The following is a 104253-nucleotide window of genomic DNA, read 5'->3' as shown; positions in this document are numbered from 1 at the left end:
CCCACGGTTCGCCGACTCCTGCTGAAGACGAAGCTGTTGCTTAGGAGGGGGGCTGCCAGCACCTCACCCCCGAGTGGACAGGGCGCAGGCGGCCGGGCGGAGGGGCAGGGGCACCCCCAACCTCACTGGGCCAAGCCAGACTCTCTCCCCCGCCACGGGGCTTTTGCACGCTTGCACCCCCACCAGCAGGTCTGTGCGCCCCGGCCGCTCACCACCTCACTGGGACCTGGCACCACTCATTTCTGCCAGACGCACAGGTGCGCTGCGGCTGTTGTGCGTTTCACCGGTACGGGGCTGAGACTCGTCAGCCCCGCTGCCTTTGTGGGAACGGGAGGACAGTCAGTTTCCTTGGGCCCTTGAATGGCAGAAACCAGGGTGTCCCAGGGGCAGATGGGCGGTCTTCTTCAAGATTCTACCCGGTCCCAACGCACCCCTGGCCCCACGTCTCCTGGGCGGCGCCCCCGCATCTTTTCGCAGGGCGCGAGGTGCCCTCTCCCTTTTCCCGTGAGAGGGTGGGCGGGAGGAAGGGCCGCCCCCTCCCCCCTCGGACAGACACCAGCTCCGGAACCTGGAGACTCGGCTGAACAGCAACAGGAACCGAGAGCAGTCAGTCCTGGAAGACCGGGTGGGGGGGGGGCGGGGGGTGCTGATGTGAGAAGAGGGGGACAGGGGGCACCTGAAGGGACAGCTAGTGAAGGCGACAGACAAATCTTGTGGGAGTGCGTGCCCAGGGCGTAGCTGTAAAAAACAGGAAGTTTTTGTTCAAGTTTTATTGTTTCCTTTAAAGATTCCCGCCTGCCCCCCCATCCCCCCCCCCCCCCGCCGTAGGTTCTGCACTGAATGTGCCCGCGCCGGTGTGGGAAGGAGAGACACAAAGACAGCTCAGAAAAGGATCTTTTAATAAAAATTGCTCATAAAATCCCGATAAATCTCAAAGAGCAAGATATTTCTCAGTACATTTATAAAAGAACATTTGGTCCTTTTACAAAAAGCTCCCTTTTAATTTAAATACACTTCTTATTTACAGATTAGATGTAAAACATCATCTCTAGTTGCCAAGCATATTGCACATTACAGAGAAGCGTTTGTGTATTTCTGTAGGTTTTCCAGAGCTTCCGACTGCAGATTGCTTAAAAAAAAAAACAGGTTTACTTTTCTTGTGCATAATAAATAAAAATGCAGCTTGTGTTTTGCTATTAAAATGACCACAAAATACGTTGAAAACCACCCTCTGCCCCCGTGGGAGGGGCGGGGCTCCGCCCGGGGCAGGTCCACAGGCACCGAACGCTGTCACCACCCGCGCCCACACGTCCCAGCGGGACGGGAACCCTGAGCCGGGCACAGGCAGGGAGGCTGGCCGGCCGCCCACCCCCTCGGCCCCAGGAGCACCCCCTGCGGGGGAGAGGCCCCAGGGCACGGTGGGCGGGGCCAGACGGAAGAGGAAAGAGGAAGGTTGAAGGTCCCGCCGCTCCGGCAAGGCGGCCAGTGCGGAACTGGAGGGCATGGAGGGGGAGAGCCCCGGGCCCCACGGAAGAAAGGCCAGTCAGACTCACGCCAGTCCTGGGTCACCCCGCACCCTGGGCCAAGGGGAGAGAGCGCTCGGGAAGGGGGTGACCGGGCCCAGCCCTCCCGCCGCACGGCAGCACTTGCCCCGCCAGGTCCGAGGCTGGCAGCTGCCGTCACCGCCCAGGCACCAACACCGAGAACGGGGATCCCACGTGCACCCGCGCCCCCGTCAGTGCAGCCTCTGTGCACCCAGCCGGGCGGCCTGCAGGGCAGAGGTGGTGCCGGCGGCTGGGTTTCCAGAGGGTCACCTCCAGGCCCCAGAACTCCAGGGGGGGCGTTCCCGCCCCGTCACCTGCAGCAGCAGCAGCGACACCCCACTCTGTGATGGTCCCGCCCTTGGCGGGGAGTGAGGGGATGTCTGACTCTGCCCTGAGCAGGCCCTCCGGGCCCAAAATCCACGGACACGGGCCAGCGGGGTGGCCAGAGACCGGCGGGCACGGCCCGGCCCCGAGGGGGCCGTGGGGCGCTGGGGGTGTCACGGGAGCCAGGAGGAAAGCCGGGGTGGCAGGGGGAGAGGACGCCCGAGGGGCCTGCTCCCCGGCCCCGCGTGGCCCATGCTCCCCAGGGTCAGGAGAGTCTCTCCCCGGTTTGCCAGGGGAGAGCTACCGGGGCGCCCCTGCCCGCGGTGCGCGGGTCTGGAGTGAGACACTCCGGTTTTCCCGGGCCAACGAAAACAAGAAAATTCTCTATTCAGTAGACGAGACAGTGTTGATAAACGGAATGCTTCTGAAATGGAAAAAAAAAAAAGAGGTAAAACAGAAGCATTTGACTCTTTTACTTTAAAACTGGCAGAGTAAACATTTAAAAGATGGAGGTGATACATTGTTACTGAAAAATACCCTTTAAAAAACCTCAGCGAACTAAATCCTACATCTCTTTTAAAAAACAGTAACAAGTTTTCAGGAAGGAGTACAATGTGTCCCTTTGGCTCACTCAGGGCTCGGCCCCCGTCAGATGGACGGACAGACAGCCACGAGACAGCGCGAGGTGAGGGGCTCGCACCCATCTCCGCAGGAGCGCCCCGCACCGGCTCAGAGAGGGACTCTCTCGCTCTGGCGGAGGGAGGGAGGGAGGAGGAAGGGAAGGGAGGGAGGGAGAAGGCGCTGCTGCAAATGCCCGGCGGAAAGGCACCGACTGCCCGGCGGGAGGTTTCCGGAATCTGGGGAACTGCCGCCGCCCCGCCCACCGCTCCCAGGCCTCAAGGAGGAAGGGCTCAGAACACGCCTCGGGCCCAGAGCGGCCACGGAACAGCCAGCGGCCCAGCCTGAAGCCACACAGCACGAGGCCCAGCCTGCACGACGGAGACACGGCTCGGGACACAGGAGCGGGAAGTCGCCTCCCGGCCCAGAGGACCCGGCGCACCGGCACCGGACACAGGACACAGGACACAAAGCCGGACCCTGACCTGCACACGGTCAGAATGGAGACGCCTTGGTCAGCAGTAAAGGTGAGGCAGACGGAAGCTCAGGCAACCTTAGGGGTTCCTCCCCCGCCCCCCGAAAGGCACATGGTCCCGGACCGGGGCGGCTCCCCAGTGAGCCCCCCTTGGTACAAAACACAGCCGCCGAGGCAGCGCGAGACACCCCCTGCCGGGACCCGGACAGCGCGGCCCCTGCAAGCAAACCCCCGGTAATGCTGCAGGGGTTACTGGGGTGCAAACGGGTAACTGGGGGATCCTCCCCCAGGGGACTCAGAATCACGGGGGCTTCGGGAGGAGAGCCCCGCTGTCAGGTGAGAGGGACACAGGAGGACAAAGTGCGGTCAACCGCAGGCCCTTTCGCGGAAACCGCGCCCGCGGCAGGACCCCCGGGACGGGGCGGCGAGGGTCCGTCGGAGCCGCCCGTGCGCTGCGCCGAGTGGCATCGGCGCGGTCAGCGGGAGGCACCTTCCGCGGACCCGCTCACCGCAAACTGCGTCCTTAAGAAACACGGGCACTTTATTGAACGGAGAAACAGCGACGTGAGCGAGACTCTGCCGGACGTGGGTGAGGGCCGGGCGGGGCCCCGGGCCCGCGGGGTGGGGGCCGCAGACCGCCCGCAGGGCCTGGCTCGGCGTGGGGGCCGGGTCGGGGCCGGGGCGCGGCTCAGAGGAGGCCGACCATCTGGTCGATCTGCCGCATGTAGACGCTCTTCAGGGGCAGCGAGTACCTCCTCTCGTCGGGCACGCGGTTGCACTGGGGGGAGAAAGGGGGGACGGTGGGGGCTTCGGACTGGGGATCCCAGTGCGGAGCCTCGGCTACCGTGGCCGGTGACCCCCTGACCTGGGGCTTCTCAGCCGGGCGCCGGGGGCCCCTGGGGCTGCCCGCGGGCCTCGGGGGGCTGGCAGCACCCCTAGCCTCTGCTGCCAGATGACCCCCAGCCCCACCGCCCCGTGTGGCGACTGAGGCTGTCCCCAGGCCCTGCCCACTGTCCCCGAGGAGCGCTGACCCTCGCTCCCGGGGAGGAGCTGGGGGCCGGGGAGGCTGACGCCCACTCGAGAGCCGCAGGGCCCCCGCGTCCACCCAGAGCTGCCCAGGGTGCTCTTGCTCCTCGGGGGTACTGCGGTTTTTCTGAGTTTATGGCTCTCCACAGCTGAAATCTAAATGCCTAAGAGTGCTTTTTTTAAAAACGTTTTCTTTGTACTTAAAGGCCTTTCTTCCCTCCCCTCGAAGGAGAGCAAGTCTGGAACCAGACGTGACACCTGGGGACAGTCTCCCCCAGACACTGGGGCAGGCCCTCCTCTGAGGAGCCTGCCCCCGCCGCCCTGAGTGGAACTCTCCGGGCCCCGCTCCCCGTCCTCACCAAGTCAAGCCCGACAGGCCCCTCGGCCGGCCCCTGCGCCCCGCCCATACCTGCCTCTGCCCGCGCACCCCCACCAGGGGCCCCTTCCTGCCCCAGGACCCGTGGAAAAGCCAGCCCCTCCAGGAAGCCCTCTTGACTTTCTCGGCAGCACCGCGGCTGGGCCCTCCCCACAACCGCCTGAGGGCAGGCGGTCTTCCCGCCGGGCCACGACCTGTCTGGATGGGGTCCCTCGGCCGGCCCCCAGGCCCTCCGGAATCAGCCCTGCCACACGGCGTCACCTTCCACCCCAAGCCCGGCTCCAGCTCGCGGTGCCTGGCCCGGAGCTGGCAGTCTGGGGCGCTTGTCCACGCTCTGGCCCCTCACTTCCCTTCACAGGCTGATGGCCGAGACCGTCATGTGGACATTAGGGGGCCGCCCGGGGGCAGAGTCTGGGGTGGAAGGCGCCCCCATTCCCGGAGGCAGGTGGAGGCGTCTCAGCCACCAAGGCGTCCCATGCCTCGTGGGAAAATAAGGTCTGGCGTCCCGACCAAGGCATGGCCCCTTCCCAGCCTCCCTTCCGCACCTGCTCCTCACTTCCAACCTTGACGACCAGGAGGACTCACGTGAGAGACATAGGCCCCATTTCCATGCCCCCCCCAGCCTGCTGGGCGGCCAGCCTGCGCAGTGCAGCCTGCTGGGGTGGGGCCAGCCCCCACTGCCCTTCAGGGGCACCTTCAGGGAAAGTGTGGGGACCAGCGCTGCCTCCCCCCTCCCGTGGCGGGTGTGCTGCCTGCCCTGCACCCTCCCCTGCACCCGCCCCTGGGCACCCGGCTCCGGCCGCCCCGAGGATTCTGACACAGGGCCCCCGCCCTCCGGTGTGAGCAGGTCAGAAGGGAGGGGGAGGGCCCTGTGCGCCCTCGGCTGGCTCCTGCCCCCCCCCCCCGCCGGCCCGCCCCTGTCCGCCAGCCCCGGCAGCAGGGAGCGACAACGGCCCGCTCCCATGGCTCCCCGCACCCCGACGCCGCCTCTGTGAACGGCTGGGGGAACTGCCAGCAAAGCCAACCCACGGGCCCTGCAATCGGCTGCGAGTGCTGTCTCTCCCACCCGTGTGAACCAAACCGCCGGGAAAGAGCGGAAGCGACTTACGTTGGAGCTGGAGTTGACGACGTTCACGTCGTGGGACTTGGGCCTGCGCGCCGGCTTCCCCGCGGGGCCCCGCCCGCCCTCCTCGGGGAACAGCTCCTTCCACGGGGCCTCGCGCAGGTGCTGGTCGACAGACACGATGTGCCCCTCGGTCGTGAACATGTACCTGGTCCCGGACTTGTGCACCGGGTTCTCCTCGTCGAAGAGCTGGCGGAGGGACGAGAGAAAACTGACACGGCTGGTGACTGGGGCCCGAGGGACCGGCTCCCGGGCTCGGCCTTGGCTCCGCGGCAGCACACGACTGGTGGGGGGGGGGGTGGCAATGAGCCAACCAACAACCGTGGCCCCCAACCCGGCTGCAAGCCCGAATGGCCAACTTTGTTCACACTCAGAGGCTCCCCCCACCTGTCCCCCCACCGGCCGAGAGGTGCGAGGCCCAGGGCCGGGACGCAGACGTGGGCAGCGTGTGGAAGCCCCAGGGCCCGCCCCACACGTGGGCGTGTGCTGGGCTCTGGAGCCCCCTGCACCCACGCCCCGCCAGAGGCCAGAGGGAGGAGGCAGGAGTTCCGTCCTTCTCGGCATCCTCAGCACATGGGCCACCACCCAGCCCATGCCGGTGCCAGGGCGGGGCCGGGCTCTGGGGACCCCGGGGACTCGGGCCCTCTCTCCTCCAAGGGTGGGTGGGCCGGTGGGGAGGAGGCGGGGTCAGTGAATGCCGAATGAGTGGGAACCGAGGCATCTCGGGTGGGAGACACCTGGGAGCCCCCCCACGTGCTTTACAAACGAGGGGAACCGGGCCCCAGCCGCCCTCCCACGCCCGCCCAGTGAACGGGAGGAGGACAGGCTGGGCTGGCTCCCCTGACCCTGGGCCTCTCCTCTGGGCCCCAGGGGCCTCCTCCACTCACTCCAGACCTGCCCTTCGAACACCCCTGCAGCCGCACGGGGTGCAGCCTGGTGCTGGCCAGCCTGTGTCACCACCTGACTCTGCCGTGCTGTCAGAGGGGACCTGGCAGGTGGCATCTGGGAGCAGGCCACGGGCTACGCCATGCGGCTGCTAGGGGTCTGTGGTCCCCTGTGGAAAGTGATGCCAAAGCATGGTGACATGCTCCCGCGGGCCCTCCACGACCCGGACCTCGGGTCGCACCGTGCCAGGCTCGCACCTCTGTCCGCGAGACGGAGCCTCCCGCACACCGGGGCTAGAGCCATGGGGCGTGGGGCTGACCGAGCGCTCCCCGGGGGTGGGGGCCCCTCACGACACACGCACCAGGTACAGGTATTTGCAGGTCTCGCTGAGGAAGAAGCTCTCCATGCGGTCCTCCTTGGACTTGTCGATGACGTGGTGCAGCGTGGCGTACCCGCACCTGCGAGACCACCGCCAGGTCAGCCCCGCCTGCCCCTGCGCGCCCACGCACGCACCGAGGGGCAGGAGGGGTCAGGCACAGGGCGATGACCGCGGTGTCCGACGCCACAGGGCGGACACACCGGCGGGGTTCAAGGGCTGCCTGTCTTTAGCCGGACTGCCCGCAAACCCATTTACAGACGGACTTGGCGGCCGAGGCCCCCGGGGGGCTGCGGGGGAGGGAGGCGGGTGTGCGGGCAGGTGTTTGCCGCAGGCGGAGCAGGACACCAGGGAGATGACCGGCAACGAGTTCAGAAGGACTTGTTTACATGTTTTTGTCCTAATATTTATGGAGCTGATGTATCATTTCAATAGCCAAAAACAGTACTTTATAAGAAAATACTTATGATGTACTCCTGGGTGAAAAAAGCAGGTCATGTTGAAAGAGTGTTTGTAATATACACACACACACACACGTTAAGGACACACATAGTCACCCCGGCTGGTGAGACTCAGTGGACTGAGCACCGGCTGTGAACCGAAAGGTTGCGGGTTCAATTCCCAGCCAGGGCACAGGCCTGGGTTTCGGGCTTGTCCCCCGTTGGGGCGTTTGAGAGGAAACCAATCAATGTGTCTCTCACACATCAGCACTTCCCTCCCTCTTTCTCCCTCCCTCCCCCAGCTCTACAAATAAATAAATAAAATCTTAAAGAAAGAGTAAGCACAGTCTGCTGGAACCTTACAGACAAAAATGGTGAAATAATAACACGAGCCATCCCCATTATCAGGGACAGGTTCTATCACACAAACAGGAAGCAATTTCCGTACAAAATTAACATTAACGACCTGTCCCATGAGTTAAAGTGCCGCCGCAAGTCGCTAACATTTCCCCAGAAGGACCCCAGGCGGACCCAGAGTGGCCGCGGGGAAAGGGAGGGGGGAGGGCACTCACTTGACCTTCGTGTGCTTCTCCAGACTCTGCAGGATGTCCATGCCCACGTGCAGGTAGAAGGGGTTCTTGGTCGCCTGGGGAGAGCAGGGGGCGTGTGACCCGCGGGGCCTGAGGACCCGCGGCCTCGGCAGAGCTGGCGGCGGGGCGGGGGTTTCCCAGCGAAGGAGCCACTGGCAAAGGAAGGCCCGGTCCCCTTAGTCCTGAAGGGTCACAGAGGGACAGGCCTAGGGTGTCCGTCAGCTCCCGTGGAGCGCCCCACCGACCTATTTAAGGTTAAGCAGGGCCGAGAGAGCCCAGTCCCGGGCGGAACCAAACCCGGCCTGGCCTTCCGGAGCTGCGCCCCTGCCGAGGGCAGATCCGGTCTCGGCCCGCCCCGGACCTCCCCAGAAACGCCAGCTCCAGGCGATCGCCCGGTGCTGGGCCCGCACTGTGAGGCGGCGAATGGGGACAGGGCACACAGGGCCCCACGGGAGGCTCTGCAGCCGTCCGCCCGCCCTCCAGCTCGGGCCTGGGGGTGCCCACTGCGCCGGCACTCGCTCGGAGGTGGTTCGCCAGGCCAGGATTCTCTGGGAAGATGCGACCTTGCCCCACCAACAGTGTGACAGCCAGGGATCCTGCGTAGTCCCTGCCTCCTGCCAACTCGCGGCAGCAAAACCAGAAAACTAAAGGCGGCTGTGCTGGCCGCGGGCACAGGGCGCGGCTGCGGAGGCCAGGCCGCCGCAGGAAGGCGTCCCCGCGCCCTGGGAGAACAGCCCACGAGCGCACGACGCTGAAAACGGGAAGCAGCGCAGACAGGAAGAGAGACAGAGTCCCCACGGCAACAGACCCAAGCTGATGGGTGCTGAGCCGGCACAGGCCTGCCGCCCTGGGCGCTGGACGGGGGCGGGGGGCACCCTGAACTCGGGGAGACCCATCGCAGGGGAGACCCGTTGGGGGCAGCCCCGCCCCTTCTCAGCAGCCACCTAAGCCCAGGGGCACGAGGGCCACCAGCAGCTTCACCGGACGCTGCCGCTTTGCATGGAGAAGCCAGGGAGCCGGCCTCGGTGTTCGGATGTCACCGACTAGACCTGATCCCAGCGCTGACGCCGCTGCGGAGCTCACGGGGGTCAGCGTGCCCGGGGCGGGCCCGCAGGGGCTGTTCCGGCGCACGGGCCGCGCCGCACCGCACGCACGCACGCCCCCGTCCGGCGCAGTGCGGGGTGGGAGGCTGTGCGCCCACGTACGCACGGCAGGCGGGGTACAGACGTCCGCCTGCGACGAGGGGCGGAGACCTCGCAGGCCGCGCCATGCCCCTGGCACGGAAGTCACTGCACTACGTCTCCAGCATTGACCAAGGACAGCTGTCCAGGCATGTCCCCGACTCTCCTTCGCAGCCAAGGAAAAGGACCTTTTTGTCTGCGGAGTTATCGCAGAGATGGGCTCCCCCAGCACACGAACTGCACCCCCAGAAAGAGCGGCGGGGGCGGGTCGATTTGGAGAACACTGAGCAACCTTGACCCCCGAGGACGCGAGAGAGGGGGTCCTGCGGCTCAGACACGGCTCGGCTCTGCGGAGCGCCGGGTTACCTCCGTGCGACAGACCGCAGACAGACGCAGTCCCCGTCCTGGGGAAGCGCGGGGGCACCACCGCCGAGGAGACAGGGGACAGGCGGGCGCTGTCAGCGTCACCGCGCACGGGGCTGCGTCATGCGGCAGACGTGAGCTGAGGCCCCGCCCCAGCGCCGCCCCAGCACCGCCCCCTCGCGGCGGGGCGCGCGGACGCAGCACCTGGTAGAGCAGGTACGTGGACTCCACCAGCTCGGGCCTCAGCGGGTAGAAGAGCACGTCCGGGGCCTGCAGCTGCCAGTTGTACCGCTCGGGCAGGGCGCCGTACCGCTTCCAGATGGCGTAGTAGAAGGCGTGCAGGCAGATGGCGTCCTCCACGTCCCCCATCAGCACCTGCGGCCGGGCGCAGGTCACCGGGTCACACGAGGCTGGGGGCTCTCCTGCCCCCCACTCACCTGCACCCCGGGTAGACACACGACCAGCCACCTGGGGCGGCGGACGCCCTCGCTAGGGGCCCGGGGCCGCGTACCTGCAGCCCGGGGAAGAAGGCCTGCAGGGAGTCGATCCACGTGTTCATCAGCTGCCCGCTGAACATGTTCACGTTCACGTAGAGCGGCGGGTCTCCTTCCCCCTCGTTGCAGGCTTCCCGACTGAGGGCAGGCAGGGCGGTCCGTGAGGGGAGGTCACCGGCGGGCCGCTCTACCCGCCCCGCGGCCGCCCCAGGCTGTCTAACTGAAGTGGCGTCAGCTTAACCTCGCCCCCTCCTCCCCCTTTCAGCCTTCGGAGACAGGCTGCCTCCACCTGTCGGTCCCGGGGTGGGTCCCGGCAGCGCCAGGGTCACGACCGGACGTCGGGACGGCTCAGGTCTCGCTGTGCTCGCAGAAGGCTCCCTGACGTTCAGGTTTAAGGACAGGGCCCCACGACAGAGCGCAGTGCGCAGCGTGGGGCTCCATGGGGTTGCACCCAAGTGGGGAAGCCTGGGTATTTCTGCACAGAAAAGGAGTCTCCGGTCTAACACGCAGACACCACGGGCCTGGAGGAACGCATCAGAGCTTGACCTCGAGGGGCTGCCGCGTGAGCGAGCCTGGGAGTTGGCCCTCCGCCCTGACCGGGCCTTGGCGAGGCCCCGCCCCCGCCAACAGCCTGGAGACAACCTTGTGAGACCCTGGCCAGTGCAGCCGCTCCCGGCTCCTGACCCTCAGATGCTGCTTCAAGCACTAGGTTTTGGGGTGACTTGTTACACAGCAGCAGGCGGCTAATGTGCACCCCTGTGCCCCCAAGTGAGGGACAGACAACCGGTGAGGGTGGAGCCCCACCCCCCAGCCCGCGCTGCGCGCTCCCGGGGCGCCGGGAGCCGGCCGGGGCCTACCCTCTGCGCAGGTAGTTCCGGATGCTCCGGTAGGCGGCGTTGAACATGTCCAGGTCTTCTTTCTCGCCGAAGAGGATGTAGGACTTCAGGAGGTACTCGTAGAAGGAGTCCAGCCCGGCCCCCAAGCCGCTCTGCTTCCCCACCCAGTGGCCCGTCTGGATGTTGACCACGTTGCCTGTGGGAACAGCAGCGCTGGTCAGGCCCCTGCTGCAGGGGTGGGGGCGGCCTGCTCCTGGGGTCCCCGCACGCAGCACCTCTGTCCTTGGCGGCCAGAGAAAGAAGGGCAGCTGGGCCCTCCCACTACCGCCAGCCCTGACAGTGGCCTGGACGGCCAGGGGACCTTTCCAAACCCACAGGTTCGGCACTGACGCAGACACGGGGACCACGTGCCACGCCAGGGCGAAACAGGGCTGTCACTCTGTTCCTCCCCCACATGGACAACGCATTTCAAAAGCCAAGAGTGGCCCTGGCTGGTGTGGGCACAGTGGATTGAGTGTCAACCGGCGAGCCGAAAGGTCGCTGGTTCGATTCCCAGTCAGGGCACATGCCTGGGCTGTGGCCCAGGCCCCCAGTAGGGGGCGCATGAGAGACAACCACACATTGATGTTTCTCTCCCTCTCTTCTCTCTCCCTTTCCTTTTCTTTAAAAATAAATAAATGAAATCTTTTTAAAAAAAAGAACATAAAGAATAATCACAAATCACCTTTAAAAGAGCAGAGCCGTTCGGCCCCCGGACACTCGAGTCACTTCCCGATGACGGAACACATCCCGACTGTCGGACAGTTACGTGGGGAAACCCTCCCCATTTCTGAATGGCGTCCCGAGTCGGCAGAACGCCCAAAACCACCGACGGTGGACGGCGACCGCACAGGCGTTCATCCCGCCTTATCCCTCCCCTTCCTGCTTTCATAATCTCAAAATGTTTGAGTATATAATTTTCAAAAAACAGTGTCTTGATCACTTTCAAGGGCAAAACAAACCCCCCAGTACAGGTTTGATCCGAGCTTTCAGTCCACAGCTGCCACCAGACAGCACGGGCCTTGGGAGGACTGACCCCATGGCGCGGCCAAATCCACACGGAACCGCGGACGGCCGACTGTGGGCCCGCACCGACACACAGTCGGTCAACACGCCTTCCGCAGCCGTGTGAGTCGTGTGCCGCCCTCTCACAGTAACGTGAGCTGGAGCGAAACCTCGTCACGAGACGGTAAGGGAGAGGAACTGCGTTTGCCCAGCCCCGCAGCTGCGATCCTCCAGGAGGGGAGCCGGCCCGCAGCGGCGCGCAGGAGGTCCGCAGCGGCGCGCAGGAGGCCCGCAGGGACGTGCACGGTCCGCCTCAGCGGCAGTGCTCCCCACACCACTTTCGGGAATGGTGGTTTTTTGGGGGGCTCTGCCAAGGGTCAGATCGGAAGGGGCCCTGCAGAAGCCTCCTCTGCCCATGGAACCGCACGACCTGCCCCCACACAGAGGTCGCAGGAAGGAGCGGGGCAGGGTCGCGCTGAGGACCGACCCAGCGAGCGTCAGATCCGGAGGCATGCAAAGGCGGCGTGGGGAGGAGGGGGTGCCCGAGAGAAGAGGAAAGGACAGGGGCCCCAGGCTGCGGTCCCCACGGCTGGAGCAGCTGCCCCGCACCTAATAACCCTGTGTCGTTGCTCCGGAGGCTCCAAAGGGCTTTCACGGCCCGCCGGGCCACCCACTCGAAGGTGGAGTCCCCCAGCAGCCGGCTCAGGATCCCGAACTCCACCAGCAGGGAGCCGGCTCCGGCCGTGCAGGTCTCGTTGTTGCTGTCGGGAGGGACGCCCGTCTGCAGGTTCACCTGGGGGCCGGGGGAGACAAGGACGCAGGCTCAACTCTGGGGACCCTCGGGGCTTGAAGGCAGGGCCACAGCTGCCACACTGCACTACGGGCCAGGCCTACTGCAGCCACTCAGCTCACCGCCTTGCTCTGCCACCGGGACGGAAGGACAGTGTCAAAGACACAAACAGGGTGACAAGGACAAGGGAGCCTCGTGTGCTGGGAAGAGCAGCCTCAGGGGAGTCGTCAGAGGGCTGATCGCTAGTCCCCCCATTCCCGCAGGTGCTCCACGTGGTCACACGGCGCCGGGCCAGCCACGGGAGGCCAGGCCAGCCGGGACCGCGTGCGTGTCAGCAACGGGCCGGGGGCGCACTCCTGCTTGGAGAGCGCGGACAAATCCCAGGCTGCAGGCGAGGGGACGTGGCGACCCGCGGCAGACCGTCCGGCACTGAGGCGCCGTGGGCCCGGCCACGCTCGCTGGTCACCCCAAAGGCTGACCCGATTCCCGGAGGAGCCCGGGCATGGCAAGTGAGAACCCACAGGAGGAGACTGAATTCTAGACCCTGCGCCGAGCCCGGCAGCAACCCGGCTGGCGCGGGCAGGCTGCACGGGGCAGGTCCGGGGGAAGGGCCTCCCTGGGCTCCTGCAGCACCCACGGGAGGGTCCGGGGAAATGCACCCAAGCTGGAGATGAAGACGGGCCCCAGACTATGCTGTGGCAGGGGCGGCACCCCCGCGGCCCGGACAACATGGAGTGTAGGAACGCCTCTCCTTCCTTGAGCGGAAGGGTCACATCCAGGGTGTCCCCGAATGCCCAGCACACAGTAGGTGCTCAGCAAGTGCTAAAAGAACTGAAGAACATTTACGTCACATTCAGGGCATCAGCCCCTGCCCCGCCCACCCCGGCCCACCGGCAGAGACCCCCGTGCAGGAGGGTGATGGGGAGGCGGGGGCGGCCTACCCGGGGGTAGGGGATGCCCGTCCTGGTGTTCTCGAAGGCCGGCAGCAGCCGCACGGCCAGGTCGCGGGCCATGTGCAGCAGCTCGTCGTCGTAGTCCTCGACCGCCATGTCCCCGAAGGGCTGCTTGGCGTCCGTGATTATCCTGTGGGCCGAGAGCAGGCTCCCCAGGACCCTGGGGGCGGGGGGGAACAGAGGGGCACGAGGCGCGTGGGTCAGACGTGTGCGCGTGGCCCGGGTCGGGAAGACACCGCGGCCGCCGTGACTCTGGGGGCCTCTGGGTGCGGGACAGGGAGGCCTGGGTTTCCTGGCGTTCCTCCAGCCCCAGCGATAACGGCCGCTTCCGGCCGGCCGAGGTGCCGGGAGGCGGCGAGGGAGCGTGACCCCATGCCACGTGGCAGCGGGGCCTGTCCCCTTGACCCCTCACCCGGGCGAGGGCGAGGGTCACTCCCAGAATAAACGCTGCCTCTCAGTCTAACGGTCACTCTGGGTTTCTCCCGCTGGGGAAACCCCGGTGCCACCAGAGAAGAACTGGGCAGGAGACAAACACAGAGTCCCTGTTCTTGCTTCGGCTGCCGAGCAACTGATGGGGCAGGGGCCGGGGGCAGGGGCGGAGGAGGAGGCCAGCAGCTTAGACCCGGCCCCGAAAAGCGGTGAATTCATGTCCCCCCTCCAATTCGAACTGCACTGTGACGTGCTTTCACAATTTTAATGTCAAATAAACGGTATCTCTGGAACATTACGCAGTCAGGCAGTTTTAAAAAAGGGAACGGAAACAGTCACCAAGTATTGGGCTAAGGAGGCAGGGTCCCCCCCCCCCCGCCCCCGCGGCAGAGGCGGGCCGTGCCTGGGACACAGGGAAGGGAGGAAGTGAGACCAGACCTGCACTAAGGGGGCGCTTCCTGCTCAGCCCAAAAAGCAACGACTCCGAAATGTCAGTTGCCGCGGGTCTGACAGAGCCGAGAATGAAGACGCAAGTGGCCAGAGCGCTGCACGCGCCCATGGCCCCGCTCTCCTGGCCAGGGGACCCTCCCGGGCAGCCCCGACCTCCCGCACACACGGGGACCCTCCGTCACCGTGGGGCTGGGTTACCTTATGGTGGCCTCAAAGACTTGGACGGTGGAATCCTTGTCGAATGAGACTGTGTTGATCACTAACTTGACTGCTTTCTGGAACTCGGATGAATTTCCCATTATCTTTAAAAAGAGGAACACGAACCGTTAGGACAGCCTGAGGCCGGGCGGGAGCGGAAGGGCCGCAGGGCTGCAGGGCCGCGCCGCGTCCCCTGGCGTCTGCGTGGGGCAGGAACGCCCGGTGAGCGCCCGGAGCTGCGCGAGGACGCACGGCAAGCCGCTTCCTCCGACGGCGCGGCCGCGTCTGCCAACGTGCACAGGGTCCCCCCTTGCCTATAGATTACGGGCGCCCTCGCCTGCCCCTTCCACACTCCCTCGTAGGGGGCGTTAGAGGTCCTCACACTCTGGAAATGGCAGAACGGGAAGAAACACAGACACGACCTCCCCTCTGCCCCTCAGACACACCGACAGCCGGGGCGCTCGGCTCCGGGGAGGCCCAGACGCCCGAGCACCCGGAGAAGGGGCAGCCCTGTCCCTGGGAGCGAAACGTCACACCAGCGACGTGCGAAACCAGCACCAGGACAGCCGGCTCTGTCCCCCTACGAGTGAGCCCCGGAACCCCCCCGGCCCCTGCTGGGCGCGCCGGACGGCTCTCTCCCACGCGACACGCGAGCCGGGCACCGGCACGTCCAGAGCCCCCTGAACTGGAACGCTTCGTGCTGTCCGGAGCTTCGTGACGCCACGAGCACGCACAGAGGAAGAGCATGTCACTTCGCTCGGACACTGTTTCCCGCAGGTGCGCCGGAGTCCGGCACGACCTGTCCGGGGGGGCCCTCCCCCACTTCTAGTTCCCTGGGCCGCACAGACCAGTACAGACACCCCGCTTCTGGCCCGGAAGCTCTTCCTCTGTAACAGAGCGCGTGGTCGGGCTGCGGGCTGCACCCCAGGCCAGGAGGCTGCTCTCCTCGAGGGGCTCTGCTCTGCCTCGCCGGCGTGCCCGGCACACCTGTGGGAGCCTGTTTGCGACGTTACCAAAGAAGAGGAAAACCTCAGCGGAGGCAGCCCCGAAGAGGCGAGGCTGAGGTGTGAACGCAGCAAAGGCCGGACGCTGTGCAACGCGAACCACAGAGGGGGCCTGTTTCCTTCCAGATGCGCGCCAGCATCCGCAGCCGCCAGCCTGCTCCCGCTCACGTGGGAGGTGGAGGTGGAAGCCCCCACAGCAGCTCGGGGCGGGAGGTCACCAGGACAGACGGCAGGTCTGAGACCCCCGCTCTGCTCCGGAGGGCAGCACGGGGCAGGGGGGCAGGGGGGCCGTGGGGCTCTGAGCCGTGGGGCTCCAGAGCCTCCAGAGCGCTGGGGCGCACGTGCCCCTCCAGCAGCAGGACGGACGTGCAAACTTCGCAAGTTCCCCTGGGGACAGCACTCTGCTTCCAGGGAGGACGCCCCTGGGGTCTGTGCTGGGAAGTGCCGGGTTGGCAGGAATCCGTTCTTGGGACACAGACTTGCGGTGAGCGACGGAGAGGGGCCCGAACTCGGTGAGCGTGGCCGGGGCGCAGAGACGCACGGGCCAGGAGAGCCGGGCCCCGCAGCTGTGCCGGAGTCCGGGGACTCGGTGACGCAGCCCCTGGGCCGAGTCAGCTCCGCCTGGGCTGGAGGGGCCGGTCGGGGCACGTTTGGGGGTGGGCGCTGGAGTCGGGGCGATAAATGTGGGAGCAGGTGCTGGGAAACCAGCGTCGCGCTCCCCCAGCCGGGGGTGGGGGGGACCCCACCCGGATTCCTCGGGAGCCGAGGGCCTCCTGGGACGTAGAGGCTCTCGCAGGCCCCTTCCAAGTTCTGGGGCTGCTCCCGCGCAGCAGAGTCTGACGCAAGCCCCGCCGGCCTTGCGCAACCCTCGCTGCGGACGCTCGAACCCCACCCCCCCAGGAGAGTGAGAGTAGGCGTAAGCCACTGCTCCCGGGATGGGGGCCCAGGTGGCAGGGGTGGTCTCCGCGACGGCGGGCTGGACCGTGAAGGGTGAAGGGGAGACAGTCCACAGCGCTGCCCGGGGCCCGGTCCCTGGGGGCTGTGCTCGCTCACGGGGCCCGGAGACCAAGCACCCCTTCCGCCCGGTCGCCAGCACCTGCCCCAGGGCTGGCTGCTTCCCACGGGCTCAGCGAGTCTGGCCCAAGGTCGTCCGCTCCCCAGAGCCGGCGAGGGGCCAAGGCAGCACCCACAGAAGCAGCACGAAAAGAAGGTCCCCAGAGAGGTGCCGATGCAGCCAGATGGGGCGCCCACAGGCTCCAGGGCCCAGGGGTGGGACAGTGTATCAGGGGACCTACCGACCCCGAGTTCTTCTCTCTTCCTCCTGAAAGCTTTTTACAGCTGCCCAAGTTCACGGTCACTGCAAGCTTTAATGACATGCTCTTTCGACTCTTTGAGGGAATACAATAGTGGGAGACTGGGAGAGAAACGGATTCCCCCCAAGCACCCCACTTTCCTGTCCACTTTTTAGGGGGATCCCGTTCCCCTCGTCTCTCCTCCGAGGCTGTTCTTGCCCCAGGAACTGAGGTTGATAAGAGACTCAAGTCTGAGAGCTAGGAATCCAGTTTGAGTGCCAGGTTTGCGGCAATGCCCATCCTTGGGGAAACCAGGGTTACCAAGCTCCAAAGCACCTTAATGAACTAAAAACAAGCACATGAGGCTGGACACTCACCGCGAGCGTGTCCAGCGCGTCCACCAGCGTCAGCGAGTAGTTGCCCAGGACGTCGTTGATGTTCAGGTTGGAGCTGAAGGGAGGAAAAGCCGGTGGACAGAGGTGCTTCAGTGCGAGAGGGAAGACGGCGGCACAACCCCACGGCCGTCAGCGACCACGATGGGCGGCGAGTCTCGTGTCTCCGGGGGCTGACACGAGTCGGGGTGAGTGAGGTCGCCCCCTCCCACATGACCCGTTTCTGTGGGGCCTGCGGGTGGGATCGGGACCCAGAGCCGCAGAGGACACCTCCACCGCAGGGGACAGGGGACCCGGCCGGAAGTCAGCGTCGCCTGCCACCTCTGGGGCGCCCTCTCGTCGCCCTGAGTGATCTCTCTGCTCAGCTCCCACGGGCTCTGATCCTGAAACCACTCGGGCTGCGGAATGGAAGGGGTTAAGGGTCCCATGCAGGGCCTGCCCCAGACACACGTGTGCAGGCAGGCAGGCAGGCAGGAGAGTGGGGGAGTCAGCCACTCCTCCGTCATCACCCTCTGACCCGGCCTGGCGGTGGGGTCACTCAATTTCCTCCCCCCGTCCCCCGACACCTCACCCGAAGAATCGCCCCAGCTCCATGGATGCTGCGATGGGCTCTCAGGGAACCGGACAGGAGCTGCGTGCCTCCCCCTACCCCACCCACATCGACAGGGCTCCCCTCTCTGACACCACCCCGAGACCCCAAGACGAGGGTGGGGCCCCCCGGCACTCTGACGGCCGCCCTGACACTGCCTGTGAGGATGACGACCCCCGCCCCCGGGCGGGCGGGGAGGGGGAAGCAGTGCGTGTCATCCCGGCAGCCCGGCAAGTTCTGGGGGTGGCGTGGGGTTCGGGGATCCCGCTGCCCCACCCCACAACCCGGAGCAACCGCAGAAGCCCGGGAAGATGAACGTGAGGGAGGAGTACGACGGCTATCCACAGGCCGAAGTGGCAGAGCCCCAGGTCTGCCGTCACCGGTGTTCTGGCGTCTTCCGTCACCCCAGGCCGCTCTGTCTCCTCCCTGGGACACTCCCCCGGGCCCTCGTCCCGCCTCCTTGGCCGGTCCCATGGCCTGGCAGGGAGCAGGCGGCAGCTCCACGTGGCAGGCCCCCTGTACCTCCCGGAGCCCCCCTGGGTGCCTTGTTCTATGATGTTGTGCCACTTAGTCCGGGCAACGCCCGGACGGCACATTTTAGGCCCATTTAAAACAAGCTTGTGCCCTGGCTGGCATAGCTCAGTGGATTGAGCTCAGGCTGCGAACCAAAGTGTCACAGGTTCGATTCCCAGTCAGGCCACACCCCCCAGCAACCACACATTGATGTTTCTCTCCCTCTCTCTCTTTCTCCCTCCCTTCCCTCTCTAAAAATAAATAAATAAATAAATAAAATTTAAAAAACAAAGAAAAAAAACAAGCTTATGTAGAAAGCTCTCTAGGACGGACTGAAATCCCGCCCTGCCTGCTTCTTCTGTTCATCCACGCTTTTTTCTTAAGATTTTATTTATTTATTTTTAGAGAAAGGGGGAGAGAGGGAGAAAGAGAGGGAGAGAAACATCCATGTGTGAGAGATACACGGACCGGTTGTCTCTCACACGCCCCCAACCAGGGACGTGGCCCGCAACCCAGGCATGCGCCCTGACCGGGAATCAAACTGGCGACGCTTCGGTTGGCGGGCCGGTGCTCAGTGCACTGAGCCACACCAGCCCGGTGTACAGAGCTGTAGAAGGCCCTCGGCAGAGGAGAGCTGTGGGCCGGAGTACGCGCCGCAAGGGCGCTGCCCGCTGTTTGGCGTACAGGGTCGGGGCAGAGCCGGGGGAGGCCAAGGCAGGCGGGGGCAGCCTCACGCCCAGCCCTGCGCGCTCCAGACCCTGTCCGGCGCCGGCACCGGACCACACGGCTCTGCTCTCCGAAACGAAGAGGCCTTGGACCAGCCAGCCACCCTGTGACGGTGGCCCCTCGCCAGCGAACATCCCCGCCGGGTGGCCGCTGCCTTCCCTCGCTTCACTGCGCCTCTCCTTTCGGGCTGCGAGCAAAGGGGACCCGGTTTTCAGACACCCGCTGATGCAACACCCAAGCAGACGCCGCCGCCGAGCCCTCACACGCGCTGCCACGGCGACCACGCCCTCGCAGGGACGGGGTCCTTCTCCCCCTCACTCAGTCAAACCCACTCACGGAGCTGCGGCACCGGGGGCAGCACCAGGCCCGCGGGCCGAATCCGGCCCTCCACCTTGTTTCCACCCAGCAGCACCGAGCTCCTTGCCCCTAGTGAAGGAGCAGCGACATTGATACAGTCTTAAAATGACACTCGGCCTCTGGAAGGCCACTGCGAGGCTGGTGTGGCCCCCGGGGAGAATGACACCCGGACACCCCTGATAAGGTTTCGTTAAAACACTTTTACCTCTTTTCTATCAAACAAGTGCTGTCTACGTGCTTTCAGAAATGTGCCACGGTGGAGAAAAACAGCGGAGGGGAGGGAAGAAAGGGGCAGGCTCCGGAAAGCCCTCTCGGCCCAAACCACCGAACCGCAGCGAGTCCCTCCGTGCCAAACGCCCGTGCCGGTGAGAACGTGGGTCTGCTCTCCGCGGAGACTCCTGGCCGCCGGCCGCTGCCTCGACCCCTCGGCCCCTGGACCCCGTCTCCGTGCCTCAGGTCGAGCACTGCCCCCCGACCCCCCAGGTGCCAGGCCGGGCTCCAAACCCTCCGTCTTCCCGCCACACTGGTGGGCCGCGCCGTGGTGACGCAGAATTCCGCCCCCCGACTTCATGACCTTCTCCTCACTACGCACTGTTAAGGCCCTCGATAGACAATTTTCGATCACCTAGGTAACCAAATCGGACATGTTTGAAAAAAAAATCTCCCACACATACGTAACCTGCGCCGGCTGCTCGGGAGTCTGCCCGCAGCTGGGTGGGCGCAGAGGGGACCTAGGGAGCAGCCCTGTGCCCCAGGCGGGGCCTGGGGGTACTGGGGGCCGGGGGCTAGGGGGGTGGACAGGCAGGGGGCTAAGGACTCAGGTCTCAGACGATGCCAGAAGCTGGGCGGCAGCTCGAAGGGAAGCAGCCCAAGGAGCTCGGACTCAATCCAGGAGAGTCATCTGCAAACGGGTCAGCGGGGTCACGGAGGGCGCTTGGGCCCGACCTCCAGGGAGGACGGGATCTAGGAGGGAGCGAGGGGTGCAGATGAGACCCTCTTAAGGGGGGGGGCGCCTAGGAACGAGCTGGTTTGGGGGCTGGAGGTTTGCCTGTTTGTTCGAATGGCGGCAGAGTTTGGGAGGAAGTAAAGAAGCGTCGTGTGCCCCAGACCCAAACCAGCGCTGTTCGCGGGATAGCAAAGTGTACTCGAGTTACTCGAAGGAGATTGTTTTTTTAGATTTCATTTGTTTATTTTCAGAGAGAGGGAGACGGAGGGAGAAAGAGGGGGAGAGAAACATCAGTGTTGGCTGACTTTTGCACGCCCCCACCCAGGGATCCGGCCTGAAAGCCAGGCACGTGCCCTGACGGGGCATCAAACCGGCCACCCTTTGGTTTGCAGGCCGGCACTCAGTCCACTGAGCCACACCAGCCAGGGCTGGAAGGAGCTTAAAATGTGGGCCCTCCACCCCAAACTGGGGATGTGAGAAGAAGTGACTTTGCATAGTAATCTGTAGCTGGACAGAAAGACTTGCTATTTTTAAAGGGTTCAGGTTCTATTAACTTCATGTTAACTGCTCCCCTGTCGCTAGTCAAACAAGACGGTGAGGTGAGCCTGGAGAAAGTGTGACTAAAAAAAAAATGTAAATAAAGATACACATGTTTAGCACCCATATTTTGTTTCTAAACCTTTTACATAACATTCAATTAGCGACAACACTCTATATTTTAAAAAGGAATCCTGCCCTGGCTGGCGTAGCTCAGTGGATTGAGCACGGGCTGCGAACCAAAGTGTCACAGGTTCGATTCCCAGCCAGAGAACATGCCTGGGTTGCAGGCCACGGCCCCCAGCAACCGCACATTGATGTTTCTCTCTCTCTATCTCCCTCCCTTCCCTCTCTAAAAGTAAATAAATAACATCTTTAAAAAAAAAAGGAATCCTAAGAATGCATTTGACAGCAATCACTGGAATACATTTGATTTTTTAAAATGTTGGGCCCTGGCTGGTGTGGCTCCGTGGACTGAGCACTGGCCTGCGAATCAAAGGGTCCCCGGTTCGATTCCCTCCGGGACACATGCCTGGGTTGTGGGCCAAGTCCCCAGCTGGAGGCACTCGAGAGGCAACCACACATCAATGTTTTTCTCCCTCTCTTTCTCCCTCCCTTTCTCTCTCTCTAAAAACAGATAAACAAAATATTTTTTAAAATAAAACATTGAAAAGATTTCTGTTACAGGGTAATTATTTTGCAGATGAGAACACGCCCTGTTGTTTCAGAGCAGAATGACAAAGCGTGGGGTCTGAACGTCCCTGGGAAACACTGCAGTCTGGGCGGAGTTCAGGTGAGGGAGGGGACTGAGAAAACGCAACCTGGCCCACTCAGCCCAGTGGGAGAGTCTACTCACGGCCCCCACACCCGGGCTCTTTCGCCTCCTCAAAGACTCCAACTCCAGCCCCGACCCAAACACCACCCTTCACACACTGTCTTTGCAACAGCCTACGTGTCTCAAGCAACCTGACCTCAATCTCCCCACAACGGTATGGTGCAATGAAACCGAAACACTTGCCAGCAGGCTTACCCCCAAACCGAAGGCCTGCGCCACCCCGGACTGCCGCGGGGACCAGCGAGCCTGCCAGCTGCCCGCTCCCCCCCGGCGAGGGGCTCTCAGGTTCACCAAGAAACGCACAGAAATGTCGCCGGCTCACTCTCTGGACCACCAGCGTCCTAACTGCAAGCGTTACCTATCGCAAGTCCTCACTGAACGGCTGTCCTCAGGTCACCCCAGAAAGAGGAAATCAGAGAAAAAGTCTCCGAGAGGCAAGAGGGTGTTTTTCAACGTGTCCTGTCTCTTCTTATAACCCGACGAGCAGGAGGGAAAAAATACTCAGATCCAAAATATGCGCACACGCTGGGATTTCAATGCCGTAAAGAACGTGTAGACACGGGCAGGCGTGGGCAGGAAAGGTCACTTAAAAATAACTGTCTGGTGGCATTTTAGGCTTTCTTTTTTCAAATTTTAATTTTTCTCAAAAAATTAAGATAAAAAGAAAAATATATAGGCTTAAAAGCCAGTATAGTTCAGCAAAACAAATAACTCATTAATTCCCACAATCTGGAAAGGCCCAGTAACTTTTTTCAAAATTTAATAAAACTTTTTCTTTAAAAAAATTTTTATTGTTAAAATAAAAAATATTTTTTATTTATTTTGTAAATTATTATTATTATTTTTTTTTTAGAGAGAGGGAAGGGAAGGAGAAAGAGAGGGAGAGAAACATCTGTGTGTGGTTGCCTCTCATGTAGCCCCCTGCTGGGGACCTGGCCTGCAACCCAGGCATGTGCCCTGACTGGGAATGGAACCGGTGACCCTTTGGTTCGTAGCCCACGTTCAATCCACTGAGCCACACCAGGCAGGGCTTAATAAAGCTTTTTCTTTAAAAAAAAAAAAAAAAAAAAGGATAGAAAATACATTTAAGTGTATAAAGACTGATACAGAAAAGCGAGAAAAAGATCAGTTTCCTCATCAGTTTCCTCCCGTTGTGGACAGGCCCAGCCCTTCCTTGGAAGACCACCTGGGACCTGACCCCGAGCCCCTGAAAATCGCGCTCTCAAGCTGCAGTGGAAGACGTCCACTGGCAGGGAAACAAACCTTTTTAAAAAACTCTCCAGTCCCTTTAGGCTCCTTTCCAGGACCCGAGGACCGGGCTCGCCTGCTTCTCACCAGGTGAGCACAAACATGTGTGGGCACCGTCCAAAGGCACCCACGGGGCGCGGTCCCCAAGGACTGAGCAGCCTGTCTGCTCTGCTTCCACCTTCGGGGGGAGGGGGGAGATCCAGAGGGAGGCAGTCACCCATCGGGCCGGCAGGGCCAGTGACAGGGCGCACCTTCCCTCCCGAGGGGAGGTCCTTAGCTGGGTGTGTTGTCCTCTTGGACTCTGAGGTCAGCAGCGGTGGCCCCTGAAGCCCGGCCTTCACAAACAAGGGGCACTGGCTGACCTTCGCCGAGGGCCCTGCCACCAGAGTGGGGGAATTTGTGGGACGCACATACAGGGCAACACGCTGACAGGCAGCTCAGGGGCCAAGGAATCGCACCCTGAGTATCAGGACCCCAAATCTGGGCCAGACGGCCTCTCCCTTCACCTGAGTATCTGCAGCCTAAGAAGCAGCCCCATGATGAGGGAGAAAGGGTGTCGCCCTGTTCTGCCTCCAACTCCCTGCAGGGCTTTACAGAAGTCCTTTCCCCGGGTCAACTCCTGAATTCTTATATTTTTAGGTAGAAAAGCTAGGGGTGGGGAGAGAGATAAGGGCTTGTTTCGCAGCTGCGTTGACAAGGGCTTCATTTTACTATACGTTCATCTGAAGAAGGCTGGAGAGGGGAGTCTGAAGCCCCTCAAGTCACCGCTTGGCATTGCCCCTGTCCCTTCCGGGCCCCGGGCCTCAGTTCCCCCATCTGTAAAACAGGCTGCGCTGGGCGGCTGTCCCGTAGTTCCCGATTCCAGGATAATCAAGAAAGAAGGCAGCCCCCGGCCCACCCAGGCACCGCAAGCCCAGGGGCCTCAGGGGACCGGCCAAAGCGGCGGGGGCGCCGGCCCAGGACCCTAAGCGCCTGGCTTTCCCTGGATCACCGGCGGGCACAGGGCAGTCGCACGCGGAGGGCTACTTACGGGTCTCCGCGGTCAGGCCCACGGCCGCGGCAATCTATGGGGTTGAGCTCGTCCTGCGGAAAGGCGTGCGCCATGTAGTTGTCGTAGCCGAAGACGAACATGCCCCGCGCCAGGTCGCGCATCTGGGCACGCAGCTGCGGCGGGAAGGCGCCGCTATAGCGCCGCTCGTACTCGTCCGGGCCGCGGCCACGGCCGCCCAGCACGTCTCCCCAGTGCGCTGGGCCGCACACGCCGGGCCGCGGTCGCCGCGGGGCCCGCTGCCGCCCCGCCGGCGACCGGGGACCCGGCGACTGCAGCCACGACGGCCCCGTCGGGTCCCCGGGGGTCCCGGGCTCGTCCGCCGGCTCAGGGGCGGGAGACGCAGGGCCGTCGGGGCCCGTCAAGCGTTGGAAGCTGAAGCTGAGCGGGAAGCGCTGGTAGAAGCCCATGCTGGGCCCCAGCCCGAAGACGAGCCATAGCGCTCCTTGGAGGCCAAGCCGCAGGAGCAGCAGCCCCAGGACGAGCGCTCGCCATTGCATGGTCTCGCGGAGGCCGCAGGCATCCTCCTAGCGCGCGGGGCCTTCCGCCACCGCACCCGCGCCGCCCGCTGCCTCGCTCGCTTCCCCTTTAAGGAACTCCGGGGTGACGCACCAGGAACCGGCCCATTGTCTCCCTCCCCCAGCCCCTCGGGCCTGGCCCGCCAGGCCTCGCGTTCGCCCGCCCGGTCGCCCGGGATTGGCCCGGCCCGGCCCGGCCTCGAGGGGTGCGGCGCACGGCCTCCCGCGCCATAGGTCGCCCGGACGTCCTGGAGCCCCGCCCGCTCCGCCCGAGGCCGCACCCGGGCCTGGCCACGCCCACACACTTGGCCCCACCCCTGGGCGGTGCAGAGTCCCGACGGGCTGGCGTGGCGAGTAGAGGCCGCTCGGACTCCGGGCGACGGAACTTCCAGCCAATGGGAGCGCGGCACGGGAGCGCTCGCGGGACGCAGGACGGAGACGTGGGTCCCGACCCAAGCGCCGGGCGGAGCTTGAACAGGACAGAGCCGTCCCCCTGTAGGTCCGGGGTGGTGACAGTTTAAATATGTAAGGAAAGAGGAGGGACAGGGCCATTTCTGTGTAGACGGAGCTACTTTGCATAGCAAAGGCAGAGTTAAATTTTTTTTTTCAATTACAGTTGACTTTCAGTATTATTTTATGTTACTTCCAGGTGTACAGCATCGGAAGGGTGTGGTTAGCCAGTCCTATACTTTACAAAGTGAACCCCCCGATATTTTCAGTGCCCACCTGACACCATACATAGTTATTACGACGTTGGCCATATTTCCTATGCTGTTTTTTACATCCCCGTGTTTTGTAACTACCGGTTTGTATTTCTTAATCCCTTTACCTTTCCCCCAGAAGGGCAGGGTTTTTAACTTGCCTGTTTATAGCGAGGGGTAGGATACTACTTTGTAGCTCCAGATTGCACCCAACCCTAACCTGAAGTCTGCTCTTTTTATGAGAACACTCTAGTTTTTTAAGAACCGCTCCTATAGTGTAAAACATACGTTCCCAGATCCGGTCCCACACCCGCCGGACTCCAACGGAGGTTCCCGGCAATGTGCGTTAACAAGTGCTCTTGGAAGATTCTGAGCATCTGGCAATTTCAGGAAATACTGAGTTAAGTTGTATTGCCTTGGTCTCCAAATAAGATCTTTTAAAAGCAGCAGGGGCAAAGTGGGAGGGGACAAGACTGCTGCCACCGCCGACTGATTTTTACCAGATCTGCCGAACCAGGTCCCCTCCCGCCCCTCCCACTCCCACCGAGTCTCCCATGTGCCGCAGCTGTACCCTAACCTCTGAGGTGTGGGCTAGACCCCGGATCAGATCACTTTACCCCTCACATGTTGGCTGTGAAGGGCTGTGGCTTTTGTGCAGTGATTCAACAGAGGGTTTGTCTCCTTTGGTTGGCTGCGTCTGGTGACGCCTGCTGAGCTTTGCTCTTTAAGTTTAGACTGTGTGTCCGTTAGGCCAGGGTCCCGAGAAGCTTGGGAAGCAAGGCCTGATGGGAGTCCCAAATCACAGACTGGCTGAGTGACCAAGGGAGCGAGCAAGAGGATGATAAAGTTCTCATGTGGCACGCTCGTCACAGTCTCAGGGTCACGGGACTTCTTGCAACACAGAGGAGGTGTAAGGGAGACTGGAAAGGAGCCCAAAGAAACATTTAATCACAGCACAAGGTCTAATGAAAACAAATCTCTTCTCGTAATGGAAGAAAATCACCCAAGTTATGAAAGATGCTTTTTATGGTAAGACTGACAACAGCTGCCAGTTGCATACGTCTTGTGTGTTTTTCAAAATATTTCACGTATGTTTTCATTTGCTCTTCACCGAAACCTTGTCAGGTCTGTTCTACACGCTAAAAGGGAAGAAATCGGACGGGGAGCTCGAGTTCTCTGAGTTAATTGGCTCTCCACAGAAAAAGACTGCCCAGGTCTCCCACATGTGTCCAGGGGAAAGTGACTACCACCAGCTGGCCCACAAAGCAGACGGCCTGGTCCGGCTGCTCCTCCCAGCCGCACCCCGGGCAACACCTTTGACATCGGTGCCCTGCTGGGCGCTGGGCCAGGGGCCAGGGTCAGAACAGCGTCTCCTGCTCCAATGACACTGACCCAAATGCAAGTGGAGTACCTACTGCCAGCCCTTTGGGTCAGACCAGAGCTCCCTTCGAGGTCAATGTGTCTGGTGAGACTGGAACCACACCTGCATCTAATCACACAACCCGGCCTGAAACATCGATCCTTTTAAGAAACTCAGTTTGTTTTGTGACAGGTTTTTCTGCACATAATCTCACAAGAGTGCCGCAGGACAGATAAAAAGACTCAAAACGAAGTACATGAAACTGAAATACACGGGGGGAAAACGGATTTACTCGGGGGGCTGACGAGAAGACGACAGCCGAGAACCCAGACTCCCAAGGGTGGTTGCCAGGGGTGTTCAAACCACAGCTCTGCCTGCCGAGTGACCTCGAGAAGTTACTTCTCCGGACCTGTCTGCTCACCTGCGAGCCAAGGGCGCCGAGACCAGCGCTCGCCGTCATGCGCGGTCGTGAGGCTGAGCTTATTTAGCGTGAGGCAGACACCGACAATGGGGCCACGCGCCTGGCGAGCCCAGTGACGACTGCCCTTCAGCTCGGGACTCCGGAGTCTGTTCAGAGCACCTGGTACAGATAAACCTGAGGCCTGTCGGATGAATTAAACTAAGCCCCTCCTACTTTCAAAGCCCTATTTTAGCAGGGAGAAATGGGTCAAAGGGAACAGTATAAAACAGGGCAAGGGCTAAGACGCCGCGGTCCGAGAACAGCTGAGAAAGCCCTGCATCGTGTAGTTCTGTTCCGGCCCGACTCCACTCAGCCGGCGCCAACTCCGACACGCCACTGCCCCACATCTCCGTGGGGTGGGGTCACACCCCGCAAGGCGATCCAAGTTCAGCCTGCCTCTCTGTTGAAGGAGGTGACCGGGCTAGCGTGGGTTCCCGTGCCTTGGAAGACATTCTCCATGGTGCGGAAATGGGGACGTCCCCGTTCTCAGAGCTGGTCTCACCAGTCTGAGCGCATGGGTCAGCGCGCCAGGGTCCCGAGCCGCAGCCAGAGGGAGGCTCTGCCGGGTCCCAGGTCCCGGAGCTGGAGTCAAATATCGGGGTCAACAGAGCCTATGAAAGGGAGAAGTGTTCCTATCCTAAGAAGTTAGAAATACTTTGTTATCCAAAGTAGTGACGTTAAAAATGCAAGTAATGTGATGATGGCTTTTAAAACCGATTTTTGTGTCTTTCTGAAGCAATAGGTAGGTACTTCAGAAGGGGGTGGCAATCAACTTAAGTGAAAAAATAGATACATAAAAGGGGGGTGACCTGTAATCCCACTATTAGTTTGGTGAAGAGCAAATGCCAGAAATAAGGCAGTGTTTTCCCACAGCTCGGCGAGAGAGCCGAATCGCACATTTGGTTGAAAACTGAACAGCGCACAACTGTCCCCACTGACTGGACAGGCAGGAAGCCGTGTCTGTCGGCGCACTGCCGGAGAGACCCCGGGGTCGGAGGCTGGTGGAATAAAAGCTGGCACTCCCGGGAAGGGCGTGTGGCAGCTCCCACCATTGGTACAAACACACTCACCTGCTAACCCGGACACACTTCTGTGCGTGGACACACCTCACGCCGCCATCCGCTGCTGTGCTGCTGAAAAGCAAGGGGCTATCAACACCTGAGTGTCTGTCAGTCAGGCTGGCAAATACACCCTGAGTCCCCGCCGTGAAAAACCACACACATGGGGAAGTGGGGACCCGCGGTCTGCCACTGTGGAAAGGTCGCCAGCACGCGGTGACCAGAGAATAGGCGTGTGCCGATTGGTGGTGCACCGCCTTCCACGTCAGAGGGGGATTGAACAAGAACTGAGCCTGCAGGCTTCGACTTGCTTGTCATCCGTAAGAAGAAACTGATACAGGGGTTCCCCTGTAAGGCCAGGGTGGTGCTTGCTCAGTCATGGGTGGGGCCAAGCGTTCTTGTCTTTTTATATGTATTTTTAATTTTTGAATTGTGGAACTTCACTATTAAAGATCAGTGTGCCCCCAAATAAAAGAGAGTGGTGAGCTTCCTGTCCCACGGAATCAGAAGCAGCCATTACCCGTCAAGAACTGATGTTTACCACCCACATGTCTCGTGCCCTTCGGTTACTGATGCTTTGCTTCCGGATCCTACACATTGACCCCCTTTCCCGGGCGGGGTGAGCTAGTGCTTTCACAGATTGGCTGGTGCCATGGCAAATAACAGCAAGTCCTCTCTCCTTAGAGAACCGTACCAACAGAACAGGAAACACCCTATTCACAGGCTGGGCAACTAGAAAGGACACAGATTCACCAAGTTCAGGGTCTCTAACCCCTCTAGGGTTACAGAAGAGCTGGTGGAGGAGAGAATGCAATTAGCAGCCCTCTGTGTTCTACTTGCCAAGTTCAAAAGGGAACGAATGGTATTGTTGTCTCCCCCCAACCCCCACCCCTGCCCTCATTACTGTCAAAGGAAGTAGCTTCTGAAAACTGGTCCAGGGTTCTCCAAGTCCCAAGTCAATTCTAGCAGAAACTAGCAAGGCAGCAGGTGTGAAGTGTTAAACATTAGTTCTACCGGGGTGTCCAACCCGCGGCCCGTGGCCTGTGGCCCGCACGCAGCCCCGGATGGCTGTGAATGCGGCTGGACACGAAATCGTTAACTTAAAACCTTTTGTTTTGCTCATCAGTTTTCCTTTGTGTTTGTGTATTGAATGTGTGGCCCAAGAAAACTCTTTCTTCTTCCAGTGTGGCCCAGAGACGCTAAAATGTTGGACACCTCTGCACTGTTTACCCGCAGATTGGTCTATGTATTTGTCCACACTGTATACCAATATACAGTTCTGCTTTAACATTTTTAAACGGCTTTAAATAGAAAACCCTGGGCTTGTAGCGATTGTATCCCTTTGCAAAATGTCTGTGGTCCCCAGCCCTTAAGGTAAACATTTCTGTGTTCTGCGTTGTTTTCAAGGGGGAGAAACACGCAGCACTAACGTATCGACAAGGATAAGCTGGCATTTCCATCTGTCTCCTGTTTGACCAGCGTCCCAATCTCTAGGCTGCTAGAACCACAGCTGGTCAGCGGGAGGAATTCCCCACAGGTGACACCGGGGGTGGGGGGGCCCAGCCCCTCGCGGTCACACAGTCGGTCACCAGCGCAGGAGCAGGCTGGTGGGTCCCCGAGCTCATCCGCAGAGCCCAGCTCCAGTGACGGTCCCAAATGGCGACTCGTTTCCACGCCACCCCTTCCTTTCATGACTGCCCCGGTGGAAAAAAATGAGGCTGAAGCACCTTCCCGGGCTCCCGTTCCTGCGGGGAAGCCTGAATTCCCCGAATCAGCGCTGCCTCAACGTTTTCAGGTGGACGGGCCTTACCAAACGCGGGGCGGCGGGGACACGCAGCAGTGAGGTGAGGGGCGGCCGCCGCCCCCGGCTGCAGAACTGCCCCGGGCCCTGCGCCTGGCGTGCCAGCGACCTGAGCCGCTGGCCTCGGTCCCCCTAAGAGCATCCGAGAGGCAGCCGTTCCCAAGCGCCCATTTTGCTGGGTAGCCGAGCTGTACAGAAGCCGTGCGGCGGGTGTCACGGGTCGACAGGAAACACCTGCGGGGGCCCCGCGTGCCTGTCTGCGGAGCGGCTGGTTCAAGGCGGGGGGGGGTCGGTGGGGCAGGTGCTGCCGCGCTGGGCTCCTTGTCAGCGTCTCTGCTGACGACACGGGGCGCGGGGGGCACCCCCTCCGAGGTTTGCAACGCAAGGAGAACACTTCGGACTCAACACGGGCCGGTGTCCCCGCAGTAGCTGACTTCCAGGACGTCGTCGGGCCAAGTGGACGCGGCAGTTACGGCGCTGGCGACAGCGACCCGCGACGTCCACGCCAGCCACGGTCGGCCGGGCCCGGAGGGGCTGGGACCGCCGAGGCCACAGGACGTCGGGGTGACCGAACCCTCTGCGGGTGGGGGGCACACGCAGGCCGTGCGTCCCTCGGCCGGAACGGCGAGCGCCACCTGCAGCGCCCCCCCCCGCCCCCCCAGGCTAACGTACCCGGTTCACCGACAGAGCCGGAGGGGCTAATTTTAGAAGTCTCGATTTCCGGAAGCGGGTACAAACTTAGAACCAAGGGTAAAAAGCAAGCTAATTTTATAACTCTTCCCCCGCCCCCCCGCCCACCACACGCACGCGCTCTCCCCATCGCGAACCCCGGGGATCCCAGGGCGGTGAGAAGAGGGTCAACTGGAGGGCTCCACTAAGTGGCTCCACCAGGTCGGCGGAGGGATTTCACCCTCCGCCGACGGACTGCGGACCCGGGCTGCGCAGGCGCGTGCCCCGCCGGCCGGCAGGTGCGGCTGCGCGGACACACAGAGAGAAGGCCGCGGGGCACTCAGCTCGCTCCTCCGGCAGCCCCGACGAGCTGCAGGCTCCCGGGTGCAGTGCCCGTGCGCAGCGCGGGAGACAGCCGCACGCTGGCTGGCGGCGGCCAACGGCTGCACTTGGGAAGACCACTCCGTTCGACACTGAAGCGCTGTCTTTCTGGGGCAGAGCGGGGCACGTCTTGCAGTTTGTTTACTAGTGGAGCTCTGGGATGATTTTTTAAACAACTGGATCATAAAACGCTGAACTAGCTCTTGCCAGCCTAGGGGCCCTAAATTTGGTGTATCGTGACAGTTCAGTTACTAGTACCTGCGGTGCCCACCCTAAAAAGGAAGTTTTAATCACATGAATATTTCAAAAGTTTACTTCTTGAACTGGCCCCCCAGCCCCCGTCCCTCGCGAGCTGAGCTGGCTTCTCCCGGCCCACGGCCCCTGCTCCAGGGAACTCCCTTCTCTGCCCCCGCCCTGCCGGCAAGAGCACACCCTCCACCGCGACGCGCACGCTTCAGGTTAAAACTGTCGATACAACCCTCAAAATGCAAGTTTATTGAATAAAGCTGAGAAGAGCAGTAAACAGACGGAAATGCATCCACCTAAATAAAAAAATCCACATATGTACAGAGTTCAGTCACGGTGAGGTTTTCACATGCAGAGGTTAGCGCACAGGGAAGCGGCGGCGGCGGCGTCAGCGTCTGGGCGTCCCGCAGCGCTGCAGGCAATGGATGGACAGACACACGGGCGTGTTGAGGTTGGGCTACAGGTCGAGTCGTGGGCCCCTGTGGTCCCTGCAGTCGCACAGTCCAGTCCGGGGTCCTCCTCTCAGGCACGAGCACGGCGCCGCTCCTGGGGCCGAGCCGCAGCAGCCAGCTTATTCGTCCCTGGACTCACAGAGCCGTCGGCCCCGTCGGGGAGCATGTGACGTGCTTCAAAGAATGGGGACACAATGGGAAGGGCCGAGACGCTACTCATAACAAGGGGGCCGGAGGAAAACAAGTGGTGTCTGTGCAACGCACGCTGATGTTACGGCCGCAACAGACTGCTAAGGACAGCGGGTGTCCACAGCGTGCAGGAGCCCAGTGGAACACAAGGGGCAAGGCCGTGGTCGTGCAGGGCCACCCGGAGGCGGGCGAGCCCCACTCGCACACACCACCATGGCCTTGTGAACCCCCGTCACGCGTATGCCAGCGGGAACACATCCCTTCAGGGACTGGAGACCACTCGGCTCCGGAGCGGGCTCGGGGACGTGCCCCCGTCTCCCAAAGGTCGCAGCGAACCGCCGCAGGCCCTTGGTCCCGCATGTGACCGATCGCTCGACAGCCGGCAGACCCTCCGCTGGCCACGTCGGACAAAGCAGCCCGGTCCCCAGATGTCACAAGGGTCACGGTGTCTAGCGGCACCAAGCACAAGGGCGCCGGACTTGCCACCAGTGAGAGAGAAAAGGACTGGCTTTCTGCTCACGAGTGTCTGCGGAGTCTGAGTCGGCCTCGTGACCGACGCAGGAGGCCGGGCGTGCGGAGGGCCGTGCGGCCTCGAGCGGTGGAGACGGAAAGAGCCGAGTCTGACATTCTGAACACGCTTTATTGCATTGGCCGGAACGCTCTCAACTCATAAAGCTTCTGCGGGGCTCTTCCGTTCCCAAACCCTCAAAAAGTGTGTTGAACCAGCAAAAAAAAAAAAAAAAAAAAGAAGAAATAGAGAAGTGATGATCTGGGCAGATACAAACAGCATGCCTTCCTCAGGCCCCCGCGTGGCCCCGCTGCTCCCTGGCGGGGGGGGCTGGAGGTCTCAGGAAGCAGAACGTTGTAAACCCCACCACGTGGGACTGCACCCGCGCAAGGAGCCAGCAGCTCTGACCTGGTGCCCCCGCTCGCACCGCGCGGCCATTTCTGAAGCTGCTAAGGTGCCCAGTTAGACATCCCGCGTGCACGGGTGGGCGATGCAAACGCCGCGCCTATACCCGCCGCGACTCGGCCACGGGCTTCCCAAACGCCGCGTGTGGTGCTAGAAACTCCATGCTGTATCAGGTCGGGACCAGTGTTAAGCTACTAGACTCTATAATGAAATATCGTAGATAGACGCTTACCAAAAACCAATATAAAAACCTGGCCCAGAAAGACCAGAACAGAAATATGCAATTTTCTTGATTTGAGATGGTCAAAAGTATGTTTTTAAAAAGCTCCACACACGGAGAGAGACGCGCGTGTGCGGGCGGCTCTGTGTGCGGACTTGACCATGACGACGCGGGCAGACTCTGGGTTCTGTATGAAGGGTTAGAGACACACGTCTTCAGCAGTGCACATGAGAAACAAACTCGGGAAAAGGCAATTTCTTGGGTTTAGGAAGGACCGTGTTCTGGGAAGTACTTCAGAGGAACGGACAATAATTCTAGGATTATAGCCAGGAAGGACTGGAAGACTTCAGGAGATGCTTTTCAGCTTCTTCTAGATTTTGAGTGTTGAATAAGCCACTGAAGTGTGATATCTAAAGGTGGAGGGAAAAAAAGACATTAAGACACCAAAGTTAAGAAGCTAAACACCAGAGAGAGTATTTGAAGTGCAGGTAACTCCCGGCGCACGCGGGCCCGCCTTGTTCTGCCTCCCCGCGCCTGCGCTGCCGCTCCGGTGCCTGGGCCCTGAGGGGGCCACCAAGGAAGGGCGACCGGACAGTCCAGTGTAACCTGGGTGGGGGTGCTCACGCCACCTTCAGCTCATTCGGGAACCCTCGGACTGCCCGTGCGGTCAGGCACTGCATGCCAAGTCTGGGGACGCAGACACGGGGACGCCCCCTCTGCCCTCGGTGGGCTTCCAGTACCGGGGTCGGGACATGCACGAGTATCTGTGCGGGGCTGGGGGCCGCCCCCCAGAACACTGGGCAGAAGGAACTGTGAGGAGCTCTGGGGGGGCTGGCAGGGACCCGACGTGGCTGGAGCCTCGAGGTGGGGTAGGGTGGATGCCACTCACTGCCACGGCCACAGCAGGGGTTCCCACCGCCCCTTGGGCCGTCAGAGCTGGGTGGCTCTTTGCGGGGCGGGAGGCGGGCCCTCTCCGTGCACAGCAGGGTGTCCTGCACCCCCACGGCCTTCCCCACCGCGTGCCACCACCCCCGTCCTCCCTGGGGTGGGCCATCTCCAGACGCTGCCCAGGTCCCCCGGTGACCCGCGAGCCACTGCAGGATGCTGAGAAACCTGGGTTTCACCCTCAGGCCGACACAAAGCCACAGGAGAGCTCTGGGCAGGGAGACTGCATCGGTTTACTTGGTGCGACTGACAGCGGCAGCGGGCCGCCGCTTGGAGGGCTGCCGGTCTGGAGCCCGTGGCCCGGAGCAGGGCGGTGCCTGAGGCCCAAGGCCAGCCCAGTGCCGTGGGGGCGGGGAGGGGTAATGAGCAGCGCAATTCAGATGCAGGACGACAGGCGCTGGTGCCCAAGTACGTGCAGTGGGTGGCCAAGGACCTTCTGGTCGGAACCAGTGTGTGCCAGAGCTGCCGAGTGACTGGGTGACGGAGGAGGAGCCTTCAGAAGAGACGAAGGGTTCCGTCGCAGGCACCCGGAGCCAGAGGGGCTCCAGAGGGTGCAGTGGCGAAGGTGCAGCTCCGACAGGCGGCTCAGCCGCACGGGTCTGCGGAGGAGATGGAGACCCGCAGGACACTGCCACTCAGGCGGCCCGAGGCCAGCCAGGAAGAGCCCTCAGACGGAGAGGGGACGCCGGCCGAGTCCAGACGTCCGGTTCCCGCCCTCATGTGCTTTCCAGCGCATGAGCTGCGTGACCTGTGTGCGGGCCTCCGGCAGCAGCAGCGCCTCGCGCCGCGTCCCAAGCCTGAGGGGGAGTGCAGAGCCCCGCCCCTGGTTCCCCGCTCACGGGCCGCACGACACAGCCCAGCCGGGCGGTGAGAGGGGAACCCACGTGACTGCCCGCGGACGTGGGGACAGCGAGCTGCCCGGCTGCTGGACAGGTCGCCTGCACTTCAGGAGGGGACAGCCTGCAGTGAGGGCAGAGCCACACTCACGTGCACTGAATGGGGAGAAAGGCGACTCTGAACACCAACCAACCAGGGTTAAGTATTTCTGAAATTCATTAAAAAAAAAACCACACACAAAAACTTGTGGACACGGGACAAAGGGACCCCTGAGACTAGACAGAAAGCAGACAGGAGGTAAGACAAAGGGGCCGCGGCTGTGAGCCATCCTGCAGGGGCGACCTGTGCTGGGTGGGGTCGGAGGGCACATCGCCGACGACAGCTCTCCCTGTGCCACCCTCGGGGGCGGGGGTGTGCCAGACGGGCACGTGCACTTTCCGGAGCAAGTCAGTGAACGGACACATGCGATGCTAAAACACGCTGTGAAAGCTAAAATGAGGGGGATGTTCTGACTGGAATACCCAAGAGGTCGAACCCACTTGGCTGCTAGCTGTACTTCCCTTCAAATAAGCAGGCATTCCGCTCTACAAACTCCCTGTGCTGGACCCGGCGGCCAGCGGCTCGCTCCCCCGGGCGTCTGCCGCTCCCCCGTGAGCCCGGGGACATCCTGCTGGCTGGGGGCTGCACGGCACACGGGGGTGGGGGGGCGGGGGGCTTCTCCCCGTCCGGGCCGCACACACGAGCCCAGAGACTCTCTTCAGGGGAGCCCCCAGCGAGTTTATCACGGTCGGTAAGACAGGTTTCTCTCCTCATCTCAGAAACACCCCCCGTTCCAGGAGCTGGTGAACACAGGGGCCCCGGACTCACGGAAGGGCAGCGTGCCGACAGTGGGGGCGGGGCCAGGCCGGGGCGCACGGGATCCGCTGTGGGGCCTGCGGGGCTCCCAGCACCAGGCCCGGCCTCCGCCCCCCGCGCTGTGACAGCACCCCCCCGCCCCCCCGCCCGGTCCCCAGACTGTGCCGGCGCTCTCCTGCGGGACGCCCTCACTGGGACCTGCTCGTGTGAGAGTCCACGCGCACTCGGAGGCACAACTTGAACCTGAACAAGAGCTTCCCCCAGCGGAGGCAGAGAGAGTTAAAAATAAACTCCAAGTCACCTCAGACGCTCGAACAGCCTGCTCGGAGTGTGGCAAGCCCCCGCTCCCCTCCTCCCGCAGAGGAGCTGCGTGCCCCCCAGCACGGCACGGGGCTCAGGCAGCCTTGGGCGCCCCCTCAAGGAGGCCGGGACCAGCCAGGAAAACCGCTTCTGGGGGACGGCGGAGGGAGCCGGGGCGCAGGCTGGAACCGGCTCGGGGCCCGAAGGAGGCAGACCCGGGTGTCTCTGAGGCGCCCCACTCCGGCACTGCTCACTGCACCCACTCCCACGCGCTGCCGCTCAGCACACGCCCCTCCCCCGTCTTCAGCGGAGAGGGGAGCCGAGCCGTGCACACACTTCTTCAAGGGCCCTGGGCTCAGCAGCGTCCCCTGAAACCGCACAGCTGCCCGCAACCCCAGGGTTTCTGGGACGCAGGGTCTCTGCAGAGGCGCTCCGTTCCAACCGAGGTCGCACTGGTCACGGCGGCCCCACCGCAGTGACAGTCCTTGCGAGGAGAGAGAGGGGGCGGCGGGCAGAGGCACGCCCAGAGGAGGGGGCCGAGCGGGGCCGGGGGCAGGAACTCGCGGTGCGCCGGAGCTGGGCAGACCCGGGACGGCTGGCAGCCGCCGCCGCCGCGGCTGGAGAAGGGGCAGCCCTCCCTGGGGTCAGAGAGCAGGCCCGGGACACACCCTCGTGTTGGCTGCCCGGCCGCCTGACCTTGAGAGGCTACGCTGCTCTGTGCCCCCCCGCCTGTGGCCATCCCGGGACACCGGCTCAGACGGTTAGTGATGAAGGGTGTTTTGGGCTTTCTATCTCCGATAGCGTGCGAGCGTGTCTAGCGACAAACCGGTTCCATAAACTAGCAATGGTCACAGCGTCTGTGGGCCAATCTCTGTGCGGTCTCATTCGAGAACATCACTCCATCACACGGCAGAGCCGGGTGCTGGCTGCGTGAAAATGAGCACAATGGATCGATAACCCGTGTGCTCGCTGCGTGTCCCCGCTGTGCCGGCCCCTTCAACCAGCGCGGACCAGACCCGGGACGCGTCCCGGCCGTCGAAGGGTGTAGCGCCTGCTCTTTTCCTCCGGCGGAAGCAACCGGGCTGTACAAAGGAAGTCACTTAAACACGAATGGGGATACTAAACAGAAGTATCTTTAGCCACCCCTTCCAGTGATAACCCTTTCTTCCAAAACAAAACACCCCCCGTCATTCCTTACCTATATTATCCTTTTCTTTGCACGAAATCGAGTAGCAGCAGATCTCTCTGTCCTGAATGGCAGACAGGTTCCTGCGGAGGCAGAAGGGAGCGGTGGGTGTGTGCTGGGAACAGCTGTCCCCCCACCACCCCGTCACCCTGTGCCCGATTCTGCTTGTGTCCCCACTGCTGCGCCGAGGAAGTCGCCTTACTGCTGCAGAAGCGGCGGGGGCTCACTTCTCTGCAGCCGACTCTAGCTACTACCTACGGGCCGGGGCTGGGCCAGACCAGGGCTGAAAGGTGTCGTGTTATGATGCTCACCAAAGCAGGGGGCCAAATAGCACAACTTAGAACTGATTTTTAAATCGAAATGCCATCACCCACTCTAACACATACATTTTTTCAATGAGCTGTTTCTCATCCAAGGCGTTGGGGAGATCCCTCTTGTTTCCCAGGACGAGCACCTGCGGAAAGAAGAGACGCTGAGAGTGCACTCAACACGCCGCGCGCCGCACAGAAGCCTCTGAGACACACGCCAGGGACCGCACGTTTCTGGGCAAACTGCACGTTATTTAAATCGTCATAACTACAGGTCATAATGCACTTTAGGTGTTGTTTTTCAATAATTATAACATTTTTATTGACAAAACCAATTAAACAACTAATTAAACAATGAAAGTTCCTAGTACTTGTTTAAGGTATGGTAGATACTGTGTAAAACATTTTCCTCTGTGAAGAGGGACCAAACAAAATTGACGTAAGTATCTAGATTCACTCCTTTCTCCACGGGCGGCACAAACTCTGCGGCTCTCGTAGGAAACTTTTTCTTTCCACTCGCTGGAATACACATGGGTTAGTGCAGGTTTGTATCACCTGACAGCCTTCTGGGTGGATCTTTACGAGGTGCTCTCCTTGCACCCCCAGGGGGAGGGCTGGACGGATGTGTCTCTGGTTCCGGAGAGCCTTCATTATTGTCCTCCGTTATCCAGTCTCTCGCCACCAATAGCAGAAACTGTTCTTCGTTTCCTCTCGGCCCTTGTTGACAGTTTCTATTTCCTTTGTCACGTTGGTATCCTTTGCAGTGAGCTCACTGTAGCTTCCCTGTAGTTTCTGGCAGCTCTCTGTGCGCTCACTGAGCTTCCTGACAATCACTGCTTTGACCTCGGCATCTGATGGTCGAGTTGCCTCTACTCCATTTAGCATTCTTTCTGAGGCTTCCTCCTTTCCTTTAGTTTGGGAATTGTTTGTCTTCTCACTGTTTGTGAGACTCTTCTGATAGCAGAAACTGTTTATACTGCATTTTTGCTTGTGGATTGAGGCACGCGAAACACTAGAAAACTCGTGAGCGGTCCTTAACAGATAGCTCACGAAACACGAGAAAATCTCGTGAGCGGCACGCAATGTGTTAACGTAAGAACACGCCGCAGAAGCCCAGCGCGTCCATCTGTGTAGACTCTGAAGTGAGAGGGCTGCCCCGGCTGCTGGGGCTCGGTGGGTGGGGCGTCGTCCGGCAAACCGGAGGGTCGCAGGTTCCATTCCGAGTCAGGGCACAGGCCTGGGCTGCGGGCCAGGTCCCCTGTTGGGCGTGTGTGAGAGACAACTGACTGATGTTTATCTCCCTTTCTCCCTCCCTTCCCCTCTCTCTAAAAATAAATGAAATCTTTAAACACGGCGAGAACGCTGCCACACGCCATAACGTTATGGCCTTTCAGGGAGACGGCGGCCTGCCCCATTCAGTCGTACAGGCTGGTGTTCGCCGTGGCTTCCGCCCCGCGGACCCTCAGTGGTCTGTGTGTGGCCGCTGCCGACCTCTACTGAAATGTGCTGAGCCCATGGTGTGCGTTCTGCTGTTCTTTTTTTTGCGTTTTTTTAATTGATTGGTTTGAGAGAGGAAGGGGGAGGGAGGGAGGGAGGGAGGGAAACACAGATGAGACAGAGAAGCTATCGGTTGCCTCCCGCATGCGGTCCAACTGGAGACGGAGCTGGCAGCCCGATGGCGCCCGGACAGCACGCTAGCCGACCAAGTGGCCATGCCACAGCCTGCCTGTCCCCTGATGCTCCACCACGCTCACCTGCGATCCGGTGCCGCCGATGCGGCTGCCTGGCGTCTTAGCCCTCTTCCCCATGTGGGGACCTCCCACCTCCTGACCCCCTTCCTGGCTCTGGCTCTCCTGTCTGCTGGCACCCGACACACACTGTGGGCCCACACGGCCCTGACCACGGGGAAGCGGGTGGAGCAGAGCCCCCCGATAGGAAAGGGGCGCTGCCTCTCCGCGGGTGGTGCCGAGCGCCCTGATAGTGCCGGCACGAGGCGGACCCCCACTTGTGGCACACGCCACAGGTCTGTAATGTGGAGGGAAAAGTCTGGCAGACGTGCATTCAGACTCTGGCTGTGCAACACACTAGTGGCCACGTGGCCTCAGTAACAACCATGGCAGAGGAGGGACACCACCACCAACTCACACTGTTGGGAGGGTTAACTGAGGCGACACACTCCAGGTCCCTGACACCCGTGAACTCGTCGTGAGGCCGGAGCCTGGTCCTTTGCCAGCATTCCTTCGGCCAACCAGCGGCACCGCCTCCCACCCAATGACACCGGCCAGGAACCAGGGCTTGTACCCCGTCTTCCCTTCTCCCCTGCGCTCAGCCGGGGGGCCGTGCTCCTAGGTATTGCTGCCATCTGTCCCCACTGCACCGTCCGTCACCACCGCCGGCATCTGTGGTGCGTCAGCTGTCGGGACTTCAACGGCTGCTAATGCTGTCCTCCGCACGGGCCCTGGTGCTCCCTCAGTCCACTCCTAGAGCGCAGTCCGGATTCAAACACCGCGTCTGATCCCTTCAAACACTGCAGCGGCTTCCCGCCCAGTCTAGCGCACGCAACCTCCCCCCGGCCAGTGCCCCCCTCCCCCCACTGCTGCTCCTCCTCGGGGCCCCGTGCCTCCTCTGTCCGGCCCCCCTTCCTCCACACGGCGCTCACACCTCAGCTCAGGGTCAGCTCCTCAGAGAGTCCCTGCTCCCCTCCCCCCGGCCCACCCCGGCGCGCACCCCTCCCGCACAGCACCAGTCCCAGCACCACCAGTCTGGGGCTTCAGGCCCCCCCCACCTCCCACCGGACCGCGGGCTCCACGGTGCCGGGCTCACCGCTGCGCCCGGCGTGGGGCGCGGCCCCTGCTGCGCGCGGCTCAGTACAGGGCTGGTCGGGGGAGGAGGAACGCGGTGCCCAAGGCACGGCGGGTGCTCAGTCCGCCAAGCCTTCCCGACTTCAGAACAGACGACGTCTTACTGGCATCGATCACAATTCGTGCAATCGTGTACTGCCACATAGTTCCAGCAGTATGGCGAGGTACAGGCATTGCATGTAATGCGAGGTAACAAGCACTCTGTACTCACGGGAATTCCTTGTAACTGCGGTTTATCTAGAAGATTATGTAGCTCGTTTCGAGAGGGTTCTATCTTTTCACGATCTGCAGCATCTATCATGTACCTTAAAAAAAAAACACAGAGTGATCTCAGTATGTCACAACCTTTGATGATCACAATTAATATGAAAAACGTTTAAGAGTTACACTACTGAAACTGTTCATCACAATAAAACCCTAGATAAAGACAAGCTCATCACCCCGAGACAACCCCTCCCCGGAAGCCCGCGCCGACCCCGCGGAGGCACTTACACGATGGCGTTGACGCCCCGGCAGTACCGCTCCCACATGCTCCGGAACCGCGGCTGCCCTCCGATGTCCCAGATCTGCGGACGAGACAGGCACGCTCAGCAGCTTGGCACGGAGCTGGCAGGGCCCACACGCCCCTCCCCACCACGAGCCCACCGCGCCCGAGGAACTGGGGCACAACAAACCCCTGATCTGGAAGCTCCTGGGGCTGCTTCTGAACTTGAAGTTCATACTTAATGTATTCACACTGAGTTTGGTGAGTCTACTTGAGCAAAGATTTAGTTTTTGTGCAATACTTTTTTGTGTGTGCCCGTTCAACACATTTCCAAGACTAAAATGCAGCAGTCTCTCCACACCTACAGGGGACGTGTTCCAGGGCCCCCCACCCCGTGGGTGCCCGGAACCACAGACAGCACCCGACTCTGCACGCACTGTGTTCTTGTGCGCACACGCCCCTGGGATAAGGTGTCACCTGCAGGTGAGGCGCAGCGGGAGACAGACGCCACTGACTGACGGTGACACAGAACCACCGTGACGGCTGCGAGTGGCTGAGGGGTGGACGTGACGGGCACAGGGAGGACCCACGCCCCGCGGGGCAGAGGGGAGGGCACGGGCTGCGTCAGATGGCGCACGATCTGAAGCTGAGGAATTGTTTATTTCTGCCGTTGTCCACTTAGTGCTTCCGGACTGTGGCTGACCGTGGGCAACTGAGACAGCAGATGGGGGGCCGCTGTCTACACCGTTAACGTGATACCCCAGCACCTCCAGGCCCATGCGCCCCCCGGATCCGAGGGCCCACCCAGGAAATGCCTCATCCAGAGCCGTCAGGGCTTCACCGTCTGACCGGGGTGCACACCGACGCCTGACGGTCTCTGACTGTCACGTGAGCACCACCACAGCCGGCGTTTCCGCCAGGGTGTTTCCCTCCCACGAGACGGTCTGACCCACGCGAAAGCTCTGCCGTGGCGATTTCATCTCTGCGGCTGTGGGCCCAGATGAGGCGCTGCCTCCAGGCCCAGGCGTGGTGGCGCCCGTCTCCAGGGGGTGGGGGGGCAGCCTCCCAGTTGGCCCTGGGGACGCTGAGTCAGGGGCGGCCCCGAACCGCCGAACCCACCCAGCCCACCGACACCGAGACTGCAACGCGGCCCCGACAGACGGCCGACAGTGGGGACCCCAGCCCGCTGCACAGGCAGAAGCCCGTTCCATCGGCCCCCCCCCCCCGCTGCCCCCGTGTTACAGCGTTCACGTCGAGGCCGCGGGTGACGCACCTTTATCGTGACGTTGCCCTTGGTCACCTTCCGCATGTTGAAGCCCACCGTGGGGATCATGTCCTCGCTGAACTGGCCCGACTGCGGGGAGAAGACGGCAGAGTCAGAGCGGTCCAGGCGCCGGTGCCCCCCGGTGCCCCCCGCGCACGCAGCTCGTGTTTCAGCGGCGCCTGCGGCCGAGGCTCACGGCTCCCGGACAGGGCAGCGCTCTGTTCGCACCGGGACTCGCGCTCCCACTGGAGACTGGAGAAAGGCAGTTCCGGAACCAGGGGCATCTTTTCCCTTATTTCCTCAAGTGCAGAAAAAGGAAATGTCGTGCAACTACAAAAGAAAACTTACTAACTCCCCCACCTACACACACCTTTTCACAAAGTAAATCAGAAGTAAAACTTCAGAGTTTCTTCTTTGTCAGTGTTTATGTTATGTTGACAGTTGCTGTTGAAGTTCAATAGCTTCTCTGAGTTCTGCTCTAACGAGGCTCACACAGCGTCTTCTCATACAGAAGGCCTCCCTCTATGTGATCACCTCTGCTCTCCTCTTAGTTCACCGCCCTCCTGTCCTGAGACTAAGACGGGGCACTTTCTGGTAGCGTTTATGCGACTTTTTCAGGGTTAAGATTTGATAATACGGTACAAGAAAGCTGCTTTTATTTTCAAGTGGATCAGCAACCAGCGGCTCAGCTCTCAGCGAAACACCCGCACTCCCCGTCCAGCAGGAGGCGGCGCCGAGACCCACCCGGGGCGCTGCACGGGAGCCCTCCGCTCCTTCCGGTGCATCTGGCTGTCCACCGACTAGGGCGGCCCGAGTCACCGCGAGGTCCGAGCGTTTCTGGGGCTGCCCCGGCTCACCTCGCGCACCCCACACGAACCTCAGAAGTGACGGCATTCGACCACCACCAGGTCCCTCCATCCGGGAACACGGTCTCCCCACTCAAACACCCCGATCTTTTACATTCCCCAGTGAAGTATCATAACCCTCATGAGAGCTCCCACAGTTCTTACTGTATTCTTTATTTATTTTCAAAATCCGCTTCACTGATTTTGAGAGAGAGAGGAAGGCAGGGAGACAGAGAGACACAGAGAGAGAGACCCCACTGGGTGTCTGACCCGGGACCAAACAGGCTGCCCTCCGGCGTGGGGGGCGACGCTCCACCCAGCCGAGCCACCTGGCCAGGGCCGTCTCAGTCCTCCTCTGCCCGCGGCTGGGAAGGACGCCCAGGGAGGCACAGTCAGCACCCACTTCATGTGCTCGTGTTTGCACGTTTTAGGTACCAACACTAGTCCTTCAGGGAACAGCCCCGATTGTGAAGCGCCTCAAGCAGGAACCGAGTGGACAAGCGCAACCACCTCCCAGGCCCCGAGAGCGGCGGCCTGCCGGCCGTGACCCTGGCCAGCTGGGCGACTCGCGGCCCCGGCTCCCGAGTCCTGCGCCCCGAGCCCCACTCTCACGGCGGACGGCCTCTACGCAGCGCCACCACCCTGCCCCACCCCCGCGCCGCGGAGTCTGTGCGAACTGCAGACGGGTGTTCGCACGGCTGCAACCAGCCCGTCCACTGGTGTCAGACACCCCAGCTCTCGGAACTTTCACATACAGTTTACGTGTGCAGATCTAGTCGTGTCGGAACTATGTATGTAAAACTAGTCACAGTGTAACACCAAAATGACCGTGATTTCAAAAACTGGCAGAAGCAACACCGAAGGCACGGCCTGTGAGTGGAACAATGCGCAAGCTGGACTTCGCTCGGATGGAAACCACCTGAGCTGCCCAGGACATTGCTGCGTGCGTGCCTGTACCCATGCGGGGGGTGAGGGGGAGGGGGAGAGACTGGGGGAGCAGAGAGAGGGTGGGGAAGACCGGCCGCAGAGCAGGGGAGCCCGTGTGCAGCAGGCCCACCGCTTAGGCGCTGCTGCCCCAGCACATGAGACTCCGACGACTCGCGGCAAGAAAGCGGCCCGGTGAAGAGTGAAGCCGAGGACCGCGCCAGAGGCCCCCCCGCGGCAGAGGCACGGAGGGCAGACAGGCCCAGGAAGGGACGCTCCCACCCCCCATGGTGCTGGGGGCCAGCAGGTTGCAACTCGCACCAGTGCGGCCTATCGTGCGCGGCCTATGGGGTGCCGGCCGGGACGCGGCACCGTGGGGACTCCTGTGCATCGCCAGAGGGCGCGGCGAGGAACAGCGGTGAGGAAGACGGTCCGGCGGCCTCCTGCACAACCAAACACACCCGTGCAACTGTGCTCCCAACAGGGCCGAAACGACGCCCACAGGAAACCCGCACACGGAAGGTCGGAGCGGCTCTGTCCGCCCTTCATCAGGGGGCGGGGGTGGGGGGAGGGGCAGACACCCCGGGGCCATCGGGCAGTGGGGCGCTCCTCGGCGCTGGAGGGCACGAGCTGCCAGGAGCACGCACACGGGGGGGGCCTCACACGCCTGTGCGGGTGGAGACCCGACGTGGACAGACCACACACGTGCGGATCCGACCACATGACTTTCTGACAAAGGCAAACTCCGGAGGTTGGGGGATGGGGGGCAGTAAAAGATTGGGGGTGTGGAGGGTGTGGAGGGTGTGGAGGGGAAGGCGCAGGGCACAGGGATTTCCAGGCAGCAGCATCTCTGCACGCCGCCGCAGCGGCGGACACATGTCCCCGCATGTCTGTGCGCCCACGCCCACAGAAGGCACGACCCCAGATGACCCTGATGGAATCTGCGGACTCCGGGTGGTGCTGAGGCATCGTCGTCAGTTGTAGCCCATGAACATTCTGCTCCGGGGTGGGATTTTTTACAGAAAGATCTCATTTATTTGTTCTTAGAGAGAGGGGGAAGGGAGGGGGGAGAGAGGGAGAGAAACATCAGTGTGTGGCTGCCTCTCACGCACCCCCTACTGGGGACCTACCTGGCCCGCACCCCAGGCATGGGCCCTGGCTGGGAATCGAACCGGCGACCCCTCGGTCTGCAGGCCAGCACTCAGTCCCCTGAGCCACACCTGCCAGGGCTGTCGGCACGACTGCTCTTTCAAACGAGCAAGGGCAAGGAGCACGTGCTAACCGCAAGGGGAGAGAAGGTCCACTCTGCCCGCCCAGTCCACTCGGGGCAGCAGTGCAGGTCCATCCCGCTCACCTGAGAAACGGAAAGAACCTACTCCAATCAGTGTGCCACCGTTTTTCCTCTAGAAGGGTGTGTGTGTGTGTGTGTGTGTGTGTGTGTGTGTGAAGGCTCTGGTGATGACGCTGCTTCGGAAAGACAGTGAACCAGGAGCACAGCGAAGCCTCGCACAGTGTCTCCCCTCGGACGGAGGAGCCCCTTTCACACGCTGGGCCCCGCGGCCTGTTCTTCCCCGGAGCCACCCACACCAGGACTCAGCTGTTCAACCGCCGAACTCCGCACATGTAACGAGCGAAAAGACACGGCCAGCAAACGCACACGGCGGTCATGCTTTTTCCTAAGAACTTTGAATTCAAATGTGAAATGACTACGATCAACACTCATTTTTCTAATAGTAGCATTACGATGCAAGTAAGTGGGGATTCTAGTAATAATATTACTTTTATATTCCAGATACATGAGTAAGAAAAAAAGAGTAAGAATTTGTCTTTTTGAGGGAGTGCTGGTGAAGCACTTGAAATAAAAAATAAGCAGAGACTAGCCCTTTGGGGAACCCTGGTGAGAAGAGGCCACTTCGGCGGTCCCCAACCGCTCCGCGGTGCAAGGGGGTACCGGAGCACCCCGAGGGAGGGGCCAGGCAGCCAGCGCCTCAGAGAGGCGACCAAACTCAGGTCGCCTCATGTGACAGGCGTCAGTCGCCTCGGGCTCAGACGGACGCCGTGGGCCCCCAGAAGGGACACCATAAGTGAGGACACAGCGTCCCCTGTGTGACATGTCAGCTGAGAATGTGCACACGAATCTAGTCATGAGAAACACCAGACAAACCCACAATGAGGAACAGTCTCTTAAAAAGGGGGGAGGGGTATTTCCCAAAAAACCGTCAGTGTCATGAAAGACAAAGGCTACAAAAATGTCCCGGCCACAGCGGGCTACAGAGACGCAGTCCCTCAGTGGGGGCCGACCCTGGGTGGGGCCCTGTGCGGGGGGGGGGAGACTCCGCACGCGAAGTCGCTGGGCCGTGCGTCTGTGCGGCACCGTCCTTTCTGGCGTGGCCGAGTGGGTCCCTGGGCCGGTCAAGGACACCGACGGCCCCACTTAGGCGTCAGGAACTCAGGGACGTGCCGGGGGCGAAGGGCCGGGGTCCCCCGGAAGGCGGCACGGGGTGGGGGTGGGGGGGTGCGGGCTCGGACGAGAAAGCCGAGGAGGCGGGGTCTGCCCGGGCGTGGCCTCGGCCAAGGCCACACGGGTGCTCTCGGCCGCGCTGCTAACCCGGAAGCCTTCCGTAAACCTGGAATTGTTTCCAGATAAAACACTTGAAGATGACGACCCCGATGAGGGTACTCAAACGGCACCTCAGCCTCCGTTCCACCGGGGACGTCCAGAGTGAAGCACGCCGGCCACGCCGCGCCCCCGCCACTGCGACGGCGGCGCCCACGCCCACGCAGCCCCGGGGACTCCCGCGGGGAGACCAAGAGCGAGCCGCCGCAACCCGCTCCTGCCCCTCAGCATCCCGAGACGACACGGGCTCGCAAGTGTCCCCCGGCGGGCGCGGGGGGCAGCCGCAACCCGCTCCTGCCCCTCAGCACCCCGAGACGACACGGGCTCGCAAGTGTCCCCCGGCGGGCGCGGGGGGCAGCCGCTGGGCCCTCGGACCGACGCCACACCATCCCCGTCAGTGCTCTCGCACCCGCCGCCGAGCCGGGAGATGAAGGGACAGAGTCCGCCCGCGGCAAAGCTCCCTCTGGTTCCCGGAAACACGGCCCCGCTTTGCCCGACTTCCCTCCTCCTTTCTAAGCCGCTCCAGCACCCGCCCGGGGAGAGCCCCGGGAACACTCGCGGGTCGAGGGACCGGGAGGACCACTCACGCTCACTCGCTGCGATGGCGCAGAAGCGGCATTTCTCTCAGGTGCCCTCTTCTCCCTCCCTCCTCCGGTCCAGCCCCGCCCCACCCGGCACCCCAACCCACCCGCTCCTCCTTCCTTGCTCCCCCGGCCCTCCACCACTCCCTCAAGCTTTAAGCCCTCAGGACAGCGAGGTTTGGACCGGCATCAGGTAATCTTAGGAGCGAACCCTAAAACAGAGACCCCAGACACCAAGCCTGAGGCAGAGACCCCTAAGACCCCAGGGACAGAGTTTCGGTCAAATCGGAGATCACCTCAGGCCTCAGCTGCGCCTCAGCTCCAGGCCCAGAAAAGCAGCCAGGCCGGACGGCACGGCACCTGCTGCATCAGGACCAGGTGCGCTGGCCAGCTGCCCTGCCCCAGCACTGGCCAGTGGGTGGAGACCCCGACCCCGACCCCCTCAGTCACCAGGATGAACGCTTCTCCCTACGAACCCACCCCTTGGGGGCCACAGGGGGGCCGCCTGGGCCTCCGGGCGTGGGGCGCCCCCTCAGACCTCAAACCCCGCCCGGCCGCCCGGGCCGCCAGCTCCCGTCCCCGACCGCCGTCTCAGGGGCTCTGTGAGCGCCGGCACTCGGCCCTCCGGTCGGGTCACAGCGCCAGCGGCTGGGGCTTCCGGGCCCCGCTGCTCCACGCTTCCCTTAGATAATCCCAGCATTGTTCCCAGTTTCACGTGCAAATCTGGACTCCCAACTACACGCGGGATTCCCTCCCACAGACTGTCAGTTCAGAAGCAAACAGTAAAACATTCACTGGCGCAGTTACGCCTTACTGATAAAAAATTATCACCTGTCGAAATCCCAGGGGGTTTGTGGGGGTTTGTTTCGTGGGGAAGGGGCTCCCCTCAGTGCTCACCGCTCAGGAACAAGGAGCAGGGACACTTCGGGTCTCGGTCCCCCTCCAGGCCCCTTCAAGGGGAGCTGCGGGCCCCCGCAGACAGGGGTCTCTGCTCCCGCCCGCACTGCTGCCACCTCCTCCGGAGGAGGACCTGCTCCAGGCGCTCCAGGCCCGGGAGTAAAACTCCATCGACTCCGGACGGCTGCCCTGTCCTCCCGGCCCCGCACCCCACACGGCCACTCTGCAGGGCTGAGGGCGCCGAGGGCCACCCGGGCTCTGAGGGTCCAGGCAGGGGAGCCTCCAGGTGTCAGCGTGAACCCCTGTGGGGTTCAAACAATACAATGAGGGTTAAATTCAAACAATTGCTAGGGTTTTCTGTGCTGTCCTTTTCTGTGTTGAATTCCCAGTCATTTGGCAAGCGGTCAGGTTCATGGGGGCTGGGGGTGGACGGCTTACGGCTGGAGCTGGCTCGAGTGAGCGAACACACAGGACGGGCGGGTTTTCCTGGCCCCGTCGGACCCACAACCCAACGCCACCAGCCCCGAGTGTCTGCCCTGACGCGGGCCCGCGCACGCTGAACACAACACACAAGTTCTCTAGGCCAGAACTTCCCATAAAGCACAGGGGCACGGGGCGCGCCCTCACTACTGACTGAGTGCCCGTCACCTGACGCAGCTCATTTGGAGCAACCAACCGGCCCTTACGGCCTGCCGGCACCCACGGCGCGCCCGCAGCGGCCGCCCTGCGCAGACGGCGCGGGCACGCGAGGATCGCGCGCTCTCAAACCCACACTTCAGTCGGGAGCCGCACACTCACCCGCGCCGCCCTCCCTTCCCCGAGGAGCGTCGCCCCAGGCGTCCCCACGGACCGCCCTCCGTGCTCGGCACACCCCGCGCCAGCACCACGCCGTCAGCGGGCGGTCTCACGACTCCGTCTCCAAACGACGGCTGAGGGGGACCCCGTGCGGGGCGCATCCTCGCAGGGACCACCTCGCACATGGTGCGGCGCTCCCGCTCGACGTCCAGGAATTCCGACGGGGCAGTAACAACAGAGGGTGACCCCCCCCCCCCCGAAATCAGGGCTGGAGAGCCCCGGCGAATACGGTCTGTGCTAGCCCGTGACGCCACTCACGTGCCTGGACGCACTTCCCGAGGACACTGCAGCCCTCCAACGAGCGCCTGCACCTTTGCAGAGAAGGACAACCCGCCCCCACGCGGGGGCCGCGGCAGGTTCTGAAGACAAGCCCGAGGGCGGGGGAGGAGCATACAAGGCGCATTGTTCAGGCCTCGGTGCCACTGGTTGGTCTTCCAACATTTCAACTACTTAAATTCTTTTTTTAACCTTTCTTTCTCACGTAGACACTTTTTCATTAAAAACTGATTTTGTTCATTTAAAGGTTCTGGGTATTTATTTTCACAGCATGCCCTCCTGTGTGCACACATACAGCTTGTTAAAAAAATCATAAAAGTTTCCTTCTAAATCCTCAAATAGCCTTCTACTACTGAACTTAAAAAGGGGGATTCCTAAAACCATCCAAATGCTACAAATCAGTAAGTTACATGTGTAACGAAAGTCCTGCAGTCTTAAGAAAAAAATCCCCTATGGAAAGACTTCAGCACACACAACACATTTTTAAAGTGCAAGCAGGAGAATGAGTTTCCTGCTCTTTCAAACCGAGTAAGGAAGCCTAGTCTCCACGAAACGGGCCAGGGTCAGAAGAAAGCCTGGACCTCGACCGACGAGGCCCGCTCTGAAAAGGAGAGGTCCCAGGCTGCCTCGGGCCCGCCTGGTGCGGTGAGGCAGGCGGTGGGTCTGGTGGCCGAGACTCTGGAGACAGCCCCACGAGGCTGGAGCTCTGGTCCGACCACGCGCCTGGCCGTGTGTCCTTCTGCACGCTCCCCGACTCTGCAAGGCCCCGCTGCCCGCAAATGCAGAGTGGACACCACAGCAGCCTTCACCGCGTGGCGCTCGCCGTGTGAACGCCCAAGGAGTCGGAGCACGCCCGGGGTTCTGGACCCAGGCTGGCGGGGACGCCTGCGGGAACCTGGCCGCCCCACTCAGAACCCCCGGGGCCGCCCTCCGCCAGCGGCTGCCGCCGCCGCCCAGTCGCCTCCGGGTCCTTCAGGAGAGCGATGCGGGTTCCCTTCCTGGGCTGCGGGAAATCCAACTGTAGGTCAACGACTGACCCAAGTTTCTGAGTCTGCCTCACGCTCCTTCTGGGGAAACAAACTTCACCGCGCTCGGAAACGGCAACACCCATCCTGGCTATTTAGGTCTGCAGTTACACTGCCGGGAAGTCGGCCTGAAACCGCCTCCTCGTTTCGCACCGACCACGGCTCCCGCTGCCGCTCGGGACCCTCGGGTGCCAGCCGGGAAAAACCCCGCAAACGTGACCGAGGGTCACGGCGCGTCATGCCAGACGACAGCACACGCCCGGCCTCTCCCCAGTTCCTTTTCTCCCTGGAGGGTCAGTGAAGTCCTGAACCCCTGCCCCACCGGCGTGCCACCACATGGACAGACAGGTGGACAGAGGACAGACAGCCCTCCCTGCCTCGGCTCCTGCAGACCGACTAGTCCAGGAACCCCCCAGAGCCGGAGCCGCTGGGGAGGCGAGGAAACGTCTGCCAGCAGCACGTGGGTGTCAGCCCGGGGGCAGCAGGCTGCGGCCCCCGCCACCTGGCTGCACAGACACCTCCCCTCCCGCACTGACGTGAGCAGCAGCGTCGGGGGGGGCTTTGTGTCCCCCCCGCGCCGCCGGGCTGTGAAACGTTTAGTAACACTGTTCGCTTTCACAGTGCCGAACAGTTACTCTGTCCCTAAAACACACCCAGGACCAGAGTTTAGCCCCCCTTTCGGCCCTGTCTGCTCGGGGGCGGCGGCAGACGCTCCCTGCCCCCACGCTCGCTCCTGGGTCTCGCTGGCGGCCGAGTGCGGGCGCGGGCGGCGGGTCGGAAAGCGCCGCGGTCGCACTCGTTCCCTTCCGGGGGGCCGTTCGGCACGCCCGGCTCTCCCTGGGTGTCCCCAGGGAGACACTGGACACCCAGCAGCCCCGGCAGTGTGACCAGCACTGCTTCATGCTGCAACCCGGCTCCCGAGCAAGGGGCCGTCGTGAAACACTGAGTCACCGTGTGCTGCTCGGGTTCCAAACTGCGGTGCCTGCTGGACGCTAACGTCATTATTCATTCAGTAGCTGTTTACAACCCCACCCACTCCCAGCCCGGGGGGGCCTGGCCGGGAAGCAGGGGTCCGGAAGGGGTGGGGGCGAGAAGACGCTGTCCGGTTCGACGCGAGGACTGGGTCAGGAGCGCGTCACCACCACGGGCTAGGACACGTGTGGCCGACTCACACCGCTAACAATGGTGGTGACAATTCCCTTCACTGGCCTCATTTACAGAAAGGAAGCTTGAAGTCAAGGTCACAGGGTCACACACACACAGCTGGATAGTGGCCAAACCGGGATTTGAACCCAGGTCTGAACTTCAAAGCCCTGACGTCACTTCCCACTCAGGGAGAGCGCTTCGGGCAGGGGGGGCTCCCTGCCGAGAGAGGCGCCAGGTCCTCACTCGTGACCGGGCCAGCACTAGCGCTGACAAGCACCCTCACCTCCAGGGGGCGCAGCGGCACGCCTCCCAGCAGGGCGCCCCGAACCTCCCCGAGCACCGACCGCACTCACCGCGGGTGAGGGCAGGGGTCCACCTGTTACTGCAGTTTCTTCCTCACGACGACAGAAACCCTTCAGCAGGAATCAGAAAGGGGCCCTAGTGGCCTGCACACCCCGTCCTGGCACTCCAGAACCTTCCATCTCCCTGTGGAATCCCTACGCAGTGCTCACTTGAGGGGTGAGGGGGGGTCCATTTCATCTGCCACCTAACTGGAGCCCACACTCCCGCCCCCCCCGCCCCGCGTCCCCGTGAGGAGCCCGCGGCGTCGCGGGGGGCACAGCGCCCTGGCAGGTCTGGGGCTCCAATGCGGGCCTGTCTGACCCAGCACGCCTAGCTACGGCCCCACGCCGCTCGGCTCCACGCACAGTCAGGGAGCACCTGCTGTGGAGGCAGGCCCGGGGCTGCGTTCAGGGGCATGGGTGACAAGGAGGTCTGCGGTCCAGGAGCAGAGGCAGGCAGGGAACCGGCACGCGTGAACCCGGCTGCTAAACAACCGCCACGAACGGAGCGAGGGGCAGCGGACTCTGCCCAGAAAGGCTGCGACACGCTGCCCCGGCCTGGGCCCTAACAGCAGCCGCACGGCACCGTCTGGGGGAAAGGGGCCCCGGGGGACACAAGGTCTGGTCAGCACGAGATGCCTCGGTATCCCGGGCACTGCGTCCCCCGTCCGCCCCGGCCACAGTGGACGCGCGCTCCGTGCTCCGAAGGCCGGTGGCCTCCGCCCGTCCCCTCGAACCCTCGCAGCTAACTGTCACTGGAAAAGCCGGGCCCCCCCAAACCAACGAAAACCTCCATGTCCCCAAGGAGGACGCTCCAGGGAAGCACGACCCCCACACCGTCTCCCAGAAACTGCACAGGGACGAGAGCTAGGCGGGGTAGGACGAGTGCTCTGTGACCTCCCGCCCGTGTGTGGGGAGAAAACCAGCGAGCCGCCCAGCTGGTGCCACCAGGACTGCGCCCCGCAGCAGCCGGGAGCAGCTGGGAACGGAGCTGAGAGGCCCCCAGCCCCCAGTGGGAAGCCGTGGGAAGCGCAGCCCCTCCTCCCCGGGGAGCACACTGTTTGAACTTGTGAAATGGCCACGCTCTGGTAACAGCTCCCGGAGCTGGGTCCGCATCACTGACCTCTCTGCTAAAACCTAAGATTTTCACCTAGCAACAGACGTAAGCAACTCACGACGTACAGAGTAATAAATAAAACCTGCTTGCCAGCAGCGACGACAGCTTTCAAAGCAACCTGCCTGGTCCCTTTGGGCGGCCCCTTTTTTGTCTTCATAAACTCCGCCCTCTTCCCCCCTCAGAACATAGTTGGGGTTCCTACCCAAATGTGTGTCTCCCAGCTCTGCCATTCCTTAAAGACACCCAAGCACAGCTTTAAAAAAAGTCCCCCCCCCGGCTTTTTTAGATCTTATTTGTGGGGGGGGGGGGGAAGGAGAATGAGAGGGAGAGAAACATGGACCAGTTGCCTGACCAAACCCACGCCCCAGGCAGGTGCCCTGCCCAGAAATCAAACCGGTGACCTTCGCCTTGAGGGACGGCCCCCATCCGACTGAGCCGCACCGGTCAGGGCACGGCTTCTGGTTCTGACTTTGAAGGACAAAAACTAATTCAGATTACTCCCTTGGACTTCAGTTCTGGTTTGTCACACCTTAGAAAAACTAAATGCCTTAAAATGTCATTTAACTTTGACCTATTCAACAGACAAGTTAATGTTTTTCCCTAGTTTTTCTTATATGAGCTCAAAAGACATGAATCAAGTTTCATAATTACAAATGATACTCAAGTTATAAAATTTTAAAAATTCATTTGCTATAGCCTCAAAAATAGTCTACTTGGTGGACTTTCTTAAGACTCTGATTTAGAACAGAGTATTTTTAACACCTCCCGTGCCAAAAAAAGCAGCACCCGGCGTGGTGAGAACCACATGGCAATATGCCGTAGTGCGGGGACAGAAACTCCTGGTGCAGTCCACCAACACGTTTAAAACAAATTAGGCTGTGATAGCCAACGAAAACGAGTTACATTTACACGGCTTACCTGCGAAGTCCACTGAGAAAGAAAGCTGAAAAGGAATTGTGTTCTCTAGTCTCGGCCTCTGCAGTTGCTGAAACATAAACACGTCCTTCTCAAAACACCAAACACAGAGGCAGACAATTATCTACTCCTGCGATGGTTTCAAAACATTTCTGCTGCAGTTTACCTTACCCACGAAACTAAACATTCTGCCCTAGAAATATCAGAGGACAAAGTGCGTAACCGAAGCCCGCCTTTCGAAGGAAACCTGGCCATGTCCTGCGAGCCCGGTGATGCCACCTCGGGAGCCCACCCTCAGGAGACGCAGGTCAAACCGAAGTCCGACGGCAAAACCCTGGACTCCACGAGCTGTCCAGTGATGAGGAGATGATCGAGGACCTCACGATACACGCACAGGTGTGCCCGACAGAATAAATCACGACGGCGTTCCACACAGTTGTACTCTCCTAAAACTTACGGGGAACCACAACAGACCCAAGTAGCCGAAGAAATCCTCAGAAAGAAGAACAAAGCAGGAAGCATCACACTCCCCGATTTCAGGCTACACTATAAAGCGACAGCCATCAAAACAGTGTGGCGCTTGCGTAACAACTGACACGTAGGCCGGTGGACCCGGATCAGGAGCCCAGAGACACACCCAGCACGTACGGTCACCTCGTATCCGACACGGGGGTCAAGAACAGAGTCTCGCCAATACAAGAGGCTGGGGTAACTGTATGTCCACCTGTAACAGAATGAAACTGGACCTGTATTTTACACCGCCCACAAAATTAACTTAAAATGCACTGAAGATTTAAATGTAAGCTTGAAACCATAAGGCACCTATAAGAAAACAGAGTTTTTTGGATATGATACCTAAAGCACCAGCAACAAAGTAAAAAACTACCAAGAGGGACGACGTCATGCTAAAAAGCTTCTGCACAGCCCAGGAAACCACGGACAAAGCGAAATGAAAAAGACAACACGTGGAACGGCACAAAATATTTGCAAACCATCCATCTGATAAGGGATTAATATCCAAAATACTAAAAGAACTCATGCAACTCAGTAGAAAAAACAACAACCAAAAAACAAACAAACAAACAAAAACAATAGCAAATAAGACAATTACAAAACAGGCAAAAGACCTGAACGGACGTCGCCCTAAGAGGACACACAGAAGGCCGACGGATGTATGGAGAGTGGCTCAACACCCCCAGTCATCAAGGAAATGCAAATTAAAACCACATCGCGGCATCTGTCAGCTCACTCCGGTCAGAACGGCCACCACGGGAAACAGACGCAGGCCGCCGGCCTAGATACGTGTGTGTGTGTGGGGGGGGGGGCTGTGCACTGCGGGTGGGAGTGCAGGCTGGGGCGGGCCACCACGGAGAACAGGATGGAGGGTCCTCAGAAATGCGAAGCGCCACACGGTATCTCCAGAAATCCCACTTCTGGAACTGCGCCCAAAGGAGACGAGAGCTCAGCCAGACGGGCACCCGCAGCCCACGTCACGGCAGCACGAGCGACCACAGAAGCGCACACGGAACCGGCCGCAGCGCCCCACGGGCGGGCACACGCACACCGGGGCGCTGAGGCAGCCCGAGGCAGTGAGGACACCCGCCGCGTGTGACAACACGTGTGGGCCCCGAGGGCCCCGTGCTCGGTGAGGTGAGCGAGAGAGAGACGAGTGCTGAACGGCCGCCCTTACACGTGGGATCCAAACCCAGACCCACGGAGCAAGAGGCAAGCCCTGTCTCGGTCGTCAGAGGCAGCGGGGGCGGGGGGGGCCTGGGGGGAGGCAGTCCCGGGCACAGACGTTCGGCCGCAGGATAAACCCTGGGGACGCTGTGTGCCCCCTGGCCGCAGCTAACACGGCTGCGTGGCGTACTGGGGGGCTGCCGTGAGTAAATCCCGAGTGTTCACATCAGGAGGAAATGTTTCCTTTCTTTTCTTTGATCGCATCTGTACGAGAAGATGCGTGTGAGATGATCACCGATGTGGTCATCCCTTCACAGCGTCGCGGCCCGGGCCTCCCGCTCACATGGCGCTGTCCTCGAACTACTTCCCGGCAAAGCGGGACACAGTGCCCCAAGTAACGGGGGGAGAGCGGTTTTACATGCAGAAAAATGCACACCCCACAAGTAAAAGAAAGCAAATTAGGACGCACACCTAATAAATACTATGTCAAAACTTTTATTATTTATTTGTTTGTTTGTTTGTTGTAGAGAGAGGAAGGGAAGGAGAGAGGGAGAGAAACATCAGTGTGTGGCTGCCTCTCACACGCCCCTACTGGGGACCTGGCCTACAACCCAGGCACGTGTCCTGACTGGGAATCAAACCAGCGACCCTTTGCTTCGCAGTCTGACACTCAATCCACTGAGCCACACCAGCCAGGGCCCATTTCAAAACGTTTTAAAAAGGTGTTTGATGTATACATTAAGAAAAAACAAAAGAAACTACTTCGAAATGCTGACAGTGGTAATCTTGGATGGTAGATTTAAGCAGTTTCTTTTACTTTAAACTACTCTTTTAAAATTTCTCCTAATGACCCTGAATGATTGTGATAATCAGAAAAAACCTGCCGCATGTAACACTTCAGGGACTGTTTTTGTAGGTGCGCAGTGCACTCTGCCTCCACGTCAGGGACACTCCACTTTCCCCCGGAGAGACCGGAAAACGTGCTTTCAGCTGCGAAACGTCCCGGGGCGGCACCTGAAAATGCAGCTGCACCCCGACACTTCTGGACGCGCACACGGGGCTCGGGCAGTTCCAGGTCTGCGCGGGGAAACAACGGCAGGGGCGGGCTCCGGGCGGGGTGTCTCTCACGCGGCCCGCGGCCTGTGGCTCGGCTGCCCCCGACCCGCTCCTCACTGGAAGCCGGCGTCTACAGTCCGGCTTCAGGTCTGTTCGAATTAAGGCGTAGCCACGGCAAACTCTGTTTAAAAACTGTTTTCGCCATTCCTACCTCAAAATAACGAAGTGCCGCGTCCAGACGTGTGCAAAGGAGCACATCTGTCTGTGAGAAGACCTGCTCTGTGGTTCTGAGCTCACCCAGCCTGCGGAGGCGGCCGGGAGGCGGCCGGAGGCGGCCGGAGGTCGGGCGCCCGGCCCAGGGCCGTCTCTGCGACTCACCGGCCCTGGGCTGCAGGGCTGTCACGCAGCCTTCCTGGTCTCCCAGCCCCGCCCACCCAGTGAGGGTCAAATCACACTCTTAACCGTGGTTTCTACAAATTCTTTAAAAATAGTTCTGGGCTCAGATTCTACAATCTTCCCAAATACCTCCTATCCCTAACTTTCCACGGTAAGACACTGTCCTTGGATTAACCTTTATGGTCTCAACACTCCAAAAACTTAAATGTATAAAACTGCTCGCTTCAAGAGTACATCGTGTCTGTCTACAAACTGACACTGTGGCGGACGCCGTTTCACATCTCTCAGGAACTCCCCCACCGCCCATTCAAAGCCTCAGTTGACGCTGAAGATTGCCCAACGTGCATCACACACTGTCACACACACACACACACACACACACACACACACACACGGCACGTGGCTCATTGCGCAATAACCGCCGGGCTGCTCGGCAGCAGGCCCGCCCCGCCCCCCGCCGCGGCTCAGACCGTGGGAGACCCGGGGCCTCTCCGTAAACGTCGGGAACAAAGAGGACACTGCGTACATCAAGTGCCTCTACGTGAGATATTAGGTAAAATGAAGTTTCATTTCAGTTTTAAAACAGTAAGATTATGAATTTTTGGAGTGAAACTCTCTGTAAGTAAACTGCCTAATTTCAGAATAAACCAAATCTTATATATAAGTATTTCTGCTTCACAAACCATTTGAGGAAGTTAAATAACATCTATTTTATTTTTTAAACTTTTAAGGCAGACGAAACAGCCACGCTTTAATCTGATGTTTACAGAAGAGCAGATTTTTACCCAAAGAAAACTGGCTTGTCTAAAGCTTTCCATACCTGGGAAGTTACTTGTTGAATCTAAACAAAAGTGACACATTTGTATTTCTGAGTCCACGGAACACACATTTTATACAAAATACCAAAAACAGTACCTCTGACTTGTTAAAAAGACAATGCTACTATATTTACTCGTTTGGACACACTGTTTCCATCCAAAAGTCTGTAAAACCACCTTCAATCACCAACTTCTCACTCTGGACATATTCTACGAGGCTCACAGATCGGGTTCGAATCTGAAGTTTGAAAAGGTCTCTTTTCTCCAGCATCTTAGTCCACACGTAGGCAATCACAGCCCAGGTTTTTTTCTGAATGAAATCTAAGCACATCATCATAAAGAAAAACAAGTGTCCAATGTTAACATAATAGTGGAACCACTGGTTCACTTCGACTTCACCAGCTTTCCCGTTTTGTTGTTAAAATATAATCTAATTTAAAAAAACGATAGGGGGACGTGCTGCAATGCGATTCCTCACCTCAATCCCTACCGGCACTGCACCGAGAAGCAGAGAAGGCGGGCCCCGTAGGAACTCCCCCTCCACGTGTCTGCACTGTGGGTGCCAGCGGTCGCCATGCACCCAGCCCCTTCTCCGGGTGGGCAGGACACTAGTCACGCCACGTGTCGTTCTGTCCACGCCTCCAAGCAGCGCTAAGAAACCCATTACCACCTCCACTGACGGGCGAGAGGGCAAAGACCGAAAGGGGACACCAGGCGGCAAAGCGGTGGAGCCCGATGGCAGACCCAGGGCCAGGGCTGCCGTACTTCCAAGTTCACGCTCTTTACACGAAGCTGCACTGTTCTGAGTTTCTCAAAGTCCTACTCAAGTTTTGCTCAGGTCTCCCAAGCATTTGTTAACTTCTTCGCAACAAAGACAACTGATGGCAGTATCAGGCCTATCTACACTACACACTAATTCAGTCTTGTCAAGCGGGTGGGATGTACGAGGAGACTCAAATTCTTATCGCCCAGGGAATACCAGGAAATGTCCAGTTACCCGAGCTCCCAGGCACGTATCTCCCACACATAATTCACAAGCGCTAACACGGACCCTCAGCCGAAAGTTTTCCCTTATTAATCTTGGCGGTATTAGATACACATTCCACCCTACAATGCCTATTGAAACACAGTCATCTCAAGAGGAAAAAAAAAAAGAAGTCCCAGTACAAAAAGAGCCGAATATGTACATTAACTTATACTCATAGGCAACAACATTCTGCAAGGGAACTCCACAGATTCCTGCTCATCTCTCTTCCTCCAGGCCTTCCTCATTCCTGCCGCTCCATCGGCGCCGCCGGGACTAAGCGTCACCCGGCCAGTATCTTCTCCCACACAGGCGCTGTGCTGGAATCACTCCTGCAACCGAACCAGTCGGACAGCCGGCCTGCTGGCAAGGACGGTTCCCGGCCGTCCTCTCAAAGGCGCAAGAGGCGCCGCCTGCTCTCCTAACAACAGCCCCAAACTCAGGACAAGCCCTACCAGCTGAGACTGAGTCACCGCAACTCCTGCGCTCCCAACAGACTGCCGAGAAGGGCCCTCCGCTCTGATCTCTCCCCGCAACCATCCAAACAACCGTAATGTAATAACCACCCTGGCACTCCGTCACTGCTGAACAAAACAGCGCGCTGCAAATGGGCTCCCGGAGCCACTTGCCCCCGCCCAGACAGCCATGCCCCGGGCCTGGAATAAGCCCTGTCCCTTCCCTCCTCTCCACGCCCCACACCCTGTCTGTCAAGGGGGTCCACTTTCTTACAGATCCATCTTGTCCCCCAGCTCGAGACCCGAGCCCTGGACAGCAGAGACCGTCGCTGCCGGCTCCACACACGCGGGGCACTGCCGCAGACGAGAGGGAGCTGCCCTCGGCTTCCACCGCGCGGCAGCCACCAACTCGTCTCGGTCCCCGGGGGAACGAGTGAAACCCGCACCCGAGTGACAGGAGGCCAGCTGCGCACACCATGCAGGAGGGAGCCCGCGCCGGCGCTCCGGGTGCCGAGCGGCGACTGGATGGAGCCTCTCAATTGTGCTTTCTCCCAGAACCCACGGGGCTCGCCAAGTCCCACCCTTCGGGAAAGTGACAGGCTGCAGTTAACCCTTCGGCAGCCCCCACGGAGCAAGCCGCAGGGAAGCCCCAACCCCACAGGCGCTTTCCATGCGCGACGAGCCCAAGTTCGCCCTCCCCGAGCCCCGGCCGCGTCCAAGGCGGCCGCCGCCGCCCGCACGCGGGACGCCGCCAGGCCGGTCCCGGGCGGGGGAGGGGGGACCAGCGCGCTCGCCCCGCCCCGCCCCGCCGCGCGGGGGGTCCCCGACCGGGCCCCGGGCGGCGAGCGGGCCGGCGCTCACCGCGATGACATTGACGAAGGTGGTCTTGCCCGAGTACTGCAGCCCCACGAGCGTCAGCTCCATCTCCTCCTTCCAGAAGAGCGAGCGGAACCAGTCCAGCAGGCGGGAGATGAGCGCCAGCATGATGGCGGCCGGGACGCGGGGCGGACGCGCGGGCGGGCGGACGGCGGCGGCGGCTTCCACGCGAGCGGGCCTCGGCCCGGACCCCCCAACGGCTCCTCGGGCCCCGGCGCGACAGCGAACGCGGGCGGCGGCGGCAGCCGGGCCAGGAAGCCGTGCGGGTCATATGACTCTCCCTCCCCCGCACGCAGCGCCTGCGTGACGTCGGCGCCGCGGCAAGAGCGGCGAGGTCCGGGGACGAGGCGCGGCCGCCGCCCGCAGCGCCACCTGCTGGGGCCTCCGCGCCGCACCGCGGGCCGGGCCCTCCTCTGGGCTCCCTTCTCCTATGCACGCCCTCTTTCTTTGCTCGTTAGTGTTGCGTAGTCCTTCTTTCCACCGTTATTGCTGTTGTTGACGGAACGTCTCCTTCGTGCAGAAAAACTTCAAGACTCGAGGGTTCCGCATAAAAATCCTTGTCCTGCATTTGTGGCAATAGCGAAAAATGGAGGCCACAAATGGGGAACTAACTACATCAACTGTAGTATGTCTCAGAAAGGGAATACTATACAGCTGTCAAAAGGACGAAGTTCTCTGTAAACTGACATGGAATGATGTCCAGGGAATATTTTCAAGGGAGAGAAGCAAGGTGCAGCCTATGTATATGACAGTATTTTGGTGTGTGTCGGAAAATAAGAATATGTATGCACATATGTGCAAATATGTTTTGTATTTGCATAAAGAAATACTAGGAAACTATTAAAAATGGTTTCTTATGGGGTAGGGAAAACTGGGTAGCCAGAGGCAGGGATGGGCATGAGACTTCTCTAGATACCTTTCTGTATCATTTTTACTTCCAGCATCCCAATGGTTGTCTGTTCAAAAGTTTAACTTAATTAAGCCCTGGCTGGCATAGCTCAGTGGATTGAGCTCGGGCTGCGAACCAAATTGTCACAGGTTCGATTCCCAGTCAAGGTACATACCTGGGTTGCAGTCCATGACCCCCAGCAACCGCACATTGATGTTTCTCTCTCTCTCTCCTCCCTTCCCTCTCTAAAAATAAATAAATAAAATCTTTTAAAAAATTATTTTTAAAAGTTTAACTTAATTAGAAAATTGATAGAAAGTATCTGCAAGGCTTTCACATTTAAAAAAATCCCTGCCCTCATGGAGCTTACATTCTTGTGAGGAGACTTGTAACGTGAATACAGAGACGAAAGCTGATGGCCACACAGCGCTGGCTTTACAGAGACGCCGAGCCACCGGACGGGGGCGACCGCTGTTCTATGCGGGGTGGTCAGGCCGGACCTCTCCCTGGGGTGGAAGAAGTGAGAAGGAGAGCCAGGCGCACCTCTGGAGCAAGCACGTTCCAGACAGAAGGAACAGCAGAGACCTCCCGGGAGAAGGAGCCTGGAATGCTCTAGAAATAGGAATAGGAGGGCCTCTCGGGTGAAAGAGGTCGCGGGTGGGGGGGGCGTGGCTAGAGGAAGAGGGAGGCACCAGTGAAGGACGCCCCTTGGCCCGGCCTGGTGTTCCTCTTGCTGGGTTGGGAAGCCAGGAGCGTGGACCAGTTTATGTTTTCGGAAGTCCACTCGGGCAGCTCTCCACGGAGAGCTGGCTGTAGGAAGCGCTTCTGGGTCAGATTGTGTCCCTGTTAAATCAGTTGTTGCGGGCCTCGCCCCAGGACCTCCGAACTTGACCTTTTAGGAAATAGGGCCGTTGCGGATGTAACCAGGCAGGGTGGTCACACTGCAGGAGGGTGGGCCCTCCATCCAAAATGCCTGGTGTCCTCGGAAGAAGAGAAGAGGTGCCCACTCAGGACAGGAAAGGGCCAGGTGACCACAGAGGCAGAGCCGATTGGGAGGGTTTGCCAGGAAACCACCGGGAGCCGGGGGTCAGGCACAGGACAGACTCTCTCGCAGCCTCGGAGGGAATCAACCCGGCCAACACCTTGACCTTGGAGGCCTAGCCCCCAGGACTCGGAGACCATAAATCTGGATGGTTTTCGGCCACCCAGTTGGTGGGCCTTGGTTACAGCAGCCCTGGCAAAGGAAGACGGACAGAAGGAGCAGAAGCGGTGAAGGGGGAGTTTAAGGAAGTTAGGTTGTGTTGGTTTAAGGAAGTGACGACTGAGGCTGGGACCATGACCTTGTAGGCGCGTAGGGGTCAGCTGTCACAGAGCTTCCATTCTCAGCGGAAAGTCTGACAGCCGGGAAACACACAAAGTAGCTAATTGCAAAATGACAAAGTGAATACTCCTCGGCCTTCCCAATGGTCGTGATTTCCTTCACCTCTGACGTCATTGCTTAAGGGAAAAGTCACCTGGAGCTCCAGATTCTAGTTCCCCATTTAAAACACTTTGTAAATTAATTTTTTATCGTAAAAAAAAATTGTAAAAATTTAAACAATTCAGAGGTGGGATTAGAAAAAAGTCGCCTGTCTCCTGGCACCCGCCACCCCCATGTCTGAACTATTAACCCAATTTAATAGCTGTCTCTTTTCTGACCAAACAGGCACTTACATTAATGTGTGAGGTGGGGCGTTTTCATGTACATACAAGAATAAGAACACGTAGGAATTACTCTACAGCTTGCTTTTTCACTTACCGATAAAGATATTTTACTAAAAATAAAGGCAAGAAACACTCAAATCCCCTGTATCCTAATTATTTTACCACTAATTTTCTCATTGTTTTTTATTGTTCTCTATAAAGCCATTTCTGGGTACCGTACCTTTTTGCTAGAAACCCCAGAGGATGGAGGGCGAGCCGCTGACCCTCCCCTCCCAACTCCGTATTTGTCAGCGTCACCATTAGTAGCTTGAAATCGGCCACAGTGGGAAGAAGAACACCATGGGAACTGGCAGACACCCCACACCAGCACCCTCTTCCCCAGCAAGCTGGTGGTCAGGTGTGTCCCAGCACACCGCTGACAGTCCTGGACTCCGGGCATTATGAACTCAAGGAACCAATTAGGGAGTTCTTTTTTTTTTTAAGAGAAACACCAACTTTATTCTGAAACAGAGCTAGTCAGCCCCATCTTAAGAAAAAGATACATTTGAAGGAAAGTTTAAGAAAGAAGAAAAAAATCAAAGGCAGAATACAGATATTCAGTGCAGCGGGGGCTGGGGCCAAGAGCTCTCTGCTGGGAGGAAAGGTCGTAACTTGCACAGAAAGCTCCTGTCCCGGCTGCAGCGTGGAGGCAGCGCGACCTCCCACCGGCCGGCCGCTTCCCCTCTCCCGGCTCCAGTCTCCTCGTCTCACCGGTAAAGCGTTGGGATAAGATGAGACTCAGGGAACTCTTCTATCCGAAACCTTCTGATTTCAGAGCAGCCGGACCGAAATGTTCAGGAACAATCCCAGCACAAGAAAGGAAATAATTCTTTATTTTAAAATAGCCTTTATTTTTACAGGGGAGTTCAAGGTTCACAGAAAATTGAACAGACAGCACAGAGAGTTCCCATAACCCTCTCCCCCCCCCACAGATCCTCTTACATTTGCTCCATTTGTTCCAATGCATGAACCGATATTGCTACGTTATTATTAACGCGAGTCCATGATTTCCATCAGGATTCACTCTTTGGGTCGGGCATTCTCTGGGTTTTGACAAATGCATGATGCCGTTATCCACCCTTGCTGTGTCATTCAGGACAGGGCACACAGCACACTCTAAAAGCCCCCTGCGCTCCTCTGACCATTCATCTCTGAGACAATTTTTTCAACTTCAGTAGTCCATGATTTTCAATATTTAAAAGAAACAAAGAAACAAATAGCACAAACATAACTAAGCAAAGAGTCATCAATGGAACTCAGGAACATCCACACGACCATTTGACAGAGGAGAAAAGGGTCCAAAAGGATGTGTGTGTGTGTTTGTTGGAGCAGCCTGATCCAGCCAGTCCTGAAGCTGTTATTCTGAAATTTTTCGACTGTATAAGACAACCAAGCTCTCTCTCCTTCTTCTTCTTTTTTTTAATATTTTATTTATTTATTTTTAGAGAGGGAAGGGAAGGAGAAAGAGAGAGAGAGAGAAACATCAATGTGCGGTTGTTGGGAGCTGTGGCCTGCAACCCAGGCATGTACCCTGACTGGGAATCAAACCTGCGACACTTTGATTCGCAGCTCGAGCTCAATCCGCTGAGCTATGCCAGCCAGGGCGCTTCTTAAGCCAGCTGGATCTGAGTTTCTGTCGTATGCTTGGGTGAGAATCCGGTCTAAAATGGATTCGAGAAATCAAAACAACAGAAAAGTCCATCTATGAAAGGAACGAGGAAAGGCAGTGAAACAAAAGAAAATGATACAAAGTAGAGGCGATGACAGACAAAGGGAGGAACACAGAGGCACAGGTGAGAAACCTCACTCTGTACAGGGGGTCGCTGCGTCACCCAGGGCCCGCCGCCCCAGGGGAGGGGGGGGCCGAGGGCTGGCCAGCCAGTGCGTGGGGCGATGGAAAAGCAGGCCTTTTGGAATCGGCGGGGTGTGCAGCCCAGTCTCTCGGCCTGACTTCCGGCAGAGCACTTCCCCTCTCCGAGCCTAAAATGGGGACAACAACATTTCCCTGTTAGGGTTGTCACCAGAGTCAAATGCAACACTAGGACAAGGTTTCTTAGCCCAGGGCGCTGTCCACAGAAGGTGCTCACCAGACGGTACTGCTCTCACTTCTGACACCCCAAGTTCTGGCGGTCCCGTGGAAATCCTCACCCCACCGGGAGGCCTCCCAGGCCAGCAGACAGCCCGACTCCAGCTGTCTCCAGCGGGTGACCTGCATCTGGCCTCCTAGAAACGCAAACCGTACTGTGTCCCCACCAACTGTGGGGATGAGGCTGCCTCCGCGTGGTGATGCATTTTTCCTCTGCGGTCCGAACGGCTGGCCAGCCCCACGTTTTAGATCCCTGAGGCAGGAGCCCACCGGGACCCCCGCCTCGCTAACAGGTCCCTTCCAAGCCCCTTCCCCTCCGTTTAAGATGACAGGTAGGCACCCACACACATCCCCTTGTGGGGGGTGGGGGAGCCGCCCCACTCATGGGCAGCCCTCTGCAAACACCATCTTTTTCTTTAACTCCCCTGCTGGGTCCCTCCGCTGCCCTCAGTGGGGGCGAAGCCTTCGGCCCCGAAAAGCCTCTGTACTTTGCAAGCCCTGCCGGGGGTCACGTCGACGTGCGACATCTATTATTCGGCACTTCAGCCAAAAGTAGGACGGGTTGGTTTCACGGAAACTATTCGTTGTATCCTATTGTTACTAGGCAGGCTGAGGTCCTCCGAAGGCAGAGATTGTCTTCCCCAACTAGGCACCCAGCGTCCGGCTGGGGTCTGACGCTGGCAGGAGCGTCTGTAAATGTTCCCCAAACCGTGGAGGGTGGCCAGGCTCCTGTCCTCACAGCCTTTGGATCCACCTCCTTTGGCAGCGGGTCAGCTGGGTTTTATTAACCCCCTAAAGCAGCGTTGGATGATGGAATAAAGGGGCTGGCGCACAGGAGTGAGACGGAGTGAACCTTCGCTGGGCTGCTGAAAGGAAGGCGGGTGGGCGCCAGCGGCAGAGGACGCGCTCAGCACGCGGGCGGGCAGCGGGGCCTGAGCTGCGGCAGATGTCAGGGGGCTGCGGGGGGAGGGGGCGCGCGCACTGCGTGGGCTGGTCCCGGCGCCAGGGCCAGGAACCGCGCTCTGAAGCACAGTGGAACTGTGCGGGGATGTGCGGGAGGTTTCCAAGCAACCAGGGTCAAAGGTAACCTGGAAGCTTCCAGGATGGACATGTCGTTCCAAGACACCCACGGGGATGACCAGGGAGGGCTCGGGGGTGGCCGGCCCTGCAGGGCGCCGGGCAGGTGCGTTGTGAATCGGGGCGTGCTAAGGAAACCTGAACATCGGGCTCCGGGGCCCAAAATATCCTACGGAACATTGAAGAGACCTTTCAGATTTTTTTAAAATAGAGCCCATTATTATTTTACTGGTTGCTTGTAGGAGGAGATAAACGCATTTGGGGAAATAAATATTTGCCACTTGGGGGAGCTAATGCCTCTTCGCCTTCTTAGAACATCGAGGCAACGGAGACTCCGCCGGCACCAAGGCGCGGGTTGCCTGGAGGCTGGCGCGCGGGACTCATTGGCAAAGCGCTTCCACGTCCAGCAGATGGCGATGGCGCCAGCGACAGAGCCGAGTACACGGGGCCTGCGAGTTTCCAAGCTTTCCGAACATCAGAGAAGAGCCACGGCTTCCGGGACCTGTCTTGCCAGTGAGCCCAGGAGCCCAAGCCAGGCCGCGGCCTCTGCACTCCGGCCTGCCCTCCTGCTGGAAGGCTGCGGCGGGCCACGCTGAAGGGACCCGGGGAAAGAGCGGGCTGCAGAGGGGCTACTCACGGACACTTCGTCTTCATTGTTCCTCACGTGCACACAGCCACATTAAAAGGGCTGTGGCTGGTGTGGCTCAGCGGATGGAGTGCCGGCCAGGGAAACCCAAGGTTATTGGTTCGATTCCCAGTCAGGGCACAGGCCTGAGTCACGGACCAGGTCCCTGGTTGGGGGCCATATGAGAGGTAACCACACATTGATGTTTCTCTCCCTCCCTTCCCCTCTGTCTAAAAGTAAGTAAAAATAAAAAAAAATAAAAGAACTATGAAGTTTTCAATAAATTCCCATGTATTCTAGACCAATTTAGTTATGAAAATATAGAATTTAAAGAATAGAAAGAACTTAGGGTCATTGAGGCGGGGCAGAAACCACATTAAAAAAAAAATCCTCACTCGAGAAGGAGAGAGAGAGAGAGAGAGAAACATCCATTGTTTGCCTCCTGTACATACCCTGACTGGGGATCGAACCCACAACCTAGGCATGTACCCTGACCAGGAATTGAACCCGCAACCTTTTGTTGTACAGGATAACACTCCAGCCCACTGAGCCATACTGGCCCGGGGCGGAAATGACTTTTTACTGGACAGTTGACGCTCCGCGGTCCACGGTGCAGAGTTGTCGTGGAGCAGCGGCTGCGCAGGAGGCGGTGCGTTCGCCAACAGCCCTTCCTCCGCGCAGGGCCGCACACCTGGTGCGGGCCGGGAGGAAGCGAGCAGAAGGGCCGTGCGTCACTTTGCGTCCGGGCGGTTCCAGAGAGGGTGTGCCCTTTCCTGTCTCCGCCCTCCCTGCTGGACGCAGACGCCTCCAAGGCAGCGCCGTGCGCTGGGACAAACGGCCAGGAGCTCCTGTGTCAGGTTGTCATCAGGGTGACAAATGCACTTTCGCTGCATGAAGCCCCTGAAAGGGGGAGGGGGTTAGTCACCATAGGGGGTAGCATTTCCCAATAAAACAGAGGCCAATGTCCGTCTCCCTGCCTCCATCTAATGTTCTGTTCTCCTTACACCGCCCCCTAGGGGCAGTGCGTGCCACCGTCAGGATCATGGGCCTTGTGTCGGGCGGACTAGAACTCGAAGTCCATTTCCAAACCTAAGCCGCAGGCCTGCTCTTGGGCAAGCCAGCGGACTCCTCCGGGCTTGGTTTCCTCGTATGTGAAATGAGGCTTCTGGTCCCCGCTGATGTGGGTCCATGGACTGAGTGCTGGCCTTCGAGCCAAAAGGTCACCGGTTCAATTCCCAGTCAGGGCACCTGCCTGGATGGTGGTCAGGCCCCCAGTTGGGGGCATGAGAGAGACACCCAATCTGACACATCTCTTGCATACTGATGTTTCTCTCCTTTCCTTTCTCCTCCCCTTCCCCTCTCTCTAAACAGAAATAAATAAAATCTTTAAAAACATAAACGGAAGCTTCTGTTCTCGGCTCCCCTAACTAGATACATTGGAAAGCAGGGTGGGGTGGGTGGGATGGGAAACAGGTCGCAGCAGACTCGGCACCAGGAACCCAGAGAGGACAAGCACCGGGGTCCCTGGGACGGACGCATCAGAGCAGGGCCCGGGGGCCTTCGGTGGGGGGGTGGGGGTGGGGGAGGTGGGGCCCTTGTCCCCGGACGCACAGGTGAGGCCAGTGGGATGGGAGAGAGGGAGGCCCTCGGCGGGGAGGGGCTGCTCTCGGCTGGGTCTCAGGAGGCGGGGCCTCTCCTGGGCCCTGAGGAGCCCCGAGGGAGGTTCTCCGGCGACAGGAGAAGGAGCACCAGCACCCTGAGGTGCTGTTCCTCCCCTTCTGCTTGGGCCCCGGGGCCTCCCCCAGCATCCCCGGCGGAAGTCCAGGGTCCCCTGCCCACCTGCGGCCCCTCCGTCACCCCTGCCTGCTGGGGCGTCCTCGTGTGGCACCAGGAGTCGGAAGGAGGACTGTCCCTTCCCTCCCTTTGGCCAGATGCTGGCGGCTGGAAAAGCAAAAGCAGATGTTTGGCCCAAAACTGCTTCCAAGAAGGATGAGGACAGCCTAGTTCCCGCCGCCTGGTGGGCGGTGATGGGGAGTGATGTCGCAGACCGTGTCCCCTGCCCGCTTCCACGATCCCTGCCACCCGGCGCTCAGAGCGGCCTTCTCGGGTCTGGACGCCACCCAGACCCCCGGGGGAGGGGCAGGAGGACAGGGGAGAGCAGGGCCGAAGCACAAGCTCCGGCCGGGTGCCTCGGGGGCTGCCCCACAGGGCGCTCTGGCCCGGGCTGCAGCCTTCTCCAGCTGGTTCTCTTGCTCTCGGGCTTTGGTGTTTGCTGCTGTCATTTCTCAGGATTGAAATCTGGACAGATTCGCTTGGATGGAGGGCGGGGGAAGGCTTTCCACACTGTGAGGGGGAACCAAGAAAATTTCAAATACAATGTATCTTCCAGATTCCTGTCTTTCCACCCAAACAAAGTATTCACATTCAAAGAAAGAGAAAAGAAAAGAGGGAGGGAAGAAAAGAAAGAGAAGAAGCCTTCGGAGCCATAATAATTAATCTCGCACTTGTCTTGTTCTCTGGTTCTCCACACCCCGGAGACGGATGACCTTGGACCTTGGACGTGAGGCTCTGAGTCAGTCACGGGACCCTCCCTCCGCTGGGGCAGCCGCTCCAGCTCCGCAGGGCGCTGTGGGACAGGCACAGTGCACTGGGACGAAATCTGTCTGCCTGTTTCCCACGCCGCGTCCTCCCGGCCGCCTTGGGTCTGATCTCTCTTCCACGTGTGAGCCCACGGTGAGGGCCTGACTGCGGCGGGGCGGGGGTCTCCGCTGAGGACGAGTTGTCCGTGAGCAGCGCCCCCCTGTGGGGCCGGAACAGGGCGTCTTCCGTGCTTCCCCCCCGGGGCGGGGGGCGGGTTGCTAAGGGACCCTCCACACCCAGTCTGTCTCCGGAACCCCAGCGCTGGCCTAACTCTTTCACCGTCGCCTGACGCTGCCTTCGAGTCCCTAACTCGGAGCACAGGTCGGAGGGTTCAGGAAAGGTCAGGAGTCTGCAATCGAAGTGTCAGCAGCGCTGGCTTCCTCTGAGGCCTCCGTCTGTGGTCGGCAGGCAGCCGCCCCCTCCCTCTGTCCCCACACGGCCCCCCTCTGTCCCCCTGTCCCTCTTTGTGTGTCCACGCCTCCTTAACGGCCTCCTCAGAGGCCCGTCTCCAAGTACAGTCACACGCGGAGACCCCGGGGGTTAGGACTCCAACACACAAGTTTGGGGGAGTACAGTGTAACCCACCACAGCGGGGGACACCAAAGCCTGTGCTGTGGGGGTTCCGCTCACGCTGAGCAGGGGGCACGTAACACCGGCCAGCACCTCTGAGTGCGTGCGACCTACCAGGCACCACACCCGTTTCTCCTCACCGCCACCTGCTGGGGCAGCGACAGTGTGCCCATTTTCCTGACGGGAAGACAGAGGCTTAGAGGTCTAAGGACTCGTTCAAGGTCACATGGTGGGCAAAGGGAGAAGCTAGAGCTTGAACCCAGATTTCCTGACTCCAAGCCGACACGGTTAACCATTTCTAGAAAGTGCCTCTCGTTTACTTTCATGCTTTCTAACCCCATGGTTGAAACTGCTAACCTCCTGCGTCAGCCGAGCCACCATTAGTTTAGCTGCGCGGTGTTTTGCGGTGTCTTCCCTGAGTCACCTGCAGGCTTCTCTGCAGACGAGGGAGCCACCTGGGAGGCAGCAGACGCCAGGTGCTGCCTAGGCCCAGGCCGGGGAAGCGTGGAGAGCCTTTGTTTGCTTTTGGCGGCGTCACGGCTCCTGCGAGGGTCCCCTCCCTGCAGCTGGGGCCGAAATCGGAACTCACTCCACTGTCTGTCTCACTGGCCTGGCGTCGGCCCCAGGCCCCAGGCCACAGGCCCCAGGAGAGGTTAGCCAGTGGGAGCGGCGGACAGGGCTGCCGCCAATTACCCCGAGAAATCCGCTGAGCCCGACCAGAGTTACTCTGCGTGCTCGGTGGGTGGCTTCGCGGGACGGGGGCCAAGCTCTATCATCTGCTTGGCCTCGCCTTGGACTATTCACTGGCTGGGACGACTTCCTTCCCGTAAGCTCAGGCTGCCCCCGTCCCAGAAACGGGGACAAGACCAGCCACCACACGGACCCACCCGCCCCACACAGGATGCTTTTGAGAGACAGATCTGCGACACTACTGAATACCCGTGGCTTTCCCTTTGGAATTCACAGCAGGAGATACATAGAAACAAGTTAGCGATGGGTGGGGGCATGCGGGTGGAAGGCCCTGCAGTTCCCACAGTGTGTCTCCTGCTATAACCCAGGCACTATGCCTTACGTTTTCTGACATTGTCTCACTGAGCCTGCCCAAAACCCACAGGTGGCTGCAGTCACCCCCACTTTACAGATGGAGAAACAGAGTCTTTACAGCTACATTGTCCGATACTGTAGTCAGTAGCCACGGGTGGCTATTTACACCAAAGTCATTAAAATGGAAAAAGTTGCCCTGGCCAGGTAGCTCAGTTGGTTACAGTGTCGTCCCGATATGCCGGGGTTGTGGGTTCGATCCCCAGGCAGGGCGCATACAAGCATGAACTAATGGACCTGGATGGTGTGACTCAGTGGACTAAGCACAGGCCTGCGAACCAAGGGGTCCCCAGTTCGATTCCCAGTCAGGGCACAGGCCTGAGTTGCAGGCCAGGTCCCCAGTGGGGGGTGCACGAGAGGCAACCACACATTAATGCTTCTCTCCCTCTCTCTCTCCCTCCCTTCCACTCTGTTTAAACATAAATAAAATCTTTAAAATAAAAAGAATCAATCAGTGAATGTATCAATAAGTGGAACAACAAAGTGATGTTTCTCTCTCTCCCTCTCTTCCTCCTCCCTCTCTCTCTAAAATAAATAAATATATCTTTTTAAATGTAAAAAGTCAGTTTCTCAGTCACAGCAGCCCCATTTCAGGCACCCAGCAGCCACATGTGACTTGTGGCTGCCACGTTGAACAGCCAGACAGAGAACATCGTCACCGTCAGAGAAAATGGTGACAATGCACTGGACACGCCCTTCCAGAGTCTGTCTCCAGGCAAAGAGACCTGCCATTTGCTCCAGCCACGGCGAGGTTCAAATCTGCTCTGTCTGCTCCAGACCCAGCTTCTCCCTGCTGTCCCACCACACCCGCGGTAACCTGTGATCTTCCCTGGACGCCACCTTGACCCTGATTTCCTTGGTATTCCCAGAGCCCCAGGGCGGGGCTTGAACTCAAAGCTGCTCTCTGCCCAGCAGGGCGTGTTGGGGGGAAAAAAAAAAAGCTACGAAATCACCAGCAGGGGGCGCGCGCGCGCCGCATCTCACAGAAGCTCGAGAAGAGCTGGCAAAAGCCAAAGTCTGGTTTTGCGGCCAGACAGAGCCTAGAAGTGACGTTCGAAACGTGGACACACACACTCTGTCTCCTCTGTAGGTCCTTTTTACTGCCACTCAGAAACTTTGCAGTAAAGGTGTCTAAAAACTGGAAAATACAGCCACCTGCCTGTGTTCACTCCTTTGTCTTTAAATATATGCGAGGACTCTGAAGTCTACACCCCCAGCCCTGCCAGGTGGCTCAGTGGGTTACAGCGTCTCCCACTACACCAAGGCTGCAGGTTCAATCCCCGGTCAGGGCACACACAAAACTCAACCAATGAAGGCACAGGTAAGTGGAACAACAAATCGATGTTTCTCTTTCTTCCTCTTTCTCTCTCTAGAATCCATCAATTAAAAAATGAAATAAAATAAAATTTCTACCTCCAGACAGACCTGCCCCCGAAACGCTGAATGTATTTAACCAACGGCCTACTTGGTATCTCACGTGGGCGTCAAAGAGGCGGTTCGAAACGAATTTGACCAAAAAAGGAATTCTCGTTTCCCTGACCCCTCGGCCTCCCGGATTTGTTCTTGGCCTGTGTTCCCTATTTCTATAAATAGTACCACTGTCCGCACAATTACTCAGGAACAAGTCCTAGGCATGGGTCCTGTGGTGGTCCCTTTCCCTCTCTCTCTCTCTCTCTCTCTCTCTCTCTCTCACACACACACACACACACACACACACACACCCTCATCCCTCCACCAGCAAGGCCTGGCGGCTGCCTCCACCTCAAACAATGATCTTGAGTCCATTCACTTCTTCCCATCTCCATGGCCCCGCCGTCCTCTGAACCAATGTCCTCTCTGGCTCTGACGACCACAATGGCCCCTAACGGGTCCCCTGTGTCGGTCCTCTCGTCCTTCTCTGCCTCATCGTGTTGGAGAGGTCACTTAGACCAAACCAGACCACGTTACTTCCTTTAAGATAAAATCTGAATCCTTCCCGAGGAGCTCCTGTTGGCTTGCGGGCCCTGCAAGGTCTCGCCCCCGCCTGCCTCTCCGAACTCCTGTCCCAGGGCCCCCCTGGTTGGTCACTGCTCCCTTACGCCTCAGGGGCTTCTTCAGGCCCACCACGCCCTCTCCCACCTCAGGGCCTTTGCACCATCTCTGGTCTCCACTCGGGGTCACCTCCTCAAAGAGACCTTCCCTGGAGACTCTGTGTCAAGTGACCTTCTGCTGCTGGCCTCCAAACCGTCACAGGTTCCCCGGTTCAGGACATTGACCCCGAGGGCAAACGATGGCGACCTCGTCCCCTGCGTGTTCGGGTGCTGCCTGTCGGCCCCTGCACTAGAATGCAAGCGCTTGCTCCCCACGGCATCTCCCACCAGGAGGGGACGTGTTTCCCTGAGGGTGCGTGTGTCGGAAACCACCCGTTCCACGAACGTTGTCCTCCTGCCTCCCTGCCTCCAAACCCCCTTTGGCCGCCTTGCTTTGGAGCTTCCTTCCAAGCCAAGCTGCTCAGGACTTTCCATCACGATGCAGTCCCGCTCAGGCTGCGTGGGGCTTGCGTGGGTGCTTGTCCAGGCTGGAAGGGGACTTGCTATATTGTCAACGGTGCTTCCTGTTGGGAGAGGGCTTCCCAGCCCCCCACTACTGCTAACAGTCATCTGGGCTTCCCACGGGGACAGACAGGGAAGGGCAGGGCTTGTTTGTGGTAGCAATGCTGGTCACAGTCGCGTCCCCCCCTGCCTGGACTGTGGCCTCTGCCGTGCCGTCTTTTAAGCAGCGTGATTACCGCCCGGAGGAGGAGGTTCTGATTTCCGCTGCAGTCCCCGCTCCCACGCTCTGTGAACTTGGTTCAGCCCTCTCACCCCAAGCTCACGTCGCATTCCTGATGGAGTTTGGTTCGGCTCAGTGCTCAGCGCCTGCCACGCACCCGGTGCTCCGTGCCGGGGTGGAGACGGAGAGACGCACACACACAACCCCACCCAACCCTCGCAGCCCTCGACCACGAACACCCTCACCCAGCTGGCCCACCTGCCTGAGTCTCAACAGTTTGCTCTGAAAAGCTGCTGCTTCTTTTCAAAAATCAAAATCTTCCTGGCTGGGTGGCTGGCTGGGTGGCTCCGTTGGTTAGAGCTTTAGCCTGATGTGCCAAGGCTGTGGGTTCGATCCCCAGTCAGGGCACACACAAGAATCAACCAATGAGTGCATCAATAAGTAGAACAGCACATTGATGTTTCTCTCTCCTTCCCTCCCTCTTTCTCTCTGAAATCAGAACATTGCAATTTTATTTTTAAAATCAAAATCTTCCTCCATGAACAAAACTCCAAAAACTTCTCAGGAGATGACAAATAAAACCCTGTGTTGCCCGTGAAGATAGTTCCAAGAGAAGAATACTACATCTCGGGAGCAAAAGCAGTCAACAAAATAAGTCCTCGGCTGCCAAGACAGCTTGGACGGAACTATCATTTATTTGGTGTAGAAATTCTGGCACCCAAAAAAAAAAAAAGTCACTCATTTCCTTAAAACTGTAGTTCTTCGTTCTACCACAACCCCTTTTTCTTTCTTTTTTAATTTTTTTAAAGTTCTCACCCTTCTTTTTTTTTTTTTTAGATTTTATTTATTTATTTATTTAGAGAGGAAAGGGAGGGAGAGGGAGAGAGAAAGAGAAACATCCATGTGCAGTTTCTGGAGGTCATGGCCTGCAACCCAGGCGTGTGCCCTGACTGGGAATCGAACCTGCGATGCTTTGGTTCGCAGCCCGTGCTCCATCCACTGAGCGACGCCAGCCAGGGCAACCCCTTTTCTTAAAACAAATATTTTTGTAGCATTGCCTTTACTGTGCCAAACTGAAATCTATAGACAGTGTAATCTGCCAGCAAACACTTTCCTAGATGGTTTATTGTTCTACACGGGAGAAATAAAAGACAACTCGGGAGAAATAAAAGACCCAGTTCACAGTATAATGTGTATTTCAATATGAAAGCACTGGTCTCGACTGGTTGGGGAAGGCGATGCGGAGCCCAGCGTCGGCGCCTGCTCTTCACGACCGCCTTGGGGTCCCAGGGCCGTGAGACGACCTTCAATTCAATGTTATCGCACCTTTTCCTTTGTAGTCACCATTCCCAAAGAAGGACTTCGGGCGGTGAACACACAATGTGCTATACAGAGGGTGCGTTACAGAACTGTACACCCGAAACCTGCGGAATGTTATTAGCCGACGTCACCCCCACCCAGTTAATAAAATCTGAAAAACCTCCGTGCGCGAAGCAGCCGTCAGTGAAGACGGATGCGGCTGTGCGCCCTGGCCGCTCGGACTCCCGGTGTGGTGCTGCCGCTAACGACGTCATTGTCCACAGGGTCAAGTGCGAGGGCCTGCCTTCCCTTCCTGCAACGGAAGCGTCCCCGGGAAGCGCGGTGGCGGCTAAGCTGTGCTGGTGTTTGTGTTTATACGTAAACAAACTAGGATCTCCGCTCAACAAACAATAAATGGAGCTTGTGTCGCTGTCTGGTGGGACGTTCCAAATCTTGAGGGTCACAAGCCAACTCTTTGTCCCACCGGCCTGTCTCACGCTGGCCCCCCCAACGCCGGTAGGACACGCGACTTCCCCATTTCCACCCCCTCACCCCTGGGTCCTTGGGGAACCCACAATCGCGTCACAAGGAAACAGCCCGGTCCGCCCCCTCGCAGACCTGCTTCCCTGAGTCACGCGTCTGAAGAAGAACTTCAGGTCTTTCGGTCATTCTCTGGGTGGCTGTGGTAACCACCCTTCACCCTGTCACCCTGCCGGGAGTCCAGGGGTTAGCGCCGGGCCAGGGGAGTGGACGGCGCAGAAATAACGATGGTGTGGACAAGGGAACCCCTGTCCCTGGGAGGGACGGGCTGACCCTCGGGCAGCAGCTGAAACTCCAGCTCCAAAGAGCACACAGTAGGGTGACGGGGAAACCAGGCGACAGATGACAAGGACAAAGAGGCCCTGTGAGGACAGGGCGGTGAGCTGCAGCCACGGGGGAGCGTGGGGATGGAGAGCGGGGGTCCCCTGGTTGCAGGAGGATCAGTGTGAGGGCAGCCCCAGAAATTCGGGGGGGCGGGGAGAGAACGAGAGATGGGTGGAGGGAACCGAATGAGGGTGCTGGCTAAGGACTTGGGTTGCGAGATGAGACAGGTTCAAGTCCCAGCCGTGCTGCCTGCCGAGATGTGTGACCTTGGGCCTCCTCATGTATCAAATGGGCAGTGAGGGCAGTCCCCTCCGCTGGCGTCTCTCTGGGGATGAGACAGGGTCCTGCGGCGGGTGCTCAGCTCGGGGCCCGGGGTCCTGCGAGGCGCCCGGGGGGCGGGCCCTATCGGATCCCCGTCCCCTTTGCACCCGGAGGACCTGCCGCTGAGCAGAGGAAGGTGGCCACTCTCACTGTCGCGAGCGACGACCGGGAGAAGGGACCAGGCCCTGGAGCCGGGGCAGGAAGTGGGGACTTGACTTCTTCCCTGGGACACCAGACCCCGAGCAGCGCCAGGCACGTGAAGAGCAACGCAGACACCCCTCGGAGCCTCTGGGCTCCCAGGACAAGGCCGGGCCCCCCTCATTGAAGAGAAAGGCGGAGTGTGCTGGGGGGGGCTCCGCCAGCCCCAGAGGGGCGCCCCCCACCCCCCGGGGCCTGCAGACGGTTTTAGGGCCTGGACACCCCGGCGCTGAACACCAGGAGCCACAGGAAGTGAGAGGCCTCCTCCCGCACCAGCTGCCTGCCACGGCCCTGCCCCCTCTGCGTGCTGACCTCCAGCCACACTGGCCATTTCCTCGTTTCTCGAAAAACGCTACACTTCCCCACCCGCAGCCCCGGCACCCACAGCCCCGGCACCCGTAGCCCCAGCACCCACACCCCCAGCATCCACGCCCCCAGCACCCACTCTGCCCGGCTAATTCCTGCTCACCCTCCAGGTCTCGGACCAAAGCCCGCTTCCCCTCAGAGGCTGTCCCGGAACCCGGACTGTGGGGGGGCGCCCTGTCACTCACGCCACCCCGAGGGCTCCACCTGGCCTGCCTGGCGCCCTGGCTGCGGCAGGCTCTCCCACCCCAGCAGACGCTCCGGAGGCAGACACTAGGTGGCGCCCTGCGCCTCGTGGCCTCTGCGGCACAGCGCACGCCTGAGGCAGGGTCTGCCCTCCCTCCACCTCGGGGATGGGAAGGAAAGGGAACCCCAAAACGCGGAGCATGGGGGCTGGGCTTGTCCTAAAACTCCCCCCCCCCGGGTCCACACGCCAACTCAGCCGCAAGAACACCAGGCCACCGACAGCCCCGATTGAAAAGGCGTCTCGCTGCAATTTCTCACCCTGTTTCAAGGCGCAGCTGCCCACGCCGATTTTTGGAGTCCACGCCCCCAACCCCCAACACAGTGGCCGCGGTACCAAATGCCCGGCCAGCAGGCCGCGGTGAGCCAGGTCAGGTGGGCCGTCCCTTCCACCTGGCCGCTGAGAGCACGGGTTTAGCACTAAATCGCAGAAATGAACACTGAAAAAACTAGGTGCCTCCCTCCTCCTGTGTCCCCGCCCCCCCACCCCACCCCCACCCCACCAGGGAAAACCGAGGCCCAGCAAATGGTAACAACGTCTCAGACCCACGTCATCAGCAACAGGCGGTGGCGATAGTACATGAAATGCAGCCTGATCTTTTTAAGCACCGTGTTTTGTTGCAAGAATAATTGCTACTCACAGGGCCCTTGGGTGGTTGCATTATTATTTCCCAGAGTAACCATAGCAACACCAAAGAGAGTCATCACAGCCAAGTGTTGAGTGAATGTTAGCTGCGAATATTGTCGTCATCATTTTATTATCCCTGATTTACAAGTATCGTCTGGAAGGAAGAGCGGGACCATCCCTCCGAAACGGTCTTCTCTGACCTTTGGCCTCTGCCTGGGGCCTGGCCCCAAAGCGTGTGTGACTCAGACACTTGTCACCTGAGGTGACCTACAGCCCAAGTGCCCAGCTCCCCCTCTGTCTAGCACGCTGATCACATGGCCCCAAACAAGCACCCCGGTGGGGTGTTTGAGACGCACCCGCACCCGCGGAGGTGACAAACCCAGCTTCTGTGACAGTTCCTAGAACTAGATTGCCCCCCCAGAGGGTCCTGTTATGATTCATACAAGGTGAGAGGTGAGTGACAAGTTCAAGTCTTTCTTTGTTTAAAGAGGCGGACCCGAGAACACGGAAGGTCACTCTCCACAGCGGGGGACTGCTTCAGAAAACCCCGAGCTCTTTCGGAGAGGAGGAGACCACACTGATAAGCTTCCCAAAACCAGCTTGTAACAGCAAACATAATCCTCTTGTGGGTGCACGTATGATATAATTTTTTAAAAAAATGTTTCCTATTATCAAGAAGCTGTTATCCAGTGCAGGGGCGTGGGGGGCGGGGCAACCCAGGACGAGGCTCAGCAGCTCACGAATGATGGGAGCTCTGGAGTGGGCCACTCAGACCTAGGTTCAAATCCTGGCTCCACCTCTCACTAGCTGTGTGACTTGTGCAAGTTTTTTGTGACTTCTCTGAGCTGACGTGGGACACTCACGGCCACGTCCACCGGGTGGACCTTTCGTAGGGATTAAAGTAGATGAACCAAGTTCCTCGGGGGAATGGAGGAGGCAGGCTACCGCCACTGTGAGGAGCGCTCCCTGTGCCACCGGACCTGAGGTGACACTCCAGCTGTGACGACGGCGAACAGGCCCCTCCACCTCCTTGAGCTGCTGTGTCCCCATGTGTGGGGAAGCCCCCTGCCTCTGTTGAGGGCAGGTGTGGGGACATGTGGTGGTGGAAGCAATGTGTTTAATTAACTCAGTGCCTGGCCGTCCGCAGGGTGCCCGAACGGGGTGGCGCCCCCTGCTGGGCATGGGCTTCCTTGTGACCCGGCCGGAGGTTTGCAATCAGAGCCCAGCCTGGAGCTGGGCAGCCGGCCACTCAGGGAGAGGCCGTGGGTCTCTCGTGGAGAGCGCACCTGGGGCACTTCTCTGCTCCACCCCCGAGCAGGCCCTCCCCTCTCCCCACCCCACCAACCGGATGCTCAGATGTGGGCTCTGGGGACATGATCAGCGGGTCTGTCCACACAGGCTGCGGGAAGGCTGACTTTTACATCGATGCCTGTTTTTCTTCCGGGGATGAGGCAGATGGAAGAGTTGGTGGGGGGAGGGTTGGGCGGTGTCGCCTCGGCCCTGGCCCTGGCCCTGGCCGCATGGGGAGCTGCTTCCGAGACAGCTCGGTGGCCACACTCGCCTTCCAGGTGCATTCCGTCCGGGGTGAAGTGGCGGATGACCACACCTGCTCTCCGTCCCTGGCCACACCGTGGGCACTGTCCCCGGTTAGGAAGGGATCTCGGGCTGACGTCAGCGAGGGAGGTCAGCGATGAGCTCATGCATTTAGTCATGGAAATCTGGTTTGTGCCGGAGCTGATGACTGGTTCACCAACAGCCGGGAGTCACCTCTTCCTCCTCTGCTTTCCCCAAAGCACTTCTGAAGGGTTTGATTCCGACTTTCGAGTCACTGGGCAGCCAGGCCACGAGCAAGGAGCAGGGCTGCGGAGCCAGACGGGCCTGTGGGTGTCTGACGCCCCACCTCCCAGCTGTGAAACGGGATGGGCAGCCTCCCCCAGAAGTTCAAGGTGAAGGGCCACCGAGGTCAGGCGCTTCCGGCAGAGCGGCCCCCCCCCCCGCCCCCCCGCAGCCCTGCTCACTCCTGGGAGCCGGGGTGGCAGGCGGTCCCCTACCCCTCTGGGACTCCACCCTTCCTCTCTCAGAAACAGGACCCCCGTCTGGCTCCCTGTCCTTTGAGAGACCACGTCCTTTGGTGTGGGGGCGGGAGGCCTGGTTCCCAGGGCCAGGCTGGGGGGTGACTTCCATGGACCCAGCTCCGTCCAAACAGAGGGTTCAGACCAGAGAATGCAGTACGATTCTGGCCAAGGAGACGGGGCGGGGGCACCTGCGGGGCGGCCTCCAGGGAGGTTCTCGTCATTCTGTAAAAGGGACAGGGGGCAGCGATGGCTCCCTTTCTGTCTGTGGCTGCTGTCGTCTGTGGGCAGTGACCGAGGGAAGGCAGCCCCTTCGGACCACGACAGGAGCCGCCCCCCGCGGTTGGGGCAGCACCCCCGAGTGCCGGCATCGGGCCAGCAGGTGAACCAGCCGGCCCCTGTGATGTTTGGGTCCCTCATCGTGTGACGCTCCTTGTAGCTTCAGTCTGGTGTTCTGCTACACGCAGCAGAAGCAGCGCTGTGGTGCTGGGGAGCGGGGCTATGGCCAGGGTTTCCCCTTCACTCCCTCTCTGGGCACCTGACAGGGTCGGATTTCCTACCTCCTTGGACGTAAGGTGCGACTATCTGGCTTGCTTTGGCCAGTGAAACATGGGTGTAACAGCTGTGTGTCACTTACAGGCAAAAAGTGTCATTTTCCACACTTGCTTTCCCTGTGTGTGCCGTGGAGGAAGGCTGGACGGAGCCTCCCTCCATGGGGGGTCCCCAGTGACTGTGACAAACAGAGGCTGCGGCAACACTATGCACAAAGTGGAAGTAAGAAACAGAGGTGGGCATGTGACACCACGGGGTGGGGGCTGTTTGTTACTGCAGCTCAGCCTCATCTTTACTGACTGATGCACATCGACCTGACACATTCGGATGGTGGAATAAACCATGGGGCGGGGGCCGTTTGTTACTGCAGTTCAGACTCATCTTTTCTGACTGATGCACCTCCAAACTGACACATTCAGATGATGGAAAAGGAACTCCAGCCGAGAAGGACACGGGAGGCAGGTGAGATGGGCCGTAAAAGGTTCGTCTTGGGGGGGGGGCGGTGCAAAGTCTGGTTCCTTTCCAGATAATTCGCTCCAAGTCCAGACTACCGTACAGAGTTCTTACCCCTCCCTCATTGCCCAGAGACTCAGGCCGCGTCCACCAGCAGAGCTGGACAGAGGAGCGATTTGCCCGCTGGATGTGCATCTGAGGAACAGCAGAACACGAGTTTGAAGGAACACACCCGCCCCCGTGGTCAGTGTTAGCACCGCCTGCAGTGGCCAAGGAATGGAAGCAACCCAGGTGCCCATGGACAGACGAGGGAGCGAAGACGTGGTGCGTCCACGGACACACAGGAGAACGCTCCTCGGCCACGAGGAAGAGTGAACTCTTCCCATCTGCAGCAGCGCGGACGGACCTCGGGGTGTGACGCTCAGTGAGATGAGTCCGAGGGTCCGCTCTGAGGCCAGAGAGACAGAGGCCGTACGTACGACGTCCCTCACGTGTGGCACCTGGAAAACACAACCAAACAGGACTCATGGGTTCAGAGCACGGGCCGGTGGCTGCCGGAGGGGAGGGGGGTCGGCGGGGGGGAGATGGGGAAAGCGGGTCAAGAGGCACAAGCGTCCAGTTATAAAATAAAATGAAATAAAGTCAGTCAGTCCTGGGGCTGAGATGCACAAGTGTGGTGTTGACAGTTAATAACGCTCTATCTCACATTTGCAAGTTGCCAAGAGAGTGGATCTTTCAAGTTCTCCACTGGAGAAAAAGCAAATTTTGTAACATATGGAGATGGATGGTAACTAGACTTACTGTGGTATCACTTCGCTGAGTGTGCAAATACCGAATCGAATGACACACTGGAACCACGTGATGCTATGTGTCCATGCACCTCACTTAAAATAAGAAAACTCCCACACTCCCTGGCTGGTGTAGCTCAGTGGATTGAGCACGAGCTGTGAATCAAAGTGTCGCAGGTTCGATTCCCAGTCAGGGCACATGCCTGGGTTGTGGGCCAGGGCCCCCAGCAACCGCACATTGATGTTTCTCTCTCTCTCTCTCTCTCTCTCTCCCTGCCTTGCCTCTCTAAAAATAAATAAATAATTTAAAAAAAGAAAAAAAAAGAGAAAACCCACACAACTTTATGAGCCCATCGTTTTGGAGGTCAGACGTTAAAAACTAGTCTCACGGGGACAAAATCAAGGGGCCAGCAGCGCTGTGTCCCTTCCGGGACCTCCAGGGGTCGGTCCGCGTGCGGCTGCGTGTGGGCATTGGCATTCCCAGGCGCACGGCCCCTCCTACCTCTGCACCGGGCAGCCGCATCACTCCGAGCCCCGCCTCCCGCACTCACGTGCGAGGACCCTGTGACCTCAGCCGGGTGATCCGGGACCGCCTCCCACCCCAGGGCCAGCGGACCGGCAACCACGATCCCACTGGGGCCTGAATCCCTCTCTGCCACGCAGCCGGACACACGCCCAGGGCCCAGAGAGGGCACGTGGACAGCTGTGGAGGCTCACTGCTCTGCACGCCACCCCCTTCTCACAGCTGCAAAAGGCAAACGGACAGTCTCCGTTCAGGGCCAGGCCCGCCTGGGGCACAGTGAGGAACGAATGAACAGCGCAGCCTCTCGCAGGAGGGGACGCTGGAGACCATCCGCACCACCTCTCTCGCTGCACCGGGGCGCGCAGAGGCCGGACCCTGGGAGCGGCAGGACCCAGGGGGCCGGGGCACTTGCTGATGATCTCGGAGCTGGCGAGGGGCAGAGGCAGGATTCGAACGCGGCTGGGCCCCGTGTCTGCCCGGCAGCTGAGCCGAGACCAAGGCTCGTGCACAGCAGGCCTAAACCTCTTTGTGAGCCTCAGAAGACCCCGACCCTCGCTCCGCCACACAGCTGCAGCCCTTGTCTTGCTCTGAGCCCCCGGGGCCCGGGGCCCGGGGCCCGGGGCCCAGGGCCGAGCCGCAGGCTCCGGGGCCGCTGACAGCGCCGAATCCTTCCGCCGGCTGCTCGCGTGTCTCGGAGAAGCCGTTCTCAGTTCTCGCAACAGCTCCCCTCTCGCGGCAGCAAACTCTGAACGTCAACCACATTGCGGAGCATATGTCGGAGCCAGAGAGGGGAGCCGAGCGGCAGCCTCCCCCGCGTCTCCCAGGCGGGGCCTCGTTTTCCAGTGACCCCCGCCCCCTCAGCTGGGAGTCCGCCCGTCACCAGACCAGATGGCCCAGCTAGCCTTTTCTTTCTCAGGCTTCAAATAACATGCAACACCCTCTGAGACTGGACCAAACTCCACCCACCGCCACGGCTCCCTCTGGACCCAGGTGCTCTTGAAGTTGCAGAACTGGACACCCACACAGTCTGACCTTGCCAACCGGGAGGGGGAGGCCGGAGCACGTGCTCAGACATTATTGTTCGTGGAACCTTTCTTTCAGGGAGTACCTCCTTCCTGGGCTCTCGGCGGGGACCGGGCCGAAAGAGGGTTGTTCTTTTGCACCGAGAGGTGCTCAGAGGGAGGAGTACGCGTGCTTGAGGGTGTTTATCAGAGGCAATCCGGGAGGCCTTCACGCAAGAGGTGATGCGTCAGCTCTACAATGGGAAGGAAAAGTAGGTGCTGGCTCAGGATGGGAGGGGGCACCAGCTATTATAAACATGGGGCTGGGGGGGCAGCTTTTGCAAAAAAAGACTGAAACCTGTAAGACACAGGCCGTGCCCCGCGGGGACTGGAGGTGCACAGCAGCGGCAGAGGAGGCAGACGCGCCAGAGCCCGCGGGCCTCCCTGAGGGGTCTGGGTGCTCTCCTGGGGCTTTTTCAGGCAGCAGAATGGTACAGTAGTCGGGTCTGCGTTTTTTTAAAAAAGATTTTATTTATTTATTTAGAGAGAGAGGAGAAGGGAAGAAGAAAGAAAGGTAGAGAAACATCAGTGTGTGGTTGCCTCTTGCATGCCCCCTACTGGGCACCTGGGCCACAACCCAGGCATGGGCCCTGACTAGGAATTGAACCTGTGACCCTTCGGTTCACAGGCCAGGACGCAATCCGCTGAGCCCCACCAGCCAGGGCCAGGTCTGCATTTTTTAAAGTTAAGTGTCCTTGGGATAACTAATAACATCATATACGTTTCAGGTGTATAACATTATAATACATCTCTGCACTCCACAGTGGGCTAACCACCCAAAGTCAAGCCTCCTCCCATCACCATGTATCTGACCCCTTCACCCTCTTTTTCCTGCCCCACCCCCTTCCCACGATAAACACCCTTCTGTTGTCTGTGTGTCTGAGGGTTGTTGCCTTTTAAAAAAAGTTTTTTTTAAATTTATTTTTAGAGAGGGAAGGGAGGGAGAAAGAGAGAGAGAGAGAAACATCAATGTGCGGTTGCTGGGGGCCGTGGCCTGCAACCCAGGCATGTGCCCTAACTGAGAATCCCCCTAACTGAGAATAGAACCTGTGATGCTTTGGTTTGCAGCCTGCGCTCAATCCACTGAGCTACGCCAGCCAGGGCAATTGTTGACTTTTTTTAAAAAAATCCTTAACCCTGGACATTCTTGTGTTGCTTTTAGAGAGACAGAGACAGAGAAACAGCGGTTGGTTGCATCTCATGCATGCCTGGACTGGGGACTGAACCTGTAAGACACACGTGTGCCCCGAGCAGAGATCAAACCCGTGACCCTTTGGTTACAGGCTGATGCTCCAACCAACCGCACCGCACCGGCCGGGGAAGAGGTTGTTGCTTTTTCAGAAGGACTCTTCCGGCCGACAGCGGACCCGTAGCGGAGGCACGGCTGGGCCTTGGACTCAGGTCTCTGTCTCCCTCTTCCGCACCAGCCTCAGGAGGTGCACCCCCGTCTCACCTCCAGTGTCTGGGGAGCCTGCCCCACGCGTGTCCAAAGCCCTTCCCCCGCGTCCCCGCCCTCCACACGGACAGGGTGAGGAAAATACCGCCCCCCCCCCCCGCCCTGCTCCACGGCGGCACCAGCCCCAGCCCTCTTATCGGGCTGTGGGTCTCGGGAGCATTGGGGAACATCTTTGGGCCTCAGTTGCTTTTCTGTAAAATGATTCAATAGCAAAAAAACCAGCTCATCTCAGATCGTTGTTGTGACAAGTTTGAAAGAACAAGGCCTGTGGTGTCTTCAACCTCAAACCAGCTCTCGATCCATCGGAATGCTCGTAACTGGGACTCCCGCCTCCGAGGGGGCGTCAAAGGTTCCTGCCGAGGTTTTCTGCGCCCCTTTCCGAGGCCTTCCAGGCGGGAAGTACCACTGTCCTCTGTCTTTCCACGGGGCCTCCTTCCTTCGTTCCTTCGGGGAAGGCTGGTCCCTGCCTGCTGCCGGGAAGAGGGTGCAGCCGGGGTCCCCAGGTCCGGCCACCCTCAGGGCCCCGTCCCGACCGAGGGCCGGCCCAGGGACCCGGAGGGGCCGACTTTAGTCCCAGCCCAGATCCACAGACACAGGCTGTGAGCCGGAAGCCTTCTGCTTGCCATCGCGGAGGCTGCGGCTTCCTCTCTCACCGGGGCCACCGTCGGCGGGGAGCAGAGAGCCCGGGCCGGGCGCAGAGAGCGGGCTGGGGCGGTGCCGAGGCCCTGGGTGTCAGCCGTTCCGTTTTGATTCTGCGAAACCACCACGGACCACCTCGACGGCCCTGCGAGTCTCTCGGGGCACCACCTCCCCACCTCGATTTAGCTGCGTGGAGAGGAGGTTTGGCACCTGCAACCAGAAAGGTGGTGACAACTCGTCCATTTGTCGGGGTCACAGGCAACTCTGAATCATCAGCTCTGAGCCCCAAAGTTGAAAGGGGCCTCACAAGGTCACCCAGGACACTGGCTTTAGAGAAACAGCAACGACGCTTTGGTTTTGAGCAACAAAGTAATCTCTTCGAATTTTCGGGAACCAACTCGACACAGCGGAGCAGACAGACAGGAAGTGCTAGTGTGGCCGCCCGAGTGTGGGAGACCCTCCCCCCGCCCGCCCCGCCCCCCTCTGCCAGCGCCGGGCCGGCCCAGTTCCTGTGCCAGGAATCATCTGCACCGCATCTCCGACACCCGCTCGGCCAACCTCAGCTGCCCACGCCCGCGGGGGGTCGGCTGGCAAGGCCTCGAGGCCGTCTACTTCCTTCTCGGAGAGCCACGCGGCTCCTCGCGAGCCTCCCGGCCACGCTCGCCCACGGGCTGGGTCCTGGGGACTGGCACCGGGCTCCCTAAGTGGGCCTTTGGCGTGGCGGCCCTGCCCGCCGGAGACAGCGTCCCGTCCCACCTAGCTCCCGGCCCTCGCACCCTCCCTCGCACCCTCCGCTCCTTCTGGCTGCTCCTCGCGGGCCCTCTCGTGCCGCTGGGGAGCGGCCTGAGACAGGGAGCCTTCGGCACACGGTGTGACTGAAGGAGGGACGTCAGGACAGAGGCTCAGGGCGAGGGCGAGCACCCACTCGAAGCACACGCACGGAGGAGCTCCTGGTGACGGTGACGCCGTCCTCGCGGCCTTCCCCCCCCCCCCGCCCTCCCCCCGCACCGGGCACGCCTCTCCTCCCTTCCTGTTCAGGCCTCACTACTCGCCGCGGATTTGGGGGTTGTTTTGACCCCCCGTTTCAGAGATGGGGCTCAGAGGAGTTCCCGTAGCTGGCTTAGGTCCAAGAGCTCAGACACAGTCGGGCTGGGGCTTGAAGCCAGAGCTCGGCCGACCCCCACGCTGGGCTTTGGGGGGCTTCGGTCGGACGCGGCTGTCTTCGCTGCCGACCCTCCGGCCCCGCAACAGGAGGGCACGGGGGACACTATCTACACGGGCGACTCCCTGCAGACTCCGTGTCGCCGTGTCGGGACGCACGGCAGACCGCCCCTTGGCACGGGGAAGCCTCAGGAGAACTTCTTGTGACGTCACGCAGCCGTGTCGCCACTCGGTCTGTCGGGGGGTGGGGGGCAGTCCGGGACGGCGTGGCTCCCGGGGTGGGAACGACGGGCCCGCCTGTCCACATGACCCGGTCGCCTGCAGTGAACCCAGCTCCCCTCTTCTCCTGCCTGCAGACACGGCTTCAGCTCCTCCCAACCCCTACCCCACTTCTGGTGCCGCTGTGCTCGAGGGAGAGAGCCCGGGCAGCAGAGAGGCGGAGGGACTGGCTCGGCCCGCCTGCGGCCTGCGGCATCGACAGACAGGGAACGTGGCCTGCGGCCTGCCGTGGGCTCCAGGGTCTCGGCGGCATTCCGTGGCCGCGTCTGATGTTTTCTTAAAATCTGCCGGGTGTGGACGGAGGCCGGAACCACAGCAATACCATCGCGATGACGTCTCTTGACCGGCTGCCAGGCACAGGCGCGCACGCCCTCACCACCCCCCACACTCCCAGCACGCCTCCTGAGCGGCGATGTCATTGCCCCAGACGTGGCCGTGGAGGGCTGGGGAAAGTGGGGACACACTGATGCTCCCCGCCCGTGGGCACCCACCCGTACAGGGCACGGCCGGCGGACGAGGTCCGGCAGTCTGACCTCCAGCCCAGCCAGCCCGCTCCGTGACGTGGAAAAGGCGCATTTCAAAGCTGCAGGGGGCGCGACTCGGCAGACGGAATGAACAGCGTGCCCATCACAAGGACGAATCTCCCAATGGTTACGCCAAGTGACAGAAGCCGGGGGAAGGTGCCGGCGCGGTGAGATCTCACGGACGCGACATGTCCCACTGCCGCAGTTCTGGAACATGCGAGCTGACGGACGGGGCCAGGAAGCAGGCCAGGGGCGCCCAGCGGCAGTGGGGAGGGCGGGCAGCCCCGGGAAAGCCCCCACCACCTCGAGGTTGCTGGACCTCACCCTCGAGAGGGTGGTCATGGTCCCAGGTGCGTACGGAGGTCGAAGCTCATCCAGTTGTACACTGCAAAATGCATGCAGCTAATTTCAATCATACCTCAGTCAAGCCTAAAGAGCAGTATTAGGCAACATTCTGGTTTGGTTTGTTTTAAAGTTAAAACATACGTGTACATCTATGTGCATCTGTGCGTACACAGATACATTTATATAGGACCTAACATGACTCACAAGCCCTGTGGGATCTGGGCCGGGACCCCCTTCTCCTGGGCCCCAGAGGGTCACTTTGGTCGCCCCCACCGCCGCCTGCACTTGCTCCCCTCCTGGCCTCTCCCCTGCTCTGTCCCCCTGCGGCCCAGCCTCACCTGCCCGGCCGTCCCCAGTTCACTCCTCCTGACGATGCCCTCACCCCCCGGACCCAGGCCTTCCCTCTGACCCCTGGGACTGCAGGGATTTAATCCTTCTTCTCTCCCCTTAAATGAGAGACCTTCTGTCTGTTGTCCGTAGAGGTTCCTACTGTGTAGCACCAAGCCTGGCACATAGTAGCTTTTTACTAGGTCTGTGTTTGAATGAATGACCAAAATGACAGTTAAAAATCCTCATGAATAAGTAACTCGCTCATGCTAACGTGTCATTGGGAAATAAAGCACGCGTGATGAAGATTCTCTAACACGCAGCCAGCGCTGCGTTAAGAACGGTGATTAAAACAGCGCGTCACGTAGCAGCCGAGACGGTCACACCTCAGAGTCACTCTGACCTGGTCCCTCCAGCTGCCGGCCAAGTTTTCCTCCCCATGTGGCGGGGACAGAGGCAGCCCATCATTGCTATGACGCTTTAATCAGATACGTAGTGACCTGTCCCTCAGGCCAATGGAATATCATCTCTCAGCCAGGGGCCGGTCCCACAAAGGGTCAGCACCCTACCGAGGGGCCCTGCTGAGGTGCTGTCTGCTCCTGAGTTGCAGAAGTGACCCACGCACCCCCCCACCTCCCCAGGCAGGTCCAGGGTTTTCTGGAGTTGCTGGGAGTCTGTTCTCTGAGCCCCGAGGCCAAGTCCTGTTCCCACCATTTAATCTCAACCGCTTCTCACCTCGGGCAGCTGATCGCTTGTGTCTGCTCAGCTGTGAGACTGAGGGGAGTGGCCTCCATCCCTTGACCCCCCTCCCCCGGAAACGCACCCACCTAACAGGGGCACCCTCCTGCCTGCACCCCCCGCGCACACGGCTCCCTTTCTCTCCCTCACGTTTTCTGCTCCTGTTACCCAAGACTCCGCGGCCTCTGAGACGCCCCCTTCCCGGGAAAACAGAGAAAACACCGCGCCCTCCTCATGCAGTTCCGCGAAGCGCTTTCCCACCTTAGCCCCGCCCCCGCCGCTCAGGTAGGGCCCACCCTGGAGCTCCGCGATTGGCCAAGGGAAGGCCCCCCCAAACCGGGCTCCTGCCTCGTTTATCTCAGAGCCTGGCAGACAAGCCGTGTTTGGCCCAGCACAAAACAGTGTGTTTGATTTTATTTTCTTCCCGACATTTAAAAAAAAAAAAGGATGCAGTTCCCATAAAAAACCCTGGTTTCAGGCTTCTATCAAAAAAAAAGAAAAAGGGAAGATTCGACAAGGGGTCCCTCGGCCCCAGGCAGCAGCAACAAGGTGGGTGGCGCAGGGCTGTCCCCTAGAGGGTGGCATGGCCGTGCCCCCCCAGCACCCACCGGGCTCTGGCGGGCCTGGGTGACTCATCTGGGCTCTGGATGCTTCGGAGCCTGTAATCCCTTCTCCGGCAGGGCTTTGACGTCAGACTCCTTTCTTCCCTCCTGCCAGGGGAAGGGCCGGGCCCAGAGACGCGTTTTCCTCCGCTGATGTAAATTCCACGGCCGCCCGAAGGGGCAGCAGAAGCAGTCACAGGCGCTGGGGCGGTTTCAAGTATTTTCCACCCCGATGCAAAAACGTTACGCGGCAGATTTAGAGTCCTCCCCCCTCCCCAAGCCGCGGCTTTTTTTTTCTCTCTCTCCCCCCTGACAAGTAAAAGTCCCATGATTTAATGGTCTACTCTGTGCTTTGGGATTTGAGGAGGATGGCAGCTGATTCCAGAGTGGGAGCCAAAGACGCATAATTCTCATCGCGCACACAGCTTTCAGCAGGGCCGCCCCTAGCGGGCCCAATTCGGCCGCGCCGTAGGTTACTGTTTGGAACTCCGCGCAGCCTCTCCGAGGCAGCCGGCTCCACTTCCTCCCGCTCTTCCGACCTCTCCCAGCTGGCCAGCTAGCTGGCCCTCGGTTTCTCCCAGGGGCTTTAGCCCCGCCCGCACAGAGAGCAGCCGGTCCTCACTGTGCAAACTTCCTCTCTGAGCGCTGACACCGACAGCCATGGGGCTTGTTCTCACCGGAGGGGTCTCCGCCTGGAAGCACTGAGCAAACCCCCAGGGGAGCAGCGGTTCCCAAAGTGTGGCCCCGGGGGTGCAGCCGCACCTGGGAAAATCTGTGACATGCAGATCCTCAGCCCCACCGCCAGAATCCCAGTCTGCGTTTCAGCAAGATCCTCTGTTGATGGACAGAGCGATCAAACTCGTCCATTTCTTTCAGGAAAAGGGCCGTGGGGTAAAACAGAGAGCGATGGGACAGCGAGGAGGACGGGACTGCGCTTTCCACAGAGCCCTGCCGTCCAGGGCTTGGTGTCAGGGCCATGTCTGTCCCTATGGGCCGTTGGGGGCCCTAAGGAGCTTGCTTCTGTGGGTTACCTCTGTCCACATTCCCCATGCAATACATTTTAGAACGACTGTGAATTCACTTTGGGATCGTGAACGAGGCACACGAGCACCCATGTGACGGAGGGGGGGCACCACTGCCAGCCCCTGCGAAGGCCCGCGGGACCCCAGGACGGCGGACTCTCCTTCCCACCGGCTCCTGGGTCCCGTGGGCGGCGGCACCTCGCTCACGGGGTCTTTGGAAAACCCCACTGCGCAAAAGGGAAACCGCCAAAAAAAAAAAAGGCCAGGGTCCTCTCAGCATCGTTGTGACCATGGTTTTGACGTGGCGTCCCCCTAGCAGCGTCAGGGTCCTGACCACAGTGAGAACGGGGTCACGGGGTGAAAGGAGTGGCTGGCTGTCACCAGCGTGGCGGTCGCGCGCCTTGCGTTCTCGGCCCCGGGGCAGCTGTGGGGTGGGACAGGCCCGCTCCCCTCTGTGGGCCAGTTGCGTGGTCTGAGTTATGAGGCCGGCGACCCCTACTTTTCCAGCCGCACCCCACTGTCCCATCCCGCCGCCCCCCCATGCCAGGGGACTTCAGAGCAACTCTGTCGCCGCCCAGCAGAGGGCGCCGGAGACCAGCCCTGGCTGGCCGGCTGCCACCCGAGCCCTTCGCGTTGCCCCACCCAGACGCGCGGTTCCCTCGTGATCCCGGTGCGCGCCCGGGAGCCAGCCGGCACCAGGAACCCCGTGGCCACCGGTGCGGCAGGGAGCCCAACGGCCGGCCACGTGGGCCCCGACGTGGTCAGGCTGCCCTGCCCCGACCCTCCTCCCGGGCAGCCTTGGGCAGCAGCAGAGGGAGATGGCTCGGCAGCCGCACGTGTTTCCCTGCGGGGCCTCTCGGGGAGGACGCGCCCCGGCGCTGCTCACCCGCCGGAGGGCGCCCGCGGCGCGACGTCACCGCCTTCCCAGAAGAATCCCCCCCGCGGGCCGCGCGGGGGCGGGGGCTTTTGGTGACACCTCTGTAGGCACGGAGGCGGCGGCCTCCTGGCAGCCTGTGGGGCCGCCAGCCTGCCCGCCCCCAGACGTGACCGGAGCTCCGCCGGCTCCCCGCGGGGCCTCCACCGGGGGGCGCCTGCCGGGCCACCTGCCTGGCGGAACAGCTCTGCAGGGGCTCAGCGCTCCTGGCCCTGAGAAGGACTGATGCGCAAAGACCGCACGTGCGCGGGCTGGGCTGACTCCTGAGTCCTCTACGGTTTTCCCCTACTCTTTCTCGGAGCAGTTTCTTAGTCTTCTCTTCCCAGGGCGCGCGGGCCTCGCCCACTTTCAGTGCCGGTGTTTGCGTAAGTGGCTCGGGCAAGCTTCCACGGAGCGCGGGGAATGTGCCAGATGCAGGCAGAGGGGCTGGCGGGACTCGTCCAGCCTGCGGGTGCCGGACACTCATCGGCCCGGCGGCCCGTGTAACCTTCGCTGGAAGCTTGGGAGGCAGGTCACATCCTGTTTGTCAGAGCAGGGACCTCAGAATAGCCGGCGAGCGTGAAGTGGGCGAGGAAGCCAGCTCAGACAGGGGCCCCCACACCGGCGTCCTGCAGCAGCACACGCCCGTGTCTGCGCCGAGACCAGGCGTGCACCCTGGGGTGACCCGTCACTGATGGAGACGCTCAGGGCCCAAGCCGCCCTGACGAAGGAGGCAGGAGTACACAGCCGTGCAAGTGCCGCCGGTGTTGACTGAGCGCCTGCCCCGTGCCCCGTGCTATGCCGGCCCCTCCGGGGTCATCACTGAACTTGACATTCGCAACAGCTCTATGAGGTCGAGTCTGTGACTCGGGTCCCACTTCGCCGATCAGGAAACTGAGGCAGTTGCCCGTGTCTCACAGCTCGTGGACAAACACCGCGTCACCAGCGGAAGCGTGTCCTGGGCGTCGAGGGCGCGCCCCGGGTGGCCCCGGGTGGTCCGGGGGCACCGCGCTTCCAGCAGGCAAACACTGCTCGTCCAGCCCACTCCCGTCCCAGATGGGCTGTGATTCGCACGCAGGCCAGGGTGGGGCTCCTTTGGTCTCCCCGGGGGACACAGTGGCTGAACAAACTGTGAAAACGAGGCGAGGACGTTTTTTACAGGACGTTCTAGAGTTAGAAAGCACCGCCCTCCCCAGGGCCTCCCCTCATCTTCACGGCGCTGTTGGGACGCCGTCCGGACGGATGAGCCCAGCCTGTGCGCTCCAGGAAGCTTTGCAGGGGAGACTTGGTCACCATGGAATGAAACAAATGGCCTTGAAGGACCCAGGAATCCACCACCCGCCCTAACCCACAGTGGTAATAAGCCAAATGTCCATCCTCGGATGAACAGATAAATAAAATATGGCACATTTACACAATAGAATATTAGTCAGCCTTAAAAAGGAATGGAATTCTGATACGTGCTACAGTATGGATGAACCTGGAAGACACTGTTAAGTGAGAGAAGCCAGTCACAAAGGGACAAATTCTGTCTGATTCCACTCGTGTGCGGTCCCTAGGAGAGCCACGTTTTTCAAAGACAGAAAGTAGAACAGAAGTTCCCAGGGGTGGGGGGAAGACGGGAATGGGGAGTTAGTGTTTAATGGAGACAGAGTTTCTTTTTCTTTTCTTTTTTTAACTTTTTTTGTTTTTGTTTTTAAAGATTTTATTTGTTTCTTTTTAGACAGAGAGGAAGGGAGAAAGAGGGAGAGAGACCTCAATGTGTGATTGCCTCTCGCACGCCCCCTACTGGGGACCTGGCCCACGACCCAGGCATGTGCCCTGACTGGGAATCGAACAGGCAACCCTTTGGTTCGCAGGCTGGTGCTCAGTCCACTGAGCCACACGAGCCAGGGCAGACAGAATCTCTGTTTGGGACAGTGAACAAGTTCTGGAGATGGACGGTGGGGATGGTTGCCTGTATCCGATGCCACTGAACTGTACACTTAATGATGGTTAAAATGACACATTTAATTTTTGGGGTATATTTTATCACATTTAAAAAATAATAAAGAGGACACTGCTTTAGCTCCCTCCCTCCTTACTCAGCTTTTGCTGCCGGAGGGGCACTCTCACAGGCCCCTTATGAGAGCGGGAGTCGCTCCAACACAGGGCCCATTTCTTCGCTTTGCAGGGGTTGCTGCGTCTCCTTGAAAGGAAGACGACGTCACGCCTTTAAAAATAGCTCGCAATCTTGTTTTCGCCGCATGCCGGAGCCTGGTATTCCCCTCAGGTATTCCAAATGAGAAAGATCAGCCGGGCGGGGGGAGGAGAGGGGGTGAGTCACTGGGTGCCAGGTGAGGTCATCGCGGGGTGACCGGCTGCAGGCTGCGCAGAGGGAGCGCCCCACCCCGCCCCCCACCCCCCCAGCTCCCATCTTCTGCCCCTCGGGTCGGGGCAGCCGGGTCACCGGTCAGCGAGGCCCAAAGTCTAGCTGCTCTGGTGCGATGTTCACCGGGAGGCATCCCTCTGCATGACCCGGTGGGTGACTCGACACCCCAACACCGGGGCTCGAGGAGCCTCGGTCCCCAAAGCCGCTGTGAGGCTGAGACTGGGGACTGCCTGCCAGGCCGCGGCGGAGGCGCCGGAGAAGGAAGACAGATCAGCCCTGGGAAGGGCGAACGAAGGGAGAGCTTTTTTTCCTGTGTGTTGGAATGCTAACTATCTCAGCAATGACAGACTGGATCCACTTATCTGGAGGATGGCGATTAAGACCACCTAAGAGAGCAGCACGGGCAAGGGACCGCAAATATTTGCTGAGTGATGCCTCGTCCGGAGGCCCTCCGCGGCCAGAGCCGTCCGTCCCCGACGCGGCACAGCCCCGGGCGGAGTCTCGCGTGGCTCTCCCCAGCGCGGGGCTGCACGCCCCTCCGCGGGACTGGCCGGCTGTTGCGTGTCAGGGCCGCTCGGGTGGCACAAAGCACCGTGACGTTGGTGCAGGTAACCAGGTCACTGAGGAGTGGCCGCGAGGAGGACTTCCTCCAACAGGCCTGCACACTCATTCAGCAACCGCGAGCCGAGGGACCACGCACGGAACACGAAAGGGAGCCTGAAAGAGAAAGTTCTTCACTTGTTTGTTTTGCCTTTTTCCTCTTCAGTCTCTCTGCACGGCTGAGTCAGTCTGATATGGTTTAAGGTACAGGAGCCTCGGTATCAGACAAGTCGGGCACTATTAGTCAGTCAGGCACTCTTGATTGCAAGCTGAATCTAAACCAGCTAGCGGGGAAAAACAATCCAGGGTCTGACTTCAGGCACGGCTGTATCTAGGTGCCCGCATGGTAGTGTTAGGGACCTGTTGTTCTATAGTCCTTAGCTCTGCCTCCGTAGGCCCACGAGGTGGCCAAGAATCTTGCCCGCAGCTCTAGGCTTACAGGCCAGCAGCCTAACTGCTTCCCTTGAAAGAAATCTTTTCCAACAACAAAAAAAGATCTCCCAGGCTGAGAAAGGAACAAACGCTGTTTCCAGACTGAAAGGGCACGGTGGCTGGGCAGGCGAAAACAAGAGGTGTCCGCTCCCGGAGCAGAAAGGCAGCCCGCGGGAGAGAGGGTTTCCAGCCCGGGAGCCGCCAGCGCGGCCGGCCAGTGAGTCAGCCCGGCCGGGGGAAGGAAGTGTGTATCCCCGGCCTCAGCCCCCCGGGGCTGGAGCTCGGGCTGCTCTCGAGCCGTGTGGCCTCCCGCAGCTCCCTCTGGAGGAGCTGTGCCGGGGACGCCGTGTTCCAAATGGGAGGCCTGCGCGGGGTCCTAGGGGCGTTGTATCTCGCTTACTCGCTGGTGTTTAATCTGCCGGTTGCCCGCGGCAGAGGTGAGGCAGCTGAGGGCGGGAGGGATTGAGCGGCCTGCTCCATCCAGGTCACTAAGCTAGGGAGCGGGCACCGCAGCCCAGGGTCCCGCCACCCCCCTCGGCTTTATTCGCCCACCTAAATGGGACTGTCTCCCCAAGAGGACCCCACAGCATGAGCCCCAGTGCAGGGCTCTGGCTGGGCCTGGGGAGCAGGGGACTCCCTTCAGCCCTCCTCTCCCTTCCAGGCCCGTCCATGGCCCATCGCTGCTTGCAAGGGGCACTGTGGGTTTCATCTGGGTCCCCCTGTGCCTGGCGGCACCCTCCTCCCACACAGCTTTGCCTGAGCCTCCCCTGACCTCTCTGTCACCCCTCCCGCTGCCTGGGGAGCTGGCCCGGCGGCTGGCTGGTGAGAGGGAAAGGAAGTACGGCCAGGTGAGGACTGCCGGGGGCCTGAGATAAGCACCCTCAGTTGGGACGTGTCGTGACCAGCAACACGCTGACGGCAGCTGGGAGGGCTGGGCCTTCCCCGGATCTGGGGCCAGGGCCAGGGCCCGGGCGTGGGCGGGGCCGGCCCTGGGTAGATGCAGGGTGAGCCTTGGAAGGTGGCCTTCCTGAGGAAGGACAGGTGGGGACAGAAGGGTGGGAGCTTGGAAAGGTTCCTGAATAACCATTTGATAATGTTCCGGCCTTGGGGACATTAGTCCACACGGGTGACAGAACTACCAGGGCTCTGCTAGCCCTGTGTGCACACACTTGCTCCCCCATGAAAGGTCCTGAGTGTGAGAGAGTGTGGAAGTGGTTGTGCACACACACCTACCCCGTTTGGAGTGGGGGCCTTGGCGGGCCCAAGCCGCTCAGGGGGGTCTGCCCGTCACCCCCCCACCCACGGGCCCTGCAGTCGGGTGGGGTCTCCCCTCTCCCGGCGCTGGCCCGGCAGCAGAATTACCCCTGCACAACCCGGGGGTGGGGGCGGCTCTGTGATTCCGGGGAGCCTGGACAGAGAGAAAGGCTCCCCGGGCAAGCTTGCACTTAAATTCCACACAACCCGGAGAAAAAGCCTGAATAATCCCAGTCTGGGGGGGGCAGGGAAGCGGAGACACAAGCTAACTAACAGAAAAGTGCGTTTCATTTTAACCAATTTCCGTTGCCCTGGAAATGCCTGCCACCTGGGCCCTGTGACGTCCTCCTCGCCCACGCTTTCTCAGATGAATGCCCGGGAAGCTGTTAAGTCGCAGACCGGAACCAGCAGGTCTGGGAGGGGCCGCGGCCGGAGTGGCTGACTGCTCCCCGGCGCTGGGCGGCTCCCGCCGGGACCGCACCGAAGAGCCCGGCTCTGGTTCCAGGCTGTTCCTGGGGAGCTGGGAGCGTGGTCAGCAGGCCGGCATTCCTGCTGGGACTCCGGGACGGTGCTGGGTCCGAGTGGAAAATGCACGCAGATTTGGAGGACCTGGAGGAATGAGATGACGTAAATCTCTCTCCAATACCCTTTTGTATTAGTTACACGTGGAAGTGAGAGTATTTTAGATACACGAGGTAAAATCAAATCTGCTCCAACATGGGCAGCCCTGGCGGGGTGGCTCGGTGGGTTAGAGCCTCAACCCGTTGCACCAGGGCTGGTCTCTCTCTCTCCCCCCACTCTCTAAAACCATCAAATGAAATGAAAGAAAAGGCACTACATACTGTTCTTAAAAAATCATAACAGTTATTTCACCCGCACATTTTTACTTTTTCATCTGAGAGCTAGAAAATCACACCGTGCCTGCAGCCTGCCTCGTACGTGCATTGCGTAGCTCTCGGTAGAGCGGTGGGGCTCACCCGGTGGGGGGGGGGGGGTTCGTGTCGCCCCCCAGCAGATATTCGGCAACGTCTGGGGACATTCTGAGATGTCACAACAAAGGGGGTTTCTGCTGGCGTCTGATGGGTAGAGAGGCCAGAGGTGCTGCCCAGCCTCCTGCGACCCAGAGGCCAGCGCTCGCAAGTGAGGGTGGCTCAGCCCCAAATGTCTGTAGTGCCAGGCCTGCAGATGCTGGTCTAGGATCACCCTGGTGGCCTCCGAAATGATTTTACTACTCATCCGTGGTCTTTGTCCCCCTCCTAGAATCCAAGTCCCCTGAGATCAGGGGCGTCACCTGCCCGTGGCTCCCAGACACGGCATTTTGTCCTTCCTCGAGTGGGCCTAGCCGCGTGAGCCAACTGAGTGGTTTGGATTCATCCACGCAAATAAACGCAGGCCCGCCCGCCACGGGCGCAGAACAAGGCCGGGAGACCTCTCTGCCCAGAAAACCAGCTGCGACCAGCCCGGCCCTCAAGATCTCTGCTGGGTAGCTCCGTGGCTGGCTGCACAGGAATCGGCCACCCGCGCAGGCGGGGACCCAGGGAGCAGCGACATGAATTGTGAATTGCGTCTGCAGGGCCTGCCTGTCTCCGCCGCCAGCCCGCCCCGCCCTAGCAGGCCTCGCCAGCGGCTTTGGTCACCACCCGTGGTGGCTTCAGAGGGCTGGCTCCCGGGGGGCTGGCCCCGGAGGAAGCCCCGGCCCACGGTTTCCGAGCCAGAACCATCTCTCCGCCCGCTCCCTTCCTCGGGAGCTGCTGGTGGGTGGGGAGGGTGAGGCCGCAGGAGCGAGCTGGGTCCACCCAGGGTGTGCGAGGGAGAGGGATCGGGCAGATTAATGTCCCTTGTTCAGATAACTCTTTAATCTTCCGTAGAAAGTCTCGAAAGCCACGGTGCTGGGCCCTCTCGCTTCCCACGGTCCCGCCCTGGGGTGGGGCTCGGTCCCTGCAGAAGGGAAAGCCTGGGGTAGGCCCCCCCGGAGCTGGGCCGCGTGACCTTGGGTGGGGGAGGGGGGCAGTGCTCTGGGCCTCAATTTCCTCTTCCGCGAGGTGCGGGGGAGGGGCGAGGATCCCCGAGCCTCTAGCCTGCGTTCCCTCGGGCGGGCGACGATAGCAGCCTGAGCTCCTGAGCGGGGCCTGGTTTCCCTCTCCCTGCCTCGGGACCTGCCACCCAGTGCCCGGCTCTGTGTCCTGAATGCTCCCCAAGCTTCAGCTGCCAGGCGCTGCCTTAGTTTTGCCGGCGCGTCTAGCTCTCGGAGGCTGTGAAGTCCCCGGATGCGCGGTGGGGCCCATCGCAGGTGCGGGCTGTGTGTCCTCGGACGGGTGACTCACCCTGTCTGGGCCCGAGTCTCCTAGAAAATGAGAACAGCCATGCCCCGTGACGTCCCTCCCGGGTGATCGTGCTGGTTCCGTGAGACGGTGCTTGTGCCCCACACCTGGGAGGCAGCGAGGGGAACAGCCCCTGCCACCACGATGACTATTTCTGGGACCTGTCCCCACTCATCTCTCAGGAATCAGCTCAGTTGTCAGCCTCTTCCAAGAAGCCTTCCCTGATTCCCACCTGCCGGCTGAGGTAGCCGCCCCCCCTCTGGGTTCTGACTCACCCTGCACTCACTGCTGCCACCACCCTTATCACAGGTGTGGTCACCGCCTGTTTACTCGTCTTGCTCCCGCAACAGACGGTCACTTCCCCTCGTCAGCAGGGTGGACACGGACCACCAGCCAGCCCAGACCACAGGCATGCTTCAGCGGGACCCCAGAGCAGTAGGGAGACGCTTTCAAAACGGGAGGCCCTGCTTTGGAAATAGAATGAATCACTGAAAAAGAATCAAATCTTGAGAAACCCTGAAAAACAAAAGTCCATTGAGACAATAGGATGACTTCACACAAAAGCGGGGATTTCCAGCTGTTCTTGGAAAATCAGAAGCTGCCACCGCAAGACGACGACGTGCCCACCTGCACTGCACCTGCAGGGGTGCCCCCCCCCCACCCCACGGCGGGCACGTGCTGTGCTGAGGCAGGCCCGGCCCGGCCCGGCGGCTCACGCCCTGTGCCCCGCCAGAGAGCTGACGTGCAAGTCTGCCATGAGTCTGCCGTCTAAACCGGGACACCCAGGCGGACGGCCCAGGGCGGCGGGAGCGTGCCGGGCCCTCACGGCAGGGCGGGGTCGCCGGCCCCTCCAGGGCCCACGTCCCGCCCTTCCTGCCACATGCGTGCTCCACACATGACAATATCCATCCTGGCGTGCTCTGAGCATGTGCTGGATGGGTTCACTCCCGCGGCCCTCCCAGGAACCTGGGAGGCAGGGACTGCTGTCTCTGTGTGCCGATGAGGAAACCGAGGCACAGCATCTTAGCGACCTGTCCCCGCCGCACAGCTGGGAGACGGGCGTGGGCCTGGACACCTGGGTGTTGGCGAAATCCAGAATCAACTTCGAGGCCCCGGCTGGCGTCCCTCAGTGGACTGAACTCGGGCTGAGAACCAAAGCGTCGCAGGTTCGGTTCCCAGCCAGGGCACGTGCCTGGGTTGCAGGCCACGGCCCCCAGCAACCGCACACTGATGTTTCTCTCTCTCTCTCTCTTTCTCCCCCCCTTCCCTCTCTAAAAATAAATAATAAATAAAATTAAATTAAAAGAAGAAAATTAATTAAAAAAACTGCTAGAGTCCATTGAAAACTGAAAGACTATTAAAAAAAAAAGAATTAACTTCGAGATCCTTCCCGGCTCTAAAAATTTCTGGTTCTTTCTGTTCCCCCCCCACCCCCATTATGTTCCCCTTTCTGTCCCCAGCCTGTGCCTCCTTGGGTCCCGTCCTCCCTGACTGTCAGACTGTCATCCATCCGTCCCGTCCTCCCTCTGTCATGCTCTTCCTTGTGTTCCTTCTTCCCTTCGTGTCCTCATTCCCACGCTGTGTCTGTCTGTCTGTCTGTCTGTCTCTCCCACCCATGGCCGCTTCCCGCACCCTCTCTGTCCATCTCCGCATTCATTCCTCCCGCCCCTGATTTTCCTCCCTCCCTCTCCTGCCGCCGTCTCTCTCCCCGCCTCGTCTCCGGCCTCCTTGCCAACTTCGACTAAGCAAACACCGCTGTGGCGGAGAGAGCGTCTTCAGCGCCTCGCCGTGGTCCGGGCTTGCAGAAACCCGACCGGCCGGGCGCTGCGCCTGCCCCGCACGTGGGTGAGCGTGTCCGCAGGCAATGCCCCGCTGCAGGCCAGCGCTCCTGCCCGCTCCCGGCCCTCCCTTCGCCGTAGGCCGACAGGTCAGCGGGACGGACAGGGTCCCTCTGTCCGGCGAGAGGAGGACAGCAGCGCCCTCCGCAGCGAGGCCGTCCCTCCAGCGCACGTGGCCGGCGGCAGTGCACAGAACCAGTGTGTTTTGCAGGGAGACGGTCGTCTGGGAAGATTATTCTGAAGCCAAGGAGAGAGGCAGCTGCTCTGAACGAGGGAACCAGGACAGACGTAGTGGGGTGCGGGGAGGTGGCTCTCCTCCCCCGCGGCCCCAGGAGGAGTGGTCCAGAGGGCGGGAGAGTGGGGGGGAAGGGGTGGCCGCTGCAAAGCCGGGCCGTGGCGTGAGCCCTCGGCAGCTGCAGGCTGAGGCAGCTGCCCGGTGGGCTGCTGGGGCGAAGGTGGCTCCTGAGCAAGGGGGAGGGCCAGACGGGAGGGAGAGACCACACAGAGGTGCGGCCCGGGAGCTCCCGGAGGTGAGCCCGCTCCACCCTCTTTTCACCTTGGTTTCCAGATGGGTGTTCCCTCGCCCGAGGGGAAGTGTTCAGACAAAGCTCTGTTGGTGGTGGGTGGTGAGTCAGGGCCCCACCCAGCCCACCCCACCAAACCCCGGCGGGGCGGGGGGGTGGGGGGGCTCTCCTCCCTCCCCTGGGGCATGGCGGCTGCCGGGTGATTTCTGAGAGTGGGGCAGTGGCGGCCTGCAGCTCACCCTGAATGGCCTGTGGCCACGGGGGTCCAGCTCCAGAGCCCAGTGGCTGGTCTGTCCTGGCAGATTAACGGTGCAAAGGAAACTGCCCTGTGGAGGGCGACGGGCCGGCTGGAGGGACCTGTCACCTGATCGTTTATTGCCCCCACCCCCACACTTGTAAGCCCTGAGAGGCGGGGAGCCCCCTGCGTACCCAGCCCTGGACATGGGGGCTGGTATACAGCAGGCGCTCAGCAATCGGAGGAGTGAACTAGCGCGCACTCAGCCCTCCGCTGCCCTTGACCTGCTGTGTGACCCTGCCCCCCGTCCCTGCGCCTCTCTCTCTGGGCAGTGCTCCCTCGACCGCACAAGGGGTAGCGGCAGCAAACGTACAGACTGGGCCCCCCCACCCCTCGGTGAGATGAGATTTCGGGGGTGTCCAGTCTGCAGCTGTCGCTCACATCGGGAGAGGATGGATGCAGGAGACCTGGCCCCATCTGGGAAGGCCGCGGTGGCGGCTGCTGGCTGTCCCAGGGGCGTCCCTCAGGGGTGACTGTCCAGGAAGTCGGGGTGGCCCGGTGGCAGGGCATCCCAGGTTCTTCCTGCCTCTCTACCTGTCGCCCCTGGGTGGGCGCGGGCAAGCACCCTGTCTCTCCAAGCCTGTCTGGCTACGCCAGGTTTCCGAGAGATCGAGCCCATGCCGACCCAGCCCACAGTAGGTGCTCAGGGGGTGTTTCGTGAGAGCCGTAGTCCCAGTTCCCTCCGCCCAGCGCTGTGGGGCAGACTCGCCTCTCCCCAGGGGGCAAAAGAGGAAACCAGAGCGGGCCAGGTGGGGAGGCGGGCCTGGGGGCAGGCCCAGAACCAGACACCTCGGCCCCGGCGCCCACCGCAGCTGCCAGAAATAAGGTGACGGCGTATCGCCACCCCGGGCCCCACCCCTCGCCGGCAGAAGTGAAACACAAACCCGGCAGTGTCAGAAAGAGGAGAAGGAACCAGCCGAGCCCAGGAGAGTCGAGTGGCCCCCGAATCCCGTCAAACAGACAGCCCAGGGCAAGGTCAAGTCCAGGGCGGCCAGAGGGTGGAGGGGGCGGGAGGATAGTGTGACAAGAGGGGCCCTGGCGGCGGAGGCGCAGGTCCCGAGAATGAGGAAGGAAGCCCTTTATCAGCGTTCCCCAGAACGGAGGGGGAAGTCGTTTGCTCGCGGCCAGATACCTCGTCTGTGACCTCGTCTCCGCGGACGGACGGATGGGGGTCCTCGCAGACCTGACTGTCGCGTCTCCGGGGAGGAGCCACGTGGGCCTGATTCTTGGAAGCCGCCCTCACCCCAGAGCACGCACCGGCAGCAGGGCGTCGGCCCTTGGCCCCGTGGGCCTTTACTCCCTCATTCCGGTTGGCGTTGCCCGCGCCCTCGGCCTGTCCATCTCACAGTGCATCTCACAGGGAGCCCGGCCTCTGGCCCCAGCCCAGCCCTTAGCTGGCTCCGGGGTCCTGGGGGGCGTCCCTGGCCGGCCTCAGTTTCCCCGTCTGTAAAGTGGAGGTGTCCAGGCCACGCCTTCTTTTCCCTCCAGAACCAAGGGTGTGGAATTCGAAGAAAAAAGCCGCCCCATCCATGCGCGTTAGCCCACGCACGACCCAGCCCTGAGGTCAGCCCCTGGAAGCGGCTTCAGAGGCCCCGGGATCTGAGACTCCAAACCCCCACAGGCAAGCAGAAGTGCTCCCTCCCACGCCGGCCGCCTCCCTTCCTGCGCGGCCTGTGCGTTCCGTGGGCGAAACAGCCGGGTTCTGCGCTCGGCTCCAAGGCCAAGGTCGCTGTTGGCCCTGGCCCGGGCAGGGCGCTCGCCGAGCCACCGCCACGGTCTCCTCCCTCCTCACGACCCTCCGGCAGGCACACGTGTCCACACACCCACGGAAGCCCACACATGCCCACCCACACCCACGGAAGCCCACATGTGTCCACACACCCACGGAAGCCCACACATGCCCACACACACCCACGGAAGCCCACACATACCCACACACACCCACGGAAGCCCACACGTGCCCACACACCCACGGAGGCCGAGGCTCAGGGCGGCGCCTGGCCCGGGGTCGTGCAGGGGCGGAGGAGGACGTTCCACCCCAGTCCGAGCGACTTTGTTCGACCAGCCGCCCTGTTCACGTCAACACCGAGCGGTTAGAACACGGGGCAATTTCCTCTCTTTTTTAATTGAAAACATTCCCCCCTTGGAACGAGCAGGGATTACTTGCAGTTTAAGAGGGAGCCGTCAGTCAGCGAGAGCGTTTACAGAGGACTCGGCAGACGGTCTGGGGTTTGATTCACGTGTATCCAGTTTGTGGTGGGGGGGGCTATACATAAAGCAAAACTGTCCATGAATTCATCGTTCCTGAGGTTGGGTATTGGGTATGAGGTTCTTTATACTGTTCTCTCTCGCTGTGAATGTGTGTTTGAAAATGTCCATGACAATTTAAAAATAAAATAAAATAATATGTTTATTGATGAACAGTGAGAGGGGGAGAGAAACGTTGATGGGAGAGATATTAATCCATTGCCCTCCACCTGTGCCCTGACTGAGGACCGAACCTGCCGACGAGGTAGGTGCCCCGATCGGGAATCGAACCCCCAGCCACGCTGGTGTGCTGGATGACACACTCCAGCCCAGCCACACTGGCCAGGGCAGAAACAAATTGGAATTTCACGCGTAGAAAGTGACTCATTCAGGAGAAACTGGCCGGCCTTGAAAGGCCGCACCGAGGGGCGGCGGCCGTGTGCCCCCTGCCCCCCAGCGGAGAGCACTTCCAGGCCGCCCGCCCGGGAAGGCCTGCACTCCGGCCTCCGCTCCTGTCCTCCGGGACCACGAGGGCCCACTCGCCCTGAACGACCAGCCGGGCGCAGACTGCGTGCTGGGCTCCCCGGAGCCGCACTGTGGTCTGGTGATGGAACTGGCACTCGGCTGTGGTTCACGCTCGCCCCGTTAGGAAATTCGGAGAGTCTCTTGTGTTATCAGCCCACGCCCTGGAACACCCAGGAAATTGGGGAAGACGAGACCTCTGACTTCCACGTGACGGGCGAGTGTCCGAGAGTGGCCCCTCGCCGCCGGCCACGAGGGCCCCGGGCTTGCCCCGTGTGTCCTCAGCGGTCCCGGGACCGCGGGACCCGCTGTCCGCACCCTGCCCTTGCTCAGACGGCGGCACCACCTCTCGTGGCCTTCGCCCCACTGAATGACGGTCATTCGCGTGTTCAGAGTTATTACTGAGCACTGACTCTGTGCACGCAGTCATAGCGTCTAGCAAAGCGGACAGACAGGTAGCAGAGACACAGGTGACAGATGGCAGAGATGACACAGGCGAAGGCCAGGCAGGGTCTCCATGTCCCAGGAGCCCCGCTGTCCCGGGCTGAAAGGCCGTGATCAGCCATGACCGTTGAATTATGGTTCTGACAGGCGCTCTGGGGGCAGGCAGGGGTGGTGAGGGCACAGAAGGGAGGGCGCAACCCCACACGGCGGTGGGTTCAGGCGGAGGACTCAGCTCCTCGCCGAGAACCAGTCCAAACTGAGGTCTGCAGAGCTGGGGCGCCCTCGAGTCAGATGGGGAGATGGCCTTCTTCCAGGCAGAGGACATGGCCAGCGTGGGCAAGGGCCGGGGGGCTGGCTCGGAGAAGGGGGTGCGTGTGGGAAGACGGTGTGCACTGTGTCCTCCGAGGGGGAGGAGGAGGGCGGTCACGAAGGAGCCGAGGGCCACACTAAGGCGGTGTGTTTGTGGGTGTCTGTCCGCCCGGCCTGGGTTGGCTCGTGCGGCTCCCCAGCGAGGCTGAGGGGAGGGCCCGACGGAGGGAGACGCTGGTCGGCAGACCCGTGCTCGGGGGACGGGGCCTGGCCTGGGCGTCAGCCCCGCCAACCCTGAGCCGCCCTGGTGCCGCGAGCAGCCCATGCGGCTGCGCGGTGGCCGCGGACCCCGGAGCGGGGAAACCAGAAGGCCGCAGAGCGTTAGTGGA

The 104253-nt window shown here is 60.4% G+C and overlaps 2 protein-coding genes and 1 long non-coding RNA gene across 5 annotated transcripts; all 3 read right to left on the bottom strand.

The window, feature by feature from the left end:
- Positions 1–882: 882 nt before the first annotated feature.
- EDEM1 (ER degradation enhancing alpha-mannosidase like protein 1) lies at positions 883–24657 on the bottom strand. Its single transcript, XM_045856751.1, has 12 exons — positions 23985–24657; positions 17189–17261; positions 14516–14619; positions 13427–13598; positions 12305–12488; positions 10673–10847; positions 9833–9953; positions 9526–9696; positions 7760–7833; positions 6733–6829; positions 5472–5675; positions 883–3739 (listed from the first exon to the last, which is right to left on the bottom strand). The coding sequence occupies exons 1-12, from the start codon at positions 24500–24502 to the stop codon at positions 3650–3652; spliced, it is 1983 nt and encodes a 660-aa protein (XP_045712707.1). The 5' UTR covers positions 24503–24657; the 3' UTR covers positions 883–3649.
- A 6759-nt stretch (positions 24658–31416) lies between these two features.
- On the bottom strand, positions 31417–60148 carry ARL8B (ADP ribosylation factor like GTPase 8B). 2 transcript variants are annotated; one of them, XM_045857306.1, is made up of 7 exons: positions 59840–60148; positions 42020–42100; positions 40755–40828; positions 40474–40567; positions 37480–37547; positions 37106–37176; positions 31417–33380 (listed from the first exon to the last, which is right to left on the bottom strand). In XM_045857306.1, exons 1-7 carry the CDS (start codon positions 59960–59962, stop codon positions 33331–33333), a joined length of 561 nt encoding a protein of 186 aa, XP_045713262.1. In that variant the 5' UTR covers positions 59963–60148; the 3' UTR covers positions 31417–33330. The 2 variants fall into 2 exon arrangements, with proteins under 2 accessions (XP_045713262.1, XP_045713261.1); XM_045857305.1 differs by lacking the exon at positions 59840–60148 and adding an exon at positions 59253–59484.
- A 33058-nt stretch (positions 60149–93206) lies between these two features.
- On the bottom strand, positions 93207–101697 carry LOC123830697. 2 transcript variants are annotated; one of them, XR_006787803.1, is made up of 3 exons: positions 101475–101697; positions 97961–98152; positions 93207–95973 (listed from the first exon to the last, which is right to left on the bottom strand). It is a non-coding gene; the product is annotated as an uncharacterized LOC123830697 (long non-coding RNA). The 2 variants fall into 2 exon arrangements; XR_006787804.1 differs by having other exon boundaries at positions 97961–98149.
- Between the last annotated feature and the right edge of the window lie 2556 nt (positions 101698–104253).

Source organism: Phyllostomus hastatus, unplaced genomic scaffold (genome assembly GCF_019186645.2).
Source record: "Phyllostomus hastatus isolate PE091 unplaced genomic scaffold, TTU_PhHast_1.1 phas_scaffold_129, whole genome shotgun sequence".
NCBI classification, from domain to species: domain Eukaryota; kingdom Metazoa; phylum Chordata; class Mammalia; order Chiroptera; family Phyllostomidae; genus Phyllostomus; species Phyllostomus hastatus.
This window is presented reverse-complemented; position numbering and strand designations above follow the sequence as displayed.

Coding starts and splice junctions, on each gene's coding strand:
- EDEM1 (XM_045856751.1), bottom strand. CDS start 24,502: ATGCAATGGCGAGCGCTCGTCCTGGGGCTGCTGCTCCTGCGGCTTGGC. Junction 14,620..17,188: donor ACGCGCTGGACACGCTCGCG/GTGAGTGTCCAG, acceptor CTCTTTTTAAAG/ATAATGGGAAATTCATCCGA. Junction 13,599..14,515: donor GTCTTTGAGGCCACCATAAG/GTAACCCAGCCC, acceptor CCCCGCCCCCAG/GGTCCTGGGGAGCCTGCTCT.
- ARL8B (XM_045857305.1), bottom strand. CDS start 59,456: ATGGTGTGCGCAGCTGGCCTCCTGTCACTCGGGTGCGGGTTTCACTCG. Junction 42,101..59,252: donor CTGGGGGACAAGATGGATCT/GTAAGAAAGTGG, acceptor TTCTCCCCGCAG/TCGGGCCAGTTCAGCGAGGA. Junction 40,829..42,019: donor AGGGCAACGTCACGATAAAG/GTGCGTCACCCG, acceptor TCTCGTCCGCAG/ATCTGGGACATCGGAGGGCA.